General features: G+C 38.2%; 7 protein-coding genes across 11 annotated transcripts; 3 read left to right on the top strand and 4 right to left on the bottom strand.

The window, feature by feature from the left end:
- The first annotated feature begins 33,513 nt into the window (after positions 1–33,513).
- si:ch211-79m20.1 (LIM domain-containing protein A) lies at positions 33,514–47,249 on the top strand. The gene is made up of 7 exons (XM_057325690.1): positions 33,514–33,940; positions 38,068–38,164; positions 39,123–39,194; positions 43,177–43,370; positions 43,898–44,828; positions 45,214–45,337; positions 45,703–47,249. Exons 1-7 carry the CDS (start codon positions 33,869–33,871, stop codon positions 45,713–45,715), a joined length of 1,503 nt encoding a protein of 500 aa, XP_057181673.1. The 5' UTR covers positions 33,514–33,868; the 3' UTR covers positions 45,716–47,249.
- A 15,730-nt stretch (positions 47,250–62,979) lies between these two features.
- Positions 62,980–70,002, bottom strand: LOC130549141 (interleukin-3 receptor class 2 subunit beta-like). The gene is made up of 14 exons (XM_057326324.1): positions 69,911–70,002; positions 69,673–69,808; positions 69,414–69,534; positions 68,700–68,869; positions 68,453–68,574; positions 67,649–67,748; positions 67,397–67,532; positions 67,173–67,324; positions 65,644–65,774; positions 65,376–65,565; positions 65,176–65,281; positions 65,027–65,093; positions 64,142–64,233; positions 62,980–63,820 (listed from the first exon to the last, which is right to left on the bottom strand). Exons 2-14 carry the CDS (start codon positions 69,776–69,778, stop codon positions 63,556–63,558), a joined length of 1,758 nt encoding a protein of 585 aa, XP_057182307.1. The 5' UTR covers positions 69,779–69,808; positions 69,911–70,002; the 3' UTR covers positions 62,980–63,555.
- A 744-nt stretch (positions 70,003–70,746) lies between these two features.
- ncf4 (neutrophil cytosolic factor 4) lies at positions 70,747–89,501 on the bottom strand. Its single transcript, XM_057325537.1, has 12 exons — positions 89,277–89,501; positions 89,133–89,173; positions 88,684–88,908; positions 87,838–87,922; positions 87,356–87,509; positions 85,146–85,216; positions 84,807–84,934; positions 82,931–82,979; positions 74,777–74,875; positions 73,302–73,477; positions 72,967–73,032; positions 70,747–71,789 (listed from the first exon to the last, which is right to left on the bottom strand). The coding sequence occupies exons 3-12, from the start codon at positions 88,713–88,715 to the stop codon at positions 71,582–71,584; spliced, it is 1,068 nt and encodes a 355-aa protein (XP_057181520.1). The 5' UTR covers positions 88,716–88,908; positions 89,133–89,173; positions 89,277–89,501; the 3' UTR covers positions 70,747–71,581.
- Positions 74,801–100,066, top strand: pvalb7 (parvalbumin 7). 2 transcript variants are annotated; one of them, XM_057325538.1, is made up of 5 exons: positions 74,801–74,964; positions 98,139–98,207; positions 98,481–98,613; positions 99,124–99,233; positions 99,617–100,066. In XM_057325538.1, exons 2-5 carry the CDS (start codon positions 98,147–98,149, stop codon positions 99,640–99,642), a joined length of 330 nt encoding a protein of 109 aa, XP_057181521.1. In that variant the 5' UTR covers positions 74,801–74,964; positions 98,139–98,146; the 3' UTR covers positions 99,643–100,066. The 2 variants fall into 2 exon arrangements, with proteins under 2 accessions (XP_057181521.1, XP_057181522.1); XM_057325539.1 differs by lacking the exon at positions 74,801–74,964 and adding an exon at positions 95,086–95,183.
- Positions 100,067–102,544: 2,478 nt separating this feature from the next.
- On the bottom strand, positions 102,545–111,409 carry baiap2l2b (BAR/IMD domain containing adaptor protein 2 like 2b). Its single transcript, XM_057326156.1, has 15 exons — positions 111,373–111,409; positions 111,229–111,289; positions 110,666–110,741; positions 110,309–110,395; positions 108,676–108,737; positions 108,319–108,390; positions 107,493–107,582; positions 106,578–106,709; positions 106,348–106,452; positions 104,655–104,736; positions 104,192–104,399; positions 103,999–104,061; positions 103,576–103,921; positions 103,433–103,479; positions 102,545–102,773 (listed from the first exon to the last, which is right to left on the bottom strand). Exons 2-15 carry the CDS (start codon positions 111,280–111,282, stop codon positions 102,698–102,700), a joined length of 1,500 nt encoding a protein of 499 aa, XP_057182139.1. The 5' UTR covers positions 111,283–111,289; positions 111,373–111,409; the 3' UTR covers positions 102,545–102,697.
- An 875-nt stretch (positions 111,410–112,284) lies between these two features.
- pla2g6 (phospholipase A2, group VI (cytosolic, calcium-independent)) lies at positions 112,285–126,657 on the bottom strand. Of its 3 annotated transcripts, none has more exons than XM_057326253.1 (17): positions 126,544–126,657; positions 125,495–125,709; positions 124,686–124,901; positions 123,946–124,126; positions 123,681–123,868; positions 123,270–123,366; positions 123,005–123,187; positions 122,085–122,193; positions 121,149–121,265; positions 120,038–120,128; positions 119,787–119,950; positions 119,392–119,542; positions 118,991–119,127; positions 118,376–118,530; positions 116,744–116,911; positions 114,500–114,573; positions 112,285–113,379 (listed from the first exon to the last, which is right to left on the bottom strand). In XM_057326253.1, exons 2-17 carry the CDS (start codon positions 125,701–125,703, stop codon positions 113,235–113,237), a joined length of 2,385 nt encoding a protein of 794 aa, XP_057182236.1. In that variant the 5' UTR covers positions 125,704–125,709; positions 126,544–126,657; the 3' UTR covers positions 112,285–113,234. The 3 variants fall into 3 exon arrangements, with proteins under 3 accessions (XP_057182236.1, XP_057182237.1, XP_057182238.1); XM_057326254.1 differs by having other exon boundaries at positions 122,124–122,193; XM_057326255.1 differs by lacking the exon at positions 121,149–121,265.
- Positions 126,658–127,371: 714 nt separating this feature from the next.
- Positions 127,372–142,889, top strand: cbx6a (chromobox homolog 6a). Of its 2 annotated transcripts, XM_057325962.1 has the most exons (6): positions 127,372–127,497; positions 132,960–133,003; positions 136,791–136,856; positions 137,438–137,504; positions 137,639–138,541; positions 138,971–142,889. In XM_057325962.1, the coding sequence occupies exons 1-6, from the start codon at positions 127,429–127,431 to the stop codon at positions 138,971–138,973; spliced, it is 1,152 nt and encodes a 383-aa protein (XP_057181945.1). In that variant the 5' UTR covers positions 127,372–127,428; the 3' UTR covers positions 138,974–142,889. The 2 variants fall into 2 exon arrangements, with proteins under 2 accessions (XP_057181945.1, XP_057181944.1); XM_057325961.1 differs by lacking the exon at positions 138,971–142,889 and having other exon boundaries at positions 137,639–138,964.
- Positions 142,890–144,179: the final 1,290 nt, after the last annotated feature.

The following is a 144,179-nucleotide window of genomic DNA, read 5'->3' as shown; positions in this document are numbered from 1 at the left end:
TGCAATTCATTTCGCTGGAGATTAATATTAAGACTAGGCCTAGTATGCGGTTTTAAATCGGTTACTGTAAAATATATGAGCTTTTCTTACCAAATTGACCTCGGCCACCATAGATTCCACCAAAATGCCATAGTTATTAGTGTTTGCTAAAGCGAGCATTACTATTATTAGTATTTGAACAAACACCTAACCTTTGACCTTGGCGCATAGCTCGGTTTGTGCTTCATATACAAATGAAACCCAAATCTTATGTGTTAAAGAAAGATGTGCTGTTACTTTTCTAAGCATTGAGAATTTATTGGCGGACAATTAAATCTTATTTAAATTCAAGGGATCTGAGCCATATCTATATCACAGAGACAAGCACATCAAAAACCTTTGCCAACCACCCCTAGCGAGTTTTGTACAGACAAGCGTCACTTGCATTTTCAAAATAATGTTGAAATCTATTCCAATACAAGGATTTTGCCATTACTTCTATTTTTAAATATTGTTAATGATTTCATTTATTGCCTGTCAGTCAATGCTGAGACAAGGTCATGAAGTTTTCATTTTAGCTTGAAATGACAAATATTAGCACATAATGTGAAGCCCCGCCCACATTCCAGCTGTCAATCAAGAGCTTCTGTCGTAATTGTAAAATGACTCGACCAGTCTGTATTCTGTCAGACAATACCTCTAAAGTTAAGGCATTTAGATGTCTGGAGACTGTGACCGGATGCTGGATATGTGACCTTCTCAAGTCTACCTGCTTAAACTGTGTCGTCTGTGTGTGTCGGCTATTTTTACACAATAACAAGTTTGCGAAGGAAATGGAGAGATATGAAGGGCCGAGGGTTCACAAGGAGGCCTGTATTCCAGAGAAAGACAGAGACCCATAGAGAAGACAAATCACAAATGAAAACTTATTTTACATTTATAAATATTACAATTATTTACAATTAATCATTTAGCAGATGCTTTTATCCAAAGTGACTTTAAAAGCGAGAGCATCTAACTTTTTGTCAAATGAGCTAACAAATAATGCAAATGACCTCTTAAAGGATTTTCAGAATAAATATCTTAAAATATAATTTATTCTTAAATGAAATATAAATGAACTGGATTAAGAAAAGAAACACACCCAGTTTTCAAATATCTGTGTCAATAAATTTAATATGTTATTATTCAGGTAGCTATAAACATGTCGGCAGTTATCTTTATAGTGTCTTAAAAGAGTAGTTCACTCAGAAATAAAAGTTCTGACATCATTTACTCTGCCTCAAGTTGTTTCAAATCTGTAAAAATTGAATTGTTACACGGAACACAAAAGAAGATATTTGGAAGAATGTTTATAAACAAACAGTTCTGGGACACCATTGACTATTATAGTGGGAAACGAAACTACTATGGTAGTCAATGGTGCCCCAGAACTGTTTGGTTTCCAACATTCTTCCAAATATCTTTTTTCGTGTACAATATAACAATGAAATGCATACAGATTTGTAACAACTTGAGTAAATGATGACCGAATTGTAATTTTTGGGTGAACTACCCCTTTAATAAGATTCTTAGTTTCTCATAGCAAGACAACAGACAGTTTTCTTTGTAAATATTCAGGTAATTTTTAATATCAGTCGAAGAAGAAAGCTATTTTAGTTACGACATCTACCAGCGGTAACTGGCCTATTCTGAAAACCGTTTGCATTGATAAAGGGCAATTAATGCTAACAGCCTCTATAGTGCCCCATGTGGTGATGATGAGAATGCAACGTGTTATACTCTCTCCCAAACCTACACAGACAGAAATAACATTTGCCTACCTAGCTGACACCTACAGTATGAGTACGGTACAAAACACTCACACAGGGCCTAAGCTGTTTCTGGACGGTACCCAAATCTCTCCCAGTGGTCAGCTTTCTACTCGGGTGTGTCCACTCTCCTCGGGACGGCACAGAATAGTCTATTGTTAACCTCAGAAGACACAAAAATGTCAAACAATTCAACACACACACGCTCACACACCCTGACGTAAATGCCGCGTGTGAGTGTATGTGTGGCAGGAAAGATTGGTATAATGGAAGGCTACAGTGGGCACAGCGTAAAATATATCTCATTGTTATCGGTTCTCAACAAGCCTTTGTTCCGCCGACCATCCCCTTTCTCTGTCTTCTTGCATCTAACTTGTACGTGGTTTTGTAGAATTATAGATTCGTTCAAGTTTGTGTGTTTGTTGTACAAAATATACAACGGCATTCTTTGTAGATCACAAATGGAACGGAAACACGCATTGGATTTACAGTGATTGTCTAGTGTGCGTGTGCGTCTTTTTATCAATTCGTATGTCTTTCAGCATATGTGCAAAGTCAACATCAAAGCTGTCTTTGAGCCTGCAGAGCTGAGCCACGGGCGACACACGCATACACACACACACAAACACTTTGATGTCGAGCCGGTGACTTGCTGATTCGCTGTTGTGTGAGAATGACTCTTGATCTCAGCATATCCTGCCTGCTATTCACATAGAGTATAAACCCTCTGAGCTGATGTTTGACCTCCTGAGGAGCTTGAAGGACATCCATTATTCCATCCATACATCCACACACGAGCATTCAGAGTCACTTTTTTTATTCACTTACATTTTTAATGCTTCCAAAAAAACATAAGACACCATCTTTGACAATGCAAAAGTCTGCACCTGCCTAAATTTGGTCAGTTTAACATGACTTTCTCTACAAAAAAATATGTTTCACATGACACGGGCTCTCAATAACTCCCGGAAGTTACTAGTTACACATGGAGCTGCGACTAAACAGACCAACTGAGGTAAACTTTTAACCCATTTAAAGACGAAAGCCATTTAATGAATAAAAAACGAAATAAATAAAGCATTTAAAGAGAACTTCCTGGAACTATCTGAAGGCTCGATGAATCACGTGACGCTCCAGCGTTTTGGACTTCCGTTGGCAGAACTCTCTCTCTCAATGGCTCTGGGATTAACATAGTCAACTAACTGTTTTACAGTGTAGACTACTTTTTTGTGTACTTCTCAGAAATATGCCTAACATTGCACTGAAGTATACTTAACCTACACTGACAGAAAAGTATATTTGGACTATATTTCTACTTGATCTTTTGATTAAATAAAATTTAAATATGTTAATAAAAGTAAAATTGACATCATCTAAGTATATTTGGTTTGTACAGTAGTTTTGTTTACTCTTTTGCTTGAATATCCTATTGAATACTTTTTTCACACACATACTGTCTAAAACATTACATATCGAAGCTTGTATTGTGACTATACATGTATGTAACGAGGAGAGCGAGACAAGTGCCGTGAGGCGGGGCCGGTGGCGTGAGTGGTAGTGAGAATCAGCTGTGAGCACACCGGTCCCGCATAGCTCACGGAGGAGATCGGGAGCATAAGAGGACGAGCGACAGGACTGCTGATGAGAGAGGACCAGGCCCGGACATGTGTTAAGTTTTGTTTATGTTCGTGTTGCCGGCAGTCGTCCGTGAGGGGCTGCCGGCCTGTTTTACTGCTGTTTATTGTTTGTTTATTTTATTAAAGTTATTGAATGTTCACCGGTTCCCGCCTCCTTCCTGCCCGTTTTATTGAACCTTGCTACATTGGTGCCGAAACCCGGGAGGAAGGAGGGACATGCTGTCAAAGAGTCCTCGCCGCTGAGGGGGATCGCGGTGCCGAAGAGTTCGGGCAGCGCGGACGAGAGAAGTCCGCGAGCGGCTGCCCGAGGCGGTGGTGCTGGAGCGTGTGCCCGGGTGGGGTGAAGACCTTGCGCCGTGTCCTGGGTCGAGGTGGGGTGGCTGCCATCCGCGAGGGAGCGGAGAGGTCAGCCCCGCTTGCCTTGTGCCGGAGCCTGCTACCGTCCGCCGGATCTGGGAGGAGCAGGAAGCGGGGGACCTGCTGCCGGCTGCCTTCGGTCGGAGGTGCCACCGCCGGCCGCCAGGACACGAGGACCTCGCTACCGTGCCCCTGGGTCTGAGGTGGGGTGGCTGCCTTCCGGGAGGGAGCGGAGGAGTCAGCCCCGCTTGCCATGGGCCGGAGCCTGCTGCCATCCGCCGTGTAGGGGAGGAGCAGGAAGCGGGGGACTTCCTGCCGGCTGCCCTCATCCGGAGGCGCCATCGCCGGCCACCAGGGGGCGGACGAGGAGTGAGGGAGCGTCCAGTACCACTGCATGGCACCGTGAGGAAGAGCCTCTCGCTGGCTGAGGACTGAGTGACAGCGTGTCGGGGAACCGGACCAAATTTTTTTTTCTGTTTCCTCTCTCCCCTCTCTCGCCCCTGTCATTCCTGGTGCTTCCGTCTCCCTTCTCTCGTCTCGTCTGTCCATACCCCCAGGCACTGGGGCCATTGAGACTGGCCCCCCGGGGGGGAGTAAGCACAGTCTCGTGGGTACCCCCCGGCCTGTGAGGGGCGATGGGGGTATGTTACGAGGGAGGTGTGACGAGAGCCGTGGGAGGAGGAAGCGAGTGATAATGAGTGTCAGCTGGGCGTCACACCGGCCTCGTATCTCTCACGGAGGAGATCGGAAACATAAAAGGACGAACGGCAGGAGAATACGGCGAGAGAGGACCGGGCCCGGACATTAGTTAAGTTTTGTTTATGTTCGTGTTGCCGGCAGTCGTCCGCGAGGGGCTGCCGGCCTGTTTTACTTCCGTGTTATTGTTTATTTATTTTATTAAAGTTTGTTAAATGTTCGCCGGTTACCGCCTCCTTCCTTCCCTTTTATTGAGCTTTGCTACAATGTATAATGGATTTTTTAAAATTAATATAAAAAGTGAACTATAAGTATGATGTTAAGGTCATATATACTTGTATACTTGATATACTTGTTGTACACTTGCAGTATAAAATCTACTAAACTGCTTTGAAATGCTTTGAAGCATAGGGGTCGTAAATATCCAACAGAGAGACAAAACGTTATCAAAACTCTAAAACCAGACCCCTGGAGCCAGGTTTTTGCTATGGTCTTTTGATGATGATAGCAAAAGAAACCAGGACAAAAGGGAATGCGGGTTGATGGCTCTTCTTTCAATGACTCCGACCATTTGGCTTATGCTAAATTCTCTACAACAGGGTGTCCCTTAGTTCAAAGTAGTATTGAAATAGTACACCTACAAATATACTACTATTACATCAATATTAGTATACTAACTATATAAAATACCATAAGAATATCCTTGAACGTAAGTTGACTTAATAAAAATGAACTTATTTTTCGCAACTTGGACAAAAAGACACCCCTCAGGCCAGCCTACTGTAGCAACCTGCACCCATAGTTATGTCATACAGTATGAATGGAACTAAATGCATGATGCCACTGTGTTCCCATGCACAAAGGAAGATAGCAGACGTCGAGAATATGGAAATTCGTGTATGAATTTATGTATTAAACTTTTTGTTCATTTGACCTTATAACCTGAGCTGAGCCCTGCAGATGTCAACAGGACTGGCTGTATTCTCCATTGCTCAATTAAAGCTCAGAAAAACAGAGGAAATTCTGTCTGAAGGAACAAATTAGCCAGAATTTCACACAGAAGAAAATCCCCTCTGTAGTTGACGTCATGGATCTTTATTCCACATTTGTGCTGAATTCTGAAACACTTCTGCTATTTCCACATTGTTCCATATCTATCCAAAAAAGCCATTGCTGTGTGTGTGTGCGTGTGTGTGTGTGTGTGTGTGTGTGTGTTTGTGTAGCAGTTACCAAAACAAGAACTTTGTATGCCTGTGAGAGGTCTGTTGACCTCTAACTACAGTATGTGTGTGTGTGTGTGTGTGTGTGTGTGTGTGTGTGTGTGTGTGTGTAGAAGCTTATTGTCTGCATGCCTGTTATCATTAGACTGCAGTTTCCTACATTGTAAAGGAAGGAGGGAGAACTTAAATATATCTTTAGAGTTCAGCACAGATAAACTTGCACCGCGCCAGACTCGTACTTCTTTGGCAAAATTCTCATATCGCCATTTTTAACACACAATTAAGTTCACAGACTCAATGCTCCTTATAAAACTGTCTGTCTGCAAACACACAAACACGAGACGTCACACACCCTGTGACCTCAGCGGAAAGGAATGGGATTGAAAATAGAAAGAGGCGAAGTGGTTTGGATGGGGAGGGGGCAGTCTGCTTTTGAGGTGAGAGAGGGAAAAGTGAGCGAGACAGACGGATAGACAGACAGACAGATACGGTAAACGGCAGGCTCAAGTACGTCACCTGCATGAGGCAGAAGAAAATGACACATACTGTAGTTACAACTGAGTCACCGGTGAAGTTCTCGTAAAATTGTTATTTAGGTTTATTATATAGCATGTCAGATGACAAGAAACTGATCTGAAAATCAATAAGAGGTGCTTTGAATAAAAACTCTTTAACAATCAGATTAAAGACCAGCGCTCTTAAAGGGATAGTTCACCCAAAAATGAAAATAGTTATTAAATAGTATTCACCCTCATTCCCAGTCAACTTGAACTTTATTTTTATATAACCACAACTAACATTAACAGTGGATTGGATCAAAATCAATATGAATAAATGTGCGATTGTTTAAAAAAGAAGCAATGATGAAGCTCTTCCCCTAAACCTAACCATCACTGTTGCAAAAGCCGAAAACGTACAAATGAGAAATTTACACATTACCCACCTAGAAAAATATTTGATTGAAATTGTGTTGGTAAAACCTGATGGCTGTGGCTAATTCCTATGAATTTGTACGATGCAAAACGAACGCTTATTCGAAAATACCAATACTGAAGCCCCGCCCCTAAACCTAACGTCACTGGCACGAAAGCAATTTGTATTATAATGTACAAATAAGCTCGTACAAATTCATAAGAATTAGCCACCTGGTAAAATCGTTATGAATTCCTGTAAGATTGTGTTGGTTGGTACAATGTACATTTTTTCTTGCTGCCTTAAATGTAAACACACAATCAAATTGGTTTTCAAGTCCATTCAAGTCAGTATTTTGTCCAGTGGCGAGTTGTTGTAACTTATAAATAAATTTAAGTTGAAATGTCTTATTTTTATGAGCTGAAGTAATGTAAAAACATTTAAAATGTATAATAGTTAAAAAACTTGTAAAGCCAATCTGATAGTATTTAAATTTTTAAGGCAGCAATTCCTTATGTATTTTTGTCACTTAAGTGCACACACATACAGCTCCAAACATATCAATATTGATCTATCAATCTAACACCAGACTGCTGTTAAACCTATGAGACAGGTAGTTTCCACTTAACAGCTCACCGTAGACTGATGATGTCATAAACATGTGACTCAGAGGTGTCCCAAAACCCTCAGGGGACACATTCCAGGACAGCGCACTCATCCGCAGGGAGTCAAGGGCCACTCTCTCTTTCTCTATACGTCTAAGGGCTCTTGTCACTTATTAACTGTCCACAAGAAGGAATTCCTATGCGACGACATCATCAGCCTTAAGGGGGAAGTCTCTATAGAGGAAAGGTGCATAAGTGCACACAAATGTGTTTTTGCAAGGACATGTTTTGAAATGCAAACTGCCCAATAAGGACATTCTTGTTTCCTGCACACCGGTTAGTCACACAGGATTTTCTGAATCCGTGTTTGGTGTTTTAGCTAATGGTTTTAGCACCTGATGAAGGACTGTAAGGGATTCTCAAAGTGGTGTGGGGGAGATGATGTGTTTCTGACTCACTAATATGAATTGCGTCTGGATGCTCCTGTATTCCGATATCAGTTTTCACCGCTGTCAACAGGAACAATGTCATCATTTTGCTGAATGTGGCCTCATGTGCAGACGGCTTTTATGATGTGTGTACTTTTATTATGACTTTATGTGGGGATATGTGTCTACGCAAACCCTATCATCATTTTTATGATCTATGATTATCATAATCACGCTTAATGAGGAACCAACTGAATGAGAGAAAGAGAGAGAGCACATCTATGATAGGGTCTTTCTTCTTAAAGCTTGAGCTGCTGTGGACAATTTCAATCGACGTAAAATATATAAAGTAGAGCTGTCAAACGATTAATCGCGATTAATATTTGAATATTTATCCTGTGCACTGTGCATAATAATTTTGTATTTATAAATACAAACACATACACATGGAGACATATTTAGGAAATATTCACATGTATTTATTTATATTTACCAATAATTGAAATTATAAATGAATGTTTATACATTTTTTAATTTTTCTTAAATATATGCATGTATGTGTATGTGTTAATAAATACAAAATTATTATGCACAGTACACATATATATATATTATGTAAACACAAACTTTTATTCTGGATGTGATTAATCGCGATTAATCGTTTGACAGCCCTATAAAGTAACCTGCAATTTTATGTTTTAAACAGAGATGGCGACAGAGAGGCAAACATTGCAGACTGCAACTTTAACGGGGGAAATTTTGACTTCTGAAAGTCACAATTTTTTCATACTGTACGGTCAAGGAAAATTTGATTCCTCCTGATACAACCCCATAAAAGAAATCACACATGAGCTCATGTCTAAGAACACAATGCCGTTTGTGTGTATTGAGATGGGTTTGCATATTGACAGCTACTTGTGTGAGGCGACTCATCTGACACGCCCTTCAAACCCCGCACGACATCGCCCGTGACCCAACCACACAGAAACACCCTCTCACACATGCTCGACTGTGTTTATGTGTGAGGGAACGTTACCAAGGAAAAGCCACAGTGCAGCGATGACCCCTAACACACTTGCTGAGACGCTCAATAGAGCCATTGACAGATGAAAGAGAGGATGGAGAGAGTGAGAAAAGGACAGATTTACAATGGCTTAGACAAAGGTATAGTCACTGGTTCAAGCCGGTCATGATGGACTGAATTTTGGGGTCAAACACGCAAGTGGCGACAAATCTTCCGCTCTATTATTTTTATCATTGTTGATTTACAGAAATGCGTTTTTGTTTTCGTTCTGTCTACTTTTAGTTTAGTTCGAATTTTGTTTTTCTTTTCTGTATTTAGTCCCAACTACATAATACAGTATATACATGTACTGTATCACTGGATATAAAAAATACCCAAATTGTTTTGTAAATAGTAAGGCTGTAGGGTAGGCCTAATATTATGTTGTTAGTCCCACCCACAGCTCATGCTATTGGTTAAGCCAAAGTTGTGCCAAAGCCACTATAGATGGGAAGCCTGCAACCTTAAAAAAAAAAACATAACGCTAATGCTAATGCTAATGCTAATGCTTCAATACACTGAATACACCGATATATAGATTTTACTACTGATGTCACTGCCATTATATGATTGGTTGCGCACATGATCCATGTTAGCCGTGATCCATGTAACACATGATCCATGTTAGCCGTTAGGCTTTCTCCAATAGTAAGTATTACAGACCCTTTCATCTCCCTATAATAAGACAGTCTCTGGTTGTGCATTCCTACCAAAATGCAGTTTGGTTTGGTGCCTAGAGCTGTCAAAATGAACTTCAAAAATGTGCAAACGTAAGGCAAAAGATGACGGATAACCACCAAACTTTTCTTTTATATTCTCATAGCCAATATTAGCCCAAAATGTATGCACATTCGTCAAAAAAGCACATAATGCGCCATTCAGTCTTCTTTGACAGTATTTTCTACACACTATTATCTGGGACACTATATAGGGCGCTTTGCATGTGAAATGGGTCGCAGTGCATCTTAGTCTTTCACCATTTCTGTCTCTAGATCTGCTCATTCAGAGCTTCGGTATGGTTTCCATGGCAACTCATACAGAACTTTTACTGAACCAGAACAGCTGTTGTTGTTGTTGTTTGAGTTGTGTTGTGTTATATGTCACACGCTCGGGCGGGTGTGTGTGTGTAGTCAATCCACACTGTTGAAACATGTCTTTAGTGCTAAGGTCTCTTACCGACAGATTCTGAACCTCTGAATGAGGAGTAATCACTGATTCACTGGAAAGAAAAAGTGACTGATGAAGTCGAGATTTGTTTGGACCTGTTCTTCCTTTAGAGATTCAGGTGGTTCAGACGGTAACTAAGATTTTCCTGATTATTATTTTGGAATTTTATGTTGCATGTTTACATGCCTTTTTTATTTGAAGATTTGGTTATTATTTTCCTATGATTATGTAGTATATAATCATATAGTGGGACTATTTAAAATTGTATAATAAAAATTATTAAAAAATAAACAATAAGCTTTTGCTTCATCCCGCCACTTATTGGACATTTAGTAATTATTATTTAAAATATTTGAAAGATATTGTTTATTTTGGTTTGTTGTAACATTGTATTTTGACATCTTATTTAATTTGATTGAAATAAATTGAAGACTATTTCAAGTAATTTTTATTATAGAATAAGAAAAAAATGGTGTACAATTATGTAAATATAGACTATATGCAAAATATAACATTTAAGTTTAAATAGTTGTATTTCCATTTAGCAAAACAATAGAAAATCATTTACACCAAAGGTTGGTGTATTTTCACCTGCACTGAAAAAACAACTGTAGGATTTACATTTTTGTTGTTAATTTGCATAATTTGCACACAGATTTTAAAATTACATTTTATTTTTAAAACTGTGTGCAAAAAATAAAGAAATCTAGTAAACCACAAATTAACTCTCACAGTGTATATATAATATAATCCACACTTTGATAGTGTGGATTATATAAACACTGTGAGTGTTAATTTGACCTTTTTTAACACTGCTGATTTTGCTGTGGGGTATTTAGGGTAGTGACTTTCTGACCCTTACTGAAAAAAACAAATAGTAGGATTTACTTCTGATTTACTAGATTTCTTTATTTTTTGCACACAGTTTTTAAAATAAAATGTAATTTTAAAATCTGTGTACAAATTATGCAAATTAACTACAAAAATGTAAATCCTACAGTTGTTTTTTCAGTGCAGGTGAAAATAACACTGCTGATTTTGCAGAGTAGAAACCACTTAGTAACATACTAGAAACCACTGAGAACCGGTTGGAAACCACAAAGCAATGTGCTAAAAACAAACAAACCTGCTTTAGCAACTGCATAGCAACACCCTGGCAACAACCCACAACACCCTAGCATTGCGGCTGTGTGTTTTGCCGGTGCAAACAGCTGTAAAAATGATTTCTTAAAATGCTGTGTCTGCAAAACATCAGTGATAGAAGAGATTATGAGGATTCATAAGTGATAGATACAGAAAGAAAATGTCCCGAGGGGAAATTTTCTCACATTCCTCTATACATCGTTGCATAAATACTGTGTAAAAGCACAGACAAGCTGCACCTAGATCACATCTTGGATTTGATTTTAATTTCCAATTTTGATCCACCACATGCATTTTTAAATCAAGCAAAAAAAGTATAAAACTAACAACAATTGAACTAATACTGTGTCGGATTGTAGTGCTTTGATGAGTTTTACAGTATGAACATTTACTTGAGACCCTAACAACCAAACCCAAAAATAAAGTACGCTCTTCAAAAGTCGTTGAAAGTTCCAAAGCCTGTTTGTAATCTTCCAGATGTCTCTGAGTAGCTCGACAGCTGCACAGGAGAACTCACTGTGTCGTGTGTCATCAAAGGTACGAGCATTAAACGCAAGCATTGTTCTGACCCTCATGCACCACAAGAAACACACCGAGCGAGCGAGGGAGAGAAATAAAAGGGAATACCCTTTTCACTATCTGAGTCATGCTGGAGAAGTTAATGCAGAGTTTTCCGAGCCAGAACGCCGCAGCGGAACCGGAACGGGAAGACACCTGGGAATTTCAATACAAACAATAACCAACATTGCTCAGGAAGAGCTAACGCTGAAGACGTTAGGAGGAAAAATGTGTGGGAGAGCATGTCAGATGGAAGGAGAGTATTGTATAAAGGAGGATGTCTTCTGTTAGTCCTCTGATAAAGCAAACATAACTCAACCGATTGCCTGTTCGTAAGCCCAAAATAACAGTGGACTGTCACTGAACATCATATTCCGCTCCCTCTAATGAACATTCATTTGCCAATTGATTCAAATATAGTCCTTTCCTGCAGAGTATTGAATCCATCCATCCATCCATCCATCTACAGTATCTATCTACAGTATCTACACTTTAACGATTTCCCTGTATTTTTACTGTATTTCAATTTACAGTACCTGTACTATAATAGATTACACGGTACACAAAATATTACTGTATAGCTACAAAACGGTACTTTACTGTATTTTGGTCTATTTGTACTGCATTTTATAATACTGTAATTTACTGTAATACCTATATTGACACATTGCTACTAATTATTACTTATTGCAATAATTACAAATAATATTATATATTATGAGTAGTTAAGTATATAAATCTATAGTTATCAATATTGTAAAACTACTATACTTCAGAATTACATTATGAATCAAAAGGCAATCCAAGCAATGTTTGCATCAAAAATATTTTTATTAAATCATTTCATTGAAATGTAGTCGAGAAACTTGCAGTCGTAGCTGGACATCCTAAACCTGGGGTGACTTGCCTGGGAACATTACAGATGACCCAATCCAGCTAAACAAGCAATGGTCAGACGGTAACACAAAAAGACACATATAATAAAATATGTAAGCCATAGAAATAAGTACAAATTGTGCAGGAAATGGTGAAAGAAAATTCAGTAACACTTTACTATAAGGTTTTATTTAACATTTGTTAATGCTTTAGCTGCAAAGAACAATATTTTTTAGCTTTAATAATATTTGTTAATGTTAGTTAATACATATTCATTGTGCATAAACTAATGTGAACAGAGACAAATTGGTTTAAAAATGTATTAGCAAATGCTGAAATGTATTAAGATGAATACTGTTAACAAATGGAACCTTATTGTAAGTGTTATTGAAAATATATGTACATACATCCAAACAGTATTTTTTACATTTAAAAGGAGCAGGCATTTATCCAATAACAAATACAGTCATTTTACCTTGCTTACCTTTGTAAACACACTTCAAACAATTCAACAGAAAATAAACTTACCAAAACCCTCATTTGGTTAAAATAACCCATATCCATTGATTAAGATGTGAAAAGCGGGTTTAAGCAGCAGATATACACCTAACACTATAGGTTTCATTTCTGAGGGAGATTGCAACTTTCATTGGTAAACTTTTCTGTCTCAGTCCACATTTAAAACAATACCGTGACAAACTATTGTGCAAAATACTATAACTAAATGATATAAGTTTGCATGAAACACATAAAATGAACCAAACTTACCGAACTACCAGAAATCTAACGTCCTCCTTCAGCTGCAGCCAGGAGTTGTGCTCTGTGTGACTTGACGATGGGTGGGGCACTTTCGCGGTTTACAGCAATCCTGTATTATTGCCATGCATATTACAGCAAGGCTACAGCAAGTAGTAAATTTACTGTAAAATTTTCCCGCTCAATCAAAATTACCCAAAATGCATTAAGAACTGCAGTATTTTACTGTAATGTATAAATGCGGTATTGTACTGTGCATTTTTACAGTAATGTGCTATCTATCTATCTATCTATCTATCTATCTATCTATCTATCTATCTATCTATCTATCTATCTATCTATCTATCTATCTATCTATCTATCTATCTATCTATCTCCAGGAACTGTTTCATCAGATTGACTAGACAAACAGACAGCTGATGACTCAAGCAGCCGACAGCTTTATAAAGTAATCGCACATGAGTTTGGTCTTCTGTCAGTGAGGATAACCTCTGACTTTATAGCCTTCATTAACACTCATCATCATCACACGTGAACACGCACACAGTCATTGTTTCGAACAGTAACCTTCACGCGGTTATTCTATCAACAGATTCATTTATACTATGATACACGTCTTTATTGCAGCTGTAGGCACAAACATGCTGTCTACACTGATCACACAAACACTAAATCAACTTAACTACAGAACATGAGGGGTTTTGTTACTGTTTTGTTCTGAAACGACAGTCAAATTTCAAAATCACGACTTTGGGAAAGTTTACTTACTATGTTTATGTGTGTATACGGTCTTGTTTGTAGTATGGATAGGAAAAACTGAGATCCACCTGTGGGGACAAACTGCTGGTGAAAGAAAAACGGTTACGTAATGAACAAACTAGTATATGATGCTCATTTCAAAGTGTAAAAATTCCCTTGCCAAACAAAAATATATGTGAATTTTGTGGAAAATATAATGCAATGTATTAAATAATATAATTCCGTATATTGGAACCAGGTGTTTATTTGTCAATATATAAAAGTGACAATACTGTATGCTTTATTCAATATGTTGTAATATGTTAACTATATATTATTTTATGTACTTTCAAATATATAGTAAGTGATTTAATATATTGATAGATATTTCAATAAATAAAAAAATATATAATTTTATAAATAATTATAAAAATATAACAAATACATAATTTCTTTGTGTTAGGGTTAAGAGATAAAAACAGTATTATGTCAGTATAAAAAAATCAGTTTATGGCAAGTCCCCTTTAAGATACCAAAACAAACCTGTGTGTGTTAGTGCTGTAGTAGAGTCCGGACTCGAGACGTTTTTTATGGTCTCGGACTTGTCTTGGACTCGTTGGTATTTGAACTCGGACTCATCTCGGACTTGGTCATTGGTCTCGCAAATGTTCTAGTCGGTCTCGTCCGAGTCCAGCGATATATGTTTTATTTTCTCCCTCAAAACAAAACATTGATGCAGCAATATTCTTGTGATCCGAAAACTAATGATCCGAAAACTGTTGCCGACTCTCGACTCCAGAACGAGAGCTGCGCGTGCTCATAAGTTCTCTCTTCACACAGCAGTTCAGTTCAGTGTGTGCTGTTGTTGTAACTAAATAACTCCGGTATATTGGTTCAAGTCCGCGGGACTGTCATGCACGCCAGAAAGTGAAGAACTGAATTAATTTGTGGATAATATTAAGTGTTTACGGGAGACGCTAAACGGGAACGATTCAGCTGAACTGGTTCGACCGGTTCACTAAAAAGAAAGAACCGGTTCGAATGAATGATTCGTCCGCGGCGCGAACCAGCGTCAATCATTCATCAGGCACGATGTCAGCGAGCAGCGGCATAATACAGATTGGTTTTACAAACCATAATAAATGAATCGACAGTGCGCTTAAAAGGAAACTTTCTGCAACAAAACTTTCCCCGAAACATGTGGGACAACATCCAATTTCGTAAGACACCTGCAAAGGCATCACAAAGAGAGGTAAGTTAATGCCATGTTTCAGAGTTAGCATTGCATTTGAGTATTTTAGAAAGTTTGGAAAGTAGGGCTTAAAGATAAGATTGATCGTATTTTTATTGTCATTGTGATGAACATGTTATTTAAGGATGGGCACCGACGTGCTTATAAACGTGCTTATAAACGAGCCGTGGAGCCTCTGCTCTTTCTAGCGGCTCCGCTATCGAACACGCACGTGCACGGGCATGCGCGCACACGCACGCACGCACGCACACACGCACAAAAGTGTTCATTGCTGCACAACCTTGCTGTTAGGAGGGCTGATAAAAAAGTTCCTTAAAAAAGTAATAAACAGTTACACTTCGGCTTTGTGACTTTAGTGCTATACCTATATAGTAAAATTAAAATGACCTTATTTTATCTGCTTTTTGATCATTACAAACAATAATGAAAATGATTATCTTAGAATAGAAGATATGCTGTCTCTTGCATCACATAAATTATCAATAGTTAAGTATGTGGTCTTGTAGTAATGATTTTTTTCTGTCTCTGTCTTGACTGTCTCAATTGGACTCGGTCTTGACTTGGACTCGAACCTCTCTGGACTTGGACTTGACTTGGACACGAACCTCTTTGGACTCGGACTTGACTCGGTCTCGACTAGTCCTGGTCTTGGACTTGTCTTGGACTCGACAATGGTGTACTTGACTACAGCCCTAGTGTGTGTGTGTGTGTGTGTGTGTGTGTGTGTGTGTGTGTGTGTGTCATGAACGTGGGTGGTGAGACACGGACAGAGGACCCAGGCGCAGACAGCGGGTAAGGGGTTAACAGACTTTAATAATAAATAACAAAGACAAAACCAAAAACCCACGAGGGAGTAACAAAACAAAACAGGGGACTATAATAACATGACAGGACTAAGATTGACTACACTTAAACAAGACTAAAGTTAAACATTTGACATAACTAAACTAGACTAACAAGAACTCACCAAACAGATCACACGAACGACAGTACACAATGAACCAGCACAGGACTGAATACACAAGGACATTATAAGGGATCAAAATCAAGAGGGGGACAGGTGTGGGGCATGAACTAATAATGAGGAGACGGAAGGGCGGGAACAGAGATGCAACACCGGAGAGTGGAAGGCCAACAGGGCCAAAACGCCTCTCTCCACATGATACAAGAGGTTCTGCCATGATTCTGCCACTAGGTCAAGAAAAGCAAGACAAGATGGGGCAGAACCATGACAGAAGCCCCTCCTTAAGGAGCAGCATCCTGATGCTCCTCAAGGAACAAACAAGACTAGACAGACTGTGACAAAATAAACCATATCCATGCAAAACATGACCCAAAAAACGTGATACATAGAAAAAAAAAGTCCAAACAAAGACATGGCGCCGGCTCGAAGGCCAGCTGGACAGCACATGGTGCTGGCTGGAAGGCCGGCCGGACAGTACATGGCACCGGCTGGACAATACATGGCGCCGGCTGGAAGGCTGGCTGGACAGTACATGGCGCCAGCTGGACGGCCGGCTGGACTGGACATGGTGCCGGCTGGAAGGCCGGCTGGACAGGACATGGCGCCGGCTGAATGGCCGGCTGGACTGGACATGGTGCCGGCTGGATGGCCGGCTGGACAGTACATGGTGCCGGCTGGAAGGCCGGCTGGACTGGACATTGCGCCAGCTGGATGGCCGGCTGGACAGTACATGGCGTCGGCTGGATGGCCGACTGGGAGACCGGCTGAGTCACCGGCTGGGCAGGCCTGGATGTCGACGAGACGGGGGGGGGAAGTCGGTGGCTGGGCAGCGCTCTCTGGCGGCTGGGCAGCGTTCTTCGACGGCTGGGCAGCGCTCTCTGGCAGCTGGGCAGCGAACAAGGACACCGGCTGGATCGCCGGCGGGACAGGAACAAACAAAGACACGGTATCGACTCGACAGGCTTGGGTACCAGCTGGGATGCTGGCAGAGATCTGTGGCGGGAACAGGACACCGGCGGTCTCGACCCTGGAGGGAAACCCGACGACCTCAACTCTGGAAGGGAGCCCGATGGTCTCGATCCTGGACGGGGTTCCGGCAGTCCTGGATGGTAGGCTGGAAATATACTATATATACTGGACTAGTATATATCATATACTAGTCTGGCGGCTTCGACCCTGGAGGGGAGCCCGGCAGCATCGACCCCTCCCGCTGAGATCCCTCTGTGTGCTGGGTCCGGCGTTGGCTGTTTCTGTCCTTTTATGTTTAATATTTGCCATTAATGCTTAATATGTATTGTTCTATAATGTTTTTGTTTTATTTAATATTTATTTAACGTTTTACGATTTAGTTGTTTATTTATTATTAATTAAAACAAATAAAATAATAGTTTGCAATTGTAATACGTTCTAGATGTTTTATTGTCCTTATATATGTTTAGCATTCTTTTTAATATTTACGTCATATAGATTTATAATTTTCTATAATATTTTTCTTTTTTAATTTAACATTTAAACACCTTTTAATTATTTAGCGTCCAATTCTTTCTTTTTTCCACTTTCTTTTTCTATTTTGTCTTTTCCATATAAAAAGCTGAATGTGCATGTTTGTGTGTTTGACACAATCAAAGATCAGTGAGACAGACCGAAATTTGGACTATTTCCTCTAATAGACATGTTTTTCTTTAGTACAGAAGAGACAGACAGCTGAGAGAGAGAGAGCGAGATCTGTCTGCACCATTTAAGTCAATGAAGGAAAAAAAGGCACAGAAATGAGATCCCAGAACCCTCACCGGCTGCATCTCTGTGGTTTACAGTTTGGTAGGAAAGGTGGATTTTCCCATTTCAAACCCTCGAGATTCTTCACATCACACCAGCTGAAGACATCTTCAGACCTGATGTCACTGGGCGTGATGTGTGTGTTTACGATCAAGATCATAAATCCCGTCTTTTGTTCTTTATAGACTTTATAGTTGTACTGTATGCGTGACATCATGCCACATATCTTTCACATTTTCCTGACATCTCTTTCAAGACACCATGACAAGCATAAACACGCAGACGCAGAATCGCACGCAAACGCACCATGAACGTTTCAAAAAGAGTTCTGTGAAGTTTGTGGATCTGGCCTTTTTTACGCTTGACATCTTCATAGTGGCACTACAAAGGGCTCAACAGATCTGTCATGTCTCACGCAGGGCTTTACGTGAATTTTGCGGTTGTGATGTTTAGGGTGCACCTGCGTCCCTAATAAATCCAAAGTGGAAGGACATGAATAGAGGGCAAAATAGATTAAAAATAGTTTTTTTTATAATACTCTATGAATGCTGTCTAAAGATCTGTCTGAAAGTTTGCAACTCCATATTTGCATTCAAATAGAAACACAAAACCAATTGTCCGTGGTGTTTCAGAACTGGGCATCATTTAAAAAACTTGATGTCTAGACCCGCAGAGGTCCTGCTGTGAGTGTGAACGTGCTCTGGCCACCTACAAAAACAGGAAAGGGACATCATTGGATGTGTCTGCATCTGCATACGAAAGGCTTGTTTTCCACCGTCTTCTGCTCACATATTTCTCATTTTTTAATATGATTCATCAGAACTTCCATAAGCAGGTCATTTTCCCCTCTGTCTTTCCACAGCCTCCCTCTTCCTCTCTCTCTCTTGTATAATGTGTTCCCTGGCAGAACTTCAGTGATGCGTGTAGCTGCATGCCTGATATTAATATCCCACTAAAATGGAAGTTCCCTTCCATCAGATAATACCAACAGCAGATTTTGCCAATACACTTACGAGACTTAACTGCTACTGACAAACAACTGACCCGAAGCCATTCATTTCTATGGAAAGTTGTGTGGGGACTGCAGAGATTTTCAACTTGCTATGCAGAAATGTATTATCATTTAGAAACGTTTGGACTTTGACAGAATACGGGCAGACTAGATGTGAAGTGAAGGAAAAGCTGTCTAGACAAGTGTGCAAAGTTAATTTACAATGGGGCTGTTCCAGTTTGGCTGCATTGAATTGAAAAATTAGCTGGTAGTGTTTACGTGCACGTTCCCCACCTTTCTCCTATTCTCTCTCTCTCTTTCTGTCTCTCTTTGAGTGCACATGCATTCTTTGAATACCTCTATCTCCAAGTCACTCTCTCCTTCTTCTCCTCATTGTCACACATTAATCACCAGATACCTGACGAAGAGAATGTAGCTTTTACTTCAGGAGATTCAATATCGGCCATCAGGTGGTTCACAATACCTAAACAAGTTAGAAAATCCTTATAATAAAACTTTAAAACAGGCATAGGCCCAACAACATGCAAAATAATTTATAAAACAATAGTCATATTGTAAAATCAATTTTCCCTTACGAAAATTAACCATGGGTTAAAAAAACATGGTTTTACTACAGTTAAAAAAACATGGTTACTGTAGTAAAACAGAAAAAAAGAAATCAATACACCAAAGACCATGGTTACTACACTTTTACCACAAAATTGTTTTTCGTAAGGGTTACAGTAGATGCAGCTAGTATTTAAAATAAAAACACTGTAGTCAGCACATTTATTATCTACAAGTGAATCTTTTACAATGTTTTTAAAAGATTTAAAGTAACCATGAAACGCACGTTTTCCATATCGTGACATATATGCAAGTGAAACGGCTTCTGAAATGAGAAAAAAATGTAGGGCGGGGCTTGGTTTGTCCAATGAGAACTGATTGGATCGTTAGCATTGCTAACAAAATGGAGGCAGATTTGGGGTGTTTCTCAAACGCAATGATGCGTCGTTCTACGGAACATTATTATGCACGACTGAAAATAAAATGAACAGCAGGAGGTGCTCTGTGTATGATTTTATTCATTTTTCTGTGGTCACACATGACCTCTCTCTTTAAAGTAACCACAGAGACAGAAGTAGTAATGACGTTGCCATGTGTTCTTACTAGACCGTCTCATTCTAGCGTTGAATGTTGAGGAGGACTCAGACCCTCTAACCTTAGAATAACTGCACTATAGGACTCAGCCTCACAAGGATGCATCTTTGCGTTTGAGAAACACCCTTGAATGCCAGTTTGCAGACAGTCAGTCAGTCATTGGAGCCCCATCGCCATTCCTCGTGACCGGAAGTGAAGAGAGGTTGTTTCGAAGGGGAGGAGCTTAAAGTCCCCGTGAACCGGAAGTCGCGATTGTTTTTCCTTCCGTATTCTGACACATTTCCGAGTGAAAAGGAATTTCAAATGAGAAAATTAGTGGGCGTGGCTTGCGTTTTTCACTGCGAATTGATTGGATGTGTAAAAACAGCTGTTGCATTGATTTTGAAATGAAACTGCAGCAGCCTGACAGTTGAAAGGGAGGAGTTAACGGATGCCCCGCCCAAGCCGTCTAATTTACGTCATTTGAGATGGATAGTCATTTCAGGGCGGAAGTGCATTTTCAGATTTTAGCTGAAGATTATGAGGGTACATGAATTTAAAAAAATTACCCACATTGATAAGCTATTAACTGTAAACGCTGCAATATTTCATGAAAAAATAAGAATTCTCATTTTTAATTTCACGGGGACTTTAACATTTTTGATTAAAGATTATGAGGGCGCATGAATAAAAAAAGGTGCATGGATAAGTCACTTATAAAAAACACTGATTTGAAGATTTTACAATTTTTATTTCATGCCGTCTTTAATTTTTTTTGACATCTGGCAAATTTACATATACTGTAGCTTTTACCAGAAGAAGTATGAATTCGATTCAAAATACAGCTTGACTGGACACACAACCTTTGACATCACAGGTATGGAATATGTTTTCTCCTCCCTTTAAAATTTGTTAAAATATTTATTTTGACAACTTAACACATTTATAACTTGACAGTTTAAATGCATTGTATGCTGAAAAGGCATCATAATGTAGGATGCAATGTAGGAATTTAAATCTAGTGAACAAAACAAACAGGACAAAATCTTCAACCGTATCCTCCTGCATCCGTACCACACACCTCTAAGGACATATAAGGACTGAGTGTTCCTTCCTTTAGTGATCTCGGAATGTACACAATTACTGGTTGTTACACAATTACTAGTTCAAAACTATTTGTACATAACACAGTTAGGCTGTTACTATTCCCCTCCATCATAAAACAACTTAAGATGAGCCATTTATGGAGATCTTTTTACCCATAATTCCCTTGTTCTTAATGTGCAGATGTGCAACTATTGGTCATTTCTTCTCTTTTTGAAGTTAAAATTGTACATTTTCATAACATACAGTATATTCCTTGTTTTATTGTGCTTTTATATGTTGTAAGTGTATATTAGTAGTGTGCAGTGTTGTTTGTCATCTTGATCTTGCATTGATTGCGGTGAAACTATAAAATATTATTCGGCTGACATAACAAATTGTATTTTTATGTTGACCCTATTGTTAGAGTTTCACAGAACGTAGGTGACTATCTAGCTGTGACCCTGTCTACAAAAAGACGCATGTGTAGCAAATCCTTCCACATGTAAACACCAGTGTAATCATATCCATATATATCTTCTTACGTGTTTGGTTGAAGCTGGAAATAAAAACTCAGTTCACCGAACCTCTGACATGGAAATGCACATTCGTATGTGATAAAGGGGTGACAGAGGTGTTCACACTCATAGATATAAACAGAATGGCCACACATCACCAGCCCACTCACCAACCCACACGTTCACAACAGGCTTTCATTTTTCTCAGCGTGACCGAGAATAGAAAAATTCAAGTTCTTAATTTTCTCTCTGGCCACGCCCACACTTCCTGAAAGGATCTGGGTGGTGCTGTCACAAAAGTGATAAAGCTACAGCATCTTAGTTCCTTCTTGACACTAAACACCCACTGGAAACAAGAAGGCGGGCTAATTTTGGCCAGTTTGTTATTCTCGTTTTGTGAATAAGATTCCAAAATTGGTGCATTATGGATTTCAAGGCTTCCTGTTCACGCTTTGTTTAGCTGCTTGTGACTCTACATGAAAGCAGAACGTTGTGGTTTGTGTTTTTTGGGAATTATATTTTTCACTTGCCAGGCATACTGAATGCTAGTGAATGGCAAAGGTAATTTTTAAATAGAGAAACTTAAAATAATATTAACACATTGGTAAATAAATACTTACATTTTAAGTGACTATATTACGTATTAACAAAAAATTAAGTAAAATAATAAAAAATAATTATCAAATTAAAATAAAATACATTTGATCATAAAATAAAAGATAAAGTGCATAAGAATATATAGAACATTAAAAAAGAATATTTCTAAATGAAAAAATAATGATGGACAAAACTACATTTTAGGTTGGAGTTGTACTGTAGCACTAGCAGAACACGTTTTCTGTATAAAAATTAATATCGCCGCTGTGATGTCCAAATGCGCTGATTTTTAGGAAATGCAAAAAACGCTGTATTTCATACGTAATTAAATACTGTGCTGTCAAAGTTGACAAGTACTTTTTATTGGTTAGATATTTGCGAAACCCAGTGACAAACATAAAGTGTATAAAAAAATAACAATCACAAAATATGGATATACAAGGTTTCAGAAGGGCAGCAGGGATATGCAACATGCAATATACAGATCACAAAAACGGCCATAGGGCGTGAAGTCAAAGTTTGTGTGTGTGTGGGGGGAGCGAGGCAGGTGTTCACTTGAAGGCACTTATTAACTTTAACAACAGAAAACACATCTATACTAATTGCTGAACATGTTTGGATATTAACTTCTGCCCCACTTCACATTAAAGAAACGTGTCATCAGAGCACCATCGACCGCATAAATCATCTCTGTCTGAGCTGTTTAGCAATATATGATAAAGGACGATTGTAGAAGATAGAGATTTGATATGGATAACAAAAAATACTAGATGCTCAGCTCAGAAGATGCTAATAAAACTCACATGTTCATATATGGTAACACATGTACATACGTCTTTAAAACGCGTAATTCCAGGCAACTCGCATAATCGGGCGAGAAACGCATTCTGTGAAAAATATCACCTAACACACAGTGTTCGTAATTAAAGTGTTTTTCGACACGTTCGTACCAGGAAATGTACACTTTTGGTCATTGTAATGCATTGCATGGCTGCATTTGGCATCAAATCTCCAAACAAGATCTGTTATCATGGGTGGACGGGTCTTAAATTCCACAATTCAAGAGATCTGGAATTATTTATATAAAAACGTAAGTTAATAAGACTACAATGAATGTCTTTCATTGGGTTTTTGATGGATTTTGAAAAGATACATGCATGCACATACACAGTACATGTCATCATGCATGATTATGGGTCGGAAAATAAACAGAAAAACATGTTTGAACAGTGAGCACTGACCCATGAGCCTCAGAGAGATCTTTTGGGACTGTTAGGACAAGCCTTTCTCTTTGACTGGTTGATATTTATGATGCGAGGACAGTAGCCTATAGGAAAACAAGGGACAGAATGAGAGGTGTGTGTGTTTCAGAAAGAGAGAGAGGGCGGTCAAAGTCCCCGTTTTCCCCTAGGTGCCATTTTCCTCAACCTCTGAGGACCTGGAACAGGAAAGGGGAGAACAGTCGGACGGATGCTCTCAGAGTTTTTCATAATTTGAGAGAGAGAGAGCACCTCCATGCTTTGGGAATTTCCCACAAATCTCACAACACTTCTCTTGGATCTTAAGTCTCACATGCCTGTAACCCACACAGCCACCTGTGAGAGTTACAACTTTCATTTAAACAGATTGGTGAGGAGGGCATTACGATTAGGTATGAATTCAACATCTGATATGTTCATACTTCTGAATTTGTCCAACGTCTGCCAGCAGAACCACTACAAACCAAAACCTTGCTCTTTGTTTATGATATTTGTTTCACACGTCTCAAAGTTACTTCAAAGAAAGCACATCAGAGGGACATTGTCTTGCTCAGAAGTTGGTTTTTCAAAGCTCAGGAGAACTTAATGGAGCACTCAGTTGTGTTTCATTTGAATGTTGCCATTCATAACGCACCTAAGCCATTACATTTTTATCAATTTATGTGTTTTACATGGGAATCAAGCTCATGGCCTTCCTAATGTTGACATCAGCTGAGCTACAGAGACTCTTTTGGTGCTCTGCAGTTTGTGACTTTAGTGGCACATGAATTTGACCTTCAGTTGAACTTATTACCTCAAAATTCACCTCTTTACATTTCTAAAGGGATAAAAAATTGTCAACTGTTGATATACCGAAAGAGTATGCAATTAATATGACTGCATTGCATAGCTCAAGTCAAGTTTGCGGAGTTCATGTTTGTGTTGTCTACAATACAATACAATGACAATACAGCCATGAAAATATGTAAAAAATACTTTACAGATGTTTACTGTATCACAGTTATAAGCAACATAAGCAGGATATAGGGTTAATAGTCATTTACCTTCGTTAAACCACATTTATGGAAAAGGTGGTGGTGGTATACTAAAAACCTTTAGATGTGAAGACAAAGTGTATGAAATACCTGAATAAAATGTTTAACTTGAACAAATATAAATGTTTTATATATAAACAATTAATCGTATCATTAATTAAGTAAGCATCCCACTGACCCACACAAGGAGTAAACACGGATTAAATATTTGGATATCACTTTACAATTAGTGTAAATAATAATAATATTATTATTAATAATAATAATAATATAGAATGAATTGTTTGTTCATTTTAACCAATATTAACAAATAGAACCTCATTGAAATGCACTCTGATGCTGAGTTGATTCAACCCATGGTTGGTTAAAATATAACCAACCCACCTACTGCTTTAATCTGACCTTTCTGTGTTTTTCTTATTTGCTCCTGTAAAGCTGCTTTGGAACAATGCACATTGTGAAAAGCGCTATATAAATAAAATTGAATTTAATTGAATTTAATTGAACCTAGAAAATGCCCAAAATGTCCAGTTAGCCATGGCTTTACAGATAAAACCAAAAAAAAACTTGGTGACAATAGTAAAACCATGGTAACCATGGTTTTGCTTAAGTAACTAGTTCAACCATGTTTTTTGTAGTAAAACATGGTTACACAAATGGTAATCAATACAATGAAAACATGTATACTACACTTATACTATTTAAAAAGTGGCTATTTTATACAAGGAATGACCCAACCCAATGCTTTTTTTGTAAAAAAAAAAAAGATTAGAAAATTTTGGAAGCAATTAATTCCAAAAACGTATTATCACTGTTGCTCTATTAAAGGGAGATGTCAATATAAATATAACAGTGGATCTGTCCTGAATGCATTGGAATGTTTAGTTGGGAGTTGGCCGGATACCTGGTCTACCTCTTTTATAAACAGTCACTTAATACAGTCTCCAAAAAGATAACTAACTCTGTGAATCGTCTGTATTCATCTGTGCACAACAGGTTTTAAAAAGACGACATCTGTCTTTTAAAAAAAGATGACAGATAGCAAACAAGTTTGAGCATAAAACTGGAATCAAACTCATATTGTAAGTATGTGAGATTTTGGTGTGCTAAACTCAGGTCATTATGTTTAATCCTAACCTCAACCATAAACCTCAAGACTTGTAATCTGAACAAGAAACGTATCTGCATCTGCGTGTAACCTCGAGGGCTGATAACCTGTGACCATGACTGTCCCTGCGCTCTCAATTTCTGTGCGATTACCACGCAAGTGTATGTACAGGTCTGACCTCTGAATACCTGTGGCCGCCCTTCAATTAACTGTGAACATACCTGTGGCCCGGCACCTCGGGTGAGATCAACCTTTCGCTTCCAAAAACACACCTTGGTTTGCCTATTCATCAAAATCCCAAGTCTACTCGCCAGGTTAGTACTTTTGCCATCAGAAACACAAACCCAAAGCTCCTGACAACATGAGCTCAATAATCATTGTGAATGATGCAAGTGCCAAAAACAGATCTAGGTTAGTCGACAAATCTGTCTATAAAGCAGCCGTAACTTTATATATGTGATTTGTTGCGGTATAAACAAGCAGTCTTTGATTGGGGTTTGTTGCTTCTTCATACAACAGCCAAAATGGCGGGACGCCAGATATGAAGATGCGCGATATCTGATATGACGTGCTTGAGCTAGAACACAGGAATGGGTGTCTTTTATCCGAGGAATTGATTTCATGCTGGCTCTGGTTTAATCGTGGATTACAAACCGCAAATGCACAGATATGCTTGAAATTTGACCTTAATGTTGCCACACTTTCCAAACCTCAATGAAACACGAGAGAGTTAATAGGGGATTGTGCTGCATCTTAAGGCCTGAACAGTTCTACAAGACTAAAATATCAAACATAGAGTTCATTACAACCGTAACTTAGCAATTTGTTTTCTCCGTAAACTAAATTATTTCTAAATAGTATAATGATCTTAGTTAAGTTTTCTGTTTGAGGCACGGCTGTCCAATAAATGTCCAACACTGTAAAGTCAATGTGGACAGATGACATTAGGTTTCTGGAAAAGGTAAAAGGGAGGTAAAGGGGGTCTTTTTATAGGGCCTGCATAAATATTTGAAGGTGGATATTACAGTATAAAAATATGCTCAATTGCTCTAGTACTAAGATTTTGGGTGTAATGCTACACGTACAGTAAATACTACAAAAATAGCATCTGGATGGAAAGATCATTAGCGGTCACAATGAATCTCTGTTTACATGACCAACAGTGGCATTTAGGTAAGGGGTGGAGAACTCACGGGTGAAACAGTCAATGATAAGGTTCTTGTTTCAACTTAGATAATAAAGAGGTTAAGACCATTAGTGAAATTGAAAGCAAATGGTCTCCTTTGACAAATCTAGAGTTTTTACTACTGTCACAATATCTGGTCATCTTATCAACTTGTTATGGCCAAGATCAGCCATACTTATACAGTAAAAGGCCATTTTAGTTACATGTAAAATTATATTTTTAAAATTTTTTTTAGTTAGGAGTCAGTATGTTAATGATATACTGTACCATAGTACACTCTAAAAAATGTTGGGTTATTTCAACCCAGTGTAGCGTCAAATATGGACAAAACCAACGGTTGGGTTACAAATGACACACTGGGTTGTTTTAACCTATTGTTGGGTCAAATATAAACATTTTCTGGGTTAATTTAACCAAGCAGTTGGGTTTGTCCACTTTTGACCCCAAGATGGGATGAAATAACCCATAAAACAATAAAAACACATTTTGGCTTGGCCTTTAACAAAATTCACATAACATTGGGTCAAAAATGGACAAACCCAACATTTGGGTTAAATAAACCCAGAAAAGAAATTCTATTTGACCCAACAATGGGTTGAAACAACCCAGGATTGGATTTGTCAACAGCTGGGTGCATGTTTTAAATATAGGACACTGTCATTTAAAATCATAAATTTACAACAGTAGCAAATAGTTTAACCACGATATTTGTTGTAAATCTATGTCCGTCTTTTTGAAAAAAAAAAAAAATCACATGCGGTTCAATTACATTTTATTCGGTAGGAGAGGCTAGTGTGAAATCTATAGAACGGTACCATGACAGGTCAGTGTGGAAACATTTTGAAAATGTAAAATATTTGCAAAAATGTGTAAAAATTTTTGTCCATCTAAAATAAAACATATATCAAAATACGATTTTTTTTATGTTGAACAATAGCTTGTGCGTGGGACATTTAATTCCTTTACTGTTAATGTGTTTTGATTTAAGATTGCAGTAGGTTACGCTTATCTTTGCTGTGCGGGAAGGGGCATGGCGATTGAAAATGCAAATGTTAAAACTTAATAAAGAAAATATTTATATAAAAAAGACCTTTTGGCTAGGCCTTTATAAAATTGTGTTTTTATGTTTTTTTATTTGTAGTAAAACCATATATTTACTGTGGTAGTACTGTAATTTACCCATGGTATTTGTTGTAGAACTATGATAACGGTCAAATGGTCATCTACTGTCAAAAAAGAATGGATTCTGAACTTTTACTATAACAAAAGCAGCGTCAATTTTCTTAAAGGGGGGAGGGGGGTTACAAAAGATTAAAGCGGCCCTAACACACGTGGTTTCTGCCAATCTCATGTTAATCTTGAGTACCTATAGAGTAGTATTGCATACTTTGTATCTTCGAAGAGTATTTAGTTTGATCACATTGACGATTATTTCCGAAAGCATACGGCGCGTGCAGGGGGGGGGGTAGGCTGAACTAAAGCACGTGCGCACCCATTGCCAACAAAACACAGACATCAGTTTCACTCACCGCATGCGGTACGTATAAAGTACCTGCAGTTGGAACCTGGTACCTTAAAAAAGCTATTTCCAGGTGAAACAAAGGCAGGTGCATATCATAAGTGGCAAATCATTTGTCCTGTTTAGATCAACAAAACGTTAAGAAAAGTAAATTGTGGATGTTTTCTTGTACACAGATGTAATGACTCTGTCCAGGTCAGCATTATGAATACAGTAGAGCTCTGTGACTCTCTATGATCATTGGGTTAAGTCCAGAACCCCAGGTCCACATTAACACCAGTCAAAGGAAAAAACCATCAGCATGGCTTCCTGTTTTCTCCTCCAGCCTGGAACGGTGATTCCCTCATGACCTGCCGCTACAACACTGGCATACAAACACATAAACACAGTGTCACATGGAGAACAACCATGACAACCCAAATCATTTACCTGGCTCTCCGCTATCTCCTTGACCTCTGGTTCATCATCATCATCAAACTATCCCTCCATAAATCTATCCATCAGTGCATCTATCTATCCATAATTTGTTACCACGTCCTCATATCCGCTCCCTGTCTTCATCTGCTATTATACTCAATATGACATTATCCTTCCTGCGCGCAGCTGCTATTTGCTAGCTCATTGTGATGTTTGTATATTTAGCTGCTGTGTTCATTTCCTCCGCTGTTGACTCGGGAAAACACATACAATGCACAAACAGATGCCCCCGCTCGCCGCCCCCAGCCCACGTCTGTAAGCCCCCCACCCAATAATCCTTCAGTTTTAATAGAAGTGGGTTGAGAACGAAAGCGATGTGAACTCCACAACGTGAAGAGTGCGAGTTTGCCATTGTTTAGTCAGAGCTGCCAGACAATCAGGAGGTGAAGCCCAAAATCCCCCACCTCAGAAAAAAAAATACATGACATATTTTAACTTCCGTTACAACCGCAACCGCAGGAGCACTTCAGTTTAAAGAATGATCAAACTCCTATACCTACATACTGTGTGAAGCTTCACAGACATGATATTGTGAATAATCTGACTTGTAGAACGGAGATGTGCTATTAAGTTATCAAAGTAATTGAATTTCTCGCCTGGTGGACAATAAAAATCCCATAAACTTACTTTGGAAGAGGGTACCACGGCACATCTAGAGACCAGAATGTCATAGAGATATTGGGTGTGGCCAATCACCCTAGCAACCACCCATAACAACAATTCACAACACCATAGCAACTGCATAGCAACAGCTTAGCAATAAATCACAAATGATTATTTATTACAAACAAACAAATAAACCAACAAATATATAAAATCTCTCTATATAATTATCATCAGTCATAATTGTATATATATATATATATATAATTATATATCCATTTTTGTCAAATGGGTTATATTAGGTTTTAACATAAATATTTCACCATTTTTACATAAGTACATATATTATATTTTTTATATATTTATTATAATTGTTATTTATTATTATAATTATGAGGGCTGTCACAGTATCATATTTTCACAGGCATAACTATCGTGGATAAAAGAATTCACAATAACGATATTATCACAAAATCTATTATTCTTTTTTTAAAAATGCTGTCAAGTCAAATTCATCTTTAACTTTGCTTATTTTGTGTTTTCTCACTCAAAATATGAGTGGAGAGAGAGAGATTTGTAACCATTGTAACGTTGCAAACATTTAAACGGGTGCAGAATTTTTAAATGATTTGATCATATGTGTAAAAATATCATGATATTGATAATCATGGTTTTTAATCTCACAGTTATTGTCAATACTGCATACGTAACTCAGTTCTGTCATGACAAATCTCGGAGGGTTTAGCATGGTAGTGTACATGACATTTAAATGTATTTGGTCTTGCCGGAAAAGATCTGCTACGCTGCTGCGGCAGAGCAAGTATGGAGACTCGCTACTGCCAATACAGCCACAACATGCTGCTGTGTGAATAAACCCCGAATAGCTTGCGTGATCACCTTGTAGCAGATCTATACAGTTGAAGCTGGGGAAGGAGGAGGGTTTCTGAAAGTTGCACTGCTACAACAATCTCTAGCCAAGTTTTAAACGTGGAGCAGCAAGCTCATTGGCTGCTGATACGGAATGAACCAATCAGCTGCGCCGTGTAGTAAAGTTATTATGTCAGATTGGTTTAGACTTTAGGACTGCGCTATCTAGAGTGTCATGCCAGAACTTTCTCTGTCATTTATGCCTGCATCTGTATTTTCCACCATCTCTACTCTTTTCCAAACCTTCTTTCTCCAGATTTCAGACTGGATTTCTCCAAGAAATTCCTTGACAAAATCTAGATTCTTTCACTGATCTTTGTTGAGACCGAATCAGCGAGAGAAAAGTTCTACCGGCGGAGTGAAGGAACAGGAGGGCGGCTCTTCAAAGCGTGCATGCCGAAATGTGGAATTTTGGCTGACCTACTAATGAAGGGTGAGGATTGGCTTTATCAATCGAATCAGACAACCAGACAGAACCTAATGTGCACTGAAAGAGTGACACACCACGTTTGTCTCCCTGCCACCAAGCTTTGCGCAGGACAGACATTAAAACACTGCATATCACAAATGACTAATGTTATATTTTTGCTTAACGTCTCTTATCTTAACACATTGCCGCCTTATATTCTCTTTTGCAATACTGTAGCTGATCATTTACATACTTATTATTGAAACTCATTGATGACAGTGAACCAACAGAGGGTCACCTGAGGTCAAAGGTAATGTCTGGGTCAAGTTTCTGTCTGGTTGTTTTGAATAACTTACAGTAGGTAGCTTATATAGTATCTTATTCTCACTCTCTCTCTCTCTTCTGTGCTGAAGGGCAGCACTATGTTCTGATCACACAGGAGCACAGGTAATGGGCTATATGCATGCGTACATTGTGGCACACAGCAGTGGTATATAGAAGTGCTCTTCTACCGTATTTGAATGTTATAATGAAATGTTAACTTATGAAAGTATCATTTCAAATACGGTAGAACAGCACTTCTATATACCACTGCTGTGTGCCACAATGTACAGCATCTGCTAAATTGAACTATTTTCTCATTTTTCCCTTTCTCTCTGCTTTAAGTCTCCCCAACCAGAAACTGTAGGGTACTTCCTGTGAAACACAGAAGTCACGCATGCATAGAGCCCATAGTGGTCATTCCTGCGATTCACGATAACTTGTGTCATGTCAGTTACTCGCTGCACGCAGAACGAGAAGGTCAGTGAGTTTATAAATAGCCTCCCTGAAACACCGTGTCACTTCCTGCAGCTGCAGCAGAGGGGGCCATCGTGACCTCTGACCTCACGGCGGAACCCGTGATGTGCGATCCTCTCCAGAAGGAGTTGGCACACACTACACCGAAGTGTAAATCTATCCAGTAACATACAGTGAGACAGGAGACCTCGAGACTTTCTACAGTATGGAGTTGTAGCATGCAAAGTATTTAGCGTTCCCATAAGCCTTGTTAGCTCGAAGCTTTACAAATATGCTTACTGTAAGTAGTCTGGAGATGACCTCATGTGTATGATTTCATCTTTCAAATGGAAGTCCCATAACACAAACTCTTGCGAAAGCACAGGAACTGTTTGTTGATGCGTTGCACTTTTTAATTTCTCAGCAATAGAGGCTTTCTCTCAAAGAGGATGTGATAAATAATAACACTTTTTTTTGTGTTACACATCATGTATTTTTGTGTTCATTTTGTGTTAGATAAATAAAAGGGACCACACAAGGTTGAGTTAAAAGTAACTCAAAATTTGTGACACAGAGATAAGGACAGATTGTGTTGTTTTTAAAGGGGTCATATGACACGGGTAAAACAAATATTATCGTTTGTTTTAGATGTGTCTACACAATTTAAGGTTATAAAACGCTGTATTTTCCACATACCGTGCATGTTTGTATCTCCTCTTTGCTCCGCCTCTCTGAAACACTCAGATTTTTTATAAAGCTCATTGCTCTGAAAAGCGAGGTGTGCTATGATTGGCCAGTTCACCAGTGCGTAGTGATTGGTCGAATACTGCAAGCGTGTGACAGAAATGTAACGCCTCTTACCATATTTGGAACATCATGTTCCAAAGCAATTGTACTGACAGGTACGCCCACCTTACTTGCGTATACATTTGGGCGGTCTTAGTCAACTCATACCACGAACTGATGTAGATTTGTGGGGGTGTGGTTACACGAGGCGTTTCAGGCAGGTCTGGGTGAGCATTCGCTTTTAGATAGAATGCATCTTTTGTTCCCACACTTTAATTTTTGCAATTTTACGTGTCTAATACTTGCATGGGCAACTTATAACACACCAAAGACACAGAAAAACACGTATTCACGCCATATGACCCCTTTAACAAACAACAAACATCCGACTAATGTTGTTCCTGTGACTCATAAAGCATGTTAAAACACAACCAGGTACATTTTCACCCCAAAATTTTATTTTACAATCAATTAAGACATGAAGAATATTATCTTAATAAATAGAAACACATTACCCTAAATTCAAGAACATTTTATTTTGAATACAATGTTTTTTCTATTTATTTATTTACTGTATGTTGAGATTCTTATTTCTGCATGGCAGGTGAAATTATTGCTAAAATATTTTTATTTTAATGAAGAGAATACAAGAAAAGTGTAATTACTTTATGTTTACTGTAAATATTTGAAAATAGAAAAAACTGTTCATTACTTAAAATATTTTTTGTACCATAGTAATATGATGTGTATACTGTACATCTAATATTGTTGAATCACTTTATTGTTTTCCTAATTTTTTTAAAGTTGCTCTGGATAAAAGCTGCTAAATGCACAAATGTAAATGCAATTTAAGAATCGTATCATCAGCCTGGATTGTCCGCTGTAACATGATTTCACAGTTCACTAGTCCGTTTCAATCCTGAGTGGAACAACACTGGAACAAGTGGCTGTGGGAAAACCGACTTTTTCCAAATAAAAGAAACACTAAGAATCTCAGGTCATGTATGAGGAGTCACCCTCATCATGCAGAATCACTCCTAATCATTTTCCTTATATGGATACATATCATCCCTAAAGGGGCGGAAAGCCAATCGGATGACACGGGGGCGGGGCTCGCCTTTTAGTCTGAAGTCAGTGCTTGAACTGCAGCAGTGGGGCATTAAACCACCTGAGAAGCACAACTGCGATATTACTGCTCACTATAGGAAAGTTGCATACTTGGGGAGCATTGGATGCATTGGTTATTTTTACGAATACGATTTCACACCGGACATACTGCGCTTGGCTATTCAAAGCTTATATTTGAAGCTGTACAGTGGAGTTTTGCCTTTCTTTCAATTAATTGAATAAAATGCGTTTTTTAACGGATCGGTGACTGTAACAATATCTTTACACTGGAGTTTATAGTCAATGCGGATCCGCTGGCAACGCAATTGAAGTGAATCTGGAATAAACTTTACTGCAGCAGTGTGCGCGCGCGTGTTTGACATAGAGAGTGACAGTTGGATGTGCGCGCATGATGAGCTCGCGGCTTCTGCTGCTGGTGCTCGCGGCGCTCGCGGCGTGCCAGTGCTCCGGTCGCTCGCAGGTAAGCCTCACCTGACTGACGTCACGATCTGATCGGCGCACGTTCCTTCTCTTCATTTTCTGTGTCGTTTAACAATAGCTGCATTCAGCGTGTCTTAATTTGGGGGATGAAATTCAAGCATAATGTGATATTAGAGTAACAGTTTCCCCTCATAAACTTGCCTGAGTGCGTATTGGCCCCTATAAATGGAGGTGTCCCACCCCTTGGCCCCTACTAAACTACACTGGATTTGATGCTTAATCTGTATTTGTTTAAATGTGTAATTCTAAACTCAGCAAAACGATACATTATTGTTGCCAGCTTTAATGCGCCCTGGATTCATTCCCAGGTACACCGACCAATGCCAAAACACATCACTGAGCTCAAGAGCATTATTGTCATTGCCTAAAACCAATTTAACACTACATTATGCTTTCAGATGATAAAAGCCCAGTGGGTTCTTCTGTAAAAAGAAATGATATGTGGGCCAGGTGGATTAATTTGACAACATTTTACCATTCGAGTATTGCCTTGAGTGCAGAATTGTCTGTTAAATTGCAGAATGGCAATACAACAGAAATGGTCATAATATTAATGCTAAAATATAGGAAAGGCGAGATTATTTATACAGCACATTTTATGCACAATGTTAATTCAAAGTGCTTTACTTAGAAATTAGAAGCAAAGAGATGATGAATTTTGATGATGAAGGGGGTGAATTAAAATCACAATAAAAGATAACCATACATAGAACGTTAAAATAACGTTAACATATTATTAAAATAACATTGAAATACATACAATTGATTTCAAATGTAAAACAGTCATAAAAAGAACACTAAAATAAAAGTGCATTCAGTAGAAAGCAGCACAGCGCTCTATAAAAGCACAGCTAAATAAACATGTTTTAAGTCTGGAAGATTGAAAATATTCACTGAAAGACATATAAAGTAAGAAAAAAATGGTGTTATTTTGAGATTTTCTTTGTACTGCATTTATGTGAAGTTGACATGAAATACAATTCCTGCACTGTAATCTTCTGTACTCCATCCAGAAGTAATTGAATGACATTTTGCCGTGGCAGATGCATGCATGCGTCTTGATTCGCGCATCCAGATATTCCCACTTATGCGCGTTGACCTTTCTAAGAAGGTCTTTGTGACAGGCACATCAACTACTGGCCGGACACACATACACACGCTCTTAAGACCTAAATCCTCTTGTGCTGTTTTGTAATCTGATTGTGAATATGACCATTGCATCATCACCAAAACTACAAAAGCAAAAAATCTGCAAACTTTAGTTCTGCCCTCTCCTGTGTTTTCGTGAGTTTGGAAGGTCACCACCACTGATGGGATTTTACTCTCCATGATTGATGCATCATAAGTCTTGTGTTGAAGTTACATAAGAGTGCGGTATAATCTAGGCGAGATGGTAGAGACGTGAGGATGGATCACATAAGATGATTTGGCTTTGCTTCTCGCATTAGGCATGTGCCACGGCCCGGAGAGCTTACGTTTTTTCCCCTCTTTAAATTGCTTTTGCAGGCATGACTCAGGAATCAAACAAATTATAGTTTATCCCTACACCTGAGAGGAGAGAATCGATGTGGATTGCATTAATGACTGATGGGCTTGTGTTTACAGGATTGGTTCACCCAAAAAGGAAAATTCATAATTTACCATCTCACATGTTTTCAAACGTTCATTTTTACTTTGGAACACAAAAATAGACATGCTTTTTCCTTTCAGTCACAGTAAATGGAGACTGGAGCTTTCCGGCTTAAAATTCTCACAAAACGCTAGCTTTGTGTGACAAACAGGCCAAAAAATTGTTATCAGGCTCGCATAAACACAAATTTGTTAACAAATAAGACATTATTGTTTATCTCATAAACGTTCATCATGAGCGCAACCCTGAGATTAGGATGGATTTAAGATTTTCAATGAATAATGATGTTTCTTTGAATCTTTTCCTCATCTTCACTTCAGAAGATGTCAGAATAAAAGTTGCATGGGTGACTTGATAATGCTGCTCAGGTGCTTCTTGTTTTGAAGTTTGACAGCCCCAGTCCCTATTGACTTTAACTATATAGAAACAATATAATATATAACAATAGAAGGGCCGGACAAAGCTCAGAAATACTTCTTTTGTACTTCACAAAAGAATGGGAAACGTCATTTGGGATTGAAATAACATGAGAAAGTAAACAAGGACAAAATGCATATTTTTGGGCGAACTGCTCCTTTACGTAAAACACACTGTACTTTATCTTTCATGTAATACGTAATCCTTTTCTATGTAAGCGTGATTATCGAAACAGTCAGATCAGCTTGGCCAGAGTGTTCTGAATGAAATCCCTGTCTTTTGATCCTTCTTTCAATATGTCTATCTGTCCACCCTATGGAATCTATGTGGTTGTGTGTGCAGGTGTGGACAGGGTGTGTGTGTAAGTTTGTCTCCAGTCACGATCATGCATACAGTATTTCTTTATGTCTGGATTCAAAGTTATGGCAGACTGCCATGTGGCCGCCCTCTAATGTTTCGAATGTACTGTATGTGTGTGAGAAAGTATAGCCATCCAGGTCCATAATTATACCACATTCCCATCAACTTTTTCTCTGAACTATGGGCATTCCTGTGGGTCCAGTGTCCCACCATGCATTAAGCATCACTGTGGCAAGAGCATGTGGCAAATGGGAGTGATGTCATCTTAACAGGATCAGTGTACACACACACACATATATATATATATATATATACACACACGTATAGATGGATTTGAAAGTATGTCATTACATAGAGAGTGCACATTTGTTTCACACTGGCTTGCGATTGTGCACACCTAAGGGTCCATTTTAAGGGTACATCTGGTTCATCTAGGTTTCTTAGAGACATCATTTTTACACTTTTGTAGCATTTTTACCTTTTTCCCTATTAAACTCTCTTTGAATGCAATAGACTTTAAATGACTTTTGGTACTAACGCGTAAAGGGACAGTTCACCCAAAAATGAAAATTCTGTCCTCGTTTACTCACCCTCAAGTTGTTCCAAATCGGTATACATTTCGATGTTCTGTTGAAAAAAAAAATAGATATTTGGGAGAAGTTTGTAACCAAACAGTTCTGGGGCACCATTGACTACTACAGTAGGAAAAAATCTACTATGGTAGTCAATGGTGCCCCAGAACTTATTTCTGTCCCACATTCTTTAAAATAACTTATTTTGCGTTAACACAACAAAGAAATTTATGCAGGTTTAAAGGTGAGTAAATAATGACAGAATTTTCATTTTTGGGCGAATAACCCTTTGAAAAGACTGTTGCCACAAGTGAGCCAATTGAAAAGATGTCACTGGAAAATGAGTTGGGCTCTGATTTTTTACAGCGTACAGTTGACCAGTAAGATATAACCAACCAAGATATACAGTATATCCTAACATTGACTAAAGCGCCCCTTGTGGTCATAGTTGTGTAACACACAGTTGTGCGTTTTGACAAACGTGTGAAATTAATCATCCGCTTGCACTAGTATATGAAGGGCCTATGGGTAGTCATATTTCAGAGAATTTTTATCAGCTTTATTGTCAAAAATGCATGTAATGTCTATATTCAGAAGATTTTCCATAACACATTGACCACAATATTGTCGGTTTTGATTATAATATTTCAACTATATTAAAATATTGACTAAATGCAGATTATATTCACAGGACAACGAGTTTTGTTTGGAAATTAGTTGTGTGTTTTTGTGTGTGGCTAAAGTGAGCCTGTAAATTATAAATTAAAATGAAAAACTCTTTTGTGTGTGCTTTTTAATTGGTTAACTTATGGCAAAATGTTTTATTTATGTATTTGTTTTCCCACTGTGTGCCTGCCGCATGACACTGACCGCATCACACACATGCACACACACAGTGACCTGATGATGAGTAATGCAGCTTAATAAAGGACAGAGATAAAAAATAAACACAGCTCTCTTTCTCTCTCATCTCTTTGTGCTGTGATCTTCATGTATAAGTCCATTTATGTGTTCACAACAGCTTTGTAAATTCTGCAAAACTTGCTATTGAAGGTTCAGAAGGTATGTGCATATTTGCACCTGCAAGTCACTATTGTTTTAAGCGTCTCTCTCCATCTCTTTTTTCAGGGAGACCCTATTCCTTCATCTCTGGTGGATTTAGTGTTGAACACCCCGATCTCATCTATGGATGACCTGAAGAGACTTCTGGACGTAGAATCCGTAGGTAAAGCTGACCCCAAACTAAAACACCCTCAACCAACACCAGTAAAAGTCTCACTTGTGGAATGTGTGTATGGGAGTGGGTAGGTGAGGCAGGAAGGAGGGTCTGGAATGCAGTGTGTATGTGCATGTATGTCAGTAATGGCAATATTTACATGAATGGGTTGTGTAGTTCCCGAGACAGGCTCAATAGCAGTGACCTTGAGCTCAATCCGGCTCTCAGTTTACAGACGGCACAAAAACACAAGGCTATGCTATTGTTCCCTATACCGGAATCCTTTGTTTGTGTTGTGAGTACGTGTAGACCCTTCTACGGTTGTGAGCATTTTAGCCATATCTGACAATGTTCTGAACCTTAAAGGTCCAGTGTATGAAATTTAGCGGCATCTAGGGGTGAGGTTGTGAATTGCAACCAACGTCTCCCTCCACTGCTCCCTCCTCCCTTTCGAAGCACTACGGAGGCTGACACAGAACTAAGATGTCGTCACCTTTGCCGAAGGAGATAACGTATTTACGAGTCTGTAGAGCAGTTTGTCCGTTTAGGGCTACTGTAGAAACAACATGGTGAATTCCATGTAAGGGGACCCGCAGTGTATGTAGATAGAAATAGCTCATTCTAAGCCTGAAGACATAGTTATGAATATTATATTGCATTTCTGTCAATAGGTCCTCCAAAAAATTTTACACACAGCACCTTTAACAGGCAACTACTATGCCAAGAATTTTGATTGACAGGTCTTGCAGATAGTAGATGGGCTGGGTTGTTTCAATCCGTGGTTGGGTCAAATATGTTTTTTTTTCTAGGTTAATTTAAACCAACAGTTTGGTTTGTCCATATTTCACCCCATGATTTATAGACATCTAAACTCTCTTCACAATCTTAAACTACTAAAATGTAATTGACACAGCTGTTACAATGTCATGTTTGTCGATTTTAATCCCTCTTCGTCCTCCCGTTTCAGAGGAAGATGACGAGAAGCCCGAGAACGAGATCCACGCCAACCAAACACACCGACGTTTCTCCAGAAGCCTTAGTAAGTGGCACCAACCCCATCCCTTCCTTTCTTTGTCTTTTCCACGCTCTCATCTCTTCATCTTTGTTCTTCAGCACAACTTGAATGTATTTCCAGTCCACTATGATTATTTTCAGACATTCAACAGTGCTGTTGTGGTTTGTGAGATGTGGGTATTTGGCACATGATTCCAGAGTCTGCCGTTGTGTCTCTTTGATTGATTTAGTCTCCGCGGCAGAGTCCAGTCTCGCCGTGTGTCCTCGGGTCACCCTCAGACATTTCAGAGCTCCATTTTACCACCCACGCCGCTTTCACACATGAATTCGAACTGTAATGCTTTTTCCTCTTGCCGAGCGCTCGCTTTCAGTGAAGTGCGCCTCTGATCCGTGAACTCTGCACACACAGTCTGACAGAGTGTTGAGAGGTTAAATGATAGTGCGTGTAGTCTTGTTGGTCTGGCTTGTCTAAATCCTAACCGGTGAATTGAAGTTAGACTCTGCTGTGAGGTAGTACAACAAATTAGCATCTGGGAAGAGTGTGCGTGTGTTTACGTCAAGCACTTGGCAGTGTACCATTAATACGTTTTATAGGGTGTTGAAATCATTTCCCTGTGTATTTGTGAATGTAAAAGTGGGTTGTGATTTTCTTTGGAATTTTTATGTGTGAATTAAAAAAAAAAAGTATTACTTAGTGAGTCATCCCGACAATCCTGACACAGTTTGATCAGTGGTTGGCTGGGACTAAAAACATATGGAAACCAGCTAGTAATGCTAGTGGTGAAAAAAAAGCATTTAAAGTTGAAATGTGGAGATTTTAGCGCCATCTTGCAGTGAGGTTGCGAATTGCAACCAATGGTTCACTCCACCCCTCCCTTTCGAAGCACTACGGTGGCTGACACAGGACAAAGATATTGTCACGTTTTCGCTTCTTTGCCGAAGGAGATAACATATTTACGAAACATGCTCTGTAGAGCAGTTTGTCCATTTAGGGCTACTGTAGAAACAACATGGTGAATTCCATGTAAGGGGACCCGCGGTGTATGTAGATAGAAAAAGCTCCTTCTAAGATAATAAAAACATATCGCTTCATTATGGAAGGTCTTTATACACCTCTGAAGACATACAGTAGTTATGTATATTACACTGAACAAAATTATAAACGCAACACTTTAGTTTTTTCCCCCATTTTATCCCATTGCCGAGATAATCCATCCACCATTAGACAGCATGATTATTGCACAGGTGTGACTTAGGCTGGCCACAATAAAAGGCCACTCTAAAATGTGCAGGTTTACTGTATTGGGGGGGTCCGGGGGTCCGAAATTTTGAGCTGAACTCGAAATTATGCACAGGTGTGCCTTAGGCTGGCCACAATAAAAGGTGTTGCGTTTATAATTTTGTTCAGTGTATATTGCACAGGGCTTAAAGTTTTCCGGCACCATGTTGGATCTCCGGCTTGCGGCGTTTGACTGCGGAAAAAAAGATTAACATTTAAATATATTACATTTAAAAAGCTTATTGATATCAGTTCGAGTTCATAAGTTCGCCTACCAATGGTATGAGAGGAACACGGCTATTCCTCTCAACCAAACAAACATTACTAGCCAACCAGAATTAAAATGAGGCGGGTCTTGGTTGCCGTAGTGGAGACTCACGTTGGAGAGTACGTTAGCAAGCGAACAGTCGGCAGGATGGAGAGTAAGTTTATAAAGCCCCAGCTTTTAAGTCCATTATGACAAATATGACATGCACAAATTGGAGACTGTGACATAAGGATCGATAACTTTGTGTTGTTTCGGCAAATCATCTAATCAGACCTCCACTTCTGCGCGTCACACATGCGTGCGCACTAACTGCGATTGAGATATCAAGGATCGATTTCTAAAGCCTCTAAATCGTTTTCCAACTTTTTCACAGCTTATTGCACTTATCTCACAGAGTTAAGTCATAAACATCATTGTTTTTGTCTGAAGTGAGCATAAAAAGTTGAGAAAGAAAACGAATGTCAATACATTAGTGACAGCAGCCTCCTGCTATTCTACGTGGTTGATATATGACTCAAACAAATGAAAAGAGAAGTACTCACTGCTGACTCCGTAACCTTTGTAGCTTTAATAGGAATTTATGTTGTTTTCATTTCACACTTTGTAGTGCAAAATTTGCCAGTAGGAGTTTAAAAATGGAAAATAAATCTGCCTCCACTAATCATTATATAAAAAAATGAGCTCAAAAAGGAAACTTTTGCTTTTTTGAGGGCTCATTTATGCTAACCTGCTTTGACCATCTGTGATCTCATTACTGTGTGTTGTGGATGTGACTTGTGCCATATCATCGCCATTAATACCTATGAAACTAATGATTAAATTACTACTAGAGCACAAAATAGTTTAGTAGAGTACAAAATTCATCATAGATCTGGTCACTTTATTTTGCTCTCAAAATGCCACCCTCGATAGGCCAAAAAATGTGAGTCTTGTTTTCTTTTTAAAAAGTAGGATTTTTATTATGATGAATTTGGTATGTTAAGCTATGTTTTTATATACCATAATTGCATAAAACTATGGTTTTGTGGGTTATAATTATGCCCCCACTTCTTTCGAGTCATTCTGTGATCCATACACATACCATCAAAGTTTAAGAAACGTCTGTCTGAGAAGCTCAAAAACGGCACTAGTTAAGCACGATTTTTACTTCTGCGTACATACGTAGACGACGCCGTCGTGAACATTTATGGTTCTGCGTTGAGAGTATGCGTCATACTGCAATTACACCGCCGAAACTCTAGTTGGCTCTTTGTGTTTTCACGGGTTTGCTCTTCTTCGCCGATGTTTTGTGTGTATGCTAGTGTTTGCAAACGACAATGGAAGCTGATCGCATCTTAATGGAGTTGGAGCTGATCGAAACAGAAAAATGTGTAATCCGTTATATTATTAACCTTACTTTCATGTTAGAAGTTAAACAGATGTTATATTAAACTTAAGTCTTGTCCACATTTTGGATTTTTATGTGTGTTCATTTAGATATTGTTGAAAAAAAGTATACTTTTCAAAGGGGTGTACTCATTTACGCAGAGCACATACATAGATGTCAAAACTGTGTATTGAAATGATACCCTGATAGAATATCATATTTTGTCATGGACAACTCACCCTATTAATTGTTTAGTTAAAAATGAAACGAAATGCAACCAAGATCTGGAAGTGTCACAATTTTGTTCTTTATTTGCAAAAGAGTCAAAGAACAGAATATGTAAAAGTGCAAACTATGTATAGATGAGTATACAATGCAATATTAACACAAATATAAAACTTTCAAAAAAGCTAGTAACAATAAAAGGTAAAACAAAAAATAAAACTATAAAGCCAATAAAGTGCAAAAGATCGTGCACAGTGTTTATAAAGTGTGAAGTTCTTCATGTCTTTTGCTGACACTCTTCCAAACCGACGTTAGAGGAAATCTCTCTCCAAGAATTCGTTGCCATCTGACAGTCTTTATAGTCCGCCGAAGAGGAGTCATACAGATGCGTGTATTTCCGAACCTCTTCAATCAGACGCTCAGTACTTGGTCGATGTCGATGCTCGCCATGTTGTTCTTTTGTGGACTCTGAACCTGCCGGAAGAAGACGCCAGAAATGCGTAGAAGGAAGTACGATGCTGCCAAACCGACCAATCACAGCGCTTGCGGTCCGCGTAGGGTCCGCGCTGAGTTGACGCGTTGTTACATTTTTGGAGAGGTGCACGTCAGGCTACGGCGTAGGGTACGCACAGGGTACGCGGCTCTGCGTAGGCTACGCCCTACGCAGAACCATAAATTGGCCTTTAGTTTCAAGAGATGTTTAAATAATGTTCTTTTTTGTTTGACAAATAACCCTGCGTATGTGTCTACTCTCGCAGCCCTGCAAAAAGAAAGTTCAGGCTCAGGATTTTTTTTGCTTTAACCCCTGATTGCATTTTTGTCAATAGATCCTGCTAAATATCACATACAGCAACTTTTTTCTCTTTCAGGCGTTCAGGTGGCCCATCAGGCGATGTGTAAAGTTAGGACAGAAGTTATGGAAGTGACCCGTGCGATGTTGGACAAACGGAATACTGACTTCTTGTTATGGCCTCCGTGTGTGGAAGTGCAACGCTGCTCTGGCTGTTGCAACACACGTGTGCTACAATGCGTGCCAGTTTCCATAGACACACGGCATTTACAGGTATCCATACACACATGCATAACAACTACAATTTCAATGTAGCTGCAAAATTCTCTTACTTCTGTTCCAAAATCTGCTTTGGAGAGCACTTGCATTTGCAGTAGACGTTAAAGGGATAGTTCACCTATTAATGAAAGTTCTGTCTGTATTAATTCACCCTCTTGTCATTTCAAACCTGTATGACTTTATTTCTTCTGCAGCACACAAAAGATATTTTGAAGAATTCTGGTAACCAAACAACGGCAGTACTCGTTTACTTCTATTATACGGACACAGAACTAATGGAAGTCAATGGGTACCGCCGTTGTCCGGTTACCAACATTCTTCAAAATATCTTCTTCTGTCTTCTGCAGAAGAAATTCATATAGGTTTGAAATGACAAGAGGGCGAGTAAATACAAACAGAATTTTCATTTATAGGTGAACTATCCCTTTAAGGCAGATTTGCAGACTAAGTTTTGGGACAACGCTGTTGTATTTGAAATGAAATGGTAAGCATTATTTCTATTTCTCTGTTACTCCATTTAGATGACAAAAATTAAGTTTATCAACCGACAACCGGTCTATGAAAAAGTTATCATACCCGTAGAGGACCACGTGACTTGTAGCTGTCAACCGCACCTTTCTCCAAATGCCCCACGCCTCCAGACCACACCCCTTCCTCCGCCCCGGCCCCACCCTAAAGTAACGGCACCAAAGAGGCAATCAAAAGAGGAGCTCCATCGGCATGATGAACTCAAAAATAATCAAAGACTGCACTTAGAAGACAAAGAAACACATGAACTGCAGTGGCAGTCCAAATACACACTTTCGCACACACAGGGTTACCGACAAAGCCTGTCTCAACACGCACTCACGCACACACCGGCGGGAACGGTTAATGTATATAAAGGAGTAGTTCCCACTCGTCAAACCACATTAGGAGCTCCACACATGATGAGCGATGAAACGCAGACAGAGGAAGTCGAGGAACATCGCAGAAAACCTGAACACCACACGCATGTGGGCAGTGGAGACGGCACAACAGTAAAGACGCCTACTGTGGGACAGCATTACACCCAACATCACCATGACGAACAGCAGTCGAAACCACAGCAACCACATCATCAAACTACACCACAGCAACAAAAACACAATCCTACCCATGATTCCATTCAATCAGAGCACAGTGTGCCAAACAGCGGCCAATTAGATCCAATTAGTCGCACTTACAGCCATGTTGAGGTGATCGGCCAATCTAGTGGCTTATCTGAAGTGCTAAGTGATCACCAATCAGAAGTTAGAAAACACCACCACCACCACCAATCAGAAACGAGTAATGATCAGAATGTGCCGCAAGAGCAGGAAATGGAAAAGCACCAAGAAGAAACGCAGCATCATCTTCGTCATCAACACCACCATCATCAACATCACCATACAACACAAGGGTTCAGCCATCAACAGATCACACAACAAACAGGTAAGAGGCCAGTGGAAAGATTTCTCTTTAATATCTCAGTTATTTCTCCTAGACATCAATGAGATTCAATAGAGAGCGAAGGGAAAGTTTGCTAGTTAAGCTTTGCCTTGGTAGAGAGTCCAGTATAGTAGTGTCCAAACACAACAAACAGGCCTACTGATGACCTGCAATGCAAAATTCTTCAACAGCGTACTTGTGTGCGTGTACACATTGTATTGTAATTAGTAACTTAACTTCCTGTTATTCTTCCTGCTCTTTAACGTCATGGTAGCATATAAAGTCACGGGGTCAAAAATTAATGTGATACTGAGTACTTGAGATGATTTTATTCCATGCTAAACACCCACATAACCCTGTTACTTCTGTTTTCTTCATCATCCTATAGTGACGAAAGCCCCAAGGACCACACCCTCAGCCCCCCAGACTCCACCTCCTCTTCAGCCCCTGCGGAAGCGTCGACGGAAACATCGGAGGAGGATGAGCAAGGCCTCCATGAGAGCTATGATAATGTAATGTCAATATGATACAAAAAACGAACACAACATACAGTAGCCTATCGATCAAATTAAGCTGCAGTGTAATTTTTCATCGCTATGGAACCAAAAATGACTGCAGAACGAATATTGGTTGCTATTGGTTAGGCAAACTTTTGAATAGTTTAAAAATCGTTTAATAGTGGTACTCTATCTGCACGTAGGGGCTACCTGCCAAAGCTAACCAACCAATTCCTGAACCCTTTGTTAAACAAAACAATCAGATTCTGTGCCCCGCTAGTGGCGTAGAAATGACACACTGCAGCTTAAACAAAGAAATTAAATTTTTTGTCAAATCCTATCAAAGGTCTAATCAGATTTGGTCCTTCATCCTCCATTAGGGTAATGTCCTGAAGAAGGCCATGACTCTGAAAAACCACAAAGCTGCGAGTCAGGGTGGAGACGCACAGGATATAACGGAGACACACTGGAAATATCTTTTAATAATAACTGGAAATGTCTTGGATCTTTGTTAAATAAGATCCTATGAACTACATTTCCCATCAGCCATTGCAGTCGTTGGAGGCCTCCATTCTGCGGCCTCTGCGCTATGGGAGCTGGCTACACTCAGGATATCCTGTGAGCACGGACTTAAAAGGGATTCCATAAGGACAAAAAACAGCCTGCCAAATAGCGAGACCGTATTTAAAACACAACAAAATTGAGGTCTGCCAAATACAAATCATTCAGCACACGACGGCCAAATGCTGTGCAATATTGACTTGAACTAACGGTCGGCCCTCGTTCGTTTTTAAACTGCTGGGCCAGGTTGGAAAATAGAATGTGGACTGCTTGAGGAACTACTGGAATAGCAACTAGAAGTTGCGAAGGAGAAGTTAAAACTGGAATATGTAAAAGGACTTTGAATTTGGACTCTCGAAGAGCAAAGCAACAGGAGATATGAAGCTCAGGACTTACGAGTTCAGAGTATAAAATGCAAAACGTAACTATAAATGCATCGCTAATGGTATAATCTGTACATTTGCAACTACTTAAACACTCCAAGCTTATTCGATACCAAGATATCAGCTGGCTCGATATGAAACTTGGATAAAAGCACTTAATAGTACCATGGTATTCCCATGCAGTTTTTAGACACATCACCATGGTACCCTGGAGTAAAATGTATATACCATGGTACATGAATATGGTAATCCATCTGATACCATTGATGTACCGTGATACCGTCACAGTACTTTGTTGTAAGGGACATTTCTAAGTATCTTGCACAGTATCTATGTGGTGCAAACACTGGAATATCGTACACTGGATGTTATCAAACTGTTTTCATGTTGGTAGATCGATATAACCTGGTCGTGCAAGGTCAAATATGATCGCAATCAAGATTAAAATGAATGAAATGATTGTGTTTAGCCCATATGACATACTCCCATCCTGTAGGGGGCAGTATGGAGTGCTCTGTTACTGACATTTTATGCCTGCTGTTCCCATAGACATACATAGACGCTGCATTGGCCGATGAATTGCGTGGTTTGGATGTACATGAAGTACAAAAACATTCAGATTTCATTTAGTTTTTTATTGTCATTGTTTGGAATTTGTGAAAATGTCCCCCGTTCACCTGTATAAGTTTATAGGGCAGTCTTGCCCTCCCCAATATGGCCGCACCGTTGACCCATTGCACCAAAAGCACTCAATGTGCCGTCTATGTATGTCTAGGGCGGTTCCCTGTCTGTGCGTTCAGCTGCTTTTGAAATCCTGTAAAGCTATAAAATAACTGTTGTAAATGCTGCATTTCTTTTCTGGCTCGTAACTTATTTATGAAAGGGTAGATGCTCTAGCCATCTGCTTTCAAGAGTAATGAATTAATTATTTGTTGGAATGAGAATTATTGTTAATGTTATAAGGCTATTTTAATATAAATATAAAAGTGTTAAATTTATCAGTGGTTTCAGTGTTTTTTCCCTTATAGCTTTCAAAAACCTTATCAAGTTTTCAGAAGTGAGAGAAGATAAAGATGTGAGATGGCAGTAGACAGCTGGAATACTTCAGGTTGTCAGGGCTAGCCGAGCAACTGCCATTGAAATGAACAGAAATGCTAACAGATAGCATTTTTGAGTACTACAGACCTCCTGACCTTGACATGCACAGGCATCATTTATAGCGTTTGGACCGTGAAAGCACTTTTTAAATACAGCACAGTAATGCACCCAAAGCAGGATATAAGTTAGCAAGCCATGTGTTATCTTAAATCAGTTTGCATAACACACCAAGTTTCAAAACGTTGTCAACGTGTGCGTATGTGAGTGTTTTGGCATAGTGCGACTCTATCCGCATAGCATGTGGTGGTCACATTACAGCTGTGATTTGTGAGTGCGACTGTGACAGGTCGCAGCGGCTGCACACGGTCGTCATAGCAGCGCAGATGGACGTGTACGCAGAGCCAGATCAGGTGGTGTAATAGATACGGGATGGCAGGCAAACAGATGCACCGATAGATGTTACGCAGACAAAGCAAATACATGGCAAGAAGAGTGAGAAAACAGGCAGACGTGGGGGTGGCCGTGGATCTGACAGCAAAGTGAGAGGTCAAAGAGGAAGAGAAGGGAGCCAAATCTTGGTGATCGTAATATATGTAGCCTTCACAAGTGCTCAGTAACCCCAAAGTGGGAGGTATGTGTGTGTGAATGACAGAGTGTGTGCCTGGGGCCCCTGATGTAGGGGCGGCTTCTTCAAGTGACCGCCCAAGATGGGTTCCAAGTGTAAAAAAATAGACCAAGCAATATTCTGTACATGCAAGTCAACCCCAGTGAAAAGTTATGATCAGAGCCCTATAATATATAGTACAGTATACGCAGACAGATATTCTTCTGTTCTAAAACTTACTGCCTATATCTGTGGCAAACTGACTACAGTCAGTTTACAACTTAAACTCAATAGTAACCATCACAGAAATTCTAATGGTTTTCAATAAAATACCATTATGAACCATTAGCTTTTTTCCGATTAAAACCATAACAAAATTCCTCTTGTAGTGTGTTTTGGGTATTATTCTAAAATAACTTAACCTGCCAGATAACACCCCACCAATAGAATCCATCACATACCAGTAGACATCATTATAGTGTTCATTAAAACCCGTACAAATCCCATTATAACCATTACATTTTTTATTGTCTTTTGGTCAGGGTTCTATTTTTTCAGTCAATCATTTAAAATGTTCACAGGCATAGGGGCCACTCACATTCGTGTCGTTCGCGCGTGCAAGTTTGTTATTTTTAATGTAGACACGCGGCAGGCGCGCACTAAAAGGGAGCGATGCGGTCGCGACGCGCATACGGTTCGGCGCGCACATTTTTCTCGGTGAAATATTTCAACTTTTAGAGTGCCGTGTGTGCACCGCGGGTCATGTCATAAGAGAAAGCGGCGCGACTCGCGTATTCCGCATGGTTTTAGACGCGAAATGTGAATGGCCCCATAGGCTTGCAAGCCATACAAATAGTGCTTCACATGTGAGGCACTAACAATTGATTTCCAAAGAGTTTGATTTAGCATGTTGCTAAGCTAATGACGCAATACTCTACTAGCTGCGCTCACACCAAAAGCGAACTGAATGATTTACGCGAGTGAATTACATATAAAGTCACTGCAAAGACACGAATACGCGGTGAGCGATGCGCTTGACGCAAATTGGGAGGCAGGATTGCCCCAAATGCACGACATTCCTCTGATTGACATTAATGGTTTGACACGTTCGGACGCGTAAAGGCACTCGCCGATGTGCAATGTTTTTCACATAAATCACGCAAATAAAACCAAGTAATCTCGCGAGTAGCTACTAAAGAGCGAGAAACGCGATGCCTTGCGTTTGGTGTGAACACAGCATAAGAATAAAAACACAAAATGTAAAAAATATTTAAACATATAAAAAAATGTATTGTCAACAATTCTGGGACTGCATTTTCCATACACGTGATGCTTATCCTTTGGTGCATCCTTCATGTTGGTCTTGTGGTGCATGATTTCACAGGAATTCATAACTAATTTACAAGATAGCTTATTTGTATGAATTCGAAAGATGTAAAACAAACAATAATTATGAAACGTCACCCCTACTTGTACAATCACCTTGTAAACAAGTTACGAATTGCAGCGAGACTGTGTTGGCAGGTCACATAGTTCTGGAACAGAACTCCAGCCTTTGTAAAAGACTAAATACGGAAAATTTAATTTCACACAAATCATTTTCCACTTAGACCATTTCTCTGTTTACATATTTAAAGTTACAGAATATGAAACAGGTGAAGCGTTTTCATTTGGTGTAGTTGTTCGGTAACCAAAAGGTTCAAACTAAGGGCAGAATCACATCATTAAACAGCATTTCAGAACTAATGTATCTCGGACTGTGTGCGTTGTGATGTAATGTGTGGTTTTGGTGCATTAGCTCCAACTGACCCCTGGCACATCCTGTACCTCACCCTTGCTGAACTCACTCACACATGGGCTCCACCTGGCCTGATCTCCCCTGTCCCGGTCAAACCATCATCTATCCACACTGCTCAAACAACTACCTTACACCTCTGCGTACAAGCATGTGTGTATGAATGTAATATAAAGTGCAGTTCTTACCACTGATGCATAAGCATGTGTGTGTGTGTGTGTTTTCATGTGAGAAAGAGAGAGGTAGTCACACCTGCTCCACAATCACCGGCTAGGGGTCATTCTACGGTAAGTGTATGGTAACCGGTCCACATAACTACACTTTGATAGATATAAATAAAAACAGTGACCTTTTTTATTATTTAACCTCTTTAATTACTTTAATAATAACTATTTATAAGAGTTACTATACTGTAGTGCACTGTACTATGCTATACTATACTGTACTGTACTGCATTATACCATACCGTAATATAATACACAACACCACACCATACATAGTCAAAGCGCTTGGGCTGCTCCATCTATCAGTTTCAAACGAACTGCAAATCCAGCGTTATATCCAGCGTTTATATAACATTATATGTTATACGTCCAACTCGTTTTTTGACACTGTCTTTGCCCATGTTAAGCATGAGAATCCAGCATGTTTAACAGTGAAAAGAAGTCCGAATGCATGACAGTACACAGTATACCCCCCTTTAAACTATGCAGTACACCAATATACATTACATTACACTACACTATACTGTACTATATAGCACAATGATGTGTTATTCTATATTCTACACATACTTCATTACACTACACTACACTATACATTTCACAGGATTGTTTGAACAAAAAATAGAAAACACCATTATTGTTACCTCATTTTTCATTTACAATAGATAATGTATCTTTAAAAATAAGTAAAGCTTTTGAACTTTAATGTACATTTTCAATCTGTCTAAATTTCACATGGTTAACCCTTTTTTAACACAATGCAACAATACATTTTACAGAATAAATAGCTCTTAGGAATAAATGTATATAACAGTAAAATGCTGAGAAATGTAGCACCATTACATCAACTGTTTTTTTTTTCAAAAGGCGTAACATTACCCCTATGTGAGGTGCTGGGACAACTCAAGATGTGTTTTGGCTACGAGTCACTGTGTACATTATTTCTATATATTTGTGTGTCAAAAGGGTGTGTAGAGTGTTGTTTTGACTGGCACTGTTCTGATAATATATGGGTGAAATAAAGCTTAATGGTGTCATAATCACCATCAGATTGTGCACCAGGGCTGGTACATCTACATACGGACCTGTGCCAGATTTAACAGCCTTGTGTAAGGACACACGGCTAGAGGGACAGATGCCCAAAACCTAAATGTGGGATTTATAGCAATGACATATATATGGGACCTAGATTCTGTGTGTGTGGAGTGTGAATAACAGTAATGGGATAGAAAATGTTATTTGTTATATAAAACCAGCTACTTCCATTAGTATTTCACGCTGGTCATGAAACTCTATTTTGAATAATAAAATACAGTAAAGACCCTGTGAAATTATAATAAAAGGATTAAATAACAATAAAAACAATTCAATTAAAAGTCATTGAAATTAAAAAGTTGCTTATGTATGTTAGCTTTGAAGTAATCTATTGCCATGGTAATAAAACAATGAAATATATAATATTATAATATAATATGTATATTAATATGAATATAAAATGTTAGCAGATACATTTAAATTACATAGTGTTATAAATACACATTGGTGTGTGCTAATGAAAAAAGTTTTATTACATTTTTTTATATGCTGTAAACTGGAGTGTCATATAGAATTTCATTGCAACCTTGTTACAACAACAGTAAAGAAGTCTGAAATCAACATTTTTCAACACATATCCATCAGTTTTAGTCTTTAATGCAAAACTTAAGACAAAATGTTAAACGCCAAGTCACTTTGGATTAAAGCGTCTGCGAAGTGAATAAATGTAAAATGGAAGAATGTAACGCACTATTTATTTCACTCGTTTAATACCGAGAATCTTTTAAATATTTGTTGTGACCCAGTCTTGTTGTGTTTCGTGAATGAGTGAGTGTGTATGACTAATGTCTGCCCCACAGACAACGCTTCATTACATGACTCGCAATGACATCACAACGCCTGCAGGGCTTACAGACATATGTCTGTGCCCAAGTGAGGGACAATTCAGAGGTGAACGTTTCACCTTCACTTTCACTTTTTTTAGTTACGTGTCCTTGACGTATACAGGCGATTACAGGAATCTACTGTAATTCCAATGCCTTTCCCTTCATTCTACTGCACTGTGTCAATATTGTCCGTCTGTCTCCACCAGTTTGAGAATTCCTCCCTCAAAACACGATCAGCAGAGAGAAGCCCACCCATCTAGAGCTGAGAGACCTCTCAGCTGCACAATGCCTGTCAGTATGTGTGTACGACCTCTGCTCAAGCATCCGCTGACGGGTGTGTGTGCGTTTCACTGTTAAAGTTCACACACACATGCACACACAGCGCTGTCTATGCACCTGCCACCACAGTAATACAGTACCACTTATCTCATTTCCGTATCACACGTTCTTAGGTATTAACAATATGGTAAGCAATCGTGAACCCTGGGGGGGGGGGTTGTTTGTTAAACATATCAAAAAAGATCTGAAGTGACCATCACTATTCCGTGAGCAATAAAGGGATAGTAGAGACTAACACCATTTATTCACCCTCATGTCATTCAAAACATGAACTCTTTCTTCTGTGAAACACAAAAGAATATATTTTGAGAAATGTCTTTTGGTTTTTTGTCCATACAATTGAAATCAATAGGGTTCAATATTGTTTGGTTACCGACATTCTTCAAAATAACTTCTTTTATGTTCTGCAGATGAAAGAAAGTCATACAGGTTTGGGATCTATACTTTCGGGACAAATTTGTCTCAAGAAGAGTAAAAATCTCCCTTTGGGGAACTACATATTAGCTTTATGTAAAATCAATAGAATACTGTGGTATGTCTCTCTATTTAGCTGAATAAACGTTTGGTATATTTCCTCTTTCATAATGTATTTTAATATACGGATATTTCACAATCACTCACACCCTTCATAAAAATGCTGAATGAAATGTTACACTCAGCATTTATTTATTTTTCCATATTCTCTTTTTAGTGCTTGTTCATGCAAAATGCACTAACACACAGTGTTATTTGGTTGGTTGCCAGGGAATTCCTATGTTGTTGTTAGGGTGTTCTGAAGCCTGTAAGTGGATTGCTGTGTGGTTGCTATGGTGTTCTAGGTAATCGCGAGGGTATTGTGGGTGGTAGCTTGATGGTCACTTACTGGCCCACTCAAAAGAACTCACCCCCACATCTCTACAATATTCATGTATAGGTTCATCTCAGGTTCCTCGTTTAATGCAAGTAAGATTTTTTATTAATGGATTTGACAGATGTATTGTGCAACAGTTGATACAGTCAAGTTTAGATGAGAGGCGAGAGATGTTCCTACAACAAAGTTGGTTGACCCTGGATCAACATTTTTGTAAAAAAAATCCTCGCCCCATACTCTAACCCTACCCTTAATTGTAAATCCTAACAAAATGTATTACTGGAATCTGATTGGTTGGTTGGAATGTTGCCCCAAATATGGCGACATGTTGAGAAATTTAAATCACATTGGTTCTTAAAACCGTTTAATGAAGAGAACTTTCATTTTTGTGTGAACTGTTCCTTTTAATATTGGATTTGAAGAAAAGTTACATTTTTATTTTACATTTTTATGCTATTCCATCCGTTGATGTATACAATTTGGTAACCACCCTCATTTTGTGTTCTCAGTTGTTGGTTCTCAAACAAAACGTTTTGCTCGTACAATCGAAAGTATCTCCATTTCCTTCTTATTTTGGAGTTTGGAGAAGTTAAGAAACATCTGCTTCTACTCTTCATCCCGCTCTCAATTCTTTTTCAGAAAATGAAGGAAAAGCCCATCACACAACAAACAAATGCTCTTTCTACAAAAAAGCGGAACATCTCCAAATAAATGCCAATGCTGTCTTTAAAATTCTTTCGAAATTCGCATTGTGAAAGAGTCGTGTTGTCCCTCCGCTCCTCTGCTGTTGTTTTATTTAGATTGCGGTTGCCATAGAGGTGTCTGGCATTAAAATCCGCTGACGGTTAGAGATATTTTAACCCGTCTCAACACCGGAGTGGCCGGTGTTAATTGGATCCTTGACCTCTACCCTTCTCTCACACTCCTTGTATTTCTCGGTCGCCCGGTTTTCTTTTGTCTTTCTCACTCCCTCACACGACTCCCTATTTAATCCTGAGCTGTCAACACTACTTCCTGTTATCAGCAACATTTAGCTATTATTCACTCTCTTGTCATCGCTTGCTGTTACTAGCCGGTGCTTTCTTTATATTGACCTCATTCTCATTTGACCATGTTGGGATAGTTCTATAATTCGTGTAAATGTGAGTGTACGTGTGCCGGGCCATATCCTCCCCAAAAGCACCTTATGTGTGTAGTCTGCAGTGAGAATATCTCATCACAGTCCAGTGACTCAACAGAGCTGACTGATGAAGTGTCTGCTCAGCAACACATCTATTACGGCAGAGGCATAATATTCAGCCATATATAAACAACCGACACCCCGAACGGGGAAACCTGTGAGCATAACACACACTTAATATAGATCATTTCTGGCAGGTTAACAGGTTAAAGTAAAGGTCAAGAATAAAGTTTTCAGTGCTGTACTAAACTGCTAGAGCTTTGCACTGGCATCTATAAGGTCATGGGTTTGATTCCCCAAAAATGCAGATACTCATAAAATGCATAGCTTAAAAAACTCTTTCCCTGCCATTGATGGAATTTTCTGTCATTTATAACACAATGGCTTCCCACCAATTTTTACCATTTACAGCGAAAAATTGATCATTTCATCGCATACGGTAATCTCGCAGAAACATCTCATAACTGGCCGCTCCCAAGTATGAGGGGCTTTCCTTGCCATTAATGCTTGGATATCACACCTACATCTCCTTCCGTTAAAAATAATGGCTAGTGCAATGGCTGCGATATATGTAAACCTACCTGCATCGTCGGCATGATTTTTAGAATGAGTTCTCCAGAGAGGAAAAACATACATTACGCATAACATTGGTTTCAAAATAGTTTTTTACATAGATAAGATTTTTATTGAGATATTTAGAAAGTATCGAAAAAGTTTGGTGCAAGTCTAGAATGGAAACCAGGGGAGGACTTTATATACAGTGCACTCTTAAAAATAAAGGTGCTTATAAGGCTCTTCACAGCGATGCCATGGAAGAACCATTTTTGGTTCTACGAAAGAACCATTGAGTCAAAGGCCATCTCTTTCTTACCTTTTCATAATCTTCTGATGTTAAAGGTTCTTTATGGAACCATTTAGACAATAAAGGTTCTTCCATGGCATCATGAAGCACTTAGTGTTTTTGAAATCCCGTCCAAAGTCCATCAAAGTGATGAAAATGGTTAATGTGTGTTTATTTCTGTAAATGACAGATTATGCGACAGCTTTCCAGATACATTATCAACATTGTCATCATTTTATAATACTAAAATGTATTATTTTACACATTGAAATGAATGGTTTTATTGATACTACATTTTATTACTTTGCCCCAAAAAACAACTGGTAGTTGAGTTGCTAAACACTGATTTAAACACTGACACGGCCTTACTCAGTCAATGCTGTCAGGGAAAGAGTTATCTGCCTTCAGCTAAATGTAAATATTATGAAATAGAAATATTGAGACATTGAGTAGTACTGTAGATACACAGAATGATAATAGTCTGGTCAAAAGGTGTGAGAAACCTGTATTGACAACTGTACTTTCCTCCATTGATCTATAATCTGATTGATTGAAGGCTTTCAATATCATTCCAGCTTGAGGGTGACCAAAAAAAAAAAAACAGCAACATTGTGCAACGTTTACAGTCATACGTATATTTTTAAATATAGGGATGAGCCCCCTGTCCCTCCAGGGTTCACTGAGTGTTTGAAGGCAATCTTCAAATAGAGCAGTCAAGAATTTATAACTGACAGATTTTTCAAGTCTTGATTTGGAACCCAAAGTTAAAGCATCAATTTTGCGTATGAACTTGAAGCAACGAGGCACTGAAAACAACAAAGGCAAAGGTGAATAGAAACGCTTGAAGCGTCAGAGTGGTGTTACGCAAGAGCACAGGTGCTACTGTTCAACGCCCTTATCTAACACACACACATATGTGCGCCTCTCCTGTCCCCGGCTGTGTCCCATATTTACACGACTTCAGAAAAACAGGAACATTCTGCTCATGAAAATATCTGCTTCCCTTTTGTCCATCCCCTCCAGCACAAGACAAAGACATTTTTCATGAGTGAGCATGAGGGAGATGATGTGTTCACTCCGACTTTTGGGGAACTCAGATCCGAAGGGGGGTTTCACGTTAGCCGACAACACGAAAAACAAATTTACGAGTGACATTGTGTGGGCGTCACGATGGCGTAACCCGTCGTAAAACTTGTTGTGCGATGTGCTTGGGAGCGCATGCTTGTGATATTTTGAGTGGTCCAGTGTTTTCCGGTTCTTGGACAGGAAACGGTACCTAGCGACAAGACAGGAAGCGAGAGCTGCGTTCCTTACATTCCAGTATTGTCTCGGCGTACGGACGCAAGCACAAACACACCACACACAGTGTTCTTTCACACGTGTAAACTACGAGTTGAAAACTGTAGGAACATGGAGCATCTGGTATAACAATAAACATAAAATATTAGCATTTAATTCAGCTAGCATGTAGCATGTGACATTAGCAGCGCAAAGGTTGTGGGTTCGATACCCATGGAATGCATGTATGGATACAATGTGATTTTAATATTGAAAGTGTCTACAAAATGAAAAAAAAAATATGTATATATATATATTGGGATATACGCAAGTTTGGTTTTAGTCAAAGAGCATGTGAACCAATAAACTTACAAACCCCAAATTTGCATATCACTAACACAATATTAGCATACCATCCTAAATATAACAATCCCTCTTTAGATCTCTGTTTGCGATCAACAGTATAACGTAGAGATGATGTCACCGCTCAAATCTTTTTTGGACCACACAATGAAATAACCACAAATACATAACCCACTCCCCTCACTTCTGTGTACCGTGAATGGTGTTATTTTTCAAGAAAGCCTTCAGTGACGCATCTGTTCTCCAGCCTTCTATAAAATGGCACTTTTTCTTTTTGTGCTTTACTCTCATCCGTGATAACTATGGGTAGGGTGATACCTTTGGTCATCACTATTACTGCGGTTCATATATGTCAAGTGGATTTTCTTGAGTGAGTTTTCAGCTGGTTTTCTTCAGTGAACAGATTTTACACTGGGCCCAAAACAGTGTATATTATATTAAAGTAAAAAAATGTACTTAAAATCAAGCAATGAAAATGATGTGATAACACTATGAACTACACTGTCCCAGTTAAATGCAAAAACAAAATTATAGGTGGGTCAAATGTCGTATTATCATTTGCTATTTTGCCGTTAATTTTACTGATAAAAGTGTTTCAACAGTTCACAGTACACGTAACATTCCATTTTTGCTACAAACATGAATGATACATCAAACTGTATGTTTTGTTGGGAGGACTTGTGCTATTTATTTTACCCATTCTCATTTTTGCCTGACAACGATAAAACGGACAACTATATAAACCACACTAGGACTTACATTTTGGTTTAAAAAGTATATTTTATTAAAGTTCATTTTATTAAGTATAATTACGTAAACTAATCAATATACTAGTAATTTACTTTGTATGCTATTTCATACTTAATTGGCCTACCGTGTGGTAACAAAAGTAAACTTAATAAAAGTGAATAAAAGTATGCTTTTTTGTATACTTTAAACGTAACAGCTTAAGTACACAACTAGGTTTTCGTTTGTACTGCTACTATACTAAATTAACTTAGAGGTATACCAATGGTTTACTAGTTCAATACTTGTAGTACATTTTTACATTTATGAAAGTATACCCTCAGTAAACAAATTATTTAGTAGAAATTTTTACTTTTACGTTTTCTTAAAGAGAGCTTGACATCACTTGTAGTTTGCTATTTAAATATTATATTGTCACAAAATAAACTTGAACATGTAAGTTTATTAGACCGTTTATACAACTATGTGCAAAAAAGTATTTATTAGTCTACCCAATCAAAAGAGTAAACGCAACTACAAGCCAAGTAGAATACTTCATTATACTTTTCAGTATATCTGCATCAAAAGATTGAGTATAGGTCAAGTTAAGTTTTTAACTTAAAGCAACAGTTCACCCGTATATGAAAATTCCGTCTTCATTTACTTACCTCAAGTTGTTGTATGGTAGTCAATGGTGGCCAAGAACTGTTTGGTTACGAGCATTCTTACAAATATCTTTCTCTGTGTTCATTAGAACAAATAACGCTATACAGATAACAACTCGAGGGTGAGTAAATGAAGACAGAATTTTCATTTTTGGGTAAACTGTTCCTTTAAGTCTAATGTTAAGTACATTTCAGAAAAGTACATAAAAGTGGACTGGATCTACACTTGCATATATTTATTTCAAAAGTACTACACTAATAGTACACTTGAATAAAATTCCGTTTGTATGGTAAATACCACTCAAAACGTTGCACAGCACTGCCCTGAAATGTACCCACAACGCCCTAAAAACTCCAAATAAAAAAACTCTAGTAACCACATAGCAACGCTAAAAGTCATTTCGCATTCATATAACGTTAAGCCTTTAAGTTGTGTCTGAGGTGTGACATCACTGAAACACTATAGGGAAAGTAATTAGCCTCATGCTAATTGTGTCTTTCCGCTGCAAATGGACCCATTTACATGATGAATCACATGGCTGCACTCACATTGAGGAGGTCTCGGAGCACCAGACGACCCTCATCAGTCGTTCTGAAGCTATATAAAGAGCCGTAGTCCATCACCATGACGGAGAGCTCCAGCATTCATGAATACTGCATGCAGACCCTAACTTTAGCACCGCTCACAGCCAGAAGCTGCAAGGAGAGTACAACCTCAAATTTAGATACAAGCAACAACACAACCATCAACAAGAATCACTAAAGCCGTATTCGCACGGTCATTGTTTCTCATAGGGACGTAAGACATTTTCACCATTTACGGGGGTAAATGGTGATTTTTTTGCCATCCGCATCCAGAATGTCTGTGTTTTTCTCCCACCACCCATGGAAAACTCCCCATTTTAATTTAATTGCTGTCCGAATCCACATCTCTGAGGTTATAACAGGTGTCAAATCCAAAATACGTTATGTAAGTCCGTTCTGACCACTTAAAAGCACTGCGGATGCATTGAAAATACAATAAATGGCAGCATAAAAACCCCAACATGATTCGCATAACGTCACATCACACGCGCATCTGAAGCGCTTCTGCGAACGGAGAGGAACAGTTCACAGACGGCAGAAAGTGCATCCTTTTGGATTTTTTTATTTTACAAAAGCACAATGTCTTGTGGTCATCATGGATCTACGCAAATAAATGTAAACCCTTTACAGTTTCGAATGATATCATACGTGTCTGTATGATGAGCAGATGAGTTTCATAGGTTTCGGCTGTTAACGTGATCGCGTAGATGCACGTTCACATAGCTAACTTGCCGATCAGGATCGCCGCTTCACTACACAGAGAAGGAGATGATAAGAACAGAACGAAGACAAGATAAAACATGAAAACATTCGATATTGGCATTTTTAAATATTTTATTTAATTTTTTATTCCAATATAATTATTAAATAGGTGCGAATCGTCATGTTACTGAGCACGTGAGAAGTGCATTTTACGGGCTCGTGGGATTACAAACTCACACCTACACCGTGAATTTATGTTTGTCCGAATGCATGAGTTTTATCACCAAGGAGCCATGCAGATTTAATTTTAAAGATGTCATTATGAGAAACAATTACCGTCCGAATAGGGCTTAAGACGGACAACAGCATGAGCATCAAATACAAGCCGAGGAGATGACGTATTTTTGTATGCAAAACCCTGAAGCGAGTTAGCATTTTAGGACTTCCGGTTCCATCACTCCAAAGTCTATGGGTTTTTTGTCAATGGGTTTTTGGTAAAAGCCTACAAAAATACGTCATCTCTGAAGTATTGCATTGAGAGTACAACACACTTTTACTAGAGTAAATTCTGTCAGGTAACTACAACGTGTTTGTAGCATTTCCCTTAACACTGAAAGCGCAAATGTTCGTGTTTATATGTATAGTGTATATGCCAGGAAGAATATTCACTGTATATTTATCATGGTCTTCAAAAGGTAAAACCTGCCAGCGCATGAGCTGTGATGTCAAGCAAACAGGCAACGCAACAGAAAGACCATATCACAAAATGATGCTAAAAATGATGCTAGCATGTCAACCAATCACAGGTGCTAAAACAAAAGCATGCGCTGAGAAAACAAGCACAGGAATGCAAGACGTTGCACTGAGGCATGAACAAGTATATCAGAAGATTTTATTACTGTCACTACATGCTTGAGTCTGGAGATCAGCCAAACTTCAGGCCCATGACAGGTCTCAGCAAAGTTCATGAAGGAAATCCCATCCAACACACACACAATGGACGATAAAATACGAAAGCTGTTTTATTACCTATATGACACTTTTTTTTAAAGACAACAAACATGAACAACGTGAACAACATGGAGAGAAAGACAAACATCAAAGCGATTAAGTATGGGGTTATGTATCAATATAGGGGAGTTTAAACTCCACCCTCATCTACTGATGGACAGATCAAGTCACGGTGGATGAGAGGTGATAAATAAAGAAAGAGAGCGAAGGTGTTCCTTCGAAAAAAGTGTTTTACATATGCATCATATAGAAGTACACAAAATAGAAGTCAAGGCTACTTGGACAAAAGTAAAAAGGAAAACTTTTTTTTACCAAGTCTCTCCATGATCGATCCCTAAAACAAAACAAACCATTGCGTACTGTATCTTCGAGAATTTTATATATACAAGCGATCCCAGAAAAATTCCATTGTTCATCGACAATGCAGTTTGTTTATTTTGGAATTGTAGCATTAGCAACACATCATTCTGCTAACTGCTAATTTATCATTTTTAAGGCGCAACAGATACACACATCAAGAAAGGAAACAAAGACAGATGGATGTTAATTGTTGAAATGAAAGAAGGTAGAGGGCAAAACAGATCGCATGATGCTGGCAGCCAAGTTCAAGAGGAAGCTCTGAGCGGTACATCTGAGACAGGTTGTGAGGAACATATATGGGAGGCGATTAAAGGAGGGGAACATGAAGGTTGCACGCTCGAGAGGTCGAAAGTTAAGAAGTAGATGGGGAGATTAAAGAGTAAGAGGAGAACAAAAAGGTGAAAGTGTAACTGTAGGAAGTGAAACGCTTGAGATGGAGCTGATGGACGGGTGGAGAAAAGGATGAGTGGAGGTGTGGAAAGAGGTGGGCCATAAATTATGCGGGGCCAAAGCTGACACAGCTGTTTCAGAGAAGCCAGATGTAACAAATGAAGGAATGAGAATAAGTGTGATACATTTGCTTCAGAAGATATATGTTTAAATATTAAGTGCTACTGGGTGTTCTGGATGGTTGCCAGAGGGTTGCTATACAGTTGCTAAAATGTTCTAAGCTGCTGTTAGCACACTGCTTTGTGGTTGCCAGGTGTTTGCAAGAGTGCACAAGCCCCACCCCTAAAACTATGATATTTTTGGTCCACCTATACGGCTCAGGTATTTCTATGTATAACTGTGTGAAAAAACAACATCTGTAGGGCTATCACATTATAAGATTTTTACTACATGACTACAGTAGCCAAAATAATTCACAATAAGAATATTATCACAATATCAGTGAAATAAAATAATAGAAATAATAATATGTTTGTTTATCCCTTTTTTTGTACAATGCATCAAACAAACAGACTTCTGTGTAGGGAGGGAGAGATTTTAACTATTAAGCTCGGAAAATGTTAAATGGGTGCAAAATGATAAAATCATATATGTATTAATAACACATTATAAATAATCACGGTTTTTGTCAATATCAGTATATTGCAACAGCCCTAGATACAACCAGTGAGCAAGCATACACAATACTATAGAAACGGCATAGCACCACCCTGGCAACCCCTCACAACACACCACACAAAGCAACACCATGGTAACCACTCACAACACGTTAGCAGCCACATACGTAGCAATTCCTCTTACAAACACTCACAATACTTTAGCAACCACAAAGCAATACCATGGCCACAAAGCAACACCCCAGCAACCACTCACAACACCTTAGTAACCACAAAGGAACGCCATAGCAAGCACCCACAATACCTTAGCGGCCACATAGCAACACCCTAGCAACCACTCACAACACCTTCGTAACCACTCACAACATCATTGCAAGCACCCACAACACATTAGGGGCCACATAGCAACACCCTAGCAACCACTCATGGCAACTTTTAGCAGCCACATAGCAACACTATGGCAACTATAAATCTTTTTAATTTCAAAAAGAACTAAAAATGTAACTGTTGACCTACAGATAACAAAGCGTGTGCATGCACAAGTGTGTTTTTGTGTGCTTTGGCCTGCAGCCCACAGCCAGGTGTAGATTAGATGAAGGGAAGATATCCATCAGAATAGGTGAGACGGCAACATCACACTTAGAAAGATTGTTTTGATGGTAGTGAACACTCAAGCATGATGTTTTGAAAGTGAATCTCTCTGTATATGGAGCATGACGGTGAATCTGTCTATCTATACTTCCACACCTCAACATCTTTCATTCTCACTGTGGACCTCTCGCTTCACAAACAGCTGTTCCCTTGACAAGCACACCTTCAGTGCCTGGTGAAACACACACGTTTCAAAAGAAGATAGTGAACGGTTGTTACTCATTCTTAAGTTAAACAGCTGTTTTCTAGAGAACACACAATAAAAGAAGAGCCGGAGGGATTGATGACGCAAACTATGCTTATTTCACAGCGGTAAAGCAAGCTTTATATAGCTAACTCAAAAGAGCCAAACTGTAATAAACTATTAAAAAAAACCACAAACTGTAAACAAAATGTCAGGCTGATCCCAAAAGACACTTTTATTGCTTCAAGAAGTTGTTTTATTGCTTTTGCATAGTCAACACAACCGTTATCTGCAACCTATTTTCTATGTAATAACAGGAAAATTAAATAGATGAGAAGAGCTTTTTAAACAGTAGCAAATGTGAAAGAATTGTGAAAACACACATTTTTTTGTGAATTGTGAAGAACACACAACATCAAAAATCGCTGACCCACAATAAGAAAACACAAATTTATTAGTGACAGCCTAGGCCAGATATTATGGTTTATTTAGGAATTTGAGGAGAAATATTTATGTAGAGATCACTGAATTTTCACATCATTCGGCATATCTAGGAGAGACGTGAGGGCAGTCTCATTGCTGTCTAGAAGAAACATCTGAGATATTGAAATAAACTTATTTTGGGTTCTACACTAAATATTTGATTTATTTGAAGAATTCAAGGGATTTGGTTGATTGTGTTAACGAGTAAATTTTAATGGGTAGTACAGTTACGCACAGCCAGGGTTTAGAAGCAGCGCAATAAAACCCGAAGTGTCAAAACAAACGCAATACTACACCACCCCCTAGTGGTCAGTTTGGGAACGGCATACAAAATCAAAGGTTGCTGAGAAATTGTTTTGGATTAAAACGCTTTGGATTCAAAGAATCTACCTGGACACAATGGAAGATGTAGAAGGAAACCGTCAGTGTTTAAACCTTGTGTATGCAGTGAACGGTTGTTTTTCTTTCCTTGGCTTAAAAACAAATCAGACTCTACACAGTTCATGTACCCGTCATTCATTTCAGTAATCCGGTGGCAAACCTGCAAAGCACTCTGGGTAGTGTCAGTGGAGGTCGCAGGATTCTGCATGTATCCCTCTGAACACGGTAGAACTGCGTCACTGAGCCTGAAAGTGTGAGGTTGAAATGCACTGTCACAAAGTGTGAGGTTCATTCCCATAACACCCCCAAAATGGCTTGGTGTAGATACAACACATGGATCATGCAATCGATTTTGGCGCTTTTTGAGTCACTGCAAGAAAAAAGTAACCAGCAGGATCACCATGTCATCTATACTGTCATTTCATTAAAAACATCCTTCCAGGTTGTAAATATCCATCAATAAATCCTTCATTCCTGTTCCATACTTCTCCATCCTTCACAAGTGCTTAGTAAAGCATTACAAACTTTTAAAAACATTTTAAGATTATAATATACAGTTGACTTACAGTGAGGACGGCCGAGGGCAAACACCCACGATCTGAACACTGCTGATATCTGGATCCTTTAGTTCTCTGGTCAGGAGATCTCTCTGCGGAAGCTATTGGTGAAATAAATACACATAGGAGAAAAAAATAAAAAAATAGGAAAAATTTCACAACTGCTAACAACTAAAAACCAATGAAAAAGATGGTAATGACAGTAGGCCAGATGTCACCCTGTTGTAGTAAAAGTCACATGGACTACGTTTTGATAAATGACTAATATAACTATTTATGTCTAGAAAAGAGCTGCAGATTCTTCAAAAATCCTCCTATATGTGCAGTGTTGGGTGTAACTAGTTACTAAGTAATTAGTTACTGTAATTTAATTACTTGCCCCTTGAAAAAGTAAAGTAAGGGATTACTCTTAGTTTTCTGTAATTTAATTACAGTTACTTCTGATGTAATTAAACTAAATACTGTGTGTAATATATGTGTGTGTAATAGTGGAATTAACATCAAAATTCAAAGTCTAACTTTAAAATGTGTCATAAATGTATAATTCTCACATTTGTAATAGTTTGGTGAGTTAATAAGAGTACTTTATGTAGTTTAATATTATTTATTTTAATGAATTAAATAAGCCGTTTCATTAAATCACTTAACTAAACAAGGTTGATATAGGATATAGAAAGTAATTAGTAATAAGTAACTAAATACTTTTTGGAGAGAGTAATTTGTACAGTAATCTAATTACACTATTGAATATGTAATTAGTAACTAGTAATTAATTACTTTTTCAGAGTAACTTACCCAACACTGTTTATGTGTTTTCTTGGATAAAGTACCATCATACAACATCAACATCATATATATAACATCATTTGACCCTTGAGACATCGTGACACTTACCTGTCTCACCTTAGAGACTTTACTGTGAACGGGAGACGGAAGAGACGCGTTCCAGTCTCTCAGCCTTCTGTAGGTAGAGAGAAAGATAAAAGTAACTAAAAGAGAGAGATTGCATGTAACAAGACATACCGAAAATACTATTACTGTACCTCTGCATGACAACCAGAATGAAGAAAACTACAACAGAAACGGCTGCTGAGAGGGTCGCGATGAGGAAATACAGGACAAATGCAACCAGACGGGGCACGAGAGGTTCTGAGACAAACACACGCACACACATGATGAGGTACAGTTTACTGTGTTTTAGATTGATATTACAGTAAAAAAGTCACTTTTTTAAGGATGTTACCAGGTTGTGTGGTCCAGCTGACAGGGTCGGTCCACTCTGAAGGATATCCTGCATACCGCTGTCCCGGACGTCTGGGCTTGCTCAAACTGCACCGGACCCGAGCCCGGTACTCTGAGGAACCAATTACAGAGCGTTCTGGTATAGAAATGACCGTCACTGGATCAGGGAGAGAGATGGTCTTCACGTCCTTCTAAAGAAAGACAGACATAAAGTAAATATACACACAGAGGGAAATAAAAGTATACAAGCTGCCCACACAAGCACTCACAGGAGATGAAATGCTCCAGTACTCAAGCTGGGAAGTAAGACGTATAGTGCGGTACTTGGGCAGAGTCCAGTTTAGGATCCAGTCCTCCCTGCTAAGCTCCACACATAGACCCGTGGGACACGCAGGTTGGACTAGAACACAAGGATCACACATACGCACTAAACAACTAAACTGCTCGGCAATACGTTATAAAGTAGACATTACTAAAAGAATGGGATAGCAAAGCCTTTCATTAAATATACTTGAAATTAGCAAACACATAAATACCCTGTATACCTGGGTGGTTGTGGACTGGTACATAGAACATTAATATAAAATAAAATATCATAAGGCTAAGAAATACCTTAACAATGTTATTAAGTGTATTATAATTTCACAATTTGTAATTTTAATTTACAGCAGTATGAACAACAACATCAAATAATAATACAAATAAATCATATTCATTACAATATTTTAAATAAATACATTTGCATTGCTACTGTATAGTGCACTGTTAACAAGAACACCCAATTAATATTCTTATGATGTTGAACCTTTTAATTAGTGGCAATAACAACAACAACAACAACAATAATAAATGTTTTTAAAATAAATACTAATTATTATAATACATTAATTATTTTGTTTATTATTATAATTTTAGTGCCTTAAACTTATTTCAGTTTATTTCTGAGGCAAAATTTATTTATTTAAAGTTTAAACGTTTCCAATTATTTTTAGCCCTATTACTTCATATAACATCATTACATCAAGTTTAATAAACTCAAATTTGCATCACAGTAATTTTACAGTGCTGCCTAAAAACACACTTTATACCCTGATAAATTCATTATGGCCCGGTTTCACAGACAAGGCTTAGCCTAAGCCAGGACTATGCCTTAGTTAAAGTATAGGATATTTAAGTCACTTTCATTATAATGCCTTAGATAAAAATATAACTGGCGTGCACCTTGAGACAAAACAATGGCAATGGCATATTTTCAGATATGTCAGGGCAATTTCAGTTAAGACAGCTCCAACTTTCATTTTAGTCTGGGACTAGTCTTAAAGGGATATTTCACTACCAAATCAAAATTGAAGCCTCTGGTTCACGCGCATTCGAGAGATGACGGAAGCTAGACATCAACGTTAATAGCTCTGTCAATATGGATATTTCTCTCAAACAAATGCTTCAGAAGACCTTTGTTAAGACCACAGAGCCGCGTCGAGCAGTTCTTTCATCGATGGATGCACTTTTTGGAGCTTCAAAAAAGCAACACCCGTTCACTCCCATTCTACCGCTTGGAAGCAAAATGACACGTGGTATTATAACTCCGACTGGATTATTCTTCCAGAAGAAAGCCATATTCAGTTAGGATGCCTTGAGGGTGAGTAAAACATGGGGGAATTTTGATTTGGTAGTGAAATAACCCTTTAAGCATTGTCTGTGAAACCGGGCATACAATGCATAAACTGTGACTTGTCTCTTTAATACCGTATCAGGGGATTAATTAATATAAACATGGTGAATTTATAGAGGCACTAACTGTGTTTGTAGGCGTGGATGACTCTGGTCACTGGTGTTGGTGTAAGTTGCACCTCCAGTGCTCCAGGTTCAAAAATGCTGAAAACGCCAACCATTCTCAACAGACCCCTCGCATTCGTGACCTCCACATTATCAACACAGCACCACTCCCCCCTGAGAGAGACACCCAACATGTCAGAACTTTAAATGGCTCATTAAAATCTCATAAAACACGCACATACTTACAGTGAACTGGAGTGTGTTCTGTATGAAAGCGTATAGCTGATGTACTGCGCCACATCTGTCGTCAGCTCCCAACTACAGCTCCCGTTCCTCTCACCACGGTACACACAGCGTAGGTTAGTGGGACCAGGAAGCTCATCTAAAACAAATATACATTTAAACACTGTGGCTGAATAATAAAACAATGGTCAATACTACTCCAAAACAGCAGGGGGCTCCACTCGCATAAAGAATCGCATGAGTTCTTGTACTCACAGTCAGACATTAATGTTGGTCTGTCAAACAGCATCCCGCTTCCCTCCGTTTCATTCTTGTTCAATTTGTCGTTTGCTGATTGATGAATGACGTCTACTTCCTTAAGCAAAACATACACATGAGATTACTTTAGTAACACTTCAGTATAGGGGGCAATTCTCACTGTTAACTACAGTAGTTGTCATTAGCATGCCTATTATTGGCATATTGGCTGTTTATTAGTACTTATAAAGCACATATTCTACATGACCATATTCTACATCCCTAATCCTACCCAATACCTAAACCTAACAACTACCTTACTAACTGTTAATAAGCAACAAATAAAGAGTTTATTGAGGCAAAAGTCGTAGTTAAGGGTTTGGTAATAGCGAGAATTGCCCCCTATACTGAAGTGTGACCAAAAAATGTCAAGCATTATAATATGGGCTCTGTTAACACTGCACACAAATATTGTGCAGATTTGGTGTCGAAACCTAAAAACTAACTGTAAGTGAAGAAATGTGATCTGTTTGTTCAGTCAATATCTGGTGTAAAGGATGGAAGTGTGAGTAGCTGTCAGTGTAAAGATCGGATTTGTAGATCAGATTTCAAACCGCTTATGGATGTGGTTTGGATCGAGCTTGTAAACATTGGATGTGATTTGATATTTACTGTAAGTACAAAATACTAAACGGATTTGAGTTGGAAAAACCACAACACATAACACTGCCTGTCTGAACAAAGCCAAAAGGACTTTTATTTTATTTTTTTCGCTTCAGTTTAGCTTGACCTTCGAAGTCACGTGTTCCTTTTGACACTCACTGTGTGTTGATGGTCATGTTGTCTGAAGGGGTCAGAGGTCAAAAGAGTCTTCGAACAATCAGGGCTTAAATACGAGGGAGATAATATGTCATCTACCTGGTTAAAAATCCACTTTGTGTCATCTATAAATAAGTAAAGAAGATGCATTACTCACACGTTCATTAAAGCTAAAATACACATTGACCATATAAATGGACAAGGTATAGTTTGTTTATAACATAAATGTATTAAATAATGATCATTTTACTGTATTTAGCGAGATTGTAGGTTCTGGAAACACCAGGAGAATGTGGCGTGTGGAAGAAAAACACATCATCAAAGCCAATGGCAAACAGTGATGTGTTATAACGGCAAAACACTCTCTCCTGCCCAGGAGCATTCTGGGAAGGGACAGCAATACGAACACAGGGAGCAACTCTGGAATATAGGAAATATAAAAAAATACACAGTCATATAGATATAGACGGTTTCATCGGAAGCAGTTAACCGCCAGTCTGTGTTTGTTGATGGGTCTGGCTATGGCTAATAATATAATTATTTAGATATATTTTTATTTATATTCATTTAAATTAAAATTTTATTGTATGATAATTGTATTAAATAAACATTTGTTGAATGGTTCATGTAATTTTGTCGCATTTAAGTCTAGCCAAGTAACGGTTCTTCTACCGGTAACCCAAAATAATACTGGCTAGACATACTTTACATTTACATACATTTACATTTACGCATTTGGCAGACGCTTTTATCCAAAGCAAATTACATCGCATTATACTATACATTTGTATTTGAGGATGTGCAATCCCAGGGATCGAATCCATGACCTTGGCGTTGCCAGCGCCATGCTCTAACCACTGAGCTACAGGAAAGCTTTAAACATTGTTATTTCTTTTCCTTGTTATCAGAAATAAACTACTGGGACTCCCTTCTTTGCAGATGTGTAAACCTCTTTCTGTCTTACTTGCAGTTGTCTGGGTCCATGTGGAACAGAGAAAGAGAAATACTGGGATTTTTCCTCCAGCTACAGCGGATGTGACTACGGTAGTCATTACGACACTCCAAAGACTCCAGAGCAGAGGATTCTGGGAATAGAAAGATGAAGAATATGCTATATTCACGCATACATACCTTGTGACAAAGATTGCTGGTTCGGTTTCTGACTGAGATATTACAAACTGTCTTTTTCTTTTATGAAATGTTTCAATTTAAACAACCCGAACCTGATGTAAAGGTGCTCTGTCGAGGACATCGTGTAAATGCAGATGTGCACACATCAGATGTCAGGAGTATAGTCAGAGTCAAACATAGAGAGCCCACCGGACACATTGTGACCCCTGATCAAATCAATACCAGCAACTGAAAGATATGTGGGGTTAGACAAAAACAATCAAACAAGAAAAAACCATTTTTCCAACGATTTACCAGGTGAGTGTATACAAGAGAAAAAGCTGAGCTTACCATCAAACAGGATTGAGTCAGTGTACAAGTAATGTGAAGAGTGATGGCTCTTCTGCACTCCTCTTTTAAAGCCGGACATCTGCTGGTCATGTTGACATCCTCAAGTTGTATGAACTTGTTTTAGCTCATGCCAACATGACCGCAAATGTGTTTACTTTCACCAAGTTTCAAAACCGCTTTGCTTGCCGATTTCAAGGCACCATATGATTCATTTCCTATTCTTGTGAGTGTTTTTAGCACACGGCTTTGTGGTTGCGTTTCCGACATTATCTCTCATTACTCTTCATGATATTCTGGCCTCTATAAATGGGTCAGGTCCCTCTTTAAATTATTTTTACAGCCGTTTCATTGTCCAGCAGGTGAAAAGCCAATCGCTTTGAAAGTTCCATCTAAATATGCACACTATCTAGCAGGGCAGGTTATTTGAAGTATAACTCGTATCCATAACACATACAGTATGAGTTATATGCCTATAAGTTTAATATCTAAGGTTAGCATGTGAAGAAACTTTAGCAGCGAATAATTATCACTTCTAAAATCATAGGTGACATATGATTTAAACATACAAGTAATTTCTTTAGATTGCACTGCATAGATATCATAATTTACTGTATAAAATGGTCATAAGTGATTCCAACTTTTCTTTCTTTCTTTCTTTAATATATTATTAAAGATGTATTGAAAATTGTGCATGCATGTTGCATAATTGTGCTCTGAGTGTAAACTTAAGCTCAGTTTGGAGAAGAATTTAGGGAGGTTTGGCAAAAAAATCCAGAAGAACGACTTACAAAATAATACCACAAGAGAAGACCAACAAATACGAATAACTGATAAAATTGCATCCATCAAATGCTTTATTTCTTGCAAGCTTATTGTTTTTCAATGCATTGTTTTTCTATGTATTGTTTTGTACATTAGAGCAAAACCCATATTTCCTGATATGCTGTTGTTTGAGTTTTTGCTAATAAATGCCTTAAAGTTTTAGTGCGTTTGTCCATTTTTAACATACTCTCAAAGTTTGCATTAAACAATAATGTATACAAACATGCCCTCCAGACATCAATCACGACTGTACAGATTATGCATATACATGTGTCGCTGAAATCAACATGAGCTTCACATCAACTCACCCACGATTTATAAATAATTCCTGAAAATATTGTTTTCTTTTTAAAACAGGAATTAAAAGAAGGAAGTTGGCCAAAGAAATGCCCAAAGAGGGCACTTTAGCAACCCAACAAAAAAGGTCCAAATGTCACATCGCCATACAAATAAAAACACTGCTTGAGAAAGTACAATCATGCTTTGTTATCACTAAAATGTATCAAATATAATAGCAACTGTGTCTACTATGTAATACTGATTGTGTTTATACCACAAATTCATTTTCAATTAGAAAACACATGTAAAACAAAGAACACTGTCCAGTAATTGTGAAATGATAAGGAATCTGTACAGACAACCATACCCTCCTGTTAAAGGGACAGTTCACCAAAAATAAGAATTCTTTCATCATTTATTCACCCCATTGACTTCTACTGTATAAACACAAAACCACTAAGACATTTCTCAAAATATCTTATTTTGTGTTCCACAGAAGAAAGATTCATATACAGGTTTAAGGGGGAGTAAATGAAGACGGAATGTAGATTTTTGCATTGAAGTTCCTCTTTAATACTGTGTGTTGTAGACCGACAGGTCTTCAGAATATGTGACCAGCAGCTCCCACGGAAACTGATTGACGGGTCTTTTGACCTTTGACCCCGTCCGTTTGCTCTCTCGTACCAGGAGCATGACATCTTCATCATCTAATACCCGTATCACATCGCCCTCGGGGTCTCGATAGTTCAGAGCAATATCTTCAACTTGAAAAACGTCCCTGACGGGAGAAAAACAAATTGCTCAGCTGTTTACAGGTCACGGCAAATGCAAAAAATGATGATTAGTATGACACCATTTCAGTCCGTTGGGTTGTGTCACGTGACTCATATGCAAACTATTGGCTGCTGTGCATGCAACATGGGAATAAGTGATGCATATTCAACATTATACAAATCAGGCTTATTAATAAGTTTTTATCAGTCGCTGTAACTCAATATTTGAGCTACCAAATATTGTTACCTTGATCTTTACAGACTACACGGGCAGCTACCATTGAAATAACAAAATACAGCATGAAAAACACACAAACAGATTTTATAATATATATCTATATACAGTATATACAGTATATTTGTGTGTTTAAAATGTTAAAACTTTATATAAATAGTCTACTTTAATTGAACTGAACTATTGTATTGATGCATCTGATATAGTTTAACGAAATATTTTATTCATTTATTCTTTTTGCTTGTACGTCACATTGAATCATTTTTACTGCCTTTGTTGCAGTGCATTCTGGGACAGAGTTCTCCGCAAAGGATACATGTGATGCTCTCTTTGAATTTTGTAAAAGTTAAAATCTTAAAAGTTTGTATTTTGGAACAGTTTTTGTTTTGTACATCGTGTGTATGATGTCTTAAAACATTAAGGTAGACAGTCACATATTTTTAACAGAGCTTTATTTGAGGGAAATACAAGAAACGTGTTTTTCATCGCCATGCTATTCAAATCCTGGCAACAAAAACAATTTGATGGACACAGAAGAACAGGCCGTTTAACAGAGCGCTGGCTTGTGTATTTTAATGCGTCTGCAAACACACGCGTTTCTGCCGTCAGACCGATAATCTTGACATTTAAACAGCTTCTAAATTGGCTTGTTTGTCTGTTCTCCAATTGTTCGCACGCGACTTAATGCAGGTAAGGCGGTTATGAATATTAAAAAGAGACACTGTTGTTGCCCACAGAGAAAACAGTACAAAATGTAGATGTTAATGTTGAGAATGAGGAAATATGCAGAAGATCACGAGATGAGTTATATAATTGTAAAGAACTTTTTCCAGACACCAAGTCTGCTGACATAATGTACCTCAACAGTATAGTTGCAATGCATTGTGGGTGTGGCATGTCAAACAGGACTGTTTGATATCCCTAAAAGGAAAAATTATGTTTTGTACCTCATTCGGGAGAGAAGTTCCTGATAAGATGGTTGAATTGAGATGTCTTCCTCCACGCAAATGTCCCTACAGCAAATAACACACAAACACAAACATCACAATAAGAAATATACAGTACAACAATTATCAACAAGATTAAAAAAAAATGGGGGGTCTTAAAAAAGATTTTAAAAAATGAGTGGGGTCTTTGCCGGGGTTTTCCGTGTTGTCCAAGTCAATATGGCAAGCCAAAAAAAACATTTTTTTCCAATAGTTGGTTTATAAAAACTGTAGATCTGTAGATCAACTTACATGTACAAATACAAACAAGTGCACTCTTTATCTTGCGTTCTGACCTTGTATCGATTCCTTCTGGCTTCAGCATATTGCAGCGCAGGCAGCTATATGAACCCTGAGCACAATCTCCATTCTTAGAAGCTCCGCCCTCGTCATCAGATTGACTCTCGGGAAGAGGTTTAATAATCTTTACAAACGAGTCTGGGAAGATCCCTGTTTTGTCCCTCACGGTGCCCTAGAGAGAGGACACATGGCATAGACGGATGATGTCCTCATGCTGTCTTCAAGACTCTAAGCATCTCTCTGATACATCCATCCGTCCATGAACGCTACAGAGCAGTCTAATCATTTTTATTTTATTATCATCGACAGAAGGGGAAAAGTGAATGTTCTGAAGAGGCAAGGGGACACCATAATCGAGAGGTAATAATTCCCAAAAAAGGAAGATATGATTTCTGCAGCCCTTATCTTCAGCAGGTACATTCAGGCCCCCTATAAAGCCTTTTGGTTGCAATGAAGCAGCAGGTACAATCTGAATCTCTCTCTCACTGGATCCTATCGCCATCATTTTATTTAAGGGTCTTATTCAGGTCTATGTTATATCCAATTTTCTGTCATCTCACTGCTTTCAGTGCAATTCGATTCAAGTTTACCCTTCTTGTTATGTTTGGGGATCAAATCGACCCCAAGGCATCTCCTGAAAAGTGTCCTCATTGATTTAGTTAATAATTGGTTACTTATTAGTTTTGTTTTAGTTTTTGGCAATATATCACAGAATACACTGTTAAAGTGATATTTCACCCGGAAATTTAAATTCTGTCATCATTTACTCACGTTCTCGTCATTTCAAACCTGTATGACTTTCTTGCGTCCACAGAACACAAAAGAAGATATTTTGAAGAATGTTGCTAACATGCACATATTGACTTGCATTGGTTTTGTGTCCATACAATAGAAGCCATTTGGTGCCGGCGCTGTACGGTTACTGACTTTCTTCAAAATATCTTCATGCGTGTTCTGCAGAAGAGAGAAAGCCATACAGGTTTGAAATGACAGGAGAGTGAGTAAATGATGACAGAATTTTCATTTCTGGGTGAACTATAACAGCTATACGAAACTTTAGAGATGTGCAACTCTTCGTAGTAGTATCATTTGATCTTTAAAGAATACTATATAAAATGAATACATTTTATTTGCAAAAAATGATCTGATATTTGAGAGTTAGCCTACTTTAAAGGGTTTTAAATGCCGCCAGTACATTTATGCTGTAGGTTCTACAGTCTTTCCAAATGTACAAACGTGCTTGAATCTCGCTCTACACATATCTACCAATACTAATGAGATTACTTTGTTCCTTTACAACTCTCACTCTCTCTCTCTCTCTCTCTCTCTCTCTCCTCCTCCTCCTCCTCCTCCTCCTCCCTGCCTACCAATTGTCATCTACCTCTCTCTCTCTCTCTCTCTCTCTCACTCTCTCTCTATCTCTTTTTCTCCCTCCATCCTTGTATCTTCTCGCTCTCCATCACTTGCTCACCTCCAGCCAGTCTGTGTTGACTCTCCGCAGGAGGAAGATCACGTCTCCAGCTTTCAGACTGAGCTCAAGCCGTCCGCTGCCGCTGAAGTCGAACACAGCCTAACACACACAGCAAGGACACGCAAGCGGGAGACACACACGCAGAGGGAAAGAAAGCAAAACACATCCTGAGTGAGAGAGAGCTGCAGGTAAGAGAACCTTGCTTTGAGAACTTTGAGAAGGTGGTAATTGTTGGAGGAGGACTGTTAAAGAATAAGTGATGAAAGAATTAGGAAATGTAATAAAGTGGGAAAGACGTGGTAAATGTACTCTGATTGTTGGTGTACTTGTCATGTCAAGGTCATGTCATGTACCGTGGTAATAGCAAGGTATACTTTGAAGTGTCCTGGAGTACATGGATGTTGTAATCAGTATCATGGTATTACCATCGGAAATTAGTAATCGTGATGCTTTTTATAACAGATAAAATGTGACTTGTTTTTAATCCGATGATAATTCCATTACGGCAGACACGATTCAAATGTGTAACTAAGTGTGAGTGTGTGCGAGTGTGTGAAAGTGCCGTTTTCATCTCTGGTAAGTGCAGCGTGGGATCAGACACCAACTAAGACAACGAGAGAACAAAAATACTGTGAAGACTAAAACTGTTATGAGCCAAGGAAGAGGGGAGAGACATTAAAAGCGATATATGATATAGAGTGATGGGAATACAGAAGATAGAGAGACGTAGAGAGAGAGATAGAGTGTGTGTAAAAGCGTGTAAAAGCGTGTGTGTGTGTGCATGTCCTCCAATGACATTTGTCCATTCAATTTTTCAAGCAACAATTTCAATGGCTTCGTAAAAAACCTTCTAGATGCGAAGGACTTTTCTCTTTCACAAAAGGTCCTCTTTGTAATGAAAACACATTATTTACATTATAAAATACAACCTGATCTCACAGGAATTTGTAACTATTTCACGAGGTGTCTTATTCGTACGTTGTGAATCGTACAAAACATACGAAAAATGCAATACTGAAGTCCACCACTAACCACGCCCCTAATCCTAATGTCACTGGCGCGAAAGCAAATCGAACGAAAATGTACGAATGAGATCGTACGAATTCATACGAATTAGCCACATCGTAAAATAGTTACGTTTTTGCCGTGAGATTGTGTTGTAAAGCTTAGAAAAAAAATGCTTCTTATAAGAACCTTTGACTGAATTGTTGTTGGTGGAATCACAAATATTTCTTCTATGGCATCGCTATAAAGAACCTTTAGTAGCGCATTTATTTTCGAGAGTTTGAGGTCTACAAAAGTCTAGGAATGATATCAAAGACACAACCCAGCGGAATTGTTTCATTGAAATACAGTATAAACCTTTCTCAAAATCCCTGAGAAATCAAAATAGACACAATTGAGACATGCAACAAGAGTATAAATCTGAGAAGTCTTAAAGTCCCTTTTTGTAGACTTTGGTATCTAAAGCATAGTTTTTTTTGGGGGGGTTATTGTTTTTCTTTTTCCCCTCAGGAACATTTGAGATGCAAGACACTCAAAAAGTGTCCATGTGCTGTCAATTTAATCTCATTGCTGACTAGGAGACACTACTGAAATATTTTAAATGGAAAGAGATCTTACCTTGTTTGTGAACTTTGCCTTTGCATTCCACTACACACCCCACGGATCGCTGCAGGGTAAACTGGTGCTTAAACTGCTGTGCGCTTACACACGTGCGTGTGTGTGTGTGATGAGTGCGAGTGGGCATCTGCTTTCGCGCCGCCATTTCTGTGTTTAGATAATGCTGTAAATCTGCTCAGCTGTGGGTCGCTTGGTTTGTTTGCTCGAGTAGGAGTGTGTAGGTGAGACATGTTAGATGTTACCAGCTAATTACATCTTGGCAGTTACGATAAGTGTGAGTGTGCGTGTGCGTTTGTCCGTGCACGCTCGTAGGCAGCAAACAGAAAGACACGATTCGTGCCAAAAACCATATGCAATATTCTTCATGAACTCAGACCGAGTAAGCGCAGAGAACAATGAAACTACAAAAAACCCACTGCAGCTGTCAAACCCTAAAAATGGCTTTTGGGTCAATTGTGTTAGCTAAGTTTTTATATAGTCCAAAAAAGTATCTCGGTACAATAATTAGATTTTTTTAGCCACATTAAAGCTATTTTTAACACTTGAAGAGAAACTGTGATCTATCAGTGGAATGATACCTCTTGTGAAAGAGGATGCTACAATGAACAGTGGACATGATGAAACAAATGTATCTAAAACACACAATATAAAAAGTTGACAGGAGAGAAAACAACACCTTTGTTGCGTGACCCTTCCTCATAACAAGCTCTCGCTTTCCCTCTATATGATTATTTTTGATTACATGACTAAATCACCCAGGAAATGAAATAAAACGAAGTAAAAACGTGCGAGAACGGCAACGCCAACACACAGCTACTGTATGGGGAAAAGTGACAAAGCAATTTCCTCCCCCCGCGTTCCCATCGTAACATATGTACTAATCAGCCTAGCGCTGAGGAAATCTCTCGCTGTAGCTTTATCTAAAACACAAAAACAGTTTACTACACTCGCACAGCATCACTGCATGTGCTTAAAGGGATAGTTCACCAAAAAAAAAAAATTCTCAAGTTGTTCAAAGCCCATTTAATTTCTTTGTTTTGTTGAACACAAAAGAAGATATTTTGAAGAATTTAGGAAAACAAACAGTTCTGGGGCACCTCTGATAACCATTTGAATGTTTTCTACTATGATAGTCAATGGTGCACCAGAAATCGCAGTTGCTAAAATTTTTCTAAATATCTTTTTTGTGTTCAACAGAAGAAAGACATTTAAAGATGGTGTGGAACAACTTGAGTAAATGATGACAGAATTTTCACTTTTGGGTGAACTATCCCTTTAAGTCGTGGTGTAAGTACTACATTTCCAGGTTTCAAGTGAGGCTACTTTTTAAACATTTATGAGCACTGTTTATTCATATCGCAAATTTGCGCTACACTTTTATGAACTCACAGTGTACACTACAGTCTCCAGGCTCACGCAATCTATGACATCTATATTTTTTGTTATGGCGATAAAGGTTAGGATTGTGGGTTTTCGATAGTTTAACAGCACACCAGAAAGTTTAGTAAAAAAATTTTGTTTGCTTGTAGCACAAGCGCGCTTCTGCTTTTTTAAATATTCGTTTTTTTTCTTGCTTCTAATGAACTGTCGACAGTTACCATTATAACATTATATAGACATCTTTGGAAGACGTCCAACGCCGGTTTCAGTTTTTTTTACACTACACAAACGTTTCAACAAAATACAACCAACAGAACATTTATAACCGAATGAAAATGTTAAATGAATATCTTAACATTTTCTTACATCTATATGTAAGATTGAAGTGGTCTATAGCATGTTATTCTCGATTGACGGATTACAAGATTGCATTTAGACTGTAATACTAAAGTATAAAAATGAATCCAAGCTAAAATTTCAGCACTACGTTTTCGGTGTCATGCAAGAACAAGTATTTCCTTCTGGAAATCCAAATCTAGTTTGTATCGAGGCTACGTATTCGTTAAAATCTACGAATTAAGTGATGTGAAGACCTCGGGGCTCAGGCTGCGCTCAATATCGAAGAGAACAGAGAACTAAAGTAGGTCGAGAACAGAGACAGATCAACCAAAGAAGGTCAAAATAGGAGTTTAACAAAAAGGTGCAAACTAGTGCCGTAAACCACAAAAAAAGCATATTCTTATATACAAAGCACATACAGTATTTTACCACAAACACAACAGTACTCAAAAATGTAAATGGCTGCCAGTCTGTTTTCTTTTTAGCAACACTTAATTAAATTGGGTCTTTCCTGTTTGGCCAAATTTGGCGAGTTATTTCGGCATGGGATCACGGAGTCACGGAAGATATCTAATAATAGAGCGACTCTGGGGGTCACAAATCGCTCTCATTTCAATTAAAGTGTCAATGACCTCTGAAAATGAGCTCATTAGCACGTGGCCGGCCAAATGGGAGGAGAAGAGATGGGTTTTTTCTACCTAAATGAGTGACCCAGTTTGGCACTTCTCAACTGGGGGACCAGAGTGGGATATAAAGAGAAGAGATCGGTCTCTTGAGCCATGACACATGACAAAAACGTCTAACAAAAGAGGGGTGCTGCTTATTAATACTTTATAAATGGTCTATAAAGTCATAGATTTGCAGAAAATACTGCAAGACCCCAAAGTAATGCTTAAAATAATACAATTCTGTCAGGAATTGCAGACAGATTGAGGGCAACAAAAACTTTAATCAACAATAACGGGAAAACAAAACCAACGAGATTAGATAGTAAACTAAAACAAAACTTGGCTCGACTAATTTCAACTACCATCCACCAAAAACAAATTACGAAATTCATCATCATGATAAAACCATGCATGTGTGCTATACATGCAAATGATAAGAAAACTTTTGAATGTACTCACAGAAAGCTCATACCACTAACAGCATTTCTGACAGCAAAAGTGGACTGCAGTAATGGGAACTGATCCATTTAAATACTATCTGCAATCTCCCTTTAATGGTTCTCTCTTAGCAGTTAAACTCCTTACAGTGATATGAGGGAAAGGAAGAGCTTTGACATTCAATAAAGCACTATTGCTATCACACAGGAAATGAAACGCTAGATATGTTGGTATCTATATTTATAGATTTATTCTTGGGACAGCTTTCAAATCTTACACAGACTTTTGCATATTCTCATTTAGTATGATTGCTTGTGAGAACCATTGATGCCAGGCCATTACACACAAACCTAAACACAATGTTTTGTAAATTTATTACACAATATTAAAAAATTGTTCGAGGAAGGAGACTAATTTAATTATGTAATTTGAAATATTTCATTGAAGTAGGTGATCGATGGCAAACATTTTTGCCATTATATCTTCTCAATGGCACAAGTTCTTTAATTGGCGGATGTCTTTTATGGTTATTGGAGATGTTATGCCATTTTAAGATGAAAATGTTGAAATGTGGGAATATCCGAGCTGAAATCCCCAACCTTGTGTTTCAGTCAATCACACATCACACCATGCCACATTAAAGAGCAGCAAAACCGTACTTTTTGTTTAGTTTTTAACAAATCTTAAAGTGAAAGTTCACCCACCCAAAAAACCTGTCATCATTTACTCACCCTCTTGTCATTTCAAACCTGTATGACTTTATGAATTATAATCTCCCTGAGATCTGATTTAATCAATCTAGTTAAAAAGGTCAGACTTCGGACTTCAAGCGTGGTCTAGTGGTTTCTGCAGAAGCCTATACTGTATTGTTGTGTGTTAGGTTGGTCTAGAAAGGTTTATACAGTAAATAAAGAATCAACATCTCTACAGAGAAAAGTAACATGCTCTACAGCAGTGGACCTCAAACTGGGGGCCCAAAGATGGATCCAGGGTGGCCACAGATGTTGTGGCACTTTATGAAATATAGAAAGTTACCACTGATTTTATGCAATCAAACATCAGAAAAATGACCACCAACCAAAAGAATTGATGTTCCTATATCTGAATATGTTTTTGGTTTCATTAAAATTCTAAGTTTAAGATCATAAGTGTTTATTTGGGGGCGCAAAGTGATGTAACTACACAAAGGGGGCCTCACAATGAAAAAATTACAGTGGTGACTATTCATTTAAGGGGTTCAATCCTGCATCCATTTTTTTTAAGGGTCCCCTTACATGGAACTCACAAAGTTGTTTCTACAGTATCCCTACAAACTGCTCTACAGAGCGTGTTTCGTAAATATTTTATCTTCTTCGGCAAAGAAGCGAAAAAGTGACGACATCTTAGTCCTGTGTCAGCCACCGTGTGCTTCAAAAGGGAGGGGTGGAGTGAGCCATTGGTTAGTTGGCAACCTCATCCCTAAATTTCATACACTGGACCTTTAACATCCAATATATTTACCACTAAGCGACACTTCCCACATATCTGTCTCTCCCTGTCTTGCTTTCCAAATCTTTGGTTGTTCTATCTGTTGTTATGAGAAAAGAATACTCTGTTTCTTCCTCTCTTTTGGCCAATCACGCACAAGCATATGTATTTTCCGCTGTACTTCATGTTGCTCTCACACAAGAATATGAAGACAAATGTCCAACACTGTGAGATTTATTAACACACCTGCTACATTGATCCACATCAGAAAGACCTATGATAGAAGAAATCTTTCGAGGAGATCATAAAAGATGGGGCATGTGTGTATGCGTGTCAAGGTCACAAGATATTTGAGAGTAATTCACAAAAGAGTCAATGTTGGTCTTTAAAGCTGGTGTGTTATTTTTCAATATTAAAATATCCCCATCCAGTTTGAAGTCCAGAGACAACAACAAACCCAAACCCATGATTGGGGAAATATAGACAAAAAGTCAATATTATTGAAGATCTCAATATGAACTCAAGCATTTCTCATCAAATTAACCCAAATCCAGATTATTTCACCTCTACAATCTACATTCATTTTAATCTTCCAGACTCTTCATGCATATAAACAATCACAGTCTCATTTGTGGCCGTTTTAAATTCTCATAAGAAACTTTAGGAGAAACATCTGAGACTAAGTTTATACTTGAACTCCATCAAATCTTCTAAACTATAAAAGAGCAATAAAATGTTCCTCTGCGAATACGGCACCCGCAGAAACCACAAATCCAGAGAGTCCTACCCCATTTCTCCAAAAGGTTCATCTGAGGTGCAGGAGCGATTTAAAACATTTGCAGTTCACTGCCATCATTTCTGAACGCACACACTGTATTTTTCACTTTCACATAAACACACACACCATTCTGTCCCCGCCTACACATGGGCGTGGGTTACATATTATTTGACGTTGCAAAGGAATGATGGACTGGAGGTTTTTCTGGACAGGTCTGACAGCAAAGCGAGAGTAAGACAAAATGTATGAAGTCTCAAAGAAGAGAAAGTACTCTAGAGTACGAAAGCAAAGCAATAAATTAAAGGGACAACGTGAGAAAAATACAGAAAGAAGCAAGATTGATGGATTATGAGATGGATTAGTTCAAGGAGATTATGGAGCAATGGAGGGATTGAACAAAAGGTGGAAAGTGAACAGAGAATATATAGACAGATTAGAGGGATTGACGGAACGTGACTGGAAAAAGATGAGAGGTGAGAGAGACAGCGATGGAGACAAAGATAAAGAAATTAGTGGAACCGGGAAGGAAACGGACCCAGAAAACCGAGCACGACCCAAATCTGGTCATTTCAATCTAATGTAAAAACGTGTAATAAAATTTGGTTTTATTCATGTCAGCAGCACAAACAGTGCAGAATGACTTATTACCTAAGGTTTAATACTTAAGTTTTGTTCAAATCCCAAAACCTATAGTTATGGTGTGGACTTCACTATTAAAGGAACAGCTCACCTTCGAGTTGTTCCAAATCTGTATCAATTTCTTTGTTCTAATGAGCACAAAGAAAGATATTTGAAAGAATGCTTGTAACCGAACAGTTTTGGGCAAACATCAACTACCATAGTAGGAAAATTTCTTTGTTCTGTTGAAGAAGATATTTTGAAGAATGTAGGAAAGCAAACAGTTCTGGGACACTTGACTATCCTTGTCATTTTTTTCTACTATGGTAGTCATTGGTGGCCAAGAACTGTTTGTTTACAAGCATTCTTTCAAATATATTTCGCTGTGTTTATCAGCAAGAAATTTACAAAGATTTGGAACAACTCGAGGGTAAATGATTACAGAATGTTAATTTTTGGGTGAACTGTCCCTTTAAAACTTCTAGTTATTCTTCTTGGTGTGAAGTAAAAGCAACAGATCCACTACATAAATCCCAGCGATATTAAAAGTAATCTGTGCCATCGGTTTTCGATTTCATGGATCCATGCAAATGTCAGTAGAGGTTTTTGTATGGAAACTGTATGTGTGGTATTACGAGAGTTGTAGAAAAGCACCAACCGCCACATAGTTTTGTGTGATAATCCTCTGACAAAATGTGAGAGTTTTGTAACAACAGTTCACAAGAGCTGTGTGTGTTTTGTGTAATAACCTCCTAACCAGAATGCTTGAGTGTACAATGTGTGCGTGTAGTATGTAGTGTGTAGGCTGTTACTGAAAGTGTTTCCAAGGAAACGCTAATGTACCTCTGCTCTGGGAGCCGAGAGAAGGTCTGTTTTAGGCTTTATGGTTTTCCTAGTGAGAGAGAGAGAGGGGGAGAGAGAGAGAGACGTGAACTTCAAATGGACAACAAAACAAGCAGCGCTTTCTAAGAAATGCTCTTCCAATTTTCAGAAACAAGACAGTCACATTGAAAGTCAAACAAACCTAGATTGAATTTTATTAGAGGCTGCTCTTATGTAACTCATGAGGCTAAAGAAGATTTTATTATTTTTTTGATATTCACTTTGTCTCAGATGTTTCTCTTTGTTGGGTAAAATGAAAAGTAAAATTAAAAAGACGATTGTTAACTTACTACTAAAACTACAAGTCTTTTTTGCTGTCCATTTAATGTCATTGCTGTTTAAGAGAAACAACTAAGATATTAAAGGTATAGTTCACCCATAAAATATATATATTTTTTCATTATTTATTCACCCTTGTGTAGTCCTTAACCTGTATGACTTTCTTACTTCAACCAGGGCCGTCTTTTAGGCAGTGCAACTGGTACGACCGCACCAGGCCCCACCCTCTAGGGGGCCCTGCTGCAAGGGGAAAATTTAAGAATATTAAGAAAAATAATTTTTAAAAAGTACAAATATTGAATTGATTTAGTGTTTTAGTTGTTTTTTTGAAGTTTATTCTAATTAATTATTTGAGCTATTTAAGTCATACTGTTTTACACGTGTTTAACCCTAAATCCCAATTTATGGTTCTGCGTCGGACCCACGCCCTAGCCTATGCAGAGCTGCGTACCCTACACCGTAGCCTGACACGCAGCTCTCCAAAAATGTAACAACGTGTCAACTCAACACGGACCGACACGTAGCCTACGGCGTAGAGGCTACGGAGTAGGTCTGACGCAGAAGTGAAAACCGGGCTTAACGCTGCTTTGCACAGCGGAGTAAAATGAGTGCCTGTACTGTGTGGAAAGATTGAGCTGCAAATGTGTCTGGTCCTTCACAGAAATGAGTGAGAGTAAGCATGATCTAAAACATCTAAAAATGCGCATTTAGTTCTCTGTATTTAGTTCTCTGATGCAGGATATTTTTACTCGCTATCACAAACATGTGTTGTCGATTGTTACAACGGCAAATGTTTACGCGTTTGCGTTTAACGCACTTCTCCTGCAAAAAGAGAACCCATAAGAGGCAATCGCAAGAAAACCACATCACATTTATGAGGAAAATCTCTTAAATAAGCTTATTTTACTGATGTACTAAATAACTTTGATTTGTGTTAAGTTTTCGGACACATTATTTGTTGTGGCCTGCTTGTACTTGCATTCTGAAAAAAGATGATAATTAATTTAGGAGAGATTGAGATCGTTTCCCCTCACACAAATGCAATGTATGTATACTACTATTGACTTTCAATTGACTATTGAAACACTGTAGCACTTTATATCTTATACAAGATTGGATATTAAGACAGAAAAGGGGCCAGCAAGGTAGGACCCCGCGTCCCCATGCTTGGGACGGCCCTGTCTTCAACAATACACAAAAGAAGATATTTTGAAGAATGTTGGTAACCAAATAACACTGGACACCATTGACTTCCGTTGTTTGGACACAAAACCACCAAGACATTTCTCAAAATATCTTATTTTGTGTTGCACAGAAGAAAGAGTCACATCAAGTTTCGTGAGTCACATCAAAAGACATAAGAGTAAATAAATGATGTCAGAATTTGTATTTTAAGTAGAACTATCCCTTTAAGATATTATTCATGGTCTTATCTTAAAAAGAGGAGCCTGTTCAGCAGCAGAATGCGAAGACATGAAAAAAATGTTTGTAGAAAGTTTTGACAGCAGTATCAAGTGCTAAAAGCATAAGTGAGGGAGGATTGTGGGTTGTCTCCTACACTCTTCGTGTGGGGGGCCGCAAGCGGCGCAGGGCCCGGGGGACCTGTTGGCTGTCCGACTCAGTCTGGTAGAAAAACATCCGTATCAGATCGTCCAAGAGTACCCAGGTAGGCAAACACAGCAACCTCTGATAAATAAAGTGAGAGAAATTTGTGAACTCAACCACTTATATTACATATAAATAATGACAGCTAAGATCAGTGACCAAAAAAAGAGAAGTAACAAAAAAGGGAACTGTTGATTTTTTTCTGGTAATTCCACACAACACTGTAACTCCCACTAGCACATTATGACCGTGATACGACCGAAAGCGTTTACAAATGTCGAAACTGACTCACCTTCATGTAATTATTGAGCTCTGGGATTCTGCTCTCTGCGATCTCCTTTTTGTTTCCCATGTAGACCTTACCTGTGGCAAAACAAATGAAGAAACGAATGACATAAACAAATATCGACATCTCAAAGCGAATTAGTTTATAACCAGAACAATCAAAAGCTAGCCGAGGGGTTAGCTCTGAACATAGCTATTGTCCTCTAATTAGCATTTAGCGCAACAGGAGCACACATATTACCGTAAATTGCATTCTTGTTTTTGTTTTGTTTATTTCGCCCAATGGTATTTTTAATAATGTGAGGAAAGGTCTGTCAGTACTGAGGCTCGTGGTCTTTTTATGATCCTTCTGAACCACACTTCCTTTGAACTGTTTTGCGTTATCGTACCACAATTTTCTCACGTTTTGTCCTCAAGCAATCCTTCTTCTCGCAATAAGCTTTATTATAAACCTGACCAGAGGGAAATACAGTAGGCCTACAAAGCAAAGAGACGCCCTACTATGACGATGCTAATCCTCTCACGTGAACTTTGCAATTATCGTTCTATTTTTTATATTGCGTAATCATATTACACATGAATTGCCGTGAAGAGAGTAAAGTCCATTGTCAAATATGAAGGGGCTTGATTTAACTCCATTCTCCTAGGTGCAGGTTTAGTTGGCAAGACGCTTTGAAGAAGCTCTAATGTAAAACCACCAAGCTACTGAAGGATCACGTTTCTTACGTGACATAAATGAAACAGTGGGTAGTTTGCCAAAGAGTGCCCTCTCCTTACCGCAAAATGTAATTATATACAGTATGTATGATAGGTCAAAGACTGAGAAGAAAAGCGAGAGAGAGAGAGAGAGAGAGAGAGAGAGAGAGAGAGAGAGCTAAAGCTGATTAAAAAGGGATGAGAAAGGAGGTTGTAGAGGTTAAAGACTTGAAAACGCATCAAGTAAAAACACTTTGCAGCAGCTTCTTCCTCAAGTGTTTGAAATGGCAGAAAGTCAACACATTTCAGCAATACACTGGCAAATTTCTGTCATACAAAATAACAAGCAGTCTTCTGTTAACTTCAACTTAAAGAGATTGTTCACCCAAAAATAAAAATTATGTCATCCTTTAAACCTGTATAAGACTCTCTCTTCTGTGAAGCACAAAAGAAGATATTTTGAGAAATGTCTCGGTGGTTTCGTGTCCATACAATGGACGTCAATGGGAGACAATGTTTTGTGGTTATCAACTGTGTTCTGTAGAAGACAGGAAGTCATACAGGTTTCAAATAACAAATAATAAAAGAATTTGATGAAAAAATAGGTTTTCAACGTCGCTTTTTACATTCAAATCCATTTTGACAGTACATGGCATGGTACTGAAACACACCCAAGGTAAAGAAGCTTGAAAACTGAGCATAGCTGATGTAAGCTAGATAAAGAGGAAGCAGATAAAGACGGGAATGGACAGAGAGTTCTCTCTGTGGAAGTGATGTCAAAAGGATGAAACCGGTTTCGTTATCCTAACAATGAAATGTTGTCATTCACTTCTCTTTCCTTCTTTTCCTCGGTCTTACTCTTTTCCTCGATGACGGTAATGTCTATTATTTCACACACATAATCCGAAGCGTTCCGGACCAGTTAATCAGTAACTTTGTGTGAAACACTATCAAGAACTCAAAGGGCAAATATCGGTGAACTTTGACTCTGAAGAAACACCTGTGGAAAAAATCTTGATAATGGCAACAGAATGCAGAGTAGATGTGGTATGATCCATCCAAGAGCATGATGTGATTCGAATGATTTAAGATCTTTCCACCAACTCTACTTTGTTTGAGCTGTTCGTTTTTAGGTGATGGCCCAATTTACTTTTAGGCTGAACTTGTTTCGTTGGCTTTTATTTTGGAGCTTATTTCCAAATTGTCAAAGAACAAGTATTTGACTGCTGTTAGATGGGTGACATCCCCATTCATGACCTCATGATTCATGCACTTGAGAAATGCGCGAGGAAAGATTATATCATGCAAAACTTTTATGGTGTCATTGTATAACATCATAAATAAATAACCAAACTGTGTGTGTGTAGAACAAGATTCTGCACTTAAATGTAATGTAATGTAAAAAGAGAAGTGGCAACTGTATTTAACTGCAGCGTGTGCTGCATGTGGCCTGTGGAGGTGAACATAGATTTCCCCAGAGCTCTTCAACACTTATTCGGTTGAGGCTGTGTGGTTACAGACCTGGCAGGATCGGTAGTTTGCAGGTGTAATATCCCGACTGGGCTTCTGGTGAGTACTTCAGCTGCAGGCTCTCGTGTAGAGTGAAGAACTGCCGATACCTTCTGTAGATCAGGTACTTACGGTTGCCCTTGGTCTTCACCTCAATTACAAACCTCTGCAAAGATACATGAAAGTCAGAGGCTCAGTATTAATACAGTAAAAACTCACAGCAGGCCTATGGATTTACAATTACCCACAGTAACCTGGCGCTTTGTGACTAGGCACCCTTGTGGCGTTTAAACCTGCAAACTGCCCAGTTTTTATGTCCTTAAACCTCATCCATAACACAGAGCTAAAATAAAAAGATGAGACTCAAATTTTACACATCGAAAGGGTGCATGTCGCAGATTAAACAAAGCGTAGTTCAAAGGTTCATAAACAGTAGGAGACAGGAGTTCATTTAGGTCACGCTGAGGCGATCTAAAGATCTTGGAAAAACTTACGTAGTAAACAATGAAGCCTTTCTTCTCCTCAACATCAGCGATGGTGGCAGAGACCGGAATGTTGTCTGGAAGCTGGTCGAAATCACTGTAAGGTCATTCAATATAAATATAACTTATTCTGAGAGAACAATCACAGTTATAGGTCACAGAGATGAATTCTTTTGAAGGTTTATGCACTGCATACGAGAAATTAGTACAGTAGAACAATATAGGCTATCACAGTATATCGTACAATGTAACGCACAATGGACATATTTGTTAAAAAAAAATACGTACTGAAAAATATGCACATGCAAGAAAAGACCAAAAATGTGACACACCACTGTTTAAAACACAATGTATAGTGTATTCAGTAAATTAGTATACAGTAGTAGGCCTATATTATGAAGTATATAGTAGTTTGGTCATTGTGGTGTAACCATGTTTTACGACAAATACCATAGTTAAACTATGCTTACAGTGGTATAAACATGGTTAATTTTCGTAAGGCCTTCCCACATTTAAAATACTGGCGTTTAGTATTTATTTACAGTACTATAGTGTTTTTAGTTTTTGAACTTTACCAGGGTTGATCTTAAGTATACAGTATATACTACAATTTATCAATTCACTACAGTTAACAATACAGAATATTGTAGTATAAAGTGTAGTAATTACTATATTTCTTACAGTTTACTAGGCTATATTACATACTAAAATGTACTACCCTTTTTACGTGGGCTGGTGAGAAAAGAACAAACTACTGTAAACAAAACCGTATACTACAACACATAAACTCCCGGTAAAAGAGGAATCGCGGTTTTGCGTAGATGAAAGTCAACAGATGATTAACACGCAGGCGCTTACCTTTCATCTCGCAGTTGTTGCGGGAGAGACATGCTGGAGATCTCCCGACGGACAGATAGACAAAGACGAAAAGAGACAGACAAACAGAAACAGAGAGTTCAGTAAAGTGGAAGTGAAGTGAAGCTCGCTGGTGGTTTTCTGAGGCGGATTTACGATTGCGCTGAAGTTTCGCACATCACAGAGGAACCGAAACAGTCCCGACGGGCAGGTGCTTCACTTCACACACTGAATGAAAAAAAGACAACAAAAGATATCAAATCAACCTGCTCATTCTTGTCATGTAGAGTCTCTTTCTCTTTCAGTTTGTCGAGCAGTCAGTAATCGTTTATTCAGGCAAATAAATATGAGAGGAATTCAGAGTTCCACGTCAACAGGTGCGGCATTGCACATTATGGTCATAATTCTTAGGACAAATAAACATGATTTTATTTTAGTAAAAGTGTACTCACCATGTTTTTTTTTATCCATCTCGAAACTACAAATGGCTGACCTGCAGTGAGAGAAAACACCATGTAAAATAGACTATTGTCATAAGTTAGTTTCACAATTTTTAAAGTCAGCATTAATTAACATGAATAAATCACATTGTTTACGTTGTTAATACACGTTGTTGGTCTTATCAAACGAATTCTTAAATCTTTATACTCTATTCTTTTGTCGAAATGAAACATGCTCCGCATAAAAGCGGCTCTACTGTTGGATGACGTCACCAAGCCTTCATAGTTTTCCCTTTTCAATTTACTGTCACGGGAAGATCTCTTTTTAGAGCCTAAACAATTCTCTATAGATAAAATGCCATCCCACATTTTGGTTAAAAATACCCTGTTCACCGAATGATGGCTCACACAATGACGTGAGTTTGGGGCGGGGCTGACAGAACAGAAGACTTATCATAAGAAAATTAGCTTCACAAAAAAGCAAACATTTGTCATTAATTTGTTCAAAAAAAATTGGAGTTGTGTTTATGAAAACACTATTCATTCCTTTAGGTGTAAAACTTTTCAATAAAAAAAACGTATTCAAAATAAGCGCGCGTGTCATCAGCAAAAGTAATGAGTTCAGTGTAGTATAACGAGTGACCGCTAGGTGGCAGCAGACCGAACAGACAACATGCGTAATCTTGCAGTGATACATTTATCTTCCCTTGTTTAAATATAAAAAAAATCTATATTTAATATATTTATCATAATATTAAAGATTTCCCTTGTCAGTCTAGAACATTGTGCTGTGAACTAATAAACTCTATTTTTACCATACTGTACATATTACTGTTTCTCTGCAAATGTTCTTCTAAGGTAGTGTAAGCCTGGGAATGTCAATCATGCAAGGCAGTTTCAATCCGAAAGGGTGAACGTTACAACGTTGCAATCATACAGTATGTACCTACACGGACATAGAAGCGTTTACATTTTAGCTCAAGGTCATGGCAGCTGCAACATTGAGAGGTTTCATATTGCCAGTTCGGCGAGAAATAGCGATAGTGTCAATTCAAGTCCAATGTTGTCTCGGGCCGCTCCAAGAAGGCTACATATGACATGCATGCCTGTACAGCACATATGTTCTGTGACAATGAAAGGAGGGTGTAAAGCTGATGAACAGGACTTTGTTTCCATGTAATGTGCTTGTATTAATAAGTCTTTTGACACCCGTTTTCAAACCTGTGTCTTATTAACTAACCACTTTTAACAAAACATTTTTCTCCTGTTTTGTTCAGATTATCAAATACAATCGATTGAGATAAATTGAAATTGTTTTTATTTACTTTTCTGCTTAGAATAATACCTCAAATGTTTTTTTTTCCTGGAATTTAATTTTCTGTAAATCGCAACAATGTTTAAAAATGTCCTCACGGTTGATACCCAAATATGAGATCAAAGCTCAATACGAACGCAGATGTTTCTCATCAAATTGTGACAAGACCTCATGAGCTGAGCATATTTATTTTGGCTTCACACTGTTTATTGTCAACAACTGTCTCATTGATGTCTAATTTTGCAATTTTATGTGGGACTTTAGAAACATCTAAAGAAAAAGTGTATTCTTTCTTTCTCTCTCCATCTCTCTCTCTCCATCTCTCTCTCTCTCTCTCTCTCTCTCTCTCTCTCTCTCTCTCTCTCGCTTTTACACACACACATGCTGCAGCGGGTCTTGTGCACCTGCTATCTTGTGCAATACTCCACCTGTTGTGGACTCCATACAGCACCTTCTAATGCTTTCAATTAAAACGGATATTTTTCTGATCATAATAAATCTACTTCTTTGGGACTGATGCTTTCTTACTATTCTTGCTTACATAGTTTTGTAACTATGCTAACTGCATGGCTTATTGTTTATTATTACATTTATTTTCAACTTTATTGTTGTCTCTTTAGGCAAAATGTTTAATGTTCCCTAATTTAAAGGTTGCTTTCGATAAAAGTGTCTCCTAAATAATAAACATAGATATATGAGTTTATAATGATGATAAAGTGCTGTCTTACAGTATATTGAGGAATGGGACAAATTCACTTTTTATTGTAATTAAGCAACCAGTTATGGCAAGTTGTTAGGAAGAGGGCAGTCCAGCGGATCTGTTTTCAGTCTATTTCGGTCTCTCTGTCTCACTCTATCTGTCTTTCTGTCTCTGCTTTTCTTACTCTTCTCCACAGCCAGCTGTGTGTGTGTGTGTGCGTGTGTGTGTGTGTGTGTGTGTGTGCGTGTGTGTGCGTGTGTGCGTGTGTGTGTGTGTGTGGTAATTGCTGAGGCAGTGTAATGTAATAGAGCCAGTAGAAATAGTGAAACACTCTTGCATGATGGAAGAACAGAGTGTCAAACAGTACAGAAAAGGAAGGACTGTACATTTGTGTGTGCGTGTATGTGTGAGGAGACTCAAGATCAGTCATGCGTCAGGATCAAGCTAAGGTGACAGTATTCAGATTTCTAACAGATGGGAAGTGCTGTGTTTAAAGGGAGTCCCTGAGAGAGGAAAACAGTTGTTTGACTCCTTGGGGCTCCTTATTGAGCATTTCATAAAAATTATGTCAAATACAACAGTCTGCTAATATTGTATTTAAGGAGGCATAGGAAAAGCTTTTTTATAAAGTAGAATTTCATTTGTGTCCTAGTGTTGCACATACTATGGACACATTGAGCTGTGGTTCTTATCTGGGTGTTGAGAGTTTCTGTCTGGTGTTTTGGTCCCTGTTTTTGAGACCGAAGACAGACTGTCAGAAAAATAGATCAGACAGACAGACAAGTATACAGACAGAAAGACAAATAGAAAGACAGACAGACGGATAGACAGACAGACAGATGTACGGATAGGCAGAAAGATAGACGGACGGACGGACGGACAGACAGACAGACAGATGGCTGGATTGACAGACAAACAAACAGACAGAGGGATAGATAGAGATGGAAGGACGGATGGATAGAGAGACAGCCAGACAGACAGACAGATAGAGAGAGAGATAAAGAGAGCTGGACGGATGGACGGCCGGACTAATAGAAAGCCAGACAGACAGATAGAGAGAGAGATGGACGAATGGACGGACGGATGGCTAGAGAGACAGACAGACAGACAGCCAGCCAGACAGAAGAGAGAAATGGACGAATGGACGGACAGATGGATAGAGAGACAGCCAGCCAGACAGATAGAGATGGACGAATGGATGGACGGATGGATAGAGAGACAACCAGACAGACAGACAGACAGAGATGGACGGATGGATAGAGAGACAGCCAGCCAGATAGACAGACAGACAGACAGAGATGGACGACTGGATGGACAGATGGATAGAAAGACAGCCAGCTAGCCACACAGACAGACTGAGATGGACGAATGGATGGACGGATGGATGGATAGAGAGACAGCCAGACAGACTGCCAGACAGATAGAGATGGACGAATGGATGGACGGATGGATAGAGAGACAGCCAGCCAGCCAGACAGACAGACAGACAGAGATGGACGACTGGATGGACGGACGGATGGATAGAGAGACAGCCAGACAGACAGACAGACAGAGATGGACGAATGGATGGATAGAGAGACAGACAGACAGACAGAGAGAGATGGACGAATGGATGGACAGACGGACGGATAGAGAGACAGCCAGACAGACAGACAGAGATGGACGGACGGACGGATAGAGAGACAGCCAGCCAGACAGACAGACAGAGATGGACGAATGGATGGATGGATGGACGGATGGACGTACGGATAGAGAGACAGACAGCCAGCCAGACAGCCAGAAAGAAGATTAGATGTGAAAAAGCTCTGTGCTGTGTGTGTTTATTTGTATGGCTAGTAGATCACATCAGTTAGCTTATATGACAGGTCAACAGTGCCAAAGATAAACCGCAAGAGGAGAAACACACACACTCACTCAGCCACCATCACCTCTATATAAATACAAAAGCTGTAGTGTGACTTGTAAAAGCTACAGCATGTAAAATAAACACTATAACAAACAACACTTAAATGGCACATGCTCCCACACACCACACTTAAACACAACCTCCCATTATCACACCATATATCCACAGGCCCCACACACTGTCAGAAAGAACAGAGATGATCTTGGCCCCTGGCCTTGAATGCCACTAGCACGAGCAAAACCAATAAATTTAGTTCGACTGTGAAAGAAAAGGGGACGGGCAGAGGTGTGTACTTTATGTATAGCATGGTGCATACTTAAGAATCCAAAGACGTCATTTCAGAGGTAAACAGGAGACATTAGAATAGATTGCATAAAATGATTTATAGGGCGAGAGAGAGACATGTGAAACCAAACCGATTTGATACAGACGCTAATATTATTAGGGTGTCACATTACGGGGATCACGCAGGGCTATAAATACCCACCATGCACTGGGGTTGTGCAGAAACGTGTATGGAGGTTCTTCCCAATCTTTCATTGGCAGTCTTAAGTATGCGTTGGTGAAAATCTTCGGTGGGGGCGCAGGGCCCAATATGCCATCAGGGTCGGTCCCGGACGAAGGTATTTTAACACCAGGGCTTAACGGCGATGACATGCCTGGAGTCCACAGCTAGAATAAATGGGCATTCCTTTTCAACTTCCTACTTTATAAAGTGCAAAAAATGACCTTTGATATCTGACTTCCAATTTACAAAATGGTTGAATTTTACTTCAAATATTGAAGTAAAAATATCCAACATTCATGAACTGAATGCAATGTAAGAGCTTGTATGAAGAGAACAGCCAATCAGAGCTCAGATATTAGCAAAGACTTTGCATGATACATTTTCTGTATAGTACACTTAAACCACCTTCCTCCTTTTTTCTTACTATGGTCAATGATGTCAGTTACTATCATTTTTACAAATATATTTATGTTCAACAGAGCAACGAAATGTATACAATATATAATTGTATACATTTAAAATAAAGGGGGAGTAATTCATGACCAAATTTTCATTCTTGGATATTTCTTTAAAATAAAGTCTAGGCAATCTGGATGACAAGATGAACATGGTGGGTTGATTAAATCCTTAGTTGGGTCAAATGTGGACATTTTCTAGGTTAATTTAAACCAACACTTCGTTTTGCATATATTTCAGCGAACCACGGGTTAACCCCTTAGCGTTCCACCCTACCAACCGTGGTACAAATACAATTGAAAAAGGGTTCGAAAGCTAAGAGGTTAAAACAACCCAGCATTTTCTTAGTGTTGCATGTATTCTTTGCGGAGAAGAAAAATCCCAGAATGCACTGTGAGAAACTCAGTTAAGGAAATCCAAGATAGTGGACAAGGTAAGAGAAGTATCAATGAAAATATCAACAAAATGTTTACTCCAGATCTTTGCGTGTGCGTTATATTTACAAGCAAATTTCGGTTTTTGGTTCATATTATTTTCTTATTATTATTATATCATTTCATGTTTTTAGATTACATGTTTATATTATTTAATATTTTATTATATAATAATTTGTTATAGGTTAAGCAACATAGTTAACAAGCACAGAAGAGTTCCAGAAGTCAGTGTTATTTCAACAGAACTACACCACCCATAATCCCGAAGAGACTACGACCAATCAGAGAAGTCACTGTTTCCATGGAAACAAGAATTGAGTCAATACACCTAGTGATTGTCCACTTCGAGTGTATGAGTTACCGCCTACGAAGAGCATTGCAAATCATTTGTTTTAAGTTAAGATGCTGCTCTAGAAGACAGCTGTCCATATAAGAAGTATACTGTATAGAACGGAGACAGTTCAGTACATTTTGGAGTGGAACAAGACACAAGACGTCAAATGGGACTGGATTATTAATAGCATCGTTTGATACGTTAGCGACACTAAGAAAGTGATCTCAAACACACACACACAATCCCTCATTCTCCTGCGTGTTGTGTTATGACCCAGTCTCTCCTGAAATAGAAAAGGAGGGCCGGCCAGAGTATAAAAGACGTCCGGTAGACCCCCTCCTCCCACCTCTGGGTCTCATCTCTCACACACTCTCTTCATTTCACTCCTCCCCACCAGCTAGGATACACAGGTAAGGATGGAGCTTAGGTGAGCAACGAACAAGTGACACAGGGATTTGTTCACGAATGCACCCAGTGGAAAATGTTATTGCTTAGGTGTTGCTCTTTTCTAACTCAAGAGATTGAGAACAGGTACAATTTATTAGCTGCAGTTTTTAAATCAGTTATACCTTTCTCTTTAGGAGAAATATAGCGACTCAAATGATTCAAATGTTGATGTGAAGTAAAAATATAGAGCTAAAGAATTCATGTGGGCAGCTGAGATCATTTGGTTTTGGAAGAATTTGATTATCAATGTTCATACTGAAATTAATGCATTCTTTGAGCAGTGTTTGAGACATTGCTGAGATCTCTTGTTAACGACAAAATTGGAAAAAGAATGAATTGAGGTCCCTTTTTGCTCATTTGCTCATCTTGTCTTCTTATTTATGTCCTTTATTCTTATATTTAAGAGAAACAATTTCCTATAGGTCTTTTAAAAAAGGTTTTTATAGGTTTAAAAAATGTTCTTTCCATTTAGAATATTTTTTACTAAGCCTAGTTAGTTAAGCAGTTTTTGTTGCTAATGATAATAATAACATTCATATTAATAACAACAACAATAACAATAATGTTATTTATGTTTTAATATAAGCCTATAGTTAAGCCATTTTTGTTGATAATAATAATAATAACAATAATATTACAACAACAAAAATAATAATAACAATAATGTTATTTATGTTTTAAAATAAGCCTAGTTAGTTAAGCAGTTTTTTTCGTTGCTAATAATAATAATAACAATAATATTAATAACAACAACAATGTTATTTATGTTTTAATATAAGCCTAGTTAGTTAAGCAATTTTTGTTGCTAATAATAATAACAATAATATTAATAACAACAATAATAATAATAATAACGATAATGTTATTTATGTTTTAAAATAAGCCTAGTTAGTTAAGCTGTTTTTTGTTGCTAATAACAACAACAACAATAATATTAACAACAATAACAATAATGTTATTTATGTTTTAAAATAAGCCTAGTTAGTTAAGCAATTTTCAGCAAATAATAATAATAAAAATTGTATTATTATTATTCTTTTTTAGTCATTTTCTTGTTTTTTTTTAATAACTAAGCGACATATGTGAGTGCAATCGTACAATATGTTGGCTTCGATATAATGTTTGAAAAAGTGGATAAATAACTAAGTAAGAATTGCTTACAAACACTTCTTCTAGACAGTCATTTTGTAAAGAATGAATCATATTGTACTTATTTATTTACGTGCATTATTTGTCAAATATGTTTTCCCTGACTGTGTTGTTGTGCCGTTTACATAAATAGTTTGCGATGATTTACAGTGTTGCATGAAACACGTCAACACCTGCTGCGCACAGAATAACTGCAAAGAAAACATTACTGTATCTCATACAGTATATCACATCATATGTTTGTTTGCTTTGGCATACAGCTTGTTCGACTTCTTATAATGCTTTCTGGAATAATGTTTTGGGGTAGTAAGGCCCTTGGAATACTTTTCTTACATTTTCAAAAAGGAAATGTTGTACTTTACATTGCCTATACATTAAGTATGGGTGGGTGTGGCTAATTGAACACAGATTTAAAGCAGTAAGATGTCTGACAGGGTCACATCTGAGACACCTGAAATATCACTTGACTTTATAATCCGTGATCTCACTCTCACACAGAAGGATATAGTGTTTCTTAAGAGAGCGCATACATTCTTTTGCCCAACCCACAAACACTTGGATGAAACATACCTCACTTAAATAGACAAACATACACATACACATACACAGCTGTCACGCATGCCACCTTTGCAGCGCACGAATGCTGTAAAGTTATTTACGGTTGTAAGAGGTTGAGATGAGAGCAATCAAATCTGTTTTCTTGGCAGCGGCGCTGATTTTTTTGTCAGTGTTTATTACAGACGCTTGGACGCTAATGGATCTAATAGCAACCTGATACAACAGAAGAGCATCAACAGCTTTAGATATTAATTGCCATTTGGATATCAGGATATAGAAATTACAACCAAATGTTAGGGGCCAAAATCCAAAGTGAACACCGACTGGTGTTCGTGGAACTGAATAATCTACTTTTTAAAAAGATTTCAAAAGCAATTACTTGGTGCATACTTCTTTTTGTTATTATGGTGGTAGCAAAGTTCACATGAAATTCAGAAATCAGACATATTGATGAACAAACACAGATATTAAAACGTTCATGGGTTTGATTATCCAAGAATAAGACATAAAACAATCTGATAAAATGTAGAGCTTGGATACACTGTAAAGTTGCTTTGGACATAAAAGTCAAATGTCTATAAATGCAAAAAATCATCATAAAAAATTACCTTATCAAATGTTTCGATATAGGCATCACTATCCATCTCAGGAGTTGTAGATCAACACACCAGATTTATCTAAACAAAACATAGACATAACAGTAAAGTTGTATTAGAAACATGACTGTAAAATCTTATTGTAAAAAAACAGGAACCAAGCTGTAAAAAATACCCATAAAAACGTAAAATAACATTTTTTGCAAAGTAAAATGACATGTTTTATTTTACACCTAACTTGTACACTTTCTGTCTATTTATGCAATATGACATTCGTCGAGCATTTAAAAAAAACGTGAAAATGCTGTAAAACACTCAAATTATTACAGTGTACCGTTATTTTAAAAAACTGCATAAAAGAGTGTGTTATAGTTTGTGATGGAGTTGTGTGGCATACATGTATAGTACAGTATATGGTAATACAAAATGCAATGACACAGACAATAATTTGCTGGCACATCATCATGTAAGGAAAAGACTAATTTTTCACCCGTAATCCCGAGCTGCTCAAAGCCTGCTGGGAAATCATGTAGTGTTGAGTCACACACACATATTCTGGCATCTTTATCTGTTTATATCAGTCATTAGCACCTAATATTCCTCTTTCTCCACTAGCTATCAAGATGGCCATGAAAAACCTTTTGAAAGAGGACGATATCAAGAAAGCCCTTGATCAGTTCAAAGGTGAGTTTGGTAACATACATACTTTATTGTTTAAAGAAGCGTTCGGTGTTCAAACAAGTTGTATAGTACCATAGTACCATTTTTTGTTTTAGATCTTTGTCAGTTTGTAAAAAAACACATTTACAGAAATGCATTTACAAATTAAGGCCAACATTACAAAAGTCAAAGTTAACAGATGTGATGTTGTAAATAGAAAAAATGGCTTTTCCCCATAGACATCCATTGTAGGTGCATTACTAGAATTTTGGTATGTTTTATGTTTCTATAAAACAGCTGCTGACAGTTTCGACCATAAGAAGTTCTTTGATGTGGTGGGGCTGAAGGCTTTGTCTGCTGAGAATGTGAAGTTGGTCTTTCAAGCCCTGGACGTGGATGCCAGCGGCTTCATCGAGGAGGAGGAGCTAAAGTGAGACAAAACACATACACTAAAGACAGAAGTTAAATGTGGCTATATGTTGTCTTATGTCTTTGCAATTTTTTTGTAAAATCATGGCCCTTTCTATGCACATAAAATACTTTGTGCAAGACCTATAAAATTGGTTTATCTTTGTGACACTTGGCCGGTGTCTCATATTCTGTCTTTATAACCATCTCCTGTTGCCTTCAAGGACACACAGTGAGATTCCCGTTCCGTTAGATTTACTCTATATATCTCACTTGGCAGCAGCCTTGCACCCTATTACATATTAACAGCACATGACTGTCCATCATTGAGCAACTGAAGGGAGGCAGGGGGTTGCCAGATTGAGGACCAAAGAATCACCATCTGAACAGGGAGCATCCGGAAATCCTACTGGATATCTTATTAAATACATAATTTAAAACACTGATCAGTGCATTTATCATATTTTGTCGAAACATTGAATAGGTTGCCAGATTAAAGTTTATCCCACCTCTTGTTTTGTTTCCTTGTTAGGTTTGTGCTGAAGGGCTTTTCTGCAGATGGCAGAGAACTTACCGATAAGGAGACCAAAGCATTCCTCGCTGCTGCCGACAAGGACGGAGATGGGAAAATTGGCATAGATGGTAAAAGTCTTGGCACACTTGAAGAAAAAAAGTTGACCCAAAAATGAAAGTTCTCTTCTCATTTATCCTCCATTTGTTTTACAGATATGCTATCTGAAAAGCATTAAAAGCAATCATTTGCACAATGTCCAACTAAGTGCTCAAATGTTCTTTTCAATTAAATTAAAATCCCACTTTTAAGCTAAAGTGAAAAAAAAAACATTAGTTGATATACGTAAATATATTAGGCCTACATATGACCTGTACTCTGTATGTGTAAATTTAAAGTTCTTTGAAGCTGAAACAGACCGTAATTCCCATAATATCCCATAATGTTTCAAAAACAGTTCCCAATTTGACTAAATACTTTGTATTTTTGTGACAACTTTGCAATTCTCTTTCAGAATTCGAAGCTTTGGTGCACGAATAAACCGTTAATATATGGCAACCCTTCACACCACTACTCTCCTGTGAATAACTTCAGCCAATCGTAGTGTACATCTCTACACATCATGCCACGAGCCAGGAGCAGAATACACCTCCCTTAACTACATTTATTTATTTACTTTTTCTTTTTATATACAGGATCAGTCTGTACATGTAAACCGTTTAACTGAGTTAACCATTTCTCATAAAACACCTGTAGATTCCTGTTCTGCTTTCACCTCTTCTTTTCCCTTCACATGTTTCTCTTCTTTCTTCTCTGTATCTCTACGTGTTACTCTTTCCCTGTCACGCTCCTTTCATGTGTTAGAGCAACTGAACACGGTGAATTCCAGAAGAGAAGGATGAGACGAAATGAGAGAAATAAATATTTAAGAGAGATTAAATAAAGTCATGCGTTGAGAAAAATACAGCAGTTTCCATTTATTCAAAAGATTTCTTCAATGTACGACATGTTATATTTTATGTTTATTTATTTAAAAAAATTTTAACACGTTTTCTAAACACACCCACCCCCATTTGCCATTGTTTGATAGCCCCACCCCAAACTCAAGCTATTGGTTGAGTCGGCACAGTGTTTGTATGAATGGCTTATAGTTTCTGCCGAAGGATTCTTTTTTGCCTTTTTTTAGCTTCTTTTAGCCCTAAAATAGAAATACTTTTAAGATTTGAAAATTAGACACTTCATCAATTATTTTCTAAAATGGAAAAACAAACATAATTAAATATCTAGAACAAAACTGCAGACATTAATGAATTCTTCTCTTGTAATAAATTATTTTTTAACACATAAAACACAAAGCTTTTGTAAAATTTGTGCCATGATCCTATTAAAAAACAGTCTACAAACCAGATTTTATATATATATATATACAAACCCGATTCCAAAAAAGTTGGGACACTGTACAAATTGTGAATAAAAACAGAATGCAATGATGTGGAAGTTTCAAATTTCAATATTTTATTCAGAACACAACATAGATGACATATCAAATGTTTAAACTGAGAAAATGTATCATTTTAAGGGAAAAACAAGTTGATTTTAAATTTCATGGCATCAACACATCTCAAAAAAGTTGGAACAAGGCCATGTTTACCACTGTGTGGCATCCCCTCTTCTTTTTATAACAGTCTGCAAACGTCTGGGGACTGAGGAGACAAGTTGCTCAAGTTTAGGAATAGGAATGTTGTCCCATTCTTGTCTAATACAGGCTTCTAGTTGCTCGACTGTCTTAGGTCTTCTTTGTCACATCTTCCTCTTTATGATGCGCCAAATGTTTTCTATGGGTGAAAGATCTGGACTGCAGGCTGGCCATTTCAGTACCCGGATCCTTCTTCTACGCAGCCATGATGTTGTAATTGATGCAGTATGTGGTCTGGCATTGTCATGTTGGAAAATGCAAGGTCTTCCCTGAAAGAGACGACGTCTGGATGGGAGCATATGTTGTTCTAGAACTTGGATATACCTTTCAGCATTGATGGTGCCTTTCCAGATGTGTAAGCTGCCCATGCCACACGCACTCATGCAACCCCATACCATCAGAGATGCAGGCTTCTGAACTGAGCGCTGATAACAACTTGGGTTGTCCTTGTCCTCTTTAGTCCGGATGACATGGCGTCCCAGTTTTCCAAAAAGAACTTCAAATTTTGATTCGTCTGACCACAGAACAGTTTTCCACTTTGCCACAGTCCATTTTAAATGAGCCTTGGCCCAGAGAAAACGCCTGCGCTTCTGGATCATGTTTAGATATGGCTTCTTTTTTGACCTATAGAGTTTTAGCCGGCAACGGCGAATGGCACGGTGGATTGTGTTCACCGACAATGTTTTCTGGAAGTATTCCTGAGCCCATGTTGTGATTTCCATTACAGTAGCATTCCTGTATGTGATGCAGTGCCGTCTAAGGGCCCGAAGATCACGGGCATCCAGTATGGTTTTCCGGCCTTGACCCTTACGCACAGAGATTGTTCCAGATTCTCTGAATCTTTGGATGATATTATGCACTGTAGATGATGATAACTTCAAACTCTTTGCAATTTTTCTCTGAGAAACTCCTTTCTGATATTGCTCCACTATTTTTCGCCGCAGCATTGGGGGAATTGGTGATCCGCTGCCCATCTTGACTTCTGAGAGACACTGCCACTCTGAGAGGCTCTTTTTATACCCAATCATGTTGCCAATTGACCTAATAAGTTGCAAATTGGTCCTCCAGCTGTTCCTTATATGTACATTTAACTTTTCCGGCCTCTTATTGCTACCTGTCCCAACTTTTTTGGAATGTGTAGCTCTCATGAAATCCAAAATGAGCCAATATTTGGCATGACATTTCAAAATGTCTCACTTTCAACATTTGATATGTTATCTATATTCTATTGTGAATAAAATATAAGTTTATGAGATTCGTAAATTATTGCATTCCTTTTTTATTCACAATTTGTACAGTGTCCCAACTTTTTTGGAATCGGGTTTGTATATAAATACACAAATGACCATACACGTGCACACATGGAAACAAACGATGTGTCTAACAAAATGTGATTTTAAAAAGAATCATATCAAACCACTAATATTAATACATTATTAATTATTTTACATTTATTTTGCTGCTAAATCATCCACAACTATCTAATATTACATTGAGTTTGCATTTTCTAGGTTTAAAAATAGTCTTTCTTAAATGGGGGGAGAACATTTTTAATGTCTAAATTTAATCCCTAAAACAGTTTTATTTAATTTTATTTCAAAAGATCAAGAAAAGAGAATAATTTCTTATGTTATGACCCCTTTAAATTATTAGGTAACTCAATTCAACAGAAAAAAAACCAATGTATCAAGATTATTGGGAAAGTAATGTCAGCTAAATATCGAATAAATTATGTGAACATCGATTTTTAAATTTAGTAAAATCTAAGGTGACTTTAATTGATAAAATCTAAAGTAATTTAAAGTGTATACTGCTTGCCTGACAGACAGAGTTTGACATTTAGTACAGAGACTCTGAGCCAGTCAGAGTTCAGATGATGTTTTATCGCCATGGTAACCGTCAGTGGATCCGTGGTGCTGATCTGTCGTTGGTGACTGTGGGGCGGAGCTTCACGGTGGCGAAAGGATTTGACCCTCTAGTAGAAGAAATAGTACAATAAAATATGAACCTTTTTCGTAAATATATTATTTAAATATTACATCATACTTCTTTCATTATAGTAATAAAAATCTGATTTTTAAAACTTAAAAATGTGCTTAACTGTAAATGTAATGATAATAGTAAAAGTGCCAAAAATAAAAAAAATATGCTTAAAGTGATAGTTCACCGAAAAATAAAAATTCTGTCATCATTTACTCACCCCTTTGTCATTTCAAACCTGTATGACTTTCTTTCTTCCGTAGAACACAAAAGAAGATATTTTGAAGAATGTTGTTAGCTGGACCCCATTCACTTGCATTGGTTTTGTTTCCATACAACAGAAGTGAATGGGGGCAAGTGCTGTTCAGTCACCAAATTAATTAAAAATATGTTCTTATGTGTTTTGCAGAAAAAATAAAGTCATAAAGGTTTGAAATGACAAGAGGGTGAGCAAATGATGACAGAAGTTTCATTTTGGGGTGAACTATCCCTTTAATACTCTGTGAGCAAGCCTTTCATTACTTCTTTGTTTGGATTCTGGGGTGAAATATAACGTGGACATGTTCTTTAAAGGTTGCAATATAAACTATTGAAATACTAAAATGTACACTTTAAAATTGTAAAAATGATCATTTTTTAATCAAAAGATAGTACCTGGGAAAAAGAGGGTGCTCTTGTTGTTGTCTATGGGCAGCTGCCCTCTGCAGACAAACAGATTTGATATAAACAAACAAAAGAGAACAAACCTAATCTTAATAAATATCTCTAATTCAATAACTGAGACGACAAGGTCTCACCTCAGAGCTTGATTCCACCTTTCGCATAGGCAGAGGGGAGTTCGGAAGGGGCGGAGCTGGAAGCAGCAGTTCATAACTTTTATGCTCCACTTTGCTCTCAAAATGAGACTCCGCCCTCCGAATGTCAGCTGATCCGCGGCGTTGTGGCACGGCAGGGGCTGGGATCTCGTTGTAGGTCTTTTGAATGATCTTGCCCTCATTGACAGGGAGCGGAGAGACCGGGCGCAGATCGGCCGAAGCTCGACGCATGGTTGTGATGTCGCTATAGCTTTGAAAGTCTGAAGCTTCTGATTGGCTGGTTGGCTCCAGGAGGTTGTTCATGCTGTGGCTTCGGTGTGACGGCCCACTGAAAATAAATCAGTAAATTAGCATTAAAATATTTCCATAATGTAAGTCAATACAAAAGAACGGATACATATTCACCTTGAACCCAAGGGTAAAAAATCGTCAGCGCCAGCCACGTAAGCAGCAGGAAACCAGCCTTGACTAAACGGGAACAAATAATTTTTGTGTAAAAACGTCTGACAAATGCATAAATGTAAATGTAAATGTAAAGCACACCTTAAACTAAAGCTAGGTTCAATTTACTCATGTAAGCCACACTGGCGGCTCTCACCGGAGGCTTGATTCGTGACGTCCGTACAGCCAACCGTTCCGGGGTTCTGGTATGAGTACAGTCACCATGTCACCGCGGGAAAACGGCAGCAGGACTGGATTGGATGAGGGGAGATGAGGTACCATGGCCCTCATAGAGCGACCACCACCCAGACCCAAAGACTCACCCACAGAGCTGGAGCGAGACCGACTGGGCATCGGAGACGGGGCTGTGAAGAGAAATACACAAAACACCGGAGATGAAACTTGATTTCATCCCGAGCAACAGGAAACATTCTCCTAAGAATTTATGACTTCACAAGACCTACAAATGTTGCCAAACTAAGAAGGTCAATGGATCGCTGCTGGAGTGTATTTGCTTGTTTAGACAGTTTCTTAACATTTTATAAATTTTGGTGTTGCTATCGGCAGTATGAATCAAAGGGTTTGGGGTGTACATGAGGGCGTAAGATAAGACTCCAGACCTCTAGAGGGCACTCTGCCCAGCGGCTCACGCTGCATTTCACAATCTCCAGTCTGAAGAAGAGAGCCCAGGGAACTTTTTAACTGCAAGACATCAAAAGCAACCTAAATCTTACAGATCCCAGCTATTTTAAGACAAGCAAATTATAAAATCAGTTCAGCAAGTTAATAAAATGTGGACTTTTTCCACATTAAATATCCAGCGAATGTCTTTTCACTTTAAAGGGACACTTCACCCAAAAATGAAAATTCTGTCATCATTTACTCACCCTCGAGTTCTTCCAAATCTGTATAAATGTCTTTCTTCTGATGAACACAGAGAAAGATATTTGGAAGAATGATTGTAACCGAACAGTTCTTGGCCACCATTGACTACCATAGTAGGAAAAAAGAACCAGGGGTTTAATTGGGATTTGTTATGTGCCGGGGATTTTAAGGGGTGCGTATACAAAGATTATAATCTTATTAATTTACAAACTGTAAAATATAAGTTGAGAGAGCCATTTGCTATGAACAATAAAATGGTGATCAAACTCTTTCTAGATGCCAGCAGTTTACAAAGCTTCATGTGATAAGAATAAAATCTTTCCTCGTGTCAATATCAAATATCTTCATTTATTAATGTCCACAGAATTGTATGTATGACCTGTGTATTTCTAGTACTTTTCTGTCAAAACTTCATACAACATTCACAATGATTGAGATGACCCATTAACTTGCGCATCATTGCTGCCGCACACACCATGAACAAACCACGTTTAATGCTTGAATTTGATTCAAATGACATCATTTGGAAGTCGAGACTTTCTTCTTTACAAACAGCTCGTTATGACTTGAAACGTTAAAACAACAGTGCGCACCGGAAGAGAAGCGTCACCGCGCATCATGTCTACAACTCGCAAATAGGCAGTGAGCGGCTGGGCGAAGCAGAATGGAAACGCAAGCGCGCGCAGACACGCGGTGCGTTCCCAACGGAATATATCTACCTCCGAAGGGCCCTTGTCGGCATACAAACGTCACTTAGTCGAAATAAAGATAAAATGGCGTTGTATTTATTGCTCCTTTTGCCAAGGGAATTTTAAACGGACAATTGCGTTTTTCCATTCAGAGCTTTCACATCAAGAGCTTTACTCTTCGAAGAGAGTAGGGCATAGGAATGATCACTTCGGAATGGAACGCAGGGAATGATTTCTGTGTGCACGCGGTTAATGCACAATTTGCGACTTGGGTTAAGTTACAATGTTGCATATAGATCAGTGTTTCCGCGATTATCAATGTAAGTGTATACACTGACAAAAAAAGGTAAATTGTTACTTAAACTTGAGATTTATACTGGGGCACGACGGAGTGCCGCTCCATAACACTAGAAGAGCCGCACACATGTGGGGAGCAGAGTAACGGTCTGCCTATGCGCCGGGGCTCTGCCACGGACGGCCCTGGCCCAATTTAACCCCTGCCCGGAACTGTTGTCTTTCCTACATTCTTCAAAATATCTTCTTTTGTGTTTAACAGAACAAATAAATGTATACAGATTTGGAACAGCATGAGGGTGAGTAAATGAAGACAGAATTTTTATTTTTGGGTGAACTGTTCTTGTAAGAGCAATAAGGATTATTTAGTATTCGTAAGTATTTTTCGAGGCGGATAAATGATAAGTTACACCAGTACACCACATTCCCATCATGCCTTTGTCACCTGAGCCTCTTGATCTGACGGAGTGGGCGTTCGCGGTCTGGAACTCCTGGTCTCGCTGACTTTCTCTTTCCACCCCTCGGCTCTCTGCTGGAGAGATACCCCCGTCTGTCGACACACAGGACATACAGGTGTGCTCATTCAGTGGACCGATAAGGTTGGGAAGGTACTGAAAGAAGGTCCACATGTCTGACTGAGCACTACTAATGAACTTCTCTAGAAAGCAGATGTACCTTGTTGATAAGAAACAGTAGCGACTGCGTGAGTCCGCAGTGTTTCTCAGCCAGGAAACGATACCTTCTTTCTTCCTCTTTGAGAATTTCATGCTGGCTCTGTCTCAGGTATTGCATGTACTCGCTACCCTCCTGCATACACACACATACGCACAGTTCCACACAGGCTCCGTTCCAAACCCTAGTGAGCTGTTTGATGCTTTCTACATAGGGAGCATCCTAACAGAACCTGGAAATGCTCCTTATGGGCAAAACGTTGTTTTACAGTACAGTACAGTACAGTACAGTACAATCATTTCATTCACGGCTTTATTTTTCTAAAACCAATATGAAAAACGTAATATTGAAAAACAATAGGTAGTGTCAAAATATGTTGTTAGAAAAGAAACTTTGAAGTAAAATTGTTCATTTTAATTTGATAAATGACTTATTTTTTATTGAAACCTATTTTGCCTCTTTTTGTTAAAAATGAAGATAAATAGTTATTGAGCAACTACATAAAAACACAGTTCTACAATTGTCCTCCTACCTTAGGCAGATTCTCAAATGTATGTTTATAATAATCAATTATTATTTATTTATATAATTTGTAACCGGCGATTATGGCGACAGATGCAAAAGTTAGCTACAGATTGCAGCCTTAAATTCATCACCGTTAAAATTTAGTTACGATTTACGTTTTAAATGAAGAAAATTAAGATAAGATCAAATGTACAATTCCAATGTTGGAATTGTGCGTGTTACAATGCCTTCTGGGATATATAGTCATACAGTATCAGCCAAAGATGATGTTCATTACTGCTGATTGAAACACTAAACAAAACACTGAATACAACAACATGTAAGATTACTGACATTATAAAACATCAGACCATGAACACATAAACACATTCAGGTAAACTGTTGTAGTTTTACCAGTGTGTCTCTGAACGCTCCACGTCTCAGCTGTCTCTCCAGGGCCGCTGCCTGATTCCTCACCTCCAGTTCATACACTCTACGGCTGCCCTACACACACACAGTTGATTTTACTATACTAGTCGGGACATTACATAGACTTTCTATTGATTTTATGTCAGGCTAATGCTAAATTGTATCTCATAACCCTTGCTCTACCCCTAAACCTAAGCATCGCATAACCGCGCATGACACTAGATTGAAAGAAAAACATGATTTGACCGATTTATGAGCCTTTTCATTTATTTAGGACCAGTAAGATGTTTAAATCTCACAAGTTGGTTGTAATGATATATAGTAGTTATATAGCTATATATTATATATAGTTCACTGTGTTACTGAGGACAATTGGGATATACTGTACAGCCACAAAAAATAATTAAATGACCATTTCAAAGACCATTTTCAGTTTTTCTGAATTGACTTGTTATAGATATGTGTTTGGGCAAAATGATTATTTTTGTTTTATTGTGTGAACTAATAATAATATTTCTCCCAAATTTCAAACAAAAATATTGTTTATATTTGTATTCATTTGGAGAAAATGAAATGTTAAGAAAAGATGCTCTGTATTTTTACAGACCTCAAATTCGGCAAAGAAAACAAGTTTACATTCACTTTTAAGCAATACAACAGTAATATTTGTACATGTATTTAGGAAACGTTCAAAAAGTACTTTTTATGCGATACCCACGATTTTTATCAAAGTTTTCATGTGTCTTGTCATTCTATCGTAAGATTTATTATATATACGCAAAACATGAAACCCGCACGGTTCCAGACCAACCTCAATGTACTCCTCATCCAGCTTCACATTCTTGTCCATGGCCTGCAGAACCTCCACATGAAACCAACAAAACTGGAACAAAAAACATTTACATTTATACAAAAACGGTTTTATTCAATTCAATTTCTATAGCACCTATTACAATGTACACTGTTGAAATCAGCTTTATTAAGTTATCATGTAAAAATGTTTTCTGTAATGATAAAAAATAATGATATAGAAAAAGCAACATTGTCTAAACATTCTGTCTAAACACATTTAAGTTGGTTTTAAAAACAGTCCTGTTGAGACAATGCCAACAGGTGTCAATATGAAGATGTTGGAACATAAAGATGCTATGACAAGATGTGAACTCACCACACCCTCCACCTCAGCCGTCAGCTTCCGCTGGGTCTCTGATATCTGAATCAGCACGTCACCTGGCCGCAAACAAGTACATTCATTCAATAATTCAGAATGAATACATATTTAATATGTGAAGAAATGGAAGAGTGGCTTTTGTTAAAGAAGGCCCAGCTGTGATCAACAGCAGGATGTTATGTTGTTACATCCCTATTCATTAATAATGATATTATGAAATTATGACTAAAATTATAATTCATAATAGAAAATTATGAATAGTATTATTGCCTGCATTGTTAATTTACATAAAATAAGAATATTACCGCTTCAGCATGAATACATTGTTAGTACATAATTTGTCATCTATTATAACTTATTTATCTTTTACTAAATACAGTGGTTTATTACCATTGTCAGTCCTTCACAAATATGATCGATATCGTGTTATCGCAATAGCAAAATTGTCTCAATATTATCGTGGTCACATGACTGTATGAAACAACAGGTCTTCCGGGCCTAAGAATGTTAGAAAAAAAAAATAGACGTTACCTTGGGCAAGGTGAGGGCAATTATTATATTTTATTTTATAAAAGGTACTTTTAGGTCATTTGACCCATCTCATACTATAACTCATACCTCCAAGCAAAAGTTATGACTAGTGGATAAAGAAAAGAGGATTCTTATGGCACATAAACAATCCAATAAACACTGTACCGTGGACGCTGTACCGAGATATTATCGTACAGGGAGATTTTCATTTTGTTACATCCCTATTGATGAATAATGATGATATTTTTAGTGCATTTAAAGAAAGTCACACTGTGGATTTGAAATATAGTAAGAGATGATTACCATATTCTTTTACAAGGGTACTCCAAGGCACTTGGATCACAGTATAATAATAACAATAATATTACGGTATTACCATAATACATCCTTTAAAACAAAACATTAACTATAAACAAACTATAGTAGCCTTTTTGTTATACTGTAAAAAAAAGTACCAACATCTTCAAACACCACAGTTTTGTCATGTTATCATGTCTAAAAACTGACAATAGCATGATATTTGTTAATACACGTTTACTGTCAACTTTCATATGTGTATAGTAATCGTGGTGTAGTGTACTATAGGGTGAATCAGTGAACTTAGAAGGGAGAAAGAACGAGACCGTGCATCTATAATTTAGATGTCAACGCTGACATAGTAACTCTATCGTGGCACACACGCACACCTGTCTTATCTGCTCAACAGCTTCTAATGCCCGCTACTGTAATTACATTATAATTACATTGCAATAACATGTCAATGAATCACCAAAACTGTATCACCATCAGCCCATTTTTTATACACTGTTATATATACATTTTTAAGCTATCAAACTTTGGTCTCAATGTACATCACTGTGTCACCCCTATTGCAAAAATTCATTTGACAGACTGAGAGACGATTACTTAATGAGGCAAATGGTGTTTAATGGTAAATGTGAGGAAGCATCTGCCACTGGACACTATTGCCAGAAACAACTCTTGCATGAGGGATAAACAATCTCTAAAGAAGCCAGAAAAGACAGATATCAACTCGGAGGATATCTTGCCACACAATCTGTCAGTTTAGAGACACAAAACACAGACGTCTGAATCTTACCAAGCGATTTGGATGATAAAGTGTTGAGCGCCTGCACGCCCATCTTAGCAAGAAAACTGAAGTAGGCCTCACTCGACAGAGCCAGGGCTTTAAGACACACAAACATTCATAACAATAGCTTACACCTGAGACAGAAATAGTGCAAAACATACAGAAATAAACAGCATAAGGTGCTTTGCTGGTTTTACTTGGTTTACGCGGGTATCTCTGCTTAAACAAGCTAGTGTTTTTTGTCTATCTTGACCAGATTGTCCATCTTGACCAGGGTTGGCTTTTTTATTTCAACATACACATTTTAATACATCTTTTGTGATCTGACTATATGTGGAAAACACAACATAACACCCATTTTCTCACCTTGAAATGCTTTGGTGTAGCGGTTTCCCAAAACAACCAGCTTTTGTAAACCAGGATTAAACTGATCCATGAGGTTCTGAATAACCCAAAAACATCACCAGAGTGTTAGTATTTATGATGTAGTTCACCCAAAAATGACATCTCATGTCATTTCAAACCTGTATGACTTTCTTTCTTCTGCAGAACACAAAAGAAGATCATGTGAAGACTGCTGATAACCAAACAACATTGGCCCCCCTTGACTTCCACTGTATCAACACAAAACCACTGCAACATTTCTCAAAACATCTTCTTTTGTGTTTCACTGAAGAAATGAGGGTGGCTAACTGACAACAGAATTTTGTGGTGAACTGTCACTTTAAGTAAGGAAGTCATGTCATTATTGCAAAATAAACCCAAACGCGATGTCCAAAACCCAATGGCGTCTTGCATGACCTTAATGGGGTTTATTTTGAATATCACATTCGATCAACCATAATAAAAAGCTGTGTAATAATTCTGAATAATTTATAAGCATTCTCTTTATACCATTACAGCTTGAATGAGAGTAATTCAAGACTCACGTTATAAACACTCAGGGTTGAACTATGCAAAAGGTCACTGTTAGCACCAGACATCTTGTTTCTGTCGGGGAAAAAACACCATTAAAGATACAGAACTTACATTACCGAGGAACACCGAAATGAATAGGAGTTTGGTTTACATACCTGTGATAGTGAAAGTTTTTACACTGCAGTTATTTTGTGGTCCCTGTTGCTGTGTGTGACAACACACTCTCTTGATGCCCGTAATGGGTCTTTACAGGTCTGTTAGTGGCTGTTATAGGCTGAGAGAGAGACAGGGAGAGCGAGAAGCCCACATCTGATACGGCCGAGGGTTTTGAATTATTTACTCGTCTCATGACATGATGTGGAGGAGAAGGGCGTCTGTTTGACAGGCGAGCGGTAGATACACACTTTAACTGAGCGAACAGTTGTAAGAGCAATGCTTAAGATGCTTACATCACTGACCTGCTCTAATGAGACACTCAATGATAGATGGAATCGTGTACAAACAACAAATTAAAAAATTAAAGAGTTTATCCAACAACTCAAGAATACTGTGTATGTATTAAACGTATCCAAAAGAGATGTGTGCTTTTCAAGCAATGACAACAAAACTTGTGGGCAGTATTTTTTTGTCTATGGTTCGGTTTAGGCCAGATAAGTAAGACCAGAAAGTTTTAAGTTATGAAATTGATATATAACTTGCAATATTTCGAAGGCAGCTTTGGCGTTTTGTGTCTCAAGACGTCTTTAAAGGACATTTATCTTTATTTATACAAATAGTTAAATATTGCTACTGTAGTGAAATTTCAAAATTTCTTCATTTTGCCATAAATCATTATTATTAGACAACCTTTAGGTAAGTCACTGGGTTTTGCAAATATCTAACCAATACAAAGTATTAAAAAGTGCTTGTCAACTTTTTTACATTTAATCCTTTAAAAAGTACAGTGTTTATTTCCATTTCCTGAAAAACAGCGACATCCGAGGTGTCAGAAGGTCAGCGACGATATATTTATAAATAAACACATACAATTTGAATAGAGTAAATCATCACAGAAGACAGAATAATTATCAGTACCATATTTGGATTTTTTATTTTCAATAGTACAATCACTTCATTTCATTAAAAGGTTTCAAATCAGTGCCACGGCAGCAGGTTACTGTATGAGTATAAAGTAAGTCAATGGTCGGTTTGGTCTCTAAACAACAGAATTGCACTACCATTATGTCAAGTATTAGTTATCAGAACATAATAACAAAAACTTCCTAGATAGACAAATGAAAAGTAAATATGTTATAAAAAAAAACAAGGCTAAGGAGCAATTCAGGAGGTATTTGGTTCATACTTTATATATATATATACAGTATATATCATTGTTCAAAAAGCTTAGTATCACTAGTCTGTCACTTCCTCAAATAAAAATTCAAGTATACAGTGCTATACATGATAAATTGAAGCACAAAAACCCAAGGCTTTTTCTTCAATCACAAATGATACAAAGTACATTTGGGTACACAGAATGTCAGGATGAAAAAAATGCTGAATTTTACCTGCGCTACGGCAATTTAATTTTGCTCACGTTCGTGAAAACTGGTTGGCCTTATTCTGTTCACCGTAAGATGGAGAAGGTTTCCTGTGATCCACTATATAGGATATACTTAAACCCTTGACTGACAGCTCGCCCCATAAGTACAAGACATTTCTTGAAAATATCCAGTATAAATGTCACACATGAGTACTCAAAAGTTACTTTCTATTATGTGCGTCCTTAAAAACAAATGACACTGAACATACTGCTCCTCACTTCTTCAAATACTAGACTGTACTCGTTTATTTATGTATTTAAACTGATCTCACTCTGACTCACATCACGCAAATATATACTGTATATATATATATATATTTATAAATTAGTTGCATCTGCCATAACCCCTGATTTATGACATATATACACTAATGTAAACAAATCCATTATTGTTGTACATTAAATTTGAAATAATCTGTTAGTGTTTGTGGTGTGTCAGAGCTGCAGCAGCTGCTGGCAGAGGGTTTGTATGATTTCTCTGTGTTCATACAGGTACATCTGAGTCTCCCACAGCATGTCAACTAACACAGCATCACTGACCTCATCCAACATCACCTCTTGAGACAGCTGAGGACTAAACCTGACACAAGTGACAGAGAGAGAGAAGAGAAAAAGAAAAAATGAAAGGAAGGAAGGGAGTATGGATGGATGGAAAGAAAAAAAAAGAACGAAAATAAGGACGGAAAAAAAGGATGGATGGATGGAAAGGAAGAAGAAAGAAAGAATTAAAAGGAAAGAAGGAAGGAGGAAAGAAAGAACAGGTTGAGGAAAGAGAGGATTGAACGGAAGGAAAGAAAAAAAGAAAGAGAGGATGGGTCGAAAGAAAAAAAGAACGAAAAAAGGAAGGCAAGAAAGAAAGAAAGGATGGATGGAAAGAAAGAAAGAAAAGGGAGTAAAGAAGTAAAGAAAGAGAGGATGATGGATTGAAAGAAAGAATGGAAAAAAGTAAGGTAAGAAAGAAAAAAAAGAAAGAAAGAAAGAAAGAAAGGATGGATGAATGGATGGACGATGGAAAGAAAAAAAGAACGGAAAAAAGGAAGGAAGGAAGGAAAGAAAAAAGAAAGAAAGGATGGATGGAAAGAAAAAAAGAGCGAAAAAAGGAAAGAAGGAAAGAAAGAGAGAGAGAGAGAGAGGATGGATGGATGAAAGAAAGGATGAAAGAAAAAAAGAAAGGATGGATGGAAAGAAAAAAAGAATGAAAAAAAGGAAGGAAAGAAGGAAAGAAAGAAAGGATAGATGGAAAGAAGGAAAGAAAGAAAGGATAGATGGAAAAAAAAGAATGAAAAAAGGAAGGAAAGAAGGAAAGAAAGGATAGATGGAAAGAAAAAAAGAATGAAAAAAAGGAAGGAAGGAAAGAAAGAAAGAAAGAAAGAAAGGATAGATGGAAAGAAAAAAAGAAGAAACAAAGGAAGAAAGAGGCAGAATTAAATTAAGAAAATAAAAATAAAAGGCAGATGTGATATGAAAAACAGGATGCGAGGTCATGATGAGTCAAAGCAATAAAACAGATGAAATGATACAAAAGGAGACAAAAGGATGGAGAGCAAAAGGTCAGTGTTATCTCACAGTTCGTGAAGAGTGAGGAGATTTGCATAATGCACCATAAGGGTTGAAATAAATCTGAGATCAGTCATGAGGATGTTTCTCCTCTCTCACATTACAACAAACTCATTATCACTGAGAGAAGGAGACGCACTTACCTGTGATAGTTTATATCGGCCATCTCACACCACGCACGGGCTCGGTCCACTGCACAGCCATCTGAGTCTGTGCACTGAGAGAAAAAATATCAAGAGTTTAACTAAAAATAACAACAGCTACGTTCTGACCATCACGACAGCGCCTGAAGCATTGTTACCTCATGGCTAATCTCTCAGGGCCAGACCTTTGACTGATAGTCTCGAGTCTACGTTTTAGTTTATTCAGGTCAGGAACTGCCAACCTGACCTGCAAGTGACCAATCACAGTTCTTAATTCAACAATTTGGAGTCAAATGCAAAACTCTCTGTCACAATGCCAGTGTTATTGGTGGTTGCTGGCCTTTGAGCTGGTTGTTAGGGCACGCTGCTGAAAATGCTAGATTGGATATTTTGGTGGATGCTAGGGTGTTGCTAAGTATCAAATGAATCTCTATTAGTTGTATTGTTCCCACGATGAAAATTGTAAGTCTAATTTACACATCAAATTTCATTAAAGGTTCAGTGTATGAAATTTAGCGACATCTAGCGGTGTGATTGCAAATTGCAACAAATGGCTCAGTCCACCCCTCCACCCCTTCCTTTCGGAGCACTACAGCGGCTGACACAGAACAAAGATGTCATCCTTTTTGTTTCTTTGCCAAAGGTGATAACGTATTTATGAATTGCGTTCTGTAGAGCAGTTTGTCCCTTTAGGGCTACTGTAGAAACAACATGGTGAATTCCATGTAAGGGGACCCGCGGTGTATGTAGATAAAACATAACGCTTATGTAAGGTCTTTATACACCTCTGAAGATATAGTTATGTATATTATATTGCATTTCTGTCAATAGATACTCCAAAATATTACACACTGGATCTTGAAGAATATCAAGCTACAATTTGTAACTTTTTGGTTAAAAACAGATTCACAAAAGTAAGCTTATAATAATGAGTTATAATTTGAGCTACGTGGTCTGATTTTGCAATAAATGTCATTTAGACTTCAACCCATGTAAAAAATAACTAATAAAATTAAGTAATTTTATTTTTCAAACAGATGGCAATAGAGAGTTAAATTATAAATTGTAGCATTAAACAGCTTATTCTTAGTATGAGCTATAGCAGCGGTTTTAAACAAATAAATTAGTGGCCTAAATATTATTTGTAAAACTAAAACTAAATGAAATTAAGAAACGTAGCCTCAGCAAAAACTCAAAATAAAACAAATAAATAGTAAAATAACAAAAATTACATAACAAAATGGAAATTATAAATAGGAAAATATTAAAAGTTAACATCAAAACTATAAAAATAAAAGCTAATTTAAAACCTTAATAAACTTTATATAAATAAAACTGAAAACAAATCAAAGTTTGGGAACCCATGAGCTTTAATATAGCGAACATTAAAACAACATTTGTACACGCTGACTTTGTGAAAAAAAAGTAAACTCAAGGTTTATGCCTAAATGTCGGAAATTAAGCCCATTGCACATTGAGTCCGAAATTTGCGTCCGAAAATTTCGGACGTTAAAAAATAAATACGACCTCACGTTGTGTCAATCACATTTACACACTGCCTCCGATATTTGCCACAGTTTGGTGCGAGTGTGTGCGCGCGTGTCCACACCTTAGACATACTGCCAGTCTCTGTTCAGGATCAATTGGTTCACGGAAATTGGTGGTCTTCTTTATAATATGTGGCTTCAGTATCGCTAGCAAAGCGTCAAACTGAGCAACTGACATCCTGAAGTAAATTTGAAATCAGTCAGGATAATCCCGCAGTTCCATGATAAGGAGGTGGAACTCTCCTTCCTCGTTACGCAACCCGGACTGGATGGACTCAATATTTCCACTTTATTTTTCTCTTTTTAAGAAGAGAGAGGACAACAAAATCGTCATCACTGCTTGAAGACTCCATTTTGTATTGTTTTGCGATTTTTTTCGCAACGGATTAATAAATACGCATCGGACTCAGTGTGCAACGTTTCTGTCCGTGACAAATTTTTAGGTTGACGAATACGAAATAACGTATACGAAAATTTCGGATTGTATGTGCAAAGACCTTTACTTTTGTAAACAAAATATAATTGCGCCAACATATCAATTTCTTTCTTTAAACAAAACACAAATTTTATTCAAAATAATATTTTTGAGAAGGCTGACTTGGACTGAATAATAAAGAAAAAGCAGCCAATAGGTGGGAATGAGGCAAGACCTCAAAAAACTTTAAAGAGGGTGTGTAGTTTGTACGTGTGAACTCACACAGTCCACGAGCATCTTGCCCAGTTCTTTGACACCAACGAAGGTCTTGGCGAGCTCCAGGGGGTTTGAAGGCCTGAAAACGTCCACCGAGTTCACTGCCACCTGTGGTGGTTTACCGGTACCCAGAGAGAGCACCACACCTAACCTGGATACATCCGAGTCGCGTGCCTAACAGAGAAAGAGAAACAGGAATTTAACGTATATTTATATTTATATGGAATTATCTCGTGTGGGAGTAAATCCGTTACATGTATATGTACAGTATATGTATATGTATGATTTTGAAGTCCAAATATACAAACTACATGTAACGGATTTACTCCCACACGAGACGATCCCAAACAATAATCATTTAAAGGAACACTCCACTTTTTTTTGGAAATAGGCTCATTCTCCAACTCCCCCAGAGTTAATAAGTTGAGTTTTACCGTTTTGGAGTCTATTCAGCCGATCTCCGGGTCTGGCGATAGCACTTTTAGCATAGCTTAGCATAGATCATTGAATCCAATTAGACCAGTAACATCGCATTCAAAAATGACCAAAGAGTTTCGATATTTTTCCTATTTAAAACTTGACTCTTCTGTACTTATATCGTGTGCTAAGACCGGCGGAAAATGAAAAGTTGCGATTTTCTAGGCCGATATGATTAGGAACTATACTCCCATTCTGGCGTAATAATCAAGGAAGTTTGCTGCCATAACATGGCCGCAGCAGGAGCAGTGATATCACGCACCGCATGTGGAAATAGGCTAACTTCCGTCAACATATCCAACGTGACCAACTGCTTGCACAAGGAGCGTGCCTTGCAACCATGGAGACATTTGTGAGAGACGATTCAGAAGATATTTACTTTGGTGCAGATCCTGAACCGTATCTATTTGAACCGGAATACACTGAGACTTAGTGCCGGTCACGTTGGAAGTTACCTAGCTGGGGACTAATTTCAGGCGCTGCGTGATATCACTGCGCCTGCTGCGTTACGTTACGGCAGCAAACTTCCTTGATTATTACGCCAGAATGGGAGTATAGTTCCTAATCATATCGGCCTAGAAAATCGCAACTTTTCATTTTCCGCCGGTCTTAGCACACGATATAAGTACAGAAGAGTCAAGTTTTAAATAAGAAAAATATAGAAACTCTTTGGTCATTTTTGAACGCGATGCTAATGGTCTAATTGGATTCGATGATCTATGCTAAGCTATGCTAAAAGTGCTATCGCCAGACCCGGAGATCGGCTGAATAGACTCCAAAACGGTAAAACTCAACTTATTAACTCTGGGGGAGTTGGAGAATGAGACTATTTCCAAAAAAAGTGGATTGTTCCTTTAATAATATCCAAAACCAGGGAAAACACAGGGAACAAAAGATCTTTGGAGGAGCAAAACACACACAAATTACATTTTAGACAAGACATAGAACTAAGGAACAGTCAGAGTATAAATAGTGCCCGGGTGATGAGTCTGATGACGGGCAGGTGGGTGGATAATTGACGAGGGACAGGTGAGGGAGCGTGGAGAAATTAAGTCCTTGGGGAAAACACGGGGAAAACAGGCTGGGGACCGACAGGATTGTGACACTACAGTGGTAGCACATTTCATTTGTTTGCTATAATGTTTGCAAAGTTTTACAGACCTGTGCCTTCAGGGCTTTGTTGTGCTGATGTATTTCTGTCATGGCATCTAGTGTCGGGTTATTAGCGAGCAGCCCTCCATCCAGAAAGCGTCCCATTGGCCGAAAATACGTAGGAGCTGCGCCACTGGAGCGGGCGGCACGCCAAACTAATTGCTCTGAGAAAAAGCGAGAGAACACAAATCATCGAATGCAACAGAAACAGAAAAAAAGAGAACGACGGATGACTCCCCTCGCACATTTTTTCATTAAACAAACAAACGGCCGATTAGCTCTCATGGGAAGTGCAATTGCGCGATATAATCACCAGAAATCTTGCACTCTGTGACCTTCCCCACACACTCGCTCTCTCACACACCTTCGTCTGTCACCTTCCTACGCTTTCTGGGAGGTCGAGAAAATCCTACTATCAAAACATCTTCGTCCTCCCACCCTGCAACAGCGACAATAAAACTTTACGCATGGTTTGAGGTAGACGACTACAGCTAGCACATAACTGACAAACCCTGAGGGCGTCAGCCAACAAACTCATCAAGCGCAGGACAGGAAGTTGATTGTAAGATAATTAGTGTAACGATATTCAGAGAATTAACAAGTGCATGAAAGTGAGAAAGTTACCCTGCGGTACAGTGAGGGGTTGAAACGTGGCCGTAGACGTGTAAGGAGGGTTTCTCTGCAGAGCTGGCGGGTTGTAATTCCGAAACAGATGCAATTCTCCAGGATGTCTGTCTGCAAGGACGCTAGTTACCATAACCCTGTTACAAAGAAACAATATATTTTTAAAATATTTTTTTGATATGCATTGTTAATTTAATGTGGTTCCTAGTGGTCAAAAGAGCCTATCTTGAAAGTAGTTCACTTCAAAATTTGCCCCCAAAGTGAATTCAAAATTTGCCCCCAAATTTTGAAGTGAACTACTCTAAGTCCTTATGATGTTCTGGTCCACATATGTCTTGGCAAGCGCCACTAAAACTGATATAAAAAGTGGTATTTGTCTGAATTTGTACAAACACCATTACTTGGGGTGTGTGACATCTGTCATCTTGGTATTTTCCCCAAACTCATTCTTGAGAAAATCTTCAAGAGGGCCGGACTCATACGGCCGAGAGCCTTTAAACACCTCCTCCTTCATTCTGAAGTATAAACAGCGCAGATACTCCATCGATTTACCTGATCAGGTGTACATGAAACAGAAAATGATGCTGCTGCAATTTTTATAACAGGCTTATGTTTAACCAGTACATGTTCTACACTAGAACAGATCAAAATAGTAAAACTTTAAAAAATACAATGAAAGTGACTCTTAATGTTTACATTGCAATTGTGCTACAGAACAAAGCATCCAAAGGCAAATTATTAACTTGAGTTTACTGTGACTGTTAGCTTTCCATTTAACTTATTGGACAATGCTCACCGTGTACAATAGCTAAGGCCAGTATTCCCCCAGTGCTGGTGCCGCAAACCCAGTCAAAGAGTTCCCTGATAGGCTGACCCGCCGCTTTCTCCAGAGTGATCAACATCTGGATCAGAACCAGACCCTTTATACCTCCACCGTCAAGGCACAACAATCTGTCCATTCTTTAAAAAAATATTTGAGATACACTTGATAAGTGATATTGTATCTTCAAAGTCTACAACAGAAAACATACAAACTCCAGTACATACTTTTTACTTCCTGTTTTGACCCCATCCACATCGGTAAATCCTTGACTCATGGCGGCAACAGCTGCCGCCACATGCACGATGTCATCAAAGCCTATGGGCCAATCAAAGACGAGATGTAAAAGCAGTGAACCAGTAAGAACCGCAGAGCTACTTTTTGTGTCGCAACTCTATTATAGATATGTAATACCTAGATGCTATGTTAGCAGCTCACAATGTACTTGCAAACTTGTGAAATACTTTAATACAGTAACATGCGCCAAAACAAAAGCTTAAGATCTGCATGTAAACTCATGCAAATGAGCGAGGATACTGTGAAACATATTCTTTTGGGTACAGAGTCTATGTTTCATATGCTGAAATGTATTTGTCTGTATAAAGTCAGTACATTGAGTTGCGATTACTTCTGATGAGCTGAGTTTTTACAACTTTTCATCTCGACTTTTACAGGATGGTGGTGCAGTTGACATGTATGGGGCAGCTAAATGATATTTAGGTATTTATTTCTATGGCATCAATAAGCACAAAAAGGAGCATCACATCAGAGCGATGGGACTTGCAAAACAGGCAGCAGAAATGAATAAAGGTTAAAAAAAATAAAGCTTTGTAGTTTCGGGGAGTGATGAAAAATGTTTAAAATAGGCAGAAAAAGTGAAAATACTGAAAAGTCTACTTAAATTGGCCATTGACCAACATATTAAATGTATACTCTTTATGTCTAGGCTCTGTACAAAATTCTAGCAAGTGGCCTGCAGCACTTTAGGGCATTGTAAGCGTGCCCTGATTTAAGGCTGATCCCCCTAAAAAATGTTTGCCTTAAATTTACACTAAATAAATTATTTTCAGCCAAAATCTAACACAGCATCACATTTGTCCTTTATGGAAATACCACAATGCATTGCTGTGAGCTTGGTGAAAAAAATAATTATTAAAATACTATTATTTAACACTTAAATATTTTGTTAAATATTTACAATTGAACAGTTATATTTGTGTTTTCATGTTGATAAGAGTACACTCAACAAAAAATTGAGAAAGCATCAAAAGAAACAGGGATTGAGGGACAGCATTTAAAGTGACAGGACTCCCAGAAGTTTTGAGGGCGGGGCTTTACCTATAGCAGGAGGCGGGGCTTTGCTGGCTCTGGGGGGAGGGGTGTCGAGAGAGGGGGGGTGACACCGTTCGACCCCTACACTACACAGCATGTTCAAGAGCACCTTACGGTTGGGCCCTTTAATATTAGCACAGGATCAGAGACATGCACACAGCCGCACCCACACCATGCAATAAAACAAACAAACAAAACAGTATGAATAGAAAAATGGCATTTCATCGTTGTTAACAAACAAGCAAATGAGCAAAAACAAACATTACATTGTTTTCAGAATAGCATATCAAAACATCGAAGTGATAGTTCACCCAGAAATGAAAATTCTGTCATCATTTTCTCACCCAAAGGAAGGTATTTGGAAGAATGTCAGTAACCGAGCAGATCTCGTCCCCCATTTGAGTCAATAGGGGTAGAGATCTGCTCGGTTACTGACATTCTTCCAAATACCTTCCTTTGTGTTTAGCAGATCAAATCAATTTGTACAGATTTGGAATAATCTGAGGGTGAGTAAATGATGACAGAATTTTCATTTTTGGGTGAACTATCGCTTTAAGACCCAAATAATAACATCAGTTTTTTTCAAACAGAGCTGTTTTAACTATAAATAGAAAAGTTGTTTTTGTGTGCAGTTTTCTGTTGAAATATTTTCTATGATCCAACAAACGTTTTGTTTGTTTGAACGGTCTGACATGTCAACCGCTGGCTTAACCAATGTTTTAAATGTTGTTTAGTTGTATTTGCATAAGAAATACAGTATATGGTGGTTTATGTTAGATGAGATTATGGTCGCATGCAGACGCTCCAAATGACGTCATGCAGCACACTTTAATTTTGAAGGCTGTAAAATTCTGTTGACAGCTTAACTTTATTGTAAACTGAATACGGTTAAACCATTTTTTAATTTTTCATCCATCAACGAAACATTCCTCCTCCACCCACCCTTGCTGGTACGGGCAGCGATGAGTCCTGGTGTCTCACCCAGATCATTGTGAACCTCAACATCAGCTCCAAACACCATGAGAGCTTTGATCAGGTCCATGTTATCCAACTGTAGAAAAGACAGAAAAACATGTGATCTATAATGACGTTTTTTTGAAGGTATAAATACAGTTACTTTAAAGACTTCTTGGATTAATCCCATGGAAACGTCATATATACATATTTAATCACTAAAAGTAACAAAAAATAAGCCTATTTTTAGACAAAATGTTGAATGCATTGGATAAAGGCACCACTAAATAAATATTATGTACATTTAATGATTTAGTTTGAATGATTCAATAATAATTTAATGATTTTTCACATTGTACCATTACGATGACTTTTCCAGACTTTAAAATGACTATTTTAATATTCTATTTTATTTAACTATTCAGTTAGCAATTGCTTTATTTTCTTTTCTTTCATATTTACATTTTTTTCCTCCCTCTGAAAGCCTCTAAAATGTTTTATTTACTTAAGTATTTCAATTACATAACATAATTATATTACAATCAGCAATAATGTCACCATGACAGAAGTGAAAGTGATGTGAGTATGGTGTTCCTCTGCATTTAACCCACCCAAGTGCACACACACACAGCAGTGAGTAACACACACACCGTGAACACACACCTGGTGCAGTGAGCAGCCATTGCTGAGGGGCCCGGGGAGCAGTTGGGGGGAACGGTGCCTTGCTGGTACTGAGGCTCGAACCGACAACGTTTGGGTTACAAGTCCGAGTCTCTAACCAGCATGGCCACGACTGCCCCCTTATTATGGCCCTCAAAATATGCTTCACAATTTCTTGCTATCGATTTTCTTTTCATATGGCCCAGATATTTCTTCGCTTCATAGTATTATTAGATTCTCGCTCACACCTTCATTGCAAGATGAAGAGCTGTGTTTCTATCCTGGCCTTTGATGTTGGGGTTGGCTCCATGGGTCAAGAGTGTCATTGCGGCCTCAAAGCGCCCCCTTTTGGTCAGAATATGTAACGGACTCTCTCCGGTCTTGCTCAGATAGTTAATGTTACACCCTCTGTCCAACAGAAGGCGACTCATCTGAAGAGAACAACATGGGACAATGAGAAAGCTGTTGATTCCTCATGTTATACGAGCAAAAAAAGCATGGAGTATTTCAGACCTCAGCAGTCTTGGCCCAGTGGAGAGGAGTTCCACCATAGATGGGATCCTCTGCCAATAGCTGATTTGGGTTTGTAGATAAAATTGCTTCAGCACAGCTAAAATCAAAAAGAAACAATGTGAGATTGATGTATTTGAGCACCAAGTCTTGATTTTAAAATATGACACTTTTAAAATGTGAATTAAAGGTATAGTTCAACCAAAAATGAATATTCTCTCATAATTCACTCAACTATTTTAAATATTTAAAATAATAGGATTAATATAGCTTACAAATGACATTGTGATACAGTATTACGTATATCAGAAAGTCTATTAAGAATATAAACAAACAAAAAAGGTGATTTCATATTAACTTTAAGAACAGGTAAAATCAACATTATTTTTTCACAGAAATAAACATTTCTTGAACCTTTTCTCACTATACTTCATGGCGGCGTGGATTGGATAGCCGGTACTCCCCATGATGTCACAGCGGGCTCCGCCCCCTATCAGGCCCTTGACCGCCCCGACCCTACCGAGACGGCAAGCTACGTGGAGCGGCGTTTCCCCAGCAGCATTCAACTCGTTCACACCAGCGCAGAGCTGAGCGCACAAAACCTACGACAATCAAAATTTGAGATATGAGAATATGTGTTTAGTCCACGTTCATTAAATGCCTCATGCTTGCCTCTCACCTCTAAAACCACAGAGGAGTCTTGTTTAGCAGCGCAATGCATGGGCGTCTCTCCATTTTTGTCTTTGACGTCCGTGCGAGCCTGGCATTCCTCCATCAGCTCACGTACGCAGCCCACATCTCCCCTCTCGCAGGCCAGGTGCAGAGGGGTCTGACCCAGACCATCGCGGGCGTTTATCTGGCTGCAGGAGAGCATCAACGATATCATGGTTAGCTTGGAAGGAGTTAAAACAAGAAAATACAACAGAATAATACCATAGCACTTATATTATTTATGCAGTGTTCAAAATATTTAGTGCATGTGCACAATTTTCTGTATTCAGTGAATACCAGAATTGTCGACAACAAAGCATGTAGGATACAAAAGAGTACACTGGGTTAGATAATACATCCCACAATGCAACGCACTCAGCATGAACTTCTATTTTTATTGTGACAGATCAATCTAAAATGACATGCAATGCAGTCACAATTATGATTCTTTTTTTCCTTATTATACAAAGAATTGGGTAAAAAAACGCAAGCTACATTCAATTTGAGATGAGAACTGGACACCACTTTCTGAATTAAACATGTGGTGAGGTCATGTGGCAACTATGTAGCCCACTACTTTTTACATTGCGGACCGTTTTACATACTATTTTTATACAATAAACAGTAAAAAGTGTGTGATATATAGTGCACTTAACATACAGCTTTAAAAACAATGCACGTGTCAAAAGATGACCTCTGAACTTTCACCTCAACACATAATTGTGTTTCAGGCAGTCTCTCAGTCCCGTATCCACGGCGATGTGAGCTGAGCTCCAGTCAGGGTGATTCCGCACGCAGTCTACGATTGGCTGGAAGGTCTCAGGTTTCAGTGGTGGGCAGAGCATCTCGTAAAATGGGCGGAGTTTGAGGGCATATTGAGGGAACCAATTCATTGCACTCTCCTCTGAGGAAACCTGGAACATCCTAGTAGTGGATGGAAAAACAAAATAACGTCGTTTTATTTAGGATAGTAACGCTAAACGAAGCATGCACTTCTTTGGTTGCAGAAACACGTATATGCTTAGCTAATAAAATTTGTGGTTGATGATAACTGGATGTTTTATTCTGGGTGGCAGACTTATTTATTAAAAGCCTCGAGCCACAAATGGTTCTTTGTGGCCAAGGCCTCAGATAACTGTTTCAACCATGAGCTTTCAGTGAAGCAAATCTGTAAATTTCCCAAATTAAAGAGTAGTGTTTAGCTCTTTTTTTCGGTGTAGCCTACGTCATGGGGGTTGTGATGCAAGTCTTTTATCAAGACCAACACAGGATCCTTGTGACTGCTACAGCAAATCAATCAGACAACATCAGGAAAGTCCAAAAACCTGAAAGGATATCTTTCAGTCTCAAATAAAGAAATAGTGTATATGGGCAGAAAATACTTTGTAGTTGCAAATGGTGAGTCAATCCATTGCAAGGTATGGCCCATATACACTCCAGAGGTTCCAGTATTGAATTCTTGAATGAATCTTGATTATATTCTAAATCTACCAGTGAAACACAGGCTCAGGCCTCACCTTAGTCCTACAGATGATGACTCAGGGCAGAGTAGCAGACAGTCCCATGACTGGCTCTGCTGGTTCTTGTATAGGACCAAGCGCCCCTCCTGTTTCAACAGCACTTTTCCATTGTACTCCGACAGCTGCACATCCTTCACACGGTAGGGGTTGGAGAAGAGGTTTGACACGGAGCTTACCGTGTCCAATATACGACCGAAGAACTGCATGATGACCTGAAGTACGGTGATCATTAGAAATGCATTAACAATAAAGGAAAATCTTATTTTAGATCTGAGCATAAATAGACCAAAAATGTATTTTTCCTACAGGCTACTATAGACGCAACAACACTGAGAAAAATGTGTATTTCTATATTTCCTGTTTTTTCATCACATATGTAAAAAACGACCCACAGATCTAATAGCATGGCTTTAACATGCATTAAGTAATGCATGCAAATATGCATTGCTGCACATACAGTAAACATCACACATCATCAGTATGTATGATATGAGCCTTGGACACACATAGGGAGGAGCTGGAAACAAGCTGCATCACTTTGGTGGATTGTGTCAATGTCAGTTTCAGACCCTTAAGTCAGTTTCAATTGATCAAACTGTTGATATATGTCACGTGACTCATACAAGCTCATCATGGAAGACGTGTTCACCAAAACTGCAACCACAGTTATCCGCAAGTACATTATGGCTGTAAATGTTGGTTCGACGATTTCAATCGCGCGCACACATCAGTTTATAAATCTCGAAACCGAAAGCGTCATCGGAGGCTTTAGCATTGATGGGTAGATGTCGTAGTTTAATTGCCCGGCTTTCACAATTACTACGCAGCTGACAAAAAACAAAACTTCTGTTTATATAGATGTTGCTGCGACGATCTTTAAGCAGTCAAAACCCGAGATCAAGCAGGAAACTGATCACAGCCAAACCAATTCAAACCAGCCAAGCCAGTCAACACTGTTACATACGCCAACATAACGACACATACTCTCTAAATGACAACATTTTTATAAGCAGATAATACGACTTAGTTTTCGCTCATCGTTTTACCTTTGCTTTAAATCATTCTCCGGAACGGTTATCGGTGTTTAGCCTCAGAAGATCGCTGATTTTTGACAGGACATCAACAATCAGTACATTACAACCAAACGCCATGTGAAAGCCTGACTGACAGGCAGAAGAGCCAATCAGAATCAGCGTTTTTAACTTTTGTGACCATGCAGCCAATGAAAACGAGGCGTTTTTCGACGGGACCAAAAGGTCGATTATTCCCACATATTTAATTTTTAAGAAAGAGGAGTTTGATGATATTATGGTATTAGGTGTTATGATACTATTTTAACATCGTTGAGGTGAGATTAATAATATGACTCTTATATAAAAAGTATTAAATAAAATAATTAAAATACCCTAAATTCATATTTTTTTGTATTATTAAATAGATAAATTAACCTGGCCGTAATAAATGCCAATAACATAGCCTAATTTATATAATTCTATATCAGATTCAGATTTAGCTCGTTCTCAACGTTATATTATACATTATTTAGTAATACGAAAATGACCTAACTACATTAAATATTTTAACGTGAGACGATAATAACACAAAAAATAATGCAAACAATTTTTACTTACTGGCATAGGTATTGCAAAAGACAGAAGGGAAAGTAATAGACGTTCTTACAAGTTCATCGCACTCTGGGAGTTTTGAATTCATCCCTATGTTTACGTGAAATGTTTTAAGGGAAATTATATTTTATAAAATCATTAATATGATTACAATTAAAGCAATATTTTTGTGTTTTTTTTCGTGGTTTAATATTATTTTCCAGTTCTACCCGGGTTAGTTGGCCCAGACCACGTGACGCTGAAGGGGTTTGCTGCTGTCATAGATTGTAAAGTGAAGGAGCCGTCTGGAGCGCGCGCAGCAAAAAGATGGAGCTGACGGCGATAGGAGACCAGGTTTTCGCCGCGGAAGCTATCCTCAAGAGCCGTGTTAGAAAAGTGAGTACGAAAAGATGAGGTTTTTGGTGGGGGTTTGGGTTGTTTTTCTGCGACGAACGGCACAGAGGTCGTCTTTCGTTCGTCTCTCGATGCGGAGCTGCAAGGCGCCTGCAGTGACAGGAGGGGGAGGCCTACTTGCAGATGTTTTTCGATTTAGCGACACGGTGCATTTATTTGCACGGTCAAATTGGAAACAATAAGTAAAAATAGACCATTTAGATATGCAACGTGTGATTGATGTTATAAAACTGGGTCGAGTCGTGACGCGGATTGACAACAGCCCGCTAAAAGAGCAGCAGGGGGAGGCTGAAAAGGGGACAAAGTGTCTGGCAGGAGTCCATGGCAAAATCAATGCATGCTGGCTGACCCAAGATTCAACAGATCTTAACTATGACCGCAGTAAAGATAGTTTAGCGGTTTGACATTCGGATGTTTTTAAGTTGTGAATCCGCATCGCGCTGCTGTATACATGAACACGTTATCTTATTTTGCACACCGTGATTTGTGAATTCATGTGAAGCGGTTTCCCCGGCATGATATCCGCGTTTTATTTTTGCCACTTTTTTTTTTTAAACGCGTATAACTCACGAAGCTGAAGACTTAAATACCTAAAAAGACCGTCATCTTGTCCAGTCTGATTTGTGAATTTTTTCACAGCAAAGTTTTTGTCTGTCAAATCGTGTTTAGATACGGAGGATGACAAATACACAGTCTTTACCATTGACGGCTACTTTCAGTGTACATGCACTCAAATTTCATGCCAATAAACTTGTTTACGCAGCCTAATTTGAGAAAACTTTCACAAACAAATTTCGTCTTTTTTATATAATCTTACACCTGTGTTTATTATGTCCTGTAATAATAACACTAACGGTTCGAGATATTATACATAATAAGCCTATAAATTAAACAAGACAAGTGAGTCATACAAGTAATGGTACCGTGGTGATTGGTGAATTGTTTCAGTGTTTTCATTGTTTCAATGTTGCTTTACTTAATATGGTTAGTTTCACAAATGGCATTGCAATTTTGTCATGTTCTTATTCATAAAAAAGTAGGGCTGTCAACGTTAACGCGTTAACGCATGCGATTAATTTTTTCAAATTAACGCGTGAAAAATATTTAACGCAATTAACGCAGCATCCGTTTGTTTTGACATTCTTTGTCTAGCGTTACATTATGTAATCACGCTCTTATTCGTGTACAGCAGGGCTAGTCAACTGGCGGCCCGTCAATCATCTTTACCTGGCCCGCCTTAACATTTCAAATAAGTGGAGAGACTTTAAGAACGGTGTGCTTTAAATGCACGTCCTCCTGAGACGCCACATCTTTAAAAGGCCAAAATGCTGCTACATAATTCCCGCGGCTGATAATGATTTACGTCTTATAAAGCGATTTGATCGGTCAGTCCAAGAAACTTAATGCTATTTACAACGTTATAATCAGCAATGCATTGCACAGCCACAGGCAATCGGTTTGCGCACGCGATAGGTCGTGTTCTAAAACGCGTTTTGTGCCCTTGAAAGTAGGCTAAGTGTAGGAAGGGTACACCACGTGAACGGTTGTGTCAGATAATGGGAAAACGGTGTTGTTTTTATTACTGCATTCATTATGTATAATGGCTATATTTACGAAAAACAGCTGTTCATCTCCCCCAGAACTCGCACTATACAAAGGCTCTGCCCTATAAGTGCGTGGGGCGCATGAATGCGATGGGAATACACCCGAAGATGTGATAATAGCGTTCAGTTTCTTGCACAGATCAATTGACTCGCTTTATAAGACGCTTATTTAACGTCACAAGGGGCAGGGATTACTTTTGTGTTGAATGTATTTGCGTTTTTTACTTTTATTGATTTAACTTTAATTAATTCAAATATATTCTTGAAAAAACAATGCCACCCACATCTTGGATGTACTGGAGGACTGTGGGTGAGTAAATTAGTAGCAATTTTTGGGTAAAGTAATGCATTAAGGAATATACAGTTAAGACAATTTCCTTTTTAATTTAATATCATGAAAAGGCACAAATACTGGATGCAATATTTGTGTGCATGTTTTAATATATGGCCTATAAGTAACAGCAACAAAAACAGTATAAAAGGATGGAACAAAACGAAATAAATAACAGAAATACAAAATAACAGAAGAAATGAGGATATGGTAAAAAAAACTGGACCGCATCCTATTTATACTTTTGGAGTCTGGCCCTCAAAGAAAAGTAGTTGAAGACCCCTGGTGTACAGGCTTTTAAACCACTTAATCGCAATTTTAAACAGTTGCTTTAACGCGTTCAATGAAGATAGACAGCTTCTAAACTGTGGGACGCGGCAAAACGCAATGCGAGGTCCAGTCTGGTGTAAACGGTCATGGGCTGAAGGCTGCGTCGGTGAATCTCTGTCAGACAGCGCATCCGTGTTAAGTTCTCTTTCGTGCTTGAATGGATAAAACCATACAAGATTATGTCAGAAAGCCTGTTTTGTCTAGCATTTTCTTAAGCAAGACTTCAAAGTGTAAAATAAAATCTTAAATGAATGCAAAGAGTTGTGAAAATGGGAGTGCGGTGACGGTCAGATCTGCGTACTGAGACAGCTCTTAAAGGGGCCACGTTCTTAAACGTGCTGCTGTGACTCCTGTCACTAATGTTAATCAAAGAACAAAATAAAAGAAGAAATCAATGTGATTTTGTAGCTTTAATGAGAATTCTTCTGCATTTAATTTATAATTTAGCATTAAAGACTGTAAAGTGTTTGAGAACTTCCTTCAATTTCTGTATATTTCATGATAGCTCTCAATTATATTGTTGAATGCTATAATTAATGTTAAAATAATCAATTTAATAGAGACATCAGTTACAGTACTAATATCAAAATGTTTTCTTTCATTCATAAAATGACGCTGTTAAAGAAATATGTTGTTTCTACATCAATTTGAAGATTAAATGTGAAATTATTCAAATATAAAAGTATATTTTTAAAATATTATTATTATGTGTGATTAATCGTGATTAATCACAGAAAATGTGTGATTAATCCGATTATTTTTTTAATCGATTGACAGCACTAAAAAAAAGCTGCATAACTCTTATGTCACCATAAAAATGTTCACAAATTGACTTATAGTATATAAGTACTAATAGTGATCTATGGCTTTAAAGGGATAGGACACCTCCACAACTTAATAATGACCTCTTAAGTCTTTTTGAGTTTAAAATGACTTTAGATTTGTGAAACATTTTACAGATCAGTATTTGCCCAAAAAACATTCCTTGAGTCCTTCAGGTTAAAGGAAATCAGTTTACAGGTTATGACAGTCCATCGCCACTCAACAAATGGACTAAAATGGTAAAAAACAGTCTTTTTAGACTAAACTTCATTTGTGAAAACATTTCATTTTTAATTTCATAATTTATTGTGAGATGTGGCTTTAAAGGGGCAGGAGACCTATGAAACCTAAAAATTAATAAAGTTAAAAGGGAACATGAAATAACATCATACATCTCAACGACTGACACAGACAATTAAAACACAAGGACTTAAATACACTGGGATAAACGAGAAGACAAGAAACACCTGGAAGACAACCAACATGAGGCTAATAATCAAAAAGACCAGGACAACAAAATGAAACAGGAAACAGGACATACTCAAAAACAAACTAAGAATCCAACTAACAATGAACATGGAACACAGGCTGGAAAATTGCAAATTACCTCATCCAAACAATCAAAAAGGGAGTTCCGTGTATCAGGATCATTGCGTTTTATGGGTAGACAAATTTGCGTATCATCCGCATAACAATGAAATGTTGCCATTTTTAATAATGTAAATAAATACTAAAGAAATAACGAGACTAAGAAGTCAAATGTTTATTCAACATAAGTTGGGACAGTAAATAAGGGAATACAGACATCTAATATTTGGGGTAGCAAAAAAATAACAAGTGGCTGTGTGCGACTAAACCTCCTATGAACACAAGGACGATCAGTCCAAGGACTTGATTAAATCCAAATTGTTATTATTGTTTAATCACGATTATTTTAACCTGAAGGACTCAAGGAATGTTTTTGGGGCAAATACTGATCTGTGAAATGTTTCACAAATCTAAATATTCATTTTAAACTCAAAAAGACTTAAGTAAGAGGTCATTATTAAGTTGTGTAGGTGTCCTGTCCCTTTAAAGCCATAGATCACCATTAATATGCAGTTTAAATACACATAAGGCCATGCGAAATAGTCAAATCAAGTTGTGAAAGTTTTCACAAATGAAGTTAAGTCTAAAGAGAGTGTTTTTCACCATTTTAGGCCATTTGTTGAGTGGCGATGGACTGTCGTAACCTGTAAACTGATTTTACTTTAACCTGAAGGACTCAAGGAATGTTTTTTGGGCAAATACTGATCTGTGAAATGTTTCACAAATCTAAATATTCATTTTAAACTCAAAAAGACTTAAGTAGGAGACTGCAGGCCATTTTTAGGAATAGTATGCCTTCTGTTCCTTTTAAGCCATAGATCACTATTAGTACTTATATACTATAAGTCAATTTGTGAACATTTATGGTGACTTATAAGAGTTATGCAGCTTTTTTTATGAATAAGAACATGACAAAATTGCAATGCCATTTGTGAAACTAACCATATTAAGTAAAGCAACATTGAAACAATGAAAACACTGAAACAATTCACCAATCACCACGGTACCATTACTTGTATGACTCACTTGTCTTGTTTAATTTATAGGCTTATTATGTATAATATCTCGAACCGTTAGTGTTATTATTACAGGACATAATAAACACAGGTGTAAGATTATATAAAAAAGACGAAATTTGTTTGTGAAAGTTTTCACAAATTAGGCTGCGTAAACAAGTCTATTGGCATGAAATTTGAGTGCATGTACACTGAAAGTAGCCGTCAATGGTAAAGACTGTGTATTTGTCATCCTCCGTATCTAAACACGATTTGACAGACAAAAACTTTGCTGTGAAAAAATTCACAAATCAGACTGGACAAGATGACGGTCTTTTTAGGTATTTAAGTCTTCAGCTTCGTGAGTTATACGCGTTTAAAAAAAAAAAGTGGCAAAAATAAAACGCGGATATCATGCCGGGGAAACCGCTTCACATGAATTCACAAATCACGGTGTGCAAAATAAGATAACGTGTTCATGTATACAGCAGCGCGATGCGGATTCACAACTTAAAAACATCCGAATGTCAAACCGCTAAACTATCTTTACTGCGGTTTAACTATGCATGAGGATTGAGAGCTTAACTGCTGCGTTGTGTCATGCAAGAAGGTCTAAGGCGCTGTGTAAGATTGTATTTAGATGCACTTTATTGAATCCCACAAATACAAAGAGTGCGCTTCAGGCACTTTTTGTTTTAAACGGATGATGTATTGCTCATGTGTTCTTGAGTAAGTGTTTAATCACGAACATTTTCTCGGCCTTTCTCTTTGCAGGGTCATATCGAGTACCTGGTTAAGTGGAAAGGTTGGGCATTGAAGTAAGTGTGTAGAATATATGATTGTTTAAGATGTAAACAAATACTTGTTGAATTACTGTGGAGATGGTATCATCTGTAAAATTATGTAACACAATAGTAATGCACAGTATAATATGACTTACTAAGTTACATAAGATTGACTTTTAAGTTTGCATGGAAAGGAATGAATATGTTTTTCTTTTATCATTGCAGAAGTGCATGTGTGCTTCAGTTTAGTAAACTGTACTTTTAAATCATGTTTTTCTATTCGTTCAAAAGTATTATAAAAGTATTATAAAAACCTTTTTCAACATCAAGATTTTTGTATATAAGGGATATATAATATACCTCTCATTTTTTAAGGTCACCTAATTTTCTTTTAAGCAGGGCTCTAGACTAACTTTTTGCACTGGTTGCACTGGTGCGCCTAAAGTTAGGTGCACCCAAATTTTCGACCACATCGCATTTAACACTGCAGTTTTACCAGTTCATTTCTTTTTAAATCGCTGTCCATATAGGCAAAATTGACTTGTAAATGATTAACTAACAATCTGGTCAACATCAAGTTCTTTATTTGAAGCACAATTCTACAAGAAAGGTAACTTACTGAAAAAGTGTTGTGCTTAAAGTGCTTCACTGAACTGAAACTTCATCTCAAGATAAATGGACCAGGGCTTGACATAACCTGGAGGTGGATGGCTCCGTGTCAGAGCATTGCTTATGATTTTCGGACGGATCAGGCCTTAACTTAATATTATTCACGAAAAAGTTGTCAATCGTTATTTTCATCATCCACTCTGTTTAACTGATGGGCCTATAGGCTCCTCCCCTCTCTGTTTAACTGACGGGCCTATAGGCTCCTCCCCTCTCTGTTTAACTGACGGGCCTATAGGCTCCTCCCCTCTCTGTCTGACTGCAGCACACGCATTTTCACACGTACACACCAGAGGTTGCGCTAGACTTTTTTATTGTCCGTCATTTTGACTGACAGGCTCGTAAAAAATCTGTCATAATCTATTATTACCCGTCACTATGGTGCAAGGTGGCGTTAGGTGGTAATTAGTATGTTCGTGACGTCATCACGCTGTACTTGCGTCTCGGAACTTGTTGTATTTTAATACAACTGAATGCCCAATAAAGCCGTTGTTGTTTATATTCATCTATATATTTAATGTTTTAATGTTTATGTTCATATGTGACTCGATCTGGGAAAACCCAACATATGGTGCAAATTTATATATTACAGTTTTTGATACCAAGCCCTTTCCAAATCAGTTTTTATTTTGCTCATTGTATGTATGTAACAAAAGTTATGGCTGAGGTCAGCTGAAGCGCTAGGATTTTCAGGAACGGAATTTGGAGTTCAAGTTAAGTTAAAGTGATGTTAAAGTTAAGTGATGAAAATAAAAGCACAACAGTCCAGTATCACAAGGAAAAGTCACTTTACAGTGGTAAAAGACTTACTCTAATAACAATTTAATAAAAAAAACATTTCCTAGTGTTGAAGTCTAAAAATACTGTACAAAACCGTTTGAATAAAACGAAAGTAAGGAAAATGGTGCGGGCACACTTAAAGAACGAGAGCTCTGCCATTATCACTGCACGAGGAAACTAGCAAACATTACGTACAACAACTAATAAGCAGTGAAGCAAGTTTTACCTTGTTTATCATGTGCATAGTGTCTGAACTTTTGATCATCCCTTGTATGTTTTGCGATCGCGGTCCGGCTCGCATGAGCAGCGATAACTCCCGGTGCTGCAGACGGGGAGCTCCGCCATCTCACGAAAACATTGTTTGAAAAAAACTTTGCATACCGTAGTTTACACAGGACTGGCGGGAAATGTGCATTGCTACTCCTTCATTCTTCATGTTATATAGTTTACTTTGATAGGTGAACTGTCTTTCCCGCGTCTCAGCGCGACATCCGACGGGTTTTCCCAGATCGCATCACATATGTCCAGTCAGTAACAATGACAGGTGAAAACACGCAGGTCCCTTCGCGACCGTATCACGCTCTAATGAAGGGAAACGGGGAGTTACAAATTGCCCTCATTGTAATCGTCAAAATAGCTGACGGACGGACGGCCTTCAGATTTTTCCGTCACTGGTAAACATTTTTTGTCAATGACAGAATTTTCGGTTAACAGGACCTCTGATACACACGTACAGGAAAATCTGGACCATGGCCAATCAGAGGGGCGGTCCGCCCTTCACTATCTCTGATTGGTTTAGACCACGATATGGGCCTAATGTGTGTCTGTTGTTGAATCACAGGGAGACTTTCATAGTCGCAGAGACTTTTTTTCTCCCTCGAACGGTGCGACCTCAGATTTTTCTTAGTCGCACCATTGAGAAATAAGGTCGCATGTGCGACCAAATTGGTCGCACTCTAGAGCCCTGTTAAGTTTATTATTTTGTTTATAAGAACAATTGCTTTGTTTGTTTGTGCATCCAGATCAGCTAAACACAGCAACATTGGCTCAAATGCTGTAATTTTGAGATGAGAATGTCTGTTTGTCCATTCAAAAGAAAACTAGTAAACCAGTCAGTTTTATTTAGTGATGCAAGTAGTGCGGAAAAATGCACTTCTCTTCATCTTTTAAATAAGTTAAAGAGGAAATAAAGCATATCACACTGCCATCAGTGGTTACAGTTAGGGCTGGGCGATATGGGAAAAAAGTAAACTCGATAGTTTTTTTCTATATTGATCGATAACGATATTTATTTCGATATATATTTAATTAAAAAACTGTATTTAAAATAATCTATTTTAAATACAGTTTATTAACAAAAGTTAACCTTTAACCAGTTAAAATTCAATTAAATGAAATGCAATGTTTCAACACAGAGGATATAAGGCCATAAACAACGTGTACCAGTTCATTCAGTCTCATTTTGACTCAATTGACTCGTTAAGAAAAGGGAGTGTTCATTCAGTACATTCAACCAATGAAAGGGCTCCGTTAGTGCGTACATTCGAACGCTATTGGCTCAGCACCTGCGCACATACATAACGCTGCAATAATGTCTTGCTCGAGTAGTGGGATTCATTCAATGCATTCAGTGAACCTTAGTCTTTCAAAAAGACATCTCACATAAACTGTAGTACATTTCTTTAATCATGCAAGCATCTTACATACAAGGTTCAATATTTTAATGTGCACACAAACTCACTTCATTACATCTCTAATCTGTACAGGGCAGCGCTGGTTTGTTTCATATGCACCAGCTCATGTTAGCAGATATGTTAACGATGGATATAAAAACGTTTGTGCTTGAGTTTCGAAGTAAATCGCTTGCATTTGCGCCTCAAGTTTGTTTTGTTTAACCGGCGATTGCGAAAAAAAAATAAGACACTTGATAAACCGCGTGATGACAACTCGAGGTTAGTTTCACCTTTGTTTCCGCTTCCAGTAATGTTTTCCTCCTCATGTTGAGTCTTCTTTGCCAAGTGCAGTATGAAATGGACTTTGTACTTTGACGCGCATGCTAAAAGCTGCACGCTGACTGACTGTTGTTGCGTTTATTTCTGCGTTCTGTTAGACTGTAAGATTAATCCATATCGAGTCAAAATGCCAATAGCTTATCAACGTTTTTGAAATGCATTCTATCGCGATTCGATATGACATCGTTTATCGGCACAGCCCTAGTTACAGTATTGTACTGTTTGACAAATGTTAAGGAGTAGTAAACTAAAATATACAACGACTGGTCCGACCCTTATTCATTTGTTGCATAAATCTAAAATCTTCATTCTGAAAAGGAAAAAGACTAATCGACAGTATGTGTGATGGTTTTGCAATATAGACACAGCACGTGGGAACCAGAGGCGAACATTCTGGATGATCGACTCATCGCAGCCTTCGAGCAGAAGTGAGACGGTTATCTATATTTCTATTTGCATCATGCACTCTTATTAAAAGGCTAGTTCACCCAAAAATAAAAATCCTGTCATCATTTATTCACCATCTTGTCATTCAAAACCTGTATATGACTCTTTCTTCTGTGGAATACAAAAGAAGATATTTTGAGAAATGTTTTGTGTCCATACAATGGAGGACAGAGGGGTTCAATGTTGTTTGGTTACCAACATTCTTCAAAATATATTCTTTTGTGTTCTGCAGAAGGAAGAAAGTCATACAGGTATGGAAAGACATAAGGGTTAGTAAGTATAGAATTTTTGGGTAAACTATGTTTTTCCATCAGATATATATAGACCATTGAAACCATGATCTTCAAAATTAGAGCCAGGTAAACACTGTTGAAATTAATCTCCTTACAGCATGTTTGCTGCCAGTTCCAGAGTGGAAACTAACCTTGCTTGTGGATTTTTAAACAAGGATGACTTTCATTTAGCTTCAAAGGGTTTTATTTGAATTGTTATGGTTTGTGCTTGATGCTAGAGTGATGTAATATTTTCCTTGGTTTAAACGGTGCTGTCCCACGTTTTATAGGGAACGGGAGCAAGAACTTTACGGCCCGAAGAAACGTGGACCTAAACCAAAAAACTTTTTAATGAAGGTATGAGTTTTCTCAATAATGTTCTCTGAGCTATTGTCTTTTTTGTGGCTTTAAATACACGCAAATATGTGCAAACTCTGATGCTTTTATATTTGTATGCTGATGCTTGATGCTCACGTTACTTCTGCTTTTAGGCACGAGCACAAGCGGGTGAAACACCTCGAAGCTCAAAACCCCGGCGTGCTCCACCTTGCACTACTGCGAGACCACCCCCTTCTGCGAGTGCACCTCCTTCATCTTCTGCGAGTTCAGTGGATCCTCCGCGGCCTTCATCGTCATCATCCTACTCTACGGCTCCAACCCCCAGGGTTCACTCCCTAGCTGCTGCTCACAAACTGAAGAAGGACATCCACCGGTGCCACAGGATGTCTCGTCGAACTTTGCCGCGACCTGACCCCATGGCCAACCCCTTCTCATCCCGTCCTCCCATCTCGCCTTTCTCTGAAACGGTCCGCATCCTCAACCGCAAGGTCAAACCGCGGGAGGTCAAGCGAGGTCGTATAATCTTGAACCTGAAGGTCATCGACAAATCTGAAAGCGGTGGCGTGGCCAGTAGAAGGACGCCGCAGATGTATGGAGGACGGGCGAAAATCCCATCCCGGAATCGTATAATAGGGAAAAGGCAAGGGGAATTGCCCTACAGGCCATTCCAGAATCCTATGAAAATGTTGGGCTTCCCTATGTATGGACAACCTTTTGGGCTTCATCCCGGTGGGTCATTATCTTCCACGACCAATGAAGGGTCGGATGCCAGAAGCAATCGGACAGGCGGTAGCCAGTCGACTCAGAAGTTTCAGAACCAGCCTCCACCTTCTCCATCCAGCTCCAGCAAATCTAACGGCAGCTCTCCTTCACTTTCTCACAAACAGCCCCATGCCGAAACGTCTTCTCCGACTAAAGCGAGCTCCCAAGCCTACGCTTCATCGTCTCCACCTTCCGAGGACGAAGGCCAGGGCTCTCCGAATCCGCCCACGTCTCGAGGTGGAAAGCGAAACCTTCGTCGACGCCCCCAAGCTGCTCGGGCTTCTACTGCTCAGGTTAGTGACCGCACTACCGCTTCACTTCCTGAGGAAAATAGGGCGTCAAAAGAGGGGGACCCTGACTGGCGTCCCGATGTGGCACCCAGCCGTGCCAACGTAGTCGTGACCGACGTCACCACAAATCTTCTTACTGTTACCATCAAGGAATTCTGCCATTCAGGAGAGGGTTTTGAGAGCCCAACCTCCCCCACCCCATCTGTCTCGTGAAGTTTCCCCCAAACTGCTCCAACAACTTGCCGTAATGATATTCAAACACCCTTAAAGTTGCCATTTATGAAATTGAAAATGTATTTTTTCATGAATTATAGTAATATTTAAGGCAGGGGTGCGTCCCCTTACCTGTAAACAAGTGTTCAGTTGCACAGCAGTGATGTTATGATTATTTTGTAGTACTTCATGCTCTTCTTCCCCCTCTTTTTTCCCCAGTGATCCCGTCTTTCCACAGCCTAGCCTTTTGCCCAATTGAACCTTCTCTTGTCACCTGCAGTCCTGTAGAGACCACCAAATCCATATCTCCAGCACTTACTCCCACGAAATGTTCCTTCTCATCAACCAGCTTTCAGACAAACTTTTCTCAATCCAAGTAACACAAGGGGACCGACTGCACCAATACGGTTTCAAAGTCTCGGTTATTTCATGCACACGCAATATGCTTTTTCAAGATTCAGCCAGTTGTAGTTGAAGATAAATTGTAAATTGACACTCGTTATGGCAGTATATGCCTTGTAAGGCCACGGCATCCAAATCTTCAAATTTAAATTTTCCATCGTTCTCTAAGCCATCATGTGTATAAGCACGCACAAAGCTGCAAAATCCAGACAACGGTTATGTTACTTTCCTTTGCTTTGATCCAGATGTCCACCAAGACTCTAAACTGACGTATTTCCAAACGTGAATGCTAAGGACTGCATCCTGAATGTGGTACTGTATGTCAAACCTTCCACATACTTGACCACCCTTTTCCCTTCTTTGAGAAGTATCTTCTCCCCTTTGCCTTCTGACTACAATAGTTACTACCATAGTCATGTAGTATCTGTATCTTTGGGACTGGTAACCAGCAGTAATCTCTCACATAACTATTGAGGAGTTCAACACTCCTCAATAGTCTTCTATGAATCTACCAAATGTAACAAATTGCCTTGGTTGATACAACCCATTCACGCACTGTTAAATTATACAGTCTGGGACCATGTCTATCGTGTGTGATGCTGGTGACTGCATGTAGGTGATACATTAACTTTGTCCTGTAATCCGTGCACATGTCTGACCGGGTGCTAGCATTGAGAAAACAGACCTGGGATAAATCTTGATTTTTTTAAAAATGTTAATGCTTTTTGAAGACACCTCAAGAAGGTTTGATGTGACAGTTTTTTAGCTTATGTGTGCTAGTTGTATAAGGGCCGTACAAATGCATTGACAGCTAAATGTTGGTTAACTTTAGGGCTGTGTATTGGCAAGTGCCTCCCGATACGATACATATCATGATAGATGGGTCACGATACAATATATTTCTATGTATTTCGATACGATACACATTTGAGATATATTGCAATACTTTAAATAGAAAATGTAAAAAGTAGAGCTAGAAATACAACATGCTGTGCACCACCGGGGGTTTTCTGTAAGGATAAGTGTAAAAACATCCCTTACCTCTGCAGAGTGGCCATGATGTGCGATGCATGGACCTTTAGATCAGAGGTTTGGGTTCTCAAACTGTGGATTGCGCCCATCAAGTGGGTAGCACAGGGGAATAATGTGGCTCACGCAAGTCACTTGGCTGTTGTGGTGCATTACAGTTAAAACACTGAACATGGGCAGTATAAAACTCCTGGTTCATCTGTGCTGTAAATGCGCTGGTGTCACAATCCAAGAAAGCACAATAAATGTCATTGTTACTTTTCTTAATAAACTTTTTGTCTAATGCACTGCAGTAGCCAAGTGACTTGTGTCATGACTTGCGAAGCCTACAAACAGCATTATTTGATATAACTCATTACTCCATGACTTATTTAGAAAACCAAAGCACACCCACACAACAGCTCTGAGAGCTCCAAGCATTCTTATATTTTTCGCCATGTTCGCTTCCACTTACTTTTGGCCGTATGTATATGACATGATTTAAAAAAAATATATCGATAGTAGAGGTATTGCTGTGATTTAAAGGTCCAGTGCATGAGATTTCTAGTGGTGAGTTTGAGAATTGCAACCAACGGCTCACTCCACCCCTCCGTTTTGAAGTACTACGGCGGTTGACACAGAATTAAGATCGCAGATTCGTGACACAGAAGTCGTCACGTTTTCGCTTTGCCGAAGGAGATAATGTATTTACGAAACACGTTCTGTAGAGCAGTTTGTCCGTTTAGGGTTACTGTAGAAACAACATGGTGGATTCCATGTAAGGGGACCTGCGGTGTATGTAGATAGAAATAGTTCATTCTAAGATAATAAAAACATAACGCTATTATAATAATTATAATATAATTTAAGGTCTTAATATACCTCTAAAGACATACAGTAGTTACGTATATTATATTGCATTTCTGTGAATAGATCCTCCAAAAACCCTAAACCTTTACATGGAAAAGAAAAGAGGTACAATAAATGATTGAATTTTCCTTTTTAGGTGAACTAGCCTTTAAAGTTGAAGTGAAACATCTGGTAATGGGTGCTTAGAAACATTTTGGGGATGTCCGGCAAACATTATTGATAATCTGTCACATTAGGCCCTAAGAAACAGGTTAACACACAGTTTATGGCAGCTTCCTTGGTTGTACTGAAAGATGATAAAATGTCAGACTCCACTGGAGGACAAAGGCAAACCTCATTATAAGATTTAATGGTAACACTTTACAATAAGGTGCTATTAGTTAACATTAGTAAATGCATTAGCGAACATTAGCCAACAATGAACAATTTAGTTTTCCAGCATTTATCCTTGTCAATGTTAGTTCACGTCAATACAGTTATTCATGTTAGTTCATGGTGCATTAACTAATGTTAACAGTGACAACGTTTGTTTTTAATAATGTATTAGTAAATGCTGAAATTAACATGAATTAATATTAATAAATGCTGTAGAAGTATTGTTCATGGTTAGTTCATGTTATATGCCTTAACTAATTGTTAACAAATAGCACCTTATTGTAAAGTGTTACCGATTTAATAATAGAACACGATTAAGTTTCACGTCATGGAAGTATCCTGTAATGGAGTTGTAGAAACATTGTGAAAAATACTTACAAATATTTTTGTTTTTTTTCCTATCTTTGTATCTATCTTTCCTGTTCATCTGTATCTAGTAAATGAGTTGACCCCCATGAAAGCTTAAAACTAAATTTATGGTACAGTTATTTGACTTCTGGTCGGGTAAACTGTCTGTAAACTTTTATGTATGAAATATTTTATTTTTTTCCAAATCTGTTTATCCCAGGTCTGAAATCATTTAAAGTCGTTCATAGACACTTCTCTGGTGCTGCCTCACGTGTAGTGCATCTGTACAAAAATATCAAATGTGGAAGCATGCATTGCCTTTACTCCGTTTGATACCATGTCATTGTTACATTCGCCTACAAAGTGTTCCACGTACAAACAGTCCGAGTATTTGTTTACCTTGATATCCTTAATGGTAGAAAATAGATGTCGCTATGGTGTGAACCAGTGCAAGATGGTTTCTCATAAATAGGTAGCTTAGCGCTATAATAATATGTGGCCTACATTTCATGCAATATGGCTTGTATTTTAAGAGATGTAGCCACCAGGGCCCATCGTGGCACAGAGACGAAGAGATTATGTTTAAAATTTGTAATGATGAAGGTTGCATCCTCAAATAGCAGAACTGATCTATTATTGTTATTTTTATTCTTGTACTGTAGTGAATGATTTGTGCTGCCTTTGTTTTATAGCCATTGTTCAGTTTTACTAGTCTGATTTTGGGAATGTATAACCCCCAAACCTGACCTATGTGTGATTTACGACTTTATTTTGGTCACGTGTATGGTTAATGCCATTATTGATGCTGATTGTGATAATGATCTTGTCGCTATATGACATTGTAATGTAACGGATGCATGATTTGTAAACCCTAATTGTACAGATCATTTAAATACAGTTGTTGTTGCTTTACGTGTTTCTTCAAAAAGGATTTTATTAAAATCACTTTAAAGACACTGACTTTCTGTTTTTTGATTGTATTGTGGGTAAAATCACCTTTTGCAGAAAATCTGATTATTTTAGGTTATTCGTGTTCTTTTTAACCTCACAATTTTAAGTTAAGTTGAAAAGGTCCATACAGTGTAATAAAGAAACTAATTGTGAGAGAAATGCATTACTTTAATAAAAAGCGGTGATGAGTGGTCACTTGTGTTGTTTTTATGTGGTGTTTTTAATATGCTTTAAGGCAAACCATGTGCAAATGTTTCATTTTAAAGCCTTGCTTGGTATTTTCTCCATAAAACTAGTACATTTACATTTAGTCATTTAGCGGACGCTTTTTTATCCAAAGCGACTTACAAAGAGTTTCTTAGTAGGGAAAGGGAATCTTAGTACATTCATTTTAATAAATAAACTGTTTGTTTAATGGGTCTTGTAACTTTTCTAGCATTTAAGTTTAGCCAAGTAACGGTTCTTCTACTGGTAACCCAAAATAATACTGGTTAGACATAGTTGTGCTCCAAAGTTTGCACACCCTATGTAAATATGACCAAAGAAGGCTGTGAAAATAAATCTACATCATTAAGCCTTTTGATCTTTTGTTTAAAAAAATCTAACCTTTCATTAGAGAATAAAGATTTTTAAATTGGGGGAATCTCATTATGAAATAAATGTTTTTCTCCAATACACATTGCTCATAATTAATCATAACACTTTATTCGATACTTTTTGCAACCTTCTTTTTGTCAAGATAACAGCTCTGAGTCTTTACCTATAATGCCTAATGAGTTTTGAGAACACCTGACAAGAGAACAGAGACAATTCCTTTATACAGAAACACTCCAGACCCCTCAGATTTCCAGCTCCATGTTGGTGCTTCCCCTCTTCAGTTCTCCCCACTCATTTTCTGTAGGGTTCAGGTCAGGGAACTGGGATGTCAATGGCAGAAGAACCCATTTTGTTTTGATTTTGATGTTTGTTTTTAGATTATTGTCCTGTTGGAAGATAATAACATACATACACACACACACAAAAAACGAAAATTCTGTCATCATTTACTCACCCTTATGTTATATCATACCTGTATATACTTCTTTGTTCCAATGAACACAGAAAAAAGATATTTGGAAGAAAGTTAGCAATTTTCAGTTCTCGGACATCATCCACTACCATAGTAGGATTTTTTTTTAGGAATTTAGGAAAACAAAGAGTTCTCGGGCACCTTTGACTACCGTTTAATTCTTCCTACTTATAATCAATGATGTCCCGGAACTGAAAATGACTTACATTCTTCCAATTATCTTGAAATAACATAAGGGTGAGTAAATGATGACAGAATTTTCATATTTGGGTGAACTGTCCCTTTAAGGAAACAGCAGCGTGGAAGTCAATGCTTTAGCAGTGTAGCTAAAATGCGAAATGGAGTTTAATTTGTATGGACTCCGAATGAGCCAGGTGGAATGGATTTGAATAAGCAGAAGCGTGG

This window comes from Triplophysa rosa, linkage group LG25 (genome assembly GCF_024868665.1).
Source record: "Triplophysa rosa linkage group LG25, Trosa_1v2, whole genome shotgun sequence".
Taxonomy (NCBI): Eukaryota; Metazoa; Chordata; class Actinopteri; order Cypriniformes; family Nemacheilidae; genus Triplophysa; species Triplophysa rosa.
The sequence above is the reverse complement of the archived record's forward strand: the minus strand, read 5'-3'. Positions and strand labels throughout refer to the sequence as shown.

Bases quoted from the DNA above. Each gene is read 5' to 3' on its own strand.
- ncf4 (XM_057325537.1), bottom strand. From the start codon at position 88,715: ATGTCTCTCCCGCAACAACTGCGAGATGAAAG. The intron at 87,510-87,837 runs GTAAGTTTTTCC...GTATCTTTGCAG, and splicing joins AAGGCTTCATTGTTTACTAC to AGGTTTGTAATTGAGGTGAA. The intron at 73,033-73,301 runs GTCAGAACGCAA...TATTTGCTGTAG, and splicing joins CCAGAAGGAATCGATACAAG to GGACATTTGCGTGGAGGAAG.
- baiap2l2b (XM_057326156.1), bottom strand. From the start codon at position 111,282: ATGTCTGGTGCTAACAGTGACCTTTTGCATAGTTCAACCCTGAGTGTT. The intron at 110,742-111,228 runs GTGAGTCTTGAA...TGGGTTATTCAG, and splicing joins CAACCCTGAGTGTTTATAAC to AACCTCATGGATCAGTTTAA. The intron at 104,062-104,191 runs GTGAGAGCCGCC...GTTCCCGTTTAG, and splicing joins CGTCACGAATCAAGCCTCCG to TCAAGGCTGGTTTCCTGCTG.
- si:ch211-79m20.1 (XM_057325690.1), top strand. From the start codon at position 33,869: ATGATGAGCTCGCGGCTTCTGCTGCTGGTGCTCGCGGCGCTCGCGGCG. The intron at 33,941-38,067 runs GTAAGCCTCACC...CTCTTTTTTCAG, and splicing joins AGTGCTCCGGTCGCTCGCAG to GGAGACCCTATTCCTTCATC. The intron at 44,829-45,213 runs GTAAGAGGCCAG...ATCATCCTATAG, and splicing joins ACAGATCACACAACAAACAG to TGACGAAAGCCCCAAGGACC.
- LOC130549141 (XM_057326324.1), bottom strand. From the start codon at position 69,778: ATGTGTCCGGTGGGCTCTCTATGTTTGACTCTGACTATACTCCTGACA. The intron at 65,566-65,643 runs GTGAGTGCTTGT...GTCTTTCTTTAG, and splicing joins ACTGGAGCATTTCATCTCCT to AAGGACGTGAAGACCATCTC. The intron at 64,234-65,026 runs GTAAGTGTCACG...TTTCACCAATAG, and splicing joins AAGTCTCTAAGGTGAGACAG to CTTCCGCAGAGAGATCTCCT.
- pla2g6 (XM_057326253.1), bottom strand. From the start codon at position 125,703: ATGCAGTTCTTCGGTCGTATATTGGACACGGTAAGCTCCGTGTCAAAC. The intron at 123,367-123,680 runs GTTCAAGAAATG...TTTTGATTTTAG, and splicing joins ATGAAGTATAGTGAGAAAAG to CTGTGCTGAAGCAATTTTAT. The intron at 114,574-116,743 runs GTGAGTTCACAC...TTTTTCTCTCAG, and splicing joins GCAAGATGCTCGTGGACTGT to TGCACAGACTCAGATGGCTG.
- pvalb7 (XM_057325538.1), top strand. From the start codon at position 98,147: ATGGCCATGAAAAACCTTTTGAAAGAGGACGATATCAAGAAAGCCCTT. The intron at 98,614-99,123 runs GTGAGACAAAAC...TTTCCTTGTTAG, and splicing joins ATCGAGGAGGAGGAGCTAAA to GTTTGTGCTGAAGGGCTTTT. The intron at 99,234-99,616 runs GTAAAAGTCTTG...ATTCTCTTTCAG, and splicing joins TGGGAAAATTGGCATAGATG to AATTCGAAGCTTTGGTGCAC.
- cbx6a (XM_057325961.1), top strand. From the start codon at position 127,429: ATGGAGCTGACGGCGATAGGAGACCAGGTTTTCGCCGCGGAAGCTATC. The intron at 133,004-136,790 runs GTAAGTGTGTAG...TTTGCAATATAG, and splicing joins TGGAAAGGTTGGGCATTGAA to ACACAGCACGTGGGAACCAG. The intron at 136,857-137,437 runs GTGAGACGGTTA...CACGTTTTATAG, and splicing joins ATCGCAGCCTTCGAGCAGAA to GGAACGGGAGCAAGAACTTT.